A 144,179-nucleotide genomic window follows, 5' to 3' on the forward strand; every position below is an offset into this window, starting at 1 on the left:
AAAACTTCCCAACGTACCATAGCCATTTCATGCCTCCTACCATTTAGTTTGTTGTGCTTCAACAGAAGATGACTAAATCGCTGCCAGTATTGATATGCTTTGTTTAATTATAACCATATAACCATATAACAATTACAGCACGGAAACAGGCCATCTCAACCCTTCTAGTCCGTGCCGAACACGTATTCTCCCCTAGTCCCATATACCTGCGTTCAGACCATAACCCTCCATACCTTTCCCGTCCATATAACTATCCAATTTATTTTTAAATGATAAAAACAAACCTGCCTCCACCACCTTCACTGGAAGCTCATTCCACACAGCCACCACTCTCTGAGTAAAGAAGTTCCCCCTCATGTTACCCCTAAACTTCAGTCCCTTAATTCTCAAGTCATGTCCCCTTGTTTGAATCTTCCCTACTCTCAGTGGGGAAAGCTTATCCACGTCAACTCTGTTTATCCCTCTCATCATTTTAAAGACCTCTATCAAGTCCCCCCTTAACCTTCTGCGCTCCAAAGAATAAAGCCCTAACTTGTTCAACCTTTCTCTGTAACTTAGTTGCTGAAACCCAGGCAACATTCTAGTAAATCTCCTCTGTACTCTCTCTATTTTGTTGACATCCTTCCTATAATTAGGCGACCAAAATTGTACCCCATACTCCAGAATTGGCCTCACCAATGCCTTGTACAATTTTAACATTACATCCCAACAATGCTCTGATTCTATCCTTCTTCCCACAAGGACTAATAATCAACGGACTATTAATAGACAGCACCCCATATTTCACCAACTGATCGAGAAACCTGTCTCTTACAAGAATGTATTCACTTTATTTCTCCTAAATTGGGTTCTCCATCCCTTCGCAGTACTGTCAGATGACAAGTTGTAACGAATGGGAGTTGGCTGAAGGGGCCCAGTGATGCAGGTCCATGGTTGCTGACAGGGCAAAGGTGAGGAGGAAACCTAGCCTCTACAAAAACGTGGAGAAGTTAAATGAGTCGACAGGGTAACAGCAGATGGATAGGGTTTGGAGAACCATGACGTTGATCCACAAGTTGCTGCATACCTTCGTTGGCCTGGCTACTGCTGGGAAGCCCTGGTTCACTCTTCTGCTGAGAGTCCAGCTCCGGTGTGATGCACTGCTGTGCTGTGTGGGGGATGCAGCAAACTGCTGCACTCAGCCGCTTGGCAATTGCTGAATCCCCACTTGCTCTTTCACTGTCGGAGATGTGCTTGAAATTGGATGTTTCTGAATGTGTTTTAATGTTTTACTTTTTTTTAAAACATTGAACATTTAAAAGCAATTCAAAGCATTTAATCTACCTCCCTTTCTGCTGGTTGTGGACTTCTACCATTCATATCAATAAATCATACCACTATTGTTCTGGCAGGGTTAACCACTATTGTATTTAAGAAGGAACTGCAGATGGTGGAAAATCGATGATACACAAAAAAGCTGGAGAAACTCAGCGGGTGCAGCAGCATCTATGGAGCGAAGGAAATAGGTAACGTTTCGGGCCGAAACCCTTCTTCAGACTGATGGGGGGTGGAGGGGAGAAGAAAGGAAAAAGGAGGAGGAGCCCGAGGGCTGAGGGATGGGAGGAGACAGCCCGAACATTGAATTCTCCCAATTTTGTTAGCCCTTGCTGTCTCCTCCCCTTCCTCAGCCCTCGGGCTCCTCCTCCTCCTTTTTGCTTTCTTCTCCCCGCCACCCCGCATCAGTCTGAAGAAGGGTTTCGGCCCAAAACGTTGCCTGTTTCCTTCGCTCCATAGATGCTGCTGCACCCGCTGAGTTTCTCCAGCATTTTTGTGTACCTAACCACTATAGTATACCACTATTGTTCTGGTTGGGTTAACCTGATATAGTCCCATTGGGCTCCACAGATGTTCTGCTGCCATTGTAAATCCAGTGGAGATGCTTCACTGCAGCCTGTTCCTGGGCATAGGCAAGTTGTTGACATGTATGTAAGCAGATCCATGCAAATTTCTACTAGACACTTGCTCCTGTTGGCTTCAATGTCAGCACTTTTCCTGAGTGGCGGCGCGGCTCTGGCTGCAGCGGCTTACCGGCAGTCCCGTTGTCTTTGTGTTTTTTATGTTGTTTATTTTGTTTTGGTTAGTCTAGTTTTTTGGTTTTAGTTTGTGTTTTTGGGGGGGGGGGGTTGAAACGGGGTTTGCAGTCTCTCCCTGCGGGGGAATACGACCTTTTTGTCGTATTCCCCTTCTCTGCCTCCGTCTGCGATGAGGCCTAATGGAGCTGACGACCTCGAGGCTCCGGAGGCAGAGCCCGCCAGGACTCGCCCTGAGCTCGCTCCCGTGAGGGGGGTGGTCCGGCTCAGGGCTGGAAGAGGTTGGGACGCTCCCGTGAGGGCGGCCAGCCCGAGGGTGGAACGAGGCTCCCGTCGGAGCGGCCGAGCTCGGGGAGGTGCGGCGCTGGCAGCCCGAGGGAGGTTCGGCGCCCAAGTCGGGGCGGCCCGGTCCGGGGGAGGTTCGGCGCCCATGTCGGGGCGGCCCAGCCCGAGGCTGAAGACGGTGCGGTACTCGCGTGAGGGTGGCTGGGATGGTGTTCTGCCGGTGGTGGCCTGAGTCCGGGGTTTGGCCGCGGGCCAGCGGCTGCGTCTGCAGAACTGGTGGGCGGCAGCTTCAACCACCCCAGGCCGCGGTGTTTGAGCCGCGGGACTGTTTTTAACATTGCCCCAGCGCAGAGGGAGAAGAGGAGGGAAGAGACCTAAGACCTTTGCCTCCATCACAGTGAGGAGATGCTGGGTGGACTCACTGTGGTGGATGTTAATATGTGTTTATTGTTGTTTTATTGTATTATATTATATGTATGACTGCTGCAATTTCGTTCAGACTTCGGTCTGAATGACAATAAAAGGCTATCTATCTATCTATCTATTTTTGTGCTCTTGAGAAGGTGGCGAGGTTATAGGATTGAAAGGGGCTGCTGATGAAGCTTAGGTAAATTGGTTTAGTGCATACAATGATGATCCACATGGCACAACAGTGTACTGGATACTTAGTGAGGGAAAGCTCTTTGTCCTGGTTGGGATGAAGTCAAGCATTGGTGGAGCTGCTCCTATTTAGATAAATGGAGGTACTGGTAGCACAGTGAATTGTATGGAGGAAAAGAAACTAATTCAAGGAGACATAATGTAGAAACAAGGAACTACAGATACTGGCTTACACAAAAGGACACAGAGTGTTGGAGTAACTCAGCGGGTCAGGCAGCATCTCTGGAGAACATGGATAGATGACTGTTGTTTTGTGTAATTTCTTGACTCAAAATGTCACCTGTCCATGTTCTCCAGAGACGCTGCCTGACCCACTGAGTTACTCCAGATTACTGTGTCCTTCAAGGAGACCTGGATAGGCTGGTGGAATGTGTGAATAAGTGGCAGCTGAGAAATGCGAGGTGTTTGTAAGAAGAATTAGAATAAGAACAGGCCCAGGATGCTTTCCGGACTTTACTACTGGTGCCACTTCTAAAAGTGAAGCAAGAACAGGGAGATGCAGGAGGATATGTCCACTGATGTGTGGGAAGGAACTGCAAATGCTCGTTTTAAACCAAAGATAGATACTTCTGAAGAAGGGTCTCGACCCGAAACGTCACCTGTTCCTTTTCTCCAGAGGTGCTGTCTGAGCTGCTGTGTTACTGCAGCGATTTGTGTCTGTCCACTATATATTTCCACTATGACAGTGGCATGTGGACGAAGAAGGGGTTAAAGGTATATGGAATCTTGTGCTTTATAAATAAAGGCACAGAGTGTAAGAATAAGGGAACCATGATGAAGTAGTCCAATGGTGTCTGGGTCTGGATGTTATACTTTGGAAATATGTAAATATTTCAGAAGAGGTGCAAAAATAAATTGATTCCTCTGTTGGTGGATAAACTAGATGTTAGTTGTAGTGACAGATTTTATATCGTTCAAGGAATCTTTCCTCTAGCCACTATGATTGTAGACGGGTTAGGAGATAATAATCGGAACGCATTCACCAGCTCTCCACGAGACATTCAATGCCGTCGAAAGCTAAATCTTCAGAACACAGTCTCTTAATTAATAGTTTCTTTATTGTCGAAATAAAAATATTAAGATATTTATCCAACCTTCTTGTTTAAATACATTTTGATCTTATTCGTAGTCAAACTCGTGCATGGTCAAAAACTGTGACCTCTCCCCCTTGCTTCTGCAAACTAAAACTAAAACATACCAGGGCATCTGCGCGAGAATCCCAGCCGCAAACATGTCTCCGACTACGTAATAAATCCCACCTACATAGTTGTAGGCAGATAAAATTTAAAGGTAACTAGTTATAGTTATAACATACGGAGTTAAGCTAAATGGTTTCTACATTAGTCGTCAAGAGTGTTTTATTGTCATATGCTCCAGGTGGGACAATGAAATTCTTACTTGCTGCAATACAACAGAATATGTGAATATGTAAACATAGTACACAATGGGAGAAGAGAAAAAATAAAAATACATAACAAATATAGTGCAATAATAATATACTTGCAGTTCAGAGCTTATTTGTTGTTGTGTTAGTAGCCTGATGGCTGTGGGGAAGCAGCTGTTCCTGAACCTACACGTTACAGAAGGCTCCTGTACTTTCTTCCCGATGACAATGGTGCAATGTGTGGCCAGGATGGTGTGGGTCTTTGATGATTTTGGCTGCGTTTTTGAGGCAGCGACTACGATAGATCCCTTCGACGGTAGGCAAGTCAAAGCCGGTGATGGACTGGGAAGTGGTCACAACTTTTTGTAGTTATTTCCGCTCCTGGACGTTCAAGTTGGCGAACCAGGCCACGATGCAAACGGTCAGAATGCTCTCTATCGTGCACCTGTAGAAGTTTAGGAGACTCCTCTTCGACATGCCGAATCTCCGTAATCTTCTCAGGAAGTAGAGTCGCTGATGTGGTTGTTGAGGAGATCTGATGGAGGTATTGAAGGTCAAAGGGAGTGACTGTTCACTTTGATGGAGGATCGAGAACTGCGGGGCATAGAATGGAAGGTGGCTACCGACAAAACAAAACAAAACTCACTTGGGTTCTGGGCTCCCAGGGCAGGATGGGACAGTGAGACATGTTGGATTGTCTTTACACAGCACAGACCTGATGGGCTGAATGGTCTCCTTCCCTGCTGCAACTATGTAACAAGGGAGGTTAACAGAGAGTGGTGTGGACTCTCACAGGTACTGCCGCTATCACGGGTACTGAGATCCCCACCATCGAAGGGATCCACAGGAGCACTGCCTAAAGAAGGCAGCCAGCATCATCAAAGACCCACACCAAACTGGACACGCTCTCATCTCGTTACTACCATCTGAGAAGGGTGACCACCAGGTACAAGAATAGTTTCTTCTCAACTATCGGGCTCTTGAACACAATACAACACTAAGGATAAGGGGGAAGTCTTTTGGGGCCGAGAGGAGAAAAAACATTTTTCACACAGAGAGTGGTGAATCTCTGGAATCCTCTGCCCCAGAAGGTAGTTGAGGCCAGTTCATTGGCTATATTTAAGATCTAACTCCATGTGGTCCTTGTGGCTAAAGGGATCAGGGGGTATGGAGAGAAGGCAGGTACAGGATACTGAGTTGGATGATCAGCCATGATCATATTGAATGGCGGTGCAGGCTCGATGGGCCGAATGGGCTACTCCTGCACCTATTTTCTATGTTTCTATGTAACCAGAGATAGACACAAAATGCTGTACTGTAGTAACTCAGCGGGGGAGGTAGCATCTCTGGGGAGAAGGAATGGGTGACGTTTCGGATCGAGACCCTTCCGACAGTTTCTTTCTATACAACACTAACCCATAGCCACTATGAACATCTGCGGACTTTTTGCACTGGTTATTAATTTATTAAAATATTGTTTCGTATATATGATTGTGGATATATTGTGGATACCGACCTACTGCTGCGTAAGAATTTCATTGTTCGGTTGCTGGTACATTTGACAACAACCAGTCTTGAATCTTAATTCATTTAACCATATAACCATATAACAATTACAGCACGGAAACAGGCCATCTCGGCCCTACAAGTCCGAACATCTTTTTTCCCTTAGTCCCACCTGCCTGCACTCATACCATAACCCTCCATTCCCTTCTCATCCATATGCCTATCCAATTTATTTTTAAATGATACCAACGAACCTGCCTCCACCACTTCCACTGGAAGCTCATTCCACACCGCTACCACTCTCTGAGTAAAGAAGTTCCCCCTCATGTTACCCCTAAACTTCTGTCCCTTAATTCTGGTCATGTCCTCTTATTTGAATCTTCCCTATTCCCTCATGTTATGTGGTTTGCTACCAGGATTACTGTCTAGGATGCACCCTATGGTGGAGACAGCCAATCTCATTACACAGGATCCCACCCACCCCCTGCACCATTCTTTCCAACTTCTGCCATCAGGCCGCCGATATAAAGTCCCCCTATCCAAGAAAAACATCCACAAAAACTCATTCATACCCATTGCCATAAACAGCTTAAATAAAAAATGAACAATGGACAAATTAACCCTGACGCAATGTCACTTTACACGTATCCACAACTTTTATCTTGTCTATTTTTACAGTTTTTAATCTTTATATTTGCTTTTAAGATCGATACACACTGTGTGTGCTCGCAGAAATCTGTGTAGTATGACTGCTTATCAGTACATTGTCCTGTCTGTATGTTGAGCCACGTCAAAGAAGATTTTCTGTTACGACAGACAATAAAGTTTTCTGAATCTGAATCTGAATCTGAATCTGAAATGGAACTGTGACTGTGTTCAGACGAAGGTGGAATCCGTTCTTTGAAGTCACCGACTTCATTTGAACAAGTCAATTCAGCTTCTGGTAACTGGCACAGAAGGAGGCACTACCATGATCGGCTGGATGGTGGCGCTGGTGAACCTAAAATGTTGCCTGTAGTGTTTTCTGGGGCTGTTGTGTCATTTGGTGAAAAAGGAAAAAAAAAAGTAGTTGTCACCCAAACCACGAAGCGTTGGGTATAATGAGATGTGAAATGAGAATGGCAGTGTCGGTTTGTCGTGGTTAGTTCTGTGTTCAGACATTCAGAAGGTTTCGTGTTCCTTTTCTAGGTCTGCACAAAACTTGCGAGTCTTTAGTTTCCAACAGAAGTCTTTAATATTTCACTCAATGCTGGCAGCAAGACTGGCCACAATGGTTGCCCACAGGATAAACTATATACAATACATCTCCCTTTATCCTGTGCAGCGCCACCTGTTGCACGGGAGGAGCAACGGATCCTCCCACCCCACACAGTCCACCAAACATCACACTCCCCCTTTCCAGTTTGAACATCTCCATTTGGCTGGACCTCGCTTCACTCTTTTTTTCCCCAGCCTTTTTTGTGTTTCACAACTCTAAAGGCACAGAATCAACAGAGTTTTCGTCAGTGTTCCCTTTTGAAGAGATATAAATATATGCTTTATCTGTATGTTGTTCTTTCTCCACTTGGCTGTAGTTTTTCTCGGCGGTCGTCAGCGTTTTGGATGCAAATGCAATTGGTTCTTCCTTGCTGTTCGGCGCCATTTGTGAGATTACATCTCCATGACCATATGGCGATGCATCGGCGGCCAGCGAGATCGGCTTCGATGGGTCATAGTGGACCAAACGCATCTTCTGGGCGAGCATCTCCTTCAACCTGGTGAATGCATGGTCACACTCTTTGGACCAGTGACATTTGACGTCCTGTTTTCGCAGGTTACTCTCGCACTTGCTGACCAATCTGTGGTCGATGACAATGCCATAGTTGATCCATCGTAGATCAAGGCGTTCATGTCAAGCTTGAAAGCATGGATCCACTCAATGGCGCACAGGGATGTACCTTCTTTACCAACGACAATCAGCAGCAACATCTGGGTCATACCATTAGAGGAAACGGCGACATGCATTTGCCTTTCGTGGGAATGGGCTGTCGTCCGTATCCGAAAAGGTGGATGTTTTCCGGTTTCAGTTTCGATGATCCGATCCACTCCCAGATGTCCTAACCCACAGTGACACAGCCGCACCAGTATCCACCTGGAACTGTAGATCGACTTTTGAGACCCGCAGCGAAATCCTTGGCTTGTAGGTGATCGTGGACACACCGAGCAAGTCAATAGAAATGGTCTCCGCGATTTGGTCGACTATGTTTTGCGTTTTCTTGCCCTTGCTCCGGTGTCCTACGGATTGACACCCTGCTGTAAAGTTTGTGACCATGTAAGGCCCTGTTGTGACTAGCACAAAGAAAACACGTCCGACATCTTGCAAGTAAGATTTAATCTGAACAACCCACGGAAACTTCTCGAAGGTCACCTGATCTCGATCACGAGGCACAGGCATTTATATTAAAGGGGCACTGGCATTTATATTACATATACACCACACCTGCCTGGAGATGACCTTCTCGGTAATAGGCATAACAAACGGACTTGATATACAGGCACTCACGGTGATGATGAGCAGTCGACTATTTCCAACATTACATTTATTTTCCATTCAAATATTATTTCCAAGTAGACCTTTATATTTCTGTTACAACGCGCGAACTGTGATTTATAGAAAACACCATTAGCTTACAACCCAGCGGTATGAATATTGATTTCTCCAACTTCAAATAACCCTTGCATCCCCTTTCTCCCGTCCTCCCCCCTCCAGAGTCGTTGTCCTAGTTTCAAAGTCGTCTTGAGTCTCATTGTTTGTAACTCGTTTTCACCTTGTCCACAGCTTGTTTCCTTTATCATCGTTACTTTTTTTTTGCATATCTTTCATTCATTTGTTCTACCCTCTCTATATCATTGTCTATATCTCTCGTTTCCCTTTGCCCGGACTGTCAGTCTGAAGAAGGGTCTCAACCTGAAACGCCACCTATTCGTTTTCTCCAGAGATGTTGTCTGACCCGCTGAGTTACTCTAGTTTTTTTGTGTCTAGCATTTAGACAATGGAAGACTTCACTCGTGTTTAAAACGTACTTGGAGCTGAACACAGATCTACTGACTGTAGAGTTGTGCAAATACAAGGTCTGTTTGATAGATCTTTCACTAAATTACTGTTACATGTACGAGCTGTTAAAAAAAGTATTCAACCAGACGTGTTCACGACTTTTAATCACCACTTTGTTGTGGGGAAATGGAAAGTTTGAATCATCTCGTTCCTCTCTGCGGACACGTGACTGCAGCTAATGTTACAATAATATCAAGCAGGATATTATCATAATTCCCTCTATTGAGAGATGATAACGATATATGAATATTAAGTAGGATATAAGTGACTCTCAGAGGAATGAATTGATAGTAACTCTCTGATGCCGCAGACAACTCGCTTTCACGCCAGCAAAATTGCCGGCGTAACTATTTCGCATGTCGTGCGTTTTGCTTGCCTTCAGGTAAAATTAATGCACTGGCGGATAATATTTTAACTCAGTCGCGAAACACTGGCATTTTGTTTAAAAGGTGAATTTAATGTAGACTTGCAAAGCAGCTTGTGGCACTGATAATATGTTTTCTACTTGTTATTCCCCAGAATTAAAGCCGGTAGCTTCTTGAAATGAGTGCCCAGAATCAGTTCATTACCGGTGCATGATATTAATTAACATTGCAACATTAGAAAGTTAAAGTTAGTTCACAAAGTAACGGAGTGACAAACCCCTCGCTCGGTGGTGCAAAGTGATATGTTTTAGTTTCGAGTTCCACATTTTTTTCACTTGACGTTTAAAGTCTAGTGTTTTTTCCAATGACATTAATTCTTCCTGGTGTGAAATGAGCAACATTTCTTCTTGGACTTTGTCTTTTTTTAACCTTTCGATTACAAGGACCTATCTTTTTTTGATCGGCAAGGGCAAGTTGGGCTGAATGGCCCGTTTCCATGCTGTATGCTCTATAACTCTACGACTCATTGGGGGGGGGGGGGGGGGAGCACAAAGGAGGAGAATCTGGTTGGTATTATGTTGAAATGCGAACAAACCCATCTGCAGGTGTAAAACCAACGGCAGTTTTCTACATGTCACACACACACACACACAGCTGTTGCATGGAGCTGAATGAAAAACATTTCTGTTCCTCCATTCGAGTCAACCACCAGTGGTGAAGAGAGAGATGCAACGTGTGTTTTTTGCATTACTACTAGGATGCTTATTGTGTACACGGGCTCGCTAAACTGCTGCGAGGAAGGTGAAGAAGGGTCTCGACCCGAAACGTATTCTTTTCCTTCTCACCACAGATGCTGTCTGACCCGCTGAGTTACTCCAGCTTTTTGCGTCTATCTTCGCTATAAATCAGCATTTGCAGTTTGTTCCTAAGCATTTCGTCGCCCCCTTGTAGGTACACATGACAATTAAACACTCTCGAACCACGCTCGTTTCACTCTCTGCTGTGGAAGTGTGTGAATATTCAGCAGCAAATTTGCATTATTAGCATGTTAGGGCGGGCTACCGGCGCGAATATTCAGCGAACTATTTGCATATATTAGCATGCGCGGGACATGAATATTCAGCGGGTTATTTACATGTATTAGCATGCGCGGGGCGTGAATATTCGGCAGGTTATTTCCAAGTATTAGCATTCGCAGGGCGTGAATATTTGCATGTATTAGCATACGTCGCCTGCTCCGTACATGAATATTCAGCAGCTGATCTGCCTGCATTAGCGTGCGCCGCCTCCATTCTCCGCGGGGCGTTCTCCTCATGATCGGCGGTGCCTGACCGCAGCCCTCCCTCCCTCCCTCTCTCTCTCTGTCACTCCGCGCCCACACCTTCTCCCTGCAGCGTGTGGTCCAGTGCGGAGCGCTGAGCTGAGGAGTGAGCGGGCCCGTGTCCGTGGCCCGCCGGCAACAGGCGGCCCCGTGGGGCGGGGGCGGGGGCGGGAGGCCGAGGCTCGGGCCGGGCCCAGGGCTCCAGGCCCCGTTGCCATGGCAGCCGTCAGGGAGGGCGCGGCGCAGGAGAAGTACAAGCTGGTGGTGGTGGGCGGCGGCGGCGTGGGCAAGAGCGCCCTCACCATACAGTTCATCCAGGTAGGACGCTGCACCACGCCAGCCCGGGGCTGCGGCCTACACACGGGGCCGCGCCCTGCAGTTTCCCTAACGGTCCCCCCCCCCCCCCCCCCGGGTCCGTGTGTGTCCGGGTCTGATCCCCACCCTGCGGGGTCTGTCTCCTGCCTCTGTCCGCCTCCCCCACAGGGTCCCTGCGAAGATAGACACAAATGCTGGAGTAACTCAGCGGGTCGAGTCCCTGTCCATGTGAGTCTGTCCTCGGTGGCCTTGCACCCGTAAGTGGATCTGTCCCCGGGGTCACCGGCCACTGGACAGTCCACACACATAGAGTCCACACACAGACACAACATGTTGGAGTAACTCAGCTCCGTGAGTCAGCGGTTCCCGGCCAGCAATCCACAAGTCCTGGGCAGATGAGATCAAATCTTACGCTCTCACTTCTTCCCACTTCCCCTCCTCGCAGTTGCATTGATTTGTGAGACTACATGGCCGAGCCCTGTTAGTGTCCACACTGCCATCACTCTTAGCTCTGGACACAATTCTCCAAGTGTTATTGTAAAATGGCTTTAAACTGGGCTTGACGTGGATTTCCATCGCTATAACAAGAGGTTAGAGAAGTTTTTGCAGTTAGCAACTGCTGTTTTCTCCGGAATGGAAATTAAACTGTGTGATTCCTTATATTCTAACCTCGGATGGGATGTATTTTGCTCTCTCATGTAGCAAGTATGTGAGAAATTTGGAATTCGAAGATAACAATAATTTACTTACGTACGTCTAATGGATATTGTACTCCTGGATCTGCTTTTCCAGGCTCTGAAACTGCCTTTAGTGAATGGCCTAGCATCATTTGCAGGAAATATATTTTTATTCAAGAAGCTTGTTTAAGTCTCGAGCAAGCAAATCACCATAGTCCTTTCATATTTAAGGGCTATAATGTGTCCCAGGTATCAAGAAAAATATATTTGTTTCGATGTTTTAATTCATTAACGTAACCTATTTTAAGTTTTAAACAGCTGTGGCATTTCAACCGTTATGTTTACAACTGTTGGCCATCTTCCAGCTGTCACATTAAACCCTGTTCCTGACAAGCACACATAATTCTTCATTGGTGCCATTTAACTCGCTGTTCTGCATTGAATTTTTTAGTATTATTACATTGTTTGTGTTTAATTCCTATGATAATAGTTTGGGCTCTTTGCTTAGTTTAGAGATACAGCGCGGAAATAGGCGCTTCTGCCCAATGAGTCCATGCCGACCAGTGATTCCTACACACAATTTACAATTTTTCTAAGCCAATTAACCTACAAACCAGTACGTCTTTGGAGTGTGGGAGGAAAGCGGAGACAACACATGCACCTCGCAGGGAGAACGTACAAAATCCGTGCAGACCACACCTGCAGTCAGGATCGAACCTGGGTCTCTAGCGATGTAAGGCAGCAATTCTACCACTGTGCCATATACTGTGTGGTTGATGGATGGGAAAATATTAAGAAAGCCAGCTAACCTAAAAGTATCGTAAAATGAAACAGATTGCAGTAGTCTTAATATCTGTATCTTTTGAGTAACCTCATTATATTCTGAAAAATGAGATTGAGGAGTTTATCTGTAGGTTGCAAAACTCATTGTCCCTCTGAATGTCCTCATTCAATCTGCTGGGCGAGGGCAGGATTATTATTGAACAGAAACTCAACTGGTGAACATTGTTGATATAAGGAACTGCAGATACAGGAATCTCGTGCAAAGTGCTGGAGGAACTCAGCCGCTCAGGCAGCATCTGTGGAGGGAATGGATAAATTGTTCGGGTCAGGACCTTTCATGCTTAAGACTAAAGCTGTTGTCTGTTTCCTTTGGTCAAAAATGGTGGGAGATTATAGGAAACTACAGACCAATTAGCATGACACCTGCCAATAGGACAATATTAAAGACATAATGGTACGGCAAAATGAAGCTAATTGGGGTTAAATAATTTTCTGCAAGGTAAATTAAATTTGACAGATTAATAGGAATATTTTTGAAGTCACAAGCGGTGCAACAAGTGGACTTGGTGAATGTACATCACTCTCTACAAGACATTTGATTGAGATGTTGTATTGAAAGTCATGGAGTGGGAGAAACAAAAAGCTTAATGATGTTGGAGACAATGTATTGTCATGGTTTGAAAATTAGTTCGTTTGCAATAGACAGAGCAAATATTAATGGTCTGATGAAGGATCCTGACCTAAAAGGTCACTTTTCCATTTTCTCCAGAGATGCTGCCTGACCCGCTGAGTTGCTCCAACCATGTGTGCTTATTAATGGTCCTTTACTTTGGTGGCTGGATGTAATGAGTGGTGTGCTATTGGGGTCAGTCCTGTCCCTCAACTATTTACAATTATTACAAATGTTTGCATTAAAGCATCTGAATATATTGTTGTGGAATTTGCTGATGTAAAGTAAGTTGTTAAGACACGGGCATCAAAGGAATATTGGCAGTTTAAGTGAATGGGCAAGAATGTGACTAATTGAGTGTATTGTGAAGAAAATGTGAAGTGGTCCATTTTGGCAGAAAAGTTAAAAAGCACATCAAAATGGTGGGAAAATACTGGGTGCTGTGAGTTTCCTTGTGCATGATTTACTGAAAGCTTATATGCAGGAGCGTGAGGCACGAGGAAAGCTAACAGTGTTATTAATGTTAGTCGTTTGATTTAAAGATTAATGTTAATGCATTAGAAGTAATTTGGCGAAGGGTTACTAGACTAATACCTTGAATATGCAGGTTGTCTTGTAGTTTTTATCTAGAGTTTTTGGAACTTTGACCCTCTAGAGCGGTGAAAGCAGATTTTTTGATTTAGTTTTAAGGCACGTTGATAGCTTCTTGATAAGCACGGGTGCGATAGCTAACGGGCCAATATACACAATAGATTTGTTGCAGTCCAATCAGGCATGATCTTGGTCAAGATCAGAGCAAGATTTAAGGGGAAACTAATCTGTGCGTTATAAACTAATCTAAAGCACCATTAGTTAGCTTTGGTGCTGACTTATAAAATGAGGCCATTCGCATTGTTTCTTTAATGAATTACTTCAATCTCATTTGTGTATTTCTGTCCCTTAATTTTTAGATCTGTTGTATGCCATCATGCCATTCATAACCTTTATGAATTGGAGACATTTTGTAGATAGTGGCAAAGAACTGTATTCGCTGATCATTATTCTTGAAGCTTCTTGGAAATGTGTAGGTTTGTGTGCTATCACTTTGAGGAATTTGTAAATTCATCTCAGTATGACAACTTGGGCCAAATCTGGGATGCTTGTGAGGAGAGCATGTTATCTGGGATGCTTGAATCTTCACTGTGATGTCATTTAAGACTGAGGTGAGAAAAAAAGTTTTCTCCCAGAGAGTTGTGAATTTGTGGAATTCCCTGCCACAGAGGGCAGTGGAGGCCAAGTCACTGGATGGATTTAAGGGAGAGTTAGATAGAGCTCTAGGGGCTAGTGGAATCAAGTGATATGGGGAGAAGGCAGGCACGGGTTATTGATTGGGGACGATCAGCCATGATCACAATTAATGACGGTGCAGTCTCGAAGGGCCGAATGGCCTCCACCTGCACCTATTTTCTATGTTTCTATGTGTGGAGTAAAACCAGGAACCATACATTTGAATATTTAGTTTGATGTAAATTCAAGTACAACAAGTGAAATTGGGACAAAATTATGTGAGTGAAGTAAGAAAAAGTTAAAATGGAAATTAATAATTTAAAAACTTGAGGAATTTATATCTAGACCAAAAAAGCATGGAAATAGTAACTTTGAGTGCTATTGAAACGTAATTGAAATCATCAACCATAATTTGTTGGCATGCTTTAGAGGGAGGTATCATAACTTCACAACTATATTTTACTTGAGTATCTCTTAGTTGCTGGTGTGGAGGAGAAGAATTAAACACAAAACACTTTCTTCAAAATTGGGATTGGTAGTACTTTAATAATAATAATAATAATAATAATAATACATTTTATTTTCGGGCGCCTTTCAAATCTCAAGGTCACCTTACAAAGATTAAACAGAAGAGAAAAAAAAAACCATATAGTCGGAGAAAAATAAATAATAAGGACATCATCAATACACAAATTAAAGATAGAAATCGCTCCAAAGACACAAAATAAAAAAATAAAAAAAAACACAATGCGAAGAGAGAGCAGCGGCAGCTAAAGCGCGCCAGCGCCCCTCAAGTGCTAATACTTTGAAATCCACGTGAAATTTTTTTCTAAAGATAGACACACTGCTGGAATAACTCAACGCTTTTTGTTATGATTTTGTTATGTCGAGTGCCATGGACCATGGTAGCTTTTAATAAGTGCTGTTGAAGAACAATAGGTGTGCAATGGTCAGATTTTTCGTATTAACCATTGAAATTGCCAGAATCTGACATTACGTAGACCATTTTGCGGACACTCATGTCCATTATAAAGGACAAGGTTTCTGAGTACTTAGGAGCACACAATAAAATAGGCTGAAGTCAACATGCTTTTGTGAAAGGGTAATCTTACCCGATGAAGTGCATTTTGTCCTCCGACTACATTTTATCACTTCAAGTATCCCTTGCTTTCCCTCTCTCGCCTCCCCACCCTCTCTCCATCCCCTCCCCTTCCCAGTTCTCTTACCAGTCTTCCTGTCTCCGACAACATTTTATCTCCGTACCGCCCACTCCCCTGAAATCACTGAAGAAGGATCTCGACCCGAAAAGTCACCCATTCCTTCTCTCCAGAGATGCTGCCTGTCCCGCTGAGTTACTCCAGCATTTTGTGTCTATCTTGCCTGTTGACCCTGTTGGAATTCTTTGAGGAAGTAAATAGCAGGATAGACAAAGGAGAAGGTTTGAAGAAGGGTCTTGACCTGAAACGTCATCCATCCTTCTCTCCAGAGATGCTGCCTGTCTCACTGAGTTACTCTAGCACTTTGTGTCTTAGACAAAGGAGAGTCGGTGGATATGGTTTAACTGAATTTTCAGAAGGTGTTGCACGTGAGGCTGCTAAAGAAGATGAGAGCCCTTGATATCAGAGGAAAGATACAAGCATGGATAGCAGGTTGGCTGAATGGTAGAAGGCAGAGTGGCAATAAAGGTTTTTTTTTCTCCTTGGCTGCTAGTGACTATCGGTGTTCTGCAGGGGTTAGTGTTTTGGATGAGGGAATTAAAGGCTTTGTGGCCAATTTTTCAGATGATAGAAAGATAAGTGGATGGGCAGGTAGAGTAGAGAAAGTAGGGACTTTGCAGAAGGACAGGTTGAGAGAGTGGGCTGAGAAGTGGCAGATAGAATACAGCGTAGCAAAGTGTGGAGTCATGCATTTTGGTAGTAGGAATAAATGCATAGACTTTTCTAAATTGGGAGAGAATTTAGAAGTCGTAGGTGCAAAGGGACTTGGGAGTGCTGGTGCAGGATTCCCAAAAAGTTAATTTGCAAGTTGAATCGATAGTAAGGAAACCGAAAGAAATGCGAGCATTTATTTATTTCGAGAGGACCACAATACAAAAACAGGGATGTAATGCTGAGGACAGTCACAAAAAGCTGGAATACCAGCGAGTCGGACAGCATCTCTGGCGAATGTTTGCATTAATTTGACATTGGGAAAGAGTGGATGAAAGAAAGTGGTTAATGCTGTTAATGGGGTTGAGGCAGATCACCTTGGATGAAATCATGATGAAGAATTGAAATCTGTTTGGATAGAGCTGAAACTGGCAAAAGGCAGAAAACAATGGGAGCTTTTGTTGGCCACCAAACGCTATTGTCAATACTATATAACCACAATGCTAATCGGGGGGGGGGGGGGGGGCTGGAGGTGCACTAAAGAGCATTGCATACATGCATACATTCCTTTTAAAGCATGAAAATCTAACAGGAAATGTGATATTCCTGTGACTGATCGGGAAAATTGAAGCTGGTATTATATCAAAAGGGGCTTATGCAATTGTCAGGAATTGAGCAACAGGGACACTTGAGAACTCAACAGAGGAACAACAGATGAAAAGGAAGACCAAATGACAGTAATCTGGTGAGAAACATGCAGAAAGGCATTGAGTTAATGCAAAACCTGATTTCTGGTTGTTTTGTGAATCTAGGGCTAAAGGGCAATGCAGTAAAATGACACTGGTAGAAGATTGAGGATCTTATGGAATGGTGGAGTGGGTTTAAGTCGACGCGTCTTAGTACTAACTGTGGTAATAAAGGATTGCTTTTGTCATTTAGTTTGATCACATGTTTTAATTATGATTGAAAAGATTTACTTTTCTCAATAACATAATAAATAATATATTCAATAACCTAGTGATCGGATTCTGGATGAAATAACAGCTACTCAAAACATGCCCCACCTTTTTAGTATTGCACTAGACAAGTGGGGGGGGGGGCAGCCTGCGGATACACACACACACGCACACGCCCACACACACTCCTCCACACACACCTCCACACACGCACACACACACCACCCACACACACCACTCCCCCCCACACACACTCACACACACACACCCCTCCCCACACACACGAACCACCCTCCTTGATATTATACCTCATTTTACCCCCATCCCCTGCCCTATCCGCTCACGCATAGCCCCCAACTTGCGCAGGGCAGAGGCACAGAGGCAGGGACCCGAGCCGAGAACCAGCCCCGAGCAGGCAAGCATCGACCAAAGGACCGCGAGTTGGGCCGCCGCAATCTTCAGCTATGATCTTTGGTCTTCAGTCCAGGGCCCGACTTCATCTCCGGCTGCGTCTTTTGAATAACGGTGGGGGAGGAGGGAGGGGTGGGGAGGGTGACGTCACTCGCAACGTGAGGAAAAACGGCACGCAGACCCATTGTGACGTCATCAGCGAAAGACAGTCGTTTTTCAATTCAAAGTTTTATCAGATTTCTGAACATTTTCAGTAATAACTCGAGAAATATAGCATGAAATTTTCAGATAAGGCGATTTTGGACGCCACGGGGAAAATGTCTACCGGAATATGTAAACATTATACCGTTACCGTGTCATTTTTTTGTGAAGATGTGATTACACACAAACACGTACACAAATAAATACACATACAAGATCAGAGTTTTATAAGTATAGAGATAGATATTAGGTAGTACCTATTTTTAATCCACAAAATGTAGATATGTACCACAATTTTATTTGAAGTTAATCTGGTACGCAGAGTATCTAAATTTTCACTTTCTTGTTTATTATAGACTATAGGTGCAGGAGTAGGCCATTCGGCCCTTCGAGCCAGCACCGCCATTCAATGTGATCATGGCTGATCATCCACAACCGGTCTCCCCCACCCTCTAAGGCAGAGAATTCATAGACTCACAACTCTCTGTGTGAAAATATGTTTCCCCATCTCTGTTCTAAATGCCTTGCCCCTTATTCTTAAACTGTGGCCCCTGGTTCTGGACTCCCCCAACATTGGGAACATGTTTCCTGCCTCCAGTGTGTCCAAACCCTTAATGATTTTAAGTGTTTCAATAAGATACCCTCTCATCCTTCTAAATTCCAGAGTATACAAGCCCAGCCGCTTCCTTCTCTCAGCATATGACAGTCCGGCCATCCCTGGAATTAACCTTGTGAACCTACGCTGCGCTCCCTCAATAGCAAGAATGTCCTTCCTCAAGTTAGGGGACCAAAACTACACAAAATACTCCAGGTGTGGTTACTTTGAACTGTTGCTGCCTGTTACTAACGGGCATAACTTTGTGTGGCAAGTTGCATGTAATTACGTTAATTAAACTCTCGTAGCTCATTATTTTATGAATGTCTAAGTTAGCTCAGGTCATGAATAGGCAAGCATAATTAACCTTGTTCTTGAAGGAAACAAATGCCATTACAGTTTTTTTTTGTTTCTGACCTTGTGAAGTGTTATGCCCCTGTCCCACTTGAACGGAAACCTCTGGAGACTTTGTGCCCCACCCAAGGTTTCCGTACGGTTCCCGGAGGTTTTTGTCAGTCTCCCTACCTGCTTCCACTACCTGCAACCTCTGGCAACCACCTGCAAACTCCGGGAACCGCACGGAAACCTTGGGTGGGGAACAAAGTCTCCAGAGGTTTCCGTTCAGGTTTCCCAAGTGGGACAGGGGCATAAGGAAGAGTAGTAATGCTGGTAGTTTAGTTTGCTGGTAGTTTACCAGTAATGCTGGTAGTTTAGTTTAGGTACCAGGATTTTGCCCCATTGAGAATGATTGAACATAGATCTATCTATGTCATGAAGCTGAGGGGAACGTTGAATTGGTGCCAGAAATTCACTCTGACAGCAGAATGATTATCCCCTATTGACCTTTTGCACGTACTTAAGAAAACCACTGATTTCTGAAGTGCAGAATATTACATTGAGAAATAAGTTATTTTGATTTAAATTCCCCCAGCTTGGTCGTTTTGTGCCTAAAATGCTCTGTAATGCTAATGCAGTATTTTGTAGTGCACATCGGCAATGTCAAAAGGGAGATACTGACAGGCTATTTTAAAAGTCGCAGTCACTGTCGTCTGAATGTGGGAAGAAAACTAGAATGCGTTTTCATATATACAATTTCATTATGCTTTCAAACATGAGATTATGATGTGAATTGAGCAACATTGTGTAAAATCCCCTCACTTACTTCCATTTTTATTTGTTCCGTCACAATCACTGGCATCCCTTTGCAAACCCTGGCAATTATCCCTCAGCTGGTTGTTCCTCTTCACCTTTCCAAATGCAGCTTAATCCTTCCTTGTTTGATTTTGTCATATATGCATAGCATTGTTTCAATTTTCATCTGGCACCATGGACTGTTTATCTATCTTACAGGTGCTCTGAATTTTATGCAACAGGATTTCAGAAACATTTGTTTTAGAAATATGTTTGAATTTGATAATGGATATAATAGTAATTGGTGTCAAGAGACCTTGTTACTTCATGATCCAGGAAGAGTGAAACAGGTTTATTCTGGTTGAGATGAAAAGATTGTGAATACATCCATTGAGTATTTTTTAAACTGATAACATGGTCATTGTAAATGTCTTGGTGCACAAGGCATACTGGCACAGACTACATCTATCTTGATGTATTACAGGGAGGTGCAGATTTAGGCTGATATTCTTCCATTTAAATATAGCAGGTGAGTAATGTCGAACTGGTAAAGCAAGGTTTGGTTGGTTATCAGAAGGTGCTGGACCGGATCATTTGATGCAGCTACTATTCTCTGTCAGCTGAGATAGGGATCTAATTCTAGCTGGGTCAGTGATCATCTTGTTGAAATAGATTGAGGTTATTTGAAATTGAACAACTCATTTAATTCCATTCACTTATCCCAAGGCATAGGCTTAGCCATGGGAGCCCGCATGTGCCCAAATTATGTCTGCCTCTTCACTTGATACATGGACAGTCATTGTTTCAGTTCTATTACATTGATGTACTGTTACCTATAGAGTACTGTTACTGTACTGTTGTATAGATACTGTTATAAAGGTGTATAAAATCATGAGAGGAATAGATGGGCTAGATGCACAGAGTCTCTTAACCATATAACCATATATATATAACCATATAACAATTACAGCACGGAAACAAGCCATCTCGACCCTTCTAGTCCGTGCCGAACACGTATTCTCCCCTAGTCCCATACACCTGCGTTCAGACCATAACCCTCCATTCCTTTCCCGTCCATATAACTATCCAATTTATTTATAAATGATAAAAACGAACCTGCCTCCACCACCTTCACTGGAAGCTCATTCCACACAGCCACCACTCTCTGAGTAAAGATGTTCCCCCTCATGTTACCCCTAAACTTCTGTCCCTTAATTCTCAAGTCATGTCCCCTTGTTTGAATCTTCCCTACTCTCAGTGGGAAAAGCTTATCCACGTCAACTCTGTCTATCCCTCTCATCATTTTAAAGACCCCCTTAACCTTCTGCGCTCCAAAGAATAAAGCCCTAACTTGTTCAACCTTTCTCTGTAACTTAGTTGCTGAAACCCAGGCAACATTTTAGTAAATCTCCTCTGTACTCTCTCTATTTTGTTGACATCCTTCCTATAATTAGGCGACCAAAATTGTACACCATACTCCAGAATTGGCCTCGCCAATGCCTTGTACAATTTTAACATTCCATCCCAACTTCTATACTCAATGCTCTGATTTATAAAGGCCAGCATATCTTGTCCAGAATAGGTGAATAAAGGACCAGAGGACATTGGTTTAAGGTGAAGGGGTAAAGATTTAATAGGAATCTGAGGGGTAACTTTTTCACACTTTTTCAAACTTTTTCACAAAGGGTCGTGGGTATATGAGACAAGCTACCAGAGGAGGTAGTTACAATACAATACAATACAATTTATTTGTCACTTGAACCTCGTAGAGGCTCAAGTGAAATGTTGTTTCTGCAGTCATACATACAAGAAGAAAAAAAAAACCCAAGACTACACAGACATCCATCACAGCGCATCTCCTCCTCGCTGTGATGGAAGGCAAAAAAACTTATCTGAGGCTGGGACTATCCCAATGTTTAAGAAACAGCTAGACAGGTACTTGGATAGGTCAGGTTTGGAGGGATATGGACCAAATGAAGGCAGGGGGACTAGAGTTGCTGAGACATTGGCCGGTGTGGGCAAGTTGGGCTGAAGAGCCTGTTTCCACATTGTATCACTCTGTCTCTACTGCTTGTCTCACTTACAGGATCAGTTAATTCAAACTGGCGTTATTGGTTATAGTAAACATTGTGTTGCTTAAATTGTAAATTAATTTTGCGACTTTTGCTGAGATATGTGTGTGAAGGCCAGCATAATCAAGGATGAGTCGCAACTTAGCCACTCCCTCTTCTCCCCTCTCCCATCGGGAAAAATGTATAAAAATGAGAAAATGCACATCTCCAATTTCAGAGACTCTTTCTTCCCACCTGTTATCAGGCAATTTAACCATTCTACCACAATTAGAGAGCAGTCCTGAACGACTATCTCCCTCATTGGAGACCCTCAGACTATCATTGATTGGACTTTACTGGCTTTATCTTGCACTAAACTTTATTCCCTCATCATGTATCTGTACACTGAATGGCTTGATTGTTATCATATATTGCCTTTCCACTGTCGGGTTGGACGCAACTAAAACTTTTCACTGTACCCCGGTAAATGTGACAACAAACTAAACTAAACATCACATTGCTTTGAGGTGGCTGCATGGTAGGGTGACTTTTTCTGAATCTGTGATCATTGCAGCTTGATAGAACCAAGCACATGGTCTAGGTTTGAGCTATTAATCATGGAACACTCTCAACTGAAGGCAACACGCGGTTACATTTTGTTATCGTTTGCCTTTGAGAGAGTGTGCTCAGATTGGGAAAGTTAACCTTTTTTTCCCAGAATGTTTTGTTGGCTTTTGCTATTTGGGGAGAAGCTGTGCAGTATAGTGCAGCTGGATGGTAGGGGGCCCTTTTCTTGAAAGGCCTACTTGCTAAAACCACAATGATTTACTTCAAGGGATTTCATTCAAAGGATAACTCCTGGTGAGCAGCTCTTGGTGGTCATATTTAGTGAAAGGGTTGACCCAATTCTTAATGGGAGACGAGTTGGTTTTTTATTGTGGACTTCAGTGGTGGATACTGAACAAGCTTCATAAAATAAATGATTATTAAGAGAAGGAAATGCAAACTTCATTTGAAAACTGCGGCGGAGCCCGCTCCCCTCGCCTCCAGCTGCCGCCGGGCCCAAGCCATCTTCCTCCCACACCACCCCTGCTGACCTCCAGCTGGGCTCATGCCACCCCCGCTGGGCCCACGCCACCCTCGCTGACCCCTGTTGGGTCCACGCCACCCCTGCTGACCCCCACTGGGTCCACGCCACCCCCACTGGGTCCACGCCAACCCCCCTGACCCCCGCTGGGCCCACGCCACCCCAGCTGACCCCCACTGGGCCCACGCCACCCTCGCTGACCCCCGCTGGGTCTACGCCCATCCCCGCTGGGCCCACGTCACCCCCACTGACACCCGCTGGGTCCCCGCCACCCCCACTGGGCCCACGACCCCCACTGGGTCCGCCACCCCCCTGACCCCCACTGGGTCCACGCGACCCGTGCTGACCCCCGCTGGGTCTATGCCACCCCCGCTGGGCACATGCCACCCCCGCTGGGCCCACGCCACCCCAGCTGACCCCCGCTGGGTCCACGCCACCCCCGCTGTGTCCACACACCCGCACCCTGCTGGGCCCACGTCAGCTCCGCTGACCCCCGCTGGGTCCACGCCACACCCGCTGGGCCCATGCCACCCCCACTGACACCCGCTGGGCCCCCGCCACCCCCGCTGGGCCCATGCCACCCCCACTGACACCCGCTGGGCCCCCGCCACCCCTGCTGGGCCCATGCCACCCCCACTGACACCCGCTGGGGCCCCACTGGGCCCACGACACCTTTATCCCCCCCCCCCCCCCCGCCCGCTGAGCCCGCGCCACCTTCATGTTTGCCCCCCCCCCCTGCAAGAGAGAGGTGAGGGGGAGGGGGAGAGAGAGAGGGGAAGGGAGAGAGGAGAGAGAGAGAGAGAAGGATGGGGGGAAAGGGAAAGGGGGATTATCTTGAGTGAGATTGCAAAATTAAGGTAGGTTTTAGAACTATTATATTTTCTCCTCCATGTGAATAATATTAAACAATATAAAATAATATCAAACAATTGGAACTGCTTTCTTTTCCTTGATAACAATACTGAAAAATATGAATTCCATAGTTTGTGACATAAATACACATTTTAATGGTATCATTATATACAGATGTAACATTTCTATTTTGAGATCGAGGGGGGGGGGCTTCGCATTCACCACTTCACACCTACTTAAGGCAAGACTCCAGTATGAAAAGAGGGGACCCTTTCCCACCCCAACCAACACTTCACACCCATTCACAGCCTGACCTCAGTCTGCAAAGACTGGGCCCTTCTACACCCACCCCACTCCAATCACCACTTCACACCCAATGGCTGCACCTCCACAGACACCTCTGTCAAGCTTCTCAAGTTTGCGGATGACACAACCCTGATTGGACTGATCCAGGATGGGGATCTCTGCACTCTTTTCAGTTTGACATCTTTCCTATAACATGGTGCCCAGAACTGAACACAATATTCTAAATGCGGTCTCACCAACGTCTTATACAACTGCAACATGACCTCCCAACGTCTATACTCAATACTCTGACTGATGAGGGCCAAATATACCTGCGACACGACCTTCAAAGAACCAGATTCACCACCTTCTGATTAAAGAAATTCCTCCTCGTCTCCTTCCTTCCTGATTTATGTAATAATGCAATAGTCTTTTAATTCTAAGGCTATGACCTCTAGTTCTAGACTCTCTTACTAATGGAAACATCCTCTCCACATCCACTCTATCCGAGCCTTTCACTATTCAATGAGGTCCCCCCTCATTCTTCTAAACTCCAGTGAGTACAGGCCCAGTGCCGTCAAACGCTCATCGTGTCACTGTCTGTGCAGTAGCTTTGGAAAACTGGTTTCTTGGCAGAAATTTGAATTTCCATTAAACCCTTCAATTTGCAGTGAGGGAGCAAGACAACCTAACAACATTTTGGCAACACTTGTTTGTGCAATAGTTGGAATATTAGACATTGGAGTCCTTCCTAGTTGTCAGAAATATTTGTGGTTGAAATATCTTGATGAACGTTTAAATTCCAGAGTTCATCATCCATAACTTATTGGCGGAAGAGATGTTTTTGTTCAATATGAACATGATTGGTCTCAACTCTATTTATCCAGTCTTGTTTAGAAATATCATGACTTTTGGGGAGCATCTTGTTTAATTATGTTATAGCCGTTTTTGAAATGGTTTTCGTTTTTTGATTACAACATTTCCCTCTTGCAAGCCTGATCTTGAATAGGCCATGCATCCTGCAAAAGATAATACTTCCCTGATGGCAGTCTCTGCTCATGTCATTGTACTGCATATTTGATGCAATCTGTGGGGGAAGTGCAATGATCGTCTTGGCTCTTCAAAAGTGTCAGATGGTTGTGCTTGCTTTTCTTCTGAGATTAGTTCAGTTTTTCCAAATTGTGAAGTATTTTGAGAAGCTGAAATAATGCAAATGTTGGAGATAATTTGCTGATATGCACTCATTTTTCACTGGCATTATGCTTATTAATTGAACAATGTTAATTTGGATGATTATTTATAAAAATATTAATTGATTTCAATTCATTACTACTACATTTTAACCCAATTGGCCGCGCCACAGTTGAGCACAAGTTTTATCACAAATCATTTTTCTTCACACAAACACTAAAGCTTAATCAAAGATCCATTCGTAATCATTTTTGTAAAATGAGCATGTTTACTCTTTAGAGTGAATTGCCAAGATCACAGAACTGGATTTACAGCACAAAAATAAACAATTTTCTCCTTTTTGGCATGCAACTTGGCGTGTAACGAGTTTTTAAGCATTTTAAAAACAAAATTTAAAGTTTTACAGAAGTTGTGCAGTAAATGATACAATCGCGCACATTAATCTACTGATAAGTTTTGCACAAGTGCATTTGTGGTTTAGTAGTTCATTAACTATTGAAATCCTGCCATGATTTTGTATGCATTGAAGTTTTACAAACACAATATGCTTTGCCTATTGTACTTAAAGGTGAGTAAAAAACAAAGTTCTAGAGGAACTCCAGATCAGGCAGATGACATTTTAGGTCAGGACCCTTCTTCGGACGGATGCATGAAATGTCCATTTCCCTCCAGATGCTGCCTGACGAGCTGAGTTTCTCCAGACGTTGTTTTTTGCTCAAGATTCCAGTATCTGCAGTTCCTTGTGTCTACATACTTGAAGATGAAGCCACTACAATATAAGGAACTTCAATACATTCTTATCAGGTTCGGTATCACGACAACAAAACTGCTACAGTTCCATGTTATTAAAAACACAAAATCAGATTGTTCCAAACCGGAACAATAGCTTAAAATCGCACTCTATTGAAGTACAAGACTAGTTAGCAACATCCAACATTCTGTAAACACAATGCCATTTTGCAACTTGCCACGATTAATTAAACCCCGGTGCTTGTCTCTGCACCAGCAAGTGCAGGATACCACAATTTAAACAAAACAAGTGGATTTGTAAAATGTGCCCAGCTTTGTTAAAACCACAGAACACACTGAAAGCCATATGCGATTGATCAAGAATTGAAGTGTCAAAAGGAATAAACATCACCATGTGTCCAAAACCTATACTACGGGCTTTTGAATGCACTCCTTTTTGTAAGAAATAATGAAACGTCTACCCCAAAAGTACAGCGTAGGAAACGTAACAATTCAGGTTAGAAAATGTGCAACTGATGTTGAAACAACTGAATTCTTCATGAAGAAAGCAAATGGATTTGTTGGCAATATATTGCATTATCAAACAGAGCAGCAGCAAGCTTTGTTGCAACTATTCTGCCGGCTGGGAAGAAACTCTCCCCATTATCTTTTGGGCTGTTGTACTTGGAACCATGATGTGATCTCCAAGATTCATACTGACAAACTATCCTGTGGAACCCACCAACCATTTCTCCTTTGCCCATTCCAGATTCTCATCTTCATACCAACATCAAAATACATCAGAAACCATATAAACACTGTTAATATCCATTACCACCTTAGTTTCTCCATCTCCATTGACTAGCAATCCTGAAGTATTCCAAAATGTCCTTCCTCATAGAAAAATAGAAGGAGATTCCTCCAACCTCTATCACAAACCCATTTTTTCCTTCATTGACAACCATCCTGATGAAGCCTGTTTAGGGTCAATGGATCATGTGCCTCCTGTAGGCGGTGTAATCCTTTTATATAATTGGGGTTGTGCCATAAAGTTTGCACCTGTCCAAGTGTGTTGCCAATCTCTTCGGAGAGCATTGCACAGGTGTTCTCTCCCCCCCCCCCCCCCCCCTCCCTCTCGTGGTGGGGTTCACCACCTTGAGTGAGGCACTTGTATATACATTGGTTTGGACAGCTTCTCCCAGTAGGTTTTAGGTGGCCTGCTTCCACATCACCACGTAGAAGCGGCTGCTGTACTGGAAGCCAAAGACAAAGCCAGCGTAGATTGCAGTGTTGATGTAGAAGGTACCACTGAAGTTGATGGTGTTGAACTCCTCAAATCCCACAGCAAGGCCAGGGTCATAGTTGACGGTCTGCAGTAACTCCCTGCCCTTGTTGCGCACTACCCAGTTAGGAACGATCTGCGTCGTCCCCTTTGGAGATTCCTCAGGTGTGTCTCACTGATGGCGCTGTTCTCGGGGCACATGTCATAGATATCTGGGATGTTGTTGTTGTCAAAGTCGTCCTTGCAGGTGTCTCCTCTGCTGTCACCATCGGCATCGATCTTGTCTGGGTTGGGAACAAAACGACGATTGTCCTTCTCATCAGAAATGCCATCATTGCCATCCACATCAATGTCCCGATTGTCATCACACTGATTACCCATCAGGTCTGAGTTATTGTCTTCCTGGATAGGGTTATGCATAATCTCTTTCAAGAGGTCCATCTGTTTCAAATTGTTCAGCTTCTCTCTTTCTTCGTCATATGATAGAGCTCAAAATGCTTCAAGATTGTTGATTAAATGTGGTTTGTCTTTCCGATGTTGTGACCAAAGGTTTTGCACTTCCTCCTGATCTGAAAAGATGTTCTTTCTTCTGTGTGGATCAGCTTTACATAGCGCTGCAGGTAGCGATCAATCAGAAACACCTTGTTACATCCTGGGTGGGGGCAAGGTATTTCACAGACCTCTTCATGCTGCTCTTTTATATGTTTCTTAAGTTCGTAAACTCCTCTGTGAACAGTACAGCAACCCTTATACTGACATCGATACATGGTGGGGAAATTTTCCCTTTCCAAGTTTGACTTTGGTTTCTGGCCACGTTTTTGACCAGATTGTTTCTTCACATCCTTAATATTGCACTTCTTAACTGGTAACTTACTCTTCTTCCAATATGGTTGAAAAGACTCATCTGAAGAACCATTCTTAACTTTTATTTCTGTCATCTTCACTTGATAAATACCTTTCAGAAAGATCACTGGACTCCAATCCATCCACAACATAATTTCTTATAGAACAAGATGCTTCATTGCAGTTAACCGTGTTTTTTCACATTTAATGGTTGAGTTGCATCTTGTACCTGAACCTTTTCCCAAGAGCACTCTGTATATTCAGGATCTGAGCGCAAGAACATATCCTTCTTCAATGGGGATTCCCAGTTGTCCACATCCACCGACCTTTCAACGACATACAGTAAACCATTAAGAATAAAACATTAAAGTTTAAACATGTGAATGAAATAAAATACCAGAGCAAAAGGAGGCTACAGACTTTTGGTTATTGAGTAGAGCTACTGCTCGTGGAAAAAAAGCTGTTTTTATGTCTGGCGGCTTTGACGGTCCGGAGTCGCCTTCCAGAGGCAAGTGCTTCAAAGAGTTTGTGGCCAGGGTGAGAGGCGTCAGATGATCTTACCCGCTCTCTTCCTGGCCCTTACAGTGTACAGTTCGTCAGTGGGGGGAAGGTTGCAGTCAACAACCTTCTCAGCTGATCGAAGGACTCGCTGCAGCTTCCGGATGTCGTGCTTGGTGGCTGAGCCAAACCAGACCATGATGGAGAAGGTGAGGACAGACTCACCGATGGCCGTGTAGAATTAGACCATCATTGCCTGTGGTAGATTGTGTTTCCTCAGCTGCCACAGGAAGTACATCCTCTGTTGGGCCTTTTTGATTGTGAAATCGATGGTGGCCCCCCATTTAAGGTCCTTGGAGATGATGGTTCCAAGGAACTTAAAAGAATCCACAGATGTGACTGGTGTTGTTGATGGTGAGTGAGGGGAGGGGGAGCTCTCCTAAAGCCTACTATCAATTCCACTGTCTTAAGAGCATTTTCCAGGTTGTTACGAAGGCACCAGGACTCCTGCTGTATCACTTCCTGTATGTAGGCGGATTCCTCCCCATCCTGGATCAGTCCAATCAGGGTTGTGTCGTCCGCAAACTTGAGAAGCTTGACAGAGGAGTCTGTGGAGGTGCAGTCGCTGGTGTAGAGAGAGTAAAGGAGAGGGGAGAGTACGCAGCCTTGCGGTGCTCCTATGCTGAGGGTCTGTGGGTCCGAGATATGCTTTCCCAGCCTCACATGCTGCTTCCTGTCTGTCAGGAAGTTGGTGATCCACTGACAGAGGGGTTCAGGCACAGTCAACTGGGAGAGTTTGGAGTGTAGTAGCTCTGGCACAATGGTGTTGAATGCAGAGCTAAATTCCACAAACAAAATCCTTGCATAGGTCCCTTGGCGGTCTAGGTGCTGGAGGAAGAAGTGCAGGCCCAGGTTGACTGCGTCATCCACTGATCTATTGGCCTGATCTGCAAACTGCAGAGGGTCCTGCAGGGTGTTTGTGATATTTTTCAGCTGGGCCAGCTGAATATCAGCTGGATATTTTTTCGTACCTTGTCCTTACTATCTGGACGCCCGCAGCAGCGGCTGCGGAGGGTTGAGGCCCCGACCATGGGGGAAAATGGAGGAGGACTGGCCAAATTGTGTGCCTTCCACCACAGTGATGAATGCTGTGGTGGATGTTTATGTTAAATTTTTATTGTGTTTTTGCGTGTGCTCTTTATCATTGTATCGCTGCTGACATATCCATTTCACTTGCACTTTTTGTGCAATGTGACAAATAAACCGTATTGTATTGCATTGTATTGCCTTTCAAGAGACTTCATGATTACAGATGTTAGTGTGACAAACCTGTAGTCATTGAGACCAGTAATCCTTGTCATTTTGGGTACAGGGACAATAGTGGAGACTTTGAAGCAGGCAGGGACAGTACAGTTTTGCAGCTACTGGGTGAAAATGTCTTAGACCAGTGCCAGTTGTTCGGCACAGAGCTTGACGGTAGAGGGGGAAACATTGTCCGGTCCTGTTGATTTCTGGCTTTTCTGTCTTCTGAACAGCTTCTCCACCTCCTCAATTTCTATTGTTGGTGATGGAGAAGTGGCCAGACTGATGTTGGGCAGCATGGAGGGGGTGGATAGTGGACGAGGGCCCAGTCTTTGCAGACTGGGGTCAGGCTGTGAGTAAGTGTGAAATGGTGATTGGGGAGGGGAGGGGGGGGGGTGGAGTGGGTACCAGGGTTAAGTTACTGTTTAATCGAACCTGCTGAACTCATTCAGGTCGTTGGTCAGCTGACAATTGTCCAAGGAGCGGGGGGGTGTGTTTCCTCGTAGCTGGTGATTTCTTGCAAGCCCTTCCAAACTGAAGAAGAATCATTAGCTGAGAACTTGCTCCTCAACTTCTCAGAGTACCTTTGCTTGGCAGCTCTGATTCCTCTTCTCAGCTTGTACTTGGTCTGCCTGTAGAGGTCTGCATCCCCACTCCTGTAGGCCTCATCTTTAGACTGGTGGAGCTGTCTGAGTTCTGCTGTAAACCAGGACTTGTTGAACTAGATCTGGGTCCTAGTGGTGATGTAACTGTCCTCACAAAAGCTGACATATGATGTTGCATTGTGTGTCTATTTGTTGAGGCTTGTGGTTGCTTCCCTAAGCACATTCCAATCAGTGCAGTCAAAGCAGGATTGTAGGTTTTCAATGTCCTCGCTTGTCCAACTTTCATTGTTCTGACCACAGGCTTAGCAGATTTTAGTTTCTGCCTGCAGGTCGGAATGAAGTGAACTAAACAACGATCAGAGAGACCCAGAGCCGTCTGGGGAACAGAGCGATATGTGTTCTTGATTGAAGTGTAACAGTGATCAAGTATTTTCTCCTCTCTGGTGGGGCAGGTAACATGAAGTCTGTACTTTGGAAGCTCTCGGCTTGGGTTAGCCTTTTTAAAGTCCCCCAATACAATGACCATGGAGTGGTCAGCGAGTTGCGTTTGCGCCCGCGCCTCACGTACGCAGGCTTGGGGGGGAGGGGGTGTAAACTTCAGCGAGAATAAAAGAGGTAAATTCCCTTGGAGAATAAAAGGTTTTGCAGTTTATAAAGAAAGATTCTAGATTGGGAGAACAGAAATTTGACAGTACCGTGATGTCGCTGCACCAGTCCTGGTTAGTATATGTTAAACAGTTCTTTTGTCAATCTAAAGTCAAGAAAACTTGAATCAAACGCTTGTAGCTATTGAAATCGATTCTTTATTCAGTACTGAGACAATTCTTTGAACCTTCCGACAGAGCTAGAATTCTGGGGCAGCTCCAAAGTATTTGTGTTTTTGATACAAATTCATTGCTTTATATAGGTATTAGACATTTCAGATACGGAGGGTATGACAACTGGTAACCAATCATCTGAGTCCTTCTGGTGATTTACAACATCAGTCACATGATCTCCCCTTTCCTGGCCTCTTTTTACAATCTTCGTTTGCCTGTGGTATAACTTTGTTTAGAATTATTTTATTTCAACACAGCAAAACCCCAGAAGGCTCAATTATCAAAGACCACTCCTCAAAATATAAGATACATATGTAATACAATGATCGCACAAGTCATACACACTTTGCATACAAGTCATACACACTTTCTATAAATCTAAACAAAGTTAAATGTTTACAGTCCTAAGACTATACATTTCATAAATTGTTTCACTACAATTTTACACAGTTTGAAATACTATTACCTATGTCTTTAAAACATTAATTATATAAGTTTGCTGAATTACAGTTTCTATGTTCAAAACCCACACACGTCTCCCAACCAAGCATACATGGGTCGTAAATCTGTCAACTTAATTAATAAATGTTTGGTGCCAGGATACAACTTAATTCTAATTTGTAGCCCCTTTCCTGCTATCTGGAAGCTGGATTTCCAATCTCATGTACAAGGCAGAACACAAGGTTCTTACAACGTACAATGTACAAGGTACAACTCAGACCATTACATCAGAATTACATCTGCTTCTTCGACTTTCTATAAACAACTCCATCAATCTTAATTATTTTCCTCTCCGAGCAACTACTCCCCTTCACACACATCCTATTCATTATCTCAATCTCATTATACAGGTGCACAACCTTTTATCCGAAAGCCTTGGGACCAGACACTTGTCGGATTTCAGACATTTTCGGATTTCCGAATGGAAGATTTTTAGCGTAGATTAGGTAGGTAGCGCGGGCGGCTTAAAAAGTCTGGAGCGACTGCCTCCTCCCCGGAGACCGGGGAATCATTGTAAATCATTGCATAAATGTTAGTCAGTTAGTTTGGAGGGGTTTTATGTGGTGGTGGTGGTGGTGGGGGTGAAGGGGGTGAAGGGGGAAACTTTAATTCTTAGTCCCCTACCTGGTCGGCGACTCCCAACATCGCGGAGCTGGGGGCTCTGTCCGGCCACGGGCGGCGCCGGTTGTAGCTCCGACCCCGGCAACTCGACCCCTGGCTGCGAGGCGCTCCAAATCCAGCGCCGCCCGAGGCCCCAGCTCCGCGAATGTTGGGAGAAGGCGGCCTCCGCGCCCTGGAGCTTACCGCACAGCGACCCGGTAAGGCATTGCCCGCTCCCCGCTGGTATCCCAGCGCTGCGGAGCTTACTGCACGGCGACCCGGTAAGGCATTGTCCGCTCCCCGCTGGTATCCCAGCGCTCGACGCCACAGACTCCCAACATTTGCGGAGCTGGGGTGGGGGGCGTCCGGCCGCGGGTGGCGGTGGATTTGGAGCGCCTCGCAGCCGGGGGTAGAGTTGCCGGGGTCGGAGCTACAACCGGCGCAGCCCGCTGGCGGCCACAGCGCTGCGGAGCTTATTGCACGGCGACCCGGTAAGGCATTGACCGCTCCCCGTCTCTCCGACCAGGTAGGGGACTAAGAATTAAAGTTTACCCCTTCAATCCCCCCTTCACATAAAAGCCCTCCAAACTAACTGACTAACATTTAAGCAATGATTTACAGATGTTTAAGTGTCTCCCCGGTCTCCGGGGAGGAGGCAGCCGCTACAGTAGTACAGACCTGGGTTGACCGTGGGTCGTTTCGGGTCAAGTTTGGCGCCAAACGCGAGCTTTGGTGTGCCGATGACATCCTGGAAAAAATGGCCGGTTTTCGGAGGTTTTCGGTTTCCGGAACACCGGATAAAAGGTTGTGCACCTGTAATTTAACATAGCCTAGGCTAACTACAGAGTCTATTATCTCTCAGCCTTGAATTCTGTCTCAAACTCAGCATAACCAGCCATAACGCTTCACTTTTATGTCACATTCAGAGCTCAAAAATGTGCCATAGAGAAAGAGCAGATGACCTATGGCCTTAGAATAGGCCCAATTCAGCTATCCATTCTTTAACACAAAATCATATCAAATACAATTTCCTCCAGAGTTATAATTGCTTCAAAGCAATAAACTAAGCTGTTCAGATTCAGGTTTCTATGTTTTGATTCATCGTTCCCTGAGTGTGTTTTTCGTTGTACTTTATTTCGTTAGGAGGCATAAGTTTCAGAAAACTTTAAGCTTTTCTTTTTCAAATTACCTAGCATATAAAAGTCGCCATCCGAGCGGTTCTATTTATATAATATTTCCTCATATAGAAGCATATTTCAACGCTTCTAGATTTTCACGCTGTCTCTGCTCTATGTAGTTGAAAGTCAGTTGCAGCGCATTGTCCGTGGTCGAATCATACAGCCAGGTATTGGTGAAGCACAGGGCAGCGGCTCGAGAGAAGTCCTTGTTTGTCTGGCGCACGAGTTGCAGTTTGTCCGCTTTGTCGTTGAGAGAAGGTAGATTTGCAAAGAATATACACGGGAGCAGTGTGTGTAATCATTGCCGCCGGAGTTGGGTGAGTGCTCCAGAGCGCTTCCCACGGGTCCTCCTCCGTCTCAAGACCTTGAACACAGCCCCGCCGACGAGTATGTCAACATAATCCAGCGATGTTTGGAGGTACCATATGTCTGATGTTAATGAGTACCTCTCTCATGAAAGTGATCCTTGTGGGATTTTCACAGACGACACAAATGAACAAACACATACGAAACAGCAAGGAGCAGTACACCGTGGCAGCCATCGTCAGCGCCAGCCGGAAGAAGTGTATGCAGAGTGTGTAAAGGGGAGAGAGAGAGTGCAGAGTGTGTGAGGGAGAGTGAGAGCATTTTGTGAGTACGTCCAGTTTCCATTTGTAAATTGGTCTGTTTGCTTCCACTGGCTTTTTTAAAACTTTATTTTGGATCATCATACCTCATGGCATGATTGTTTCCAAGTCTCACGGTGCCTGTTTCTCCTTTCCAATTAACACAAATCAACACCACCTGGTTAGTGTCCTTCCTGTTCAAGGAGACCACGTGTGTAGGAAAGAACTACAGATGCTGGTTTACATCGAAGATAGACACAAAATGTTGGAGTAACAGGAACAGATAGCATCTCTGGATGGAAGGAATAGGTGATGTTTCAAGTCAATACCCTTCTACCGACTGAGTCAGGGGAGAGGGAGACACAGAGATAAGAAATGGTGAAAATGAGACATAAAGGAGTTGAAGCTCAAGGATAATGTTGAATAGATCATTGTTAGCTAGGTGATAACAAAGTACAGAGATAAAAGTTAATCAGAGTGGTTAAAGTCAGTCTGGTCGGAGAAATAGGATGGGGGAGGGATGGCAAGGGTTACTTGAAATTAAGGAAGTCAATATTCATACCACTGGGGCCCAAGCGAAATATGAGGTGCTGTTACTCCAAATTGAGCTTGTTCTTGTTCTCCACGTGTTGTTCACCATATCAAAACACTTACATTTCAAACATTGTTATAAAAGTTTGGTTAATCTTTCTTCCTTGAAGAAGAAGAATCTGTTTGTCTGGTTTAACTACCAATCTTGATGTCTTTCTCATAAATCTGCTCTGCCATTTTGTAGCCCTTTTTAACATTTGGTTCTCAGGATTGATCACTGTTGCTGAAGCATAATTGATATATAAATGTTCTGCATATTTATCTTGCTCATGTATTCTGCCTCTGTTTCTAAAGTCCATAATCCAGTTGCTTTAGTGGAGCTTTATGGTTTTTGTTGAGTAGCGCCACTGTCTGCAATTTATTGTAGAATTCAAACCTAGCACATACAGTGCCCTCCATAATGTTTGGGACAAAGACCCATCATTTATTTATTTGCCTCTGTACTCCACAATTTGAGATTTGTAATAGAAAAAAAATCACATGTGGTTAAAATGCACATTGTCAGATTTTATTTAAGGCAATTTTTATACATTTTGGTTTCACCATGTAGAAATGACAGCAGTTTTTATACAAAGTCCTCCCATTTCAGGGCACCACAATAACAGTGGTCATTGACAAATCCACACCTGACTCCTGAAGAGTGCTTCTGATCTGTTCGACAGGTGTTTGGGGATTTTTCTTTATTATAGAGAGAATTCTTCTGTCAACAGCAGGAACAGTCTTCCTTGGCCTGCCAGTCCCTTTGCGATCCGTAAGCTCACCAGTGCTCCCTTAATGATGTTCCAAACAGTTGATTTTGGTAAGCCAAAGGTTTGGCTGATGTCTCTAACAGTTTTATTCTTGGTTCTCAGTCTCATAATGGCTTATTTGACTTTCAATGGCACAACTTTGGTCCTCATGTTGATAAACAGCTATAAAAGTTTCCAAAGGTGTTGGAAAGACTGGAAGAAAGACTAGGTGCTGAGAGCTCTCTGAAACCTGCATTAAGGAGGCATTTAAAACCCCCTGAGCAATTACAAATACCTGTGAAGCAATGTGTCCCAAACATTATGGTGCCCTGAAATCGGGGGGGTGGGGGACTATGTATGAACACAGCTGTAATTTCTACATGGTGAAACCAAAATGTATAAAAATGGCCTATAATAAAATCTGACAATGTGCTCCTTAACCACATCTTATTTTTTTTTTCTATTACAAATCTCAAATTGTGGTACGGAGGCAAATAAATAAATGATGGGTCTATGTCCCAACAAGGTTACACATTGGGGAGTTGGGGGGCTGGGAATAAAAATCTAAAGATCTTCTGGTAGAAGATGTTTAAGGCCAGATTAAGCCATGCCATCCTATAAAGGCATATAGGAGAGAGAGAGAGCAAATACGTTTTTAAATAAATATTCCAACTCCATAGTTTTACCCAAAAGCCTTTGGTATCTTTCTCTTAAAGTTGAGGACAGGAACATGATGTATCAATCAGTCTGAAGAAGGGTCTCGACCCGAAACATCACCTAGTCCTTTGCTCCTTAGATGCTCTCTCACCCGCTGAGTTTCTCCAGCATTTTTGACTACTGTCAATTATACCCAGTCACGAACAAATATAAGAAATTTGGAACACCTGTACTTGCCCAGATGGGAAGGTGGGATCGGAACGTGGTAGCAAGAGGATTTTGAATCGTCTTTATGAATAGGTCACAGAAGCACAAGGAGGAAAAAGAAAAGACGGTTTAGTTTATCATGCAACAAGCCATGCTGACTGTCCCTAATTAGGCCTCTGACACCATTGGCAACATCCAATGTAGCTCTCCGATGATTCATGCTTCTCTGCATTTAAATTCCTTCTGCCGCGTCACCCATACCATTTTTATGCATTCTTCTTAAATCTGTACAGTTGCAACTGGTTAGATCTGTTTTTTTATGTTCTCTGCAGACATTGTTCAAATTTGAACATTATCGTGATTAAGAGCAAGTACAAGTTGTATTTAAAATGCCTTGGCACGGGATACATCTGTACACTGACTAGCAATCTTAAAATTTATTATTTGGTCATCTGATCTGCCATGTCACTGACTAATTATGTGGACATAAATTTTTCTAACAAGTCTGTTGTGTTGCACGTTATGTGATTTTTTTTGCTGTACACATATGATATCAGCCCTCGCCAACGCTATGTACTTAAAGCACTCAAGCTTGTCAGACAAGATCTGAATTTAGATTAGTGCTTGGTGTCATTTATTAACCTTTTTGTCCTAAATTTCAGTCAATTTTGTTACCAATCATGTGGGGGGGAAAAAACCACCCAGGCTTGCAGTTCTCAGCACAAAGCTCCCACCTGAAACAGATTGAGCGATTGCAGCAAAAAATATTTCCATCGATATTTTGTTCGAACTGGATGCATTCCACCTGGACAATGTGATCATTTTTTGATTGCTGCCAATCTTATTAAAATTAGATTTCCTACCCTATATCTATTTTTTAATTGTGCAAATGACATTCTCTTGCAAGATCTTGCTGACAGCCTTATTTGAGCCCACACTTTTGTTTTAAAAAACAATATTTAGTAGAATCATTGAGGTGCATTGCGCAGAAGTGGGGCCTTTGACCCATTGTGTAATGCCAAACCTTTTGCCCACTACAATGGTTCCATTTACCTGCATGTTGAATGTAGCCTTCATGCATTGCCTATTTAAGTACCTTCCTAAATGTCTCTTAAATGTAGTACTTGTATCTAACTCCCTCTTCTTCGGAATGACTCCAAATATAACCACTCTCCTTGAAATAAACTTGCACCTCAGAACTCTTAAACCGCCTTTCTCTCCCATTAAACCACTGCATTTTTGTTTTTGATACTTCCTGGGGGGGGGGGGGGGGGGGGGGTGGGGAGAAAGATTATATGGCTATCTTCCCCATCTATGCCTGTCCATTTCATATATCTCCATCAGGTTACGCCTCGGCTTCTTTGGCTCCAGGGAAAACAAATTCTGCCTACCTAATCTCTTCTTTCAACTACACCTCCATTTCCGCCAATATCCTGCTGAATCTCTTCTCACTAGCATTTCTTCATTTCCTCCAAAATGGTCAAGGAAAACACTCTGCTCAAAGGCAATAAACAGTAGGGAAAATAAAACACTGTTGGAGGAAAGGAGGTGGGCACTAAAATTAGTTGTGTTGTTAAGAGAGTTGTGGAGTAAAAGAGAAACTTGTCGCGAGAGGGCAACAGCACCTCTCCATTGGTGAGCTAATCGGCGAAAAGATGGGACAAATTCACCAAATAGAGAATTATATAAAAGTTCATGTTCATCAGTAGTAGCAGCAGAATTAGGACATTCGGCCCATCAAGTCCACTCCGCCATTCACTCATGGCTGATCTATCTTTCCCTCTTAACACCATTCTCTCCGTAACCCCTGACACCCAGGGGTGGAAATCGCTATCAAAGCATGGGGGGACGACGACACTTTTTTTTTGTGGTGGCAGCACGCGCGTGAGGGTCGTGGGCCTTGTTGATGGTAACATCAGGAACTGACCTGGTTGGTGACCGACTGCGAACTCCAGCAACAACAGCTTCATCTGCTCTGAATCGTGGGGCTTGAATCGGCCCGTTCACGGGGTCTTTCATAGCCCGGGGCGACTTAAAACCAGCTGCAGGATCTTCCATCGCCGGCGGGGGCTTCATATCGGAAGCCTCGATCGCCTCGATGAAGCAATTTGACCGCTGGGCGATGGAAGATCCCGCGGCCGATTTTAAACCACGCCGGGGGATGAAAGGCCCGCGAACGGGCCGATTCCGGCTCCGCTCGATGGTCTTTGCTCCACCAGGACGTCTCCCTCCTCCAATCACTGCGCTCTATCCTCAGTCCCACCCCCCTACTTCTGCCTCTGATCGACACCTCCCTCCCCCAATCATCATGCTGAATCATCATGTTCCCCCCACCCCCACTGTCTCGCGGAAAGCGGAGATTTTGAATAGATTTTTTTTCCACCAAATTTCAAAATCTGGATTACAAAACATGGGGGAGGATTGTCCCCACCTCTCAAAACATGGAGGGATGTCCCGTTCCCCCCCCCCCCCCCCCCCCCCCCCCCCCCCCCCCCCCCCCCCCCCCCCCCCCCCCCCCCCCCGGGATTTCCGCCCATGTTGACACCAGCACTAATCAAGAATCTTATCAGTCTGCTTTAAAAATATCCATTGCCAGCCTTCTGGAGAAAACCCATGTGGTCACAATGAGAACATACAAACTCCATACAGACAGCACCTGTAGTCAGGATTGAACTCGGGTCTCTGGGGCTGTAAGGCAGCAACTCTACCGCTGCACCACCGTGCCACCCTGTTCTCTCTCTGCGGGCCTCTATCTGGACTCCCTCGTGTTCTGGATGTTTCATCTGTCTGGTGAAAATATAGCCGTGTGCATAAACAGAAGTTGAACTGATGTAGACAAAAATGCTGGAGAAAATCAGCGGGTGAGGCAGCATTTATGAAGCGAAGGAAATAGGCAAAGTTTCGGGTTAACCCTTCTTTAGACTGACCCTTCAGTCTGTAGAAGGGTCTCGACCCGAAACGTTGCCTATTTCCTCAATTGGTTCCTTGAGCGCACTGTCGGAATTTAAGGATTTGCGGGAAGCGGCTGACATGAGTGAGGCCGACGAGCGGCAGGAAGAGGTTTTCAGACGTAGAGCACTGCCAGAGGTGAGCGGGGACCAGCAGAAGGGGCTGTCCGGTCCCGGCGGCCACTCACAGCCACCCAGGCTAATTCACTCCCCGGCCACAATGCGGTGGCTCCGGGCCTGGAGCGTCGCAAGTGGTTTACTGGCCCCGATCCCCTTCTTCACAACGCTCCTGCCCTCCCAGCAACTTTACCCCGGGCCAGACTCCCCAAACACTGAAAGGAGCTCTCCCCACCCCGGGAAATATGGTATTTAAAAACATAAAGCACCAAGAAATGTACTTACCACGTTATGGGTACACAAACTCCATTCTTCACTCTTTGTTTCCCAAGATACTCATAAAATAATTACAATCCATATTTGAAAAACCCGCCATGAAACCCGTGCTGCGCATGCGAAGTAGGCTGCTGTGCATGCGCAGTACTGCAAAGACAGAATTTCAGCTGCCTTCATCTCCCCTTGAAATTGACAGCTTGAAGCAGCGCTGACGGCATGTGAGCTGCACAGACCTTGCGTGTTACTAGTGCCGCGGATGAAAGGCATGGAAAATTATGCCTACCTAGGAGATCGATCTCTTAGATAGGCATAATTCTCCCATGCCTTTACTATTTATATTTAATAATTGCCATTTCATGATTTTTTAGGGTAGGCAGTGCCTACCTTGCCTACCCTGATGGCACGTGCCTGCTCCACAGATGCTGCCAACAATGCTGGATTCCTCCAGCACTTTGTGGTTTGTTCAAGATTTCAGCATCTGTACTTTCTTGCATCTTTATATTTTATTTCTGCTTGAAATGTTGTTTACACTTTCTTTACATGGTTCCTTTAAAAAACTTCATGGCTGAAAAAGGGTCCTGATCTGAAACGTCACCTTTCCATGTTCACTAGAGATGTTGCCTGACCTGCTGAGTTACTCCAGCACTTTGTGCCTTTTATTATCAGAAGCAATTGTTCTTTAAAACCTCCAATTATAGATAACTAAATGTCATTTCTCTTTTAATTGTGCTGTTTTAAATTACCAAAGTTGTGTGATTTGTATACGTATAAGGAATATTTTATTGGTATCCCCTCTCTTTTAGTGAAGTTTGTCCCATTCTTTTACTGAACTCTTTGTAATATAGGCTTTAAATAGACTTTTAATTTGATTTTTTTTGGAGACCATGTATCTCTCATGCTATTTTCGAGTTATCTTGCTATAGAACTGGTGGGTGGGGATGGGAGAGGGCGCTGGGGAAGCTGAGTAAAGCTGATTTCTTCAAATTTTGAGGTTTGAATTCGATGAAGGGAGCTACCAATGACTAAATGCTTGGGCTGGGTTTTGTTAAAGAGGCCTTTGTCATACTGTCAGCTTCCCCATAACAAACTATCCTTTCCACATAATGGGGGAACGCCTTCTCCCCATTACCCCTGCCACCCGTACTAATCAAGAATCTGCAGTGCATTCAGAAAGTATTCAGCCCCCTTCACTTTTTCCACATTTTGTTACGTTACAGCCCTATTCTAAAATGGATTAAATTCTTTTTTTTATCATCAATCTACACACAATACCCCATAATAAAAAAGTGAAAACAGGTGTTTAGCAAAGTAATTAAAAATAAATAATTGAAATATCACATTTACATAAGTATTCAGACCCTTTGCTATGACACTCAAAATTGAGCTTAGGTTCATCCCGTTTCCATTGATTATCCATGAGATGTTTCTACAACTTGGTTGGAGTCCACCAGTGGTAAATTAAATTGATTGGACATATTTTGGAATGGCACACACCTATTGTCCGTAGGACGTCCGAGACAGGATTGTGTTGAGGCACAGATCTGGGGAAGGGTATAAAACAATTTATGCAGCATTGTAGGTCCCGAAGAGCATAGTGGCCTCCGTCATTCTTAAATGGAAGAACTTTGGAACCACCAGGACTCTTAGAGCCTGCTGCCCGGCCAAACTGAGCAATCGGGGGAGAAGGGCCTTGGTCAGGGAGATGACCAAGAACCCGATGGTCACTCTGACAGAGCACCAGAGTTCCTCTGTGGAGATGGGAGAACCTTCCAGAAGGGCGACTATATCTGCAGCACTCCACCAATCTGGACTTTATGGTAGAGTGGCCAGACGGAAGCCACTCCTCGGTAAAAGGCATATAACAGCCCGCTTTCAGTTTGCCAAAAGGCATGAGAAACAAGATTCTCTGGTCTGATGAAACCAAGATTGAACTCTTTGGCCAGAATGCCAAGCGTCACGTCGAGAGAAAATGAGGCACTGCTCACCACCTGGCCAATACTATACCTACGGTGAAGCATGGTGGTGACAGCATCATGCTGTGGGGATGTTTTTCAGTGGCAGGAACTGGGAGACTAGTCAGGATCGAGGGAAAGATGAACGGAGCAAAGTACAGAGAGATCCTTGATGAAAACCTGCTCCAGAGCGTTCTGGACCTCAGACTGGGGCAGAGATTCACCTTCCAACAGGACAATGGCCCTAAGCACATGGCCAAGAGAACGCAGGAGTGTCTTTGTGACAAGTTCTGTCAATGTCCTGGAGTGGCCAGGACTTGAACCCGATTGAACATCTCTGGAGGGACCTGAGAATAGCTGTGCATCGACGCTCCCCATCCAACCTGACAGGGCTTGAGAGGATCTGCAGAGAAGAATGGGAGAAATTATCCAAATACAGGTGTGCCAAGCTTGTAGCGTCATACCCAAGAAGACCTGAGGCTGTTATGGCTGCCAAAGGTGCGATACTTTCACTCTACTTCTAATTTGCTCTTTTCCCCCTTCCAGTCTTGTTTCCTTATCGATCATTACTGTGACATTCTGGTAGCAATGAAAAGTAATACGCATTTGATGCTCATCTCAGTGCTTCCAGTTTTTAAAACAACTTAAATGGTTGCATCTGGTCTGTGCAGAAGTTATTTAGTCAGCTGAAATGAACATTTGCTACAGTATTTAGTCATGTATTTGGATGTGGGTTTGTTATGTTTGGAGCATTCTCTTGTGATCTTGTTTTTGATATAAAACAGCCAAGACATTTTAGCGTAGTTGTAAATGCCACTCTTTAAGTTGTGAATTGATCTCTCTCTCTCTCTCTCTCTCTCTCCTGTGAGAATTTCTTTGTAACGTGGCACCGCAAATGTGTGAATGGCAAACTTGTGCTTATAGTTTAAAAAATAAATTGTTGACTAGTTTTGTTCTTGATTGCATGTCCTTTTGGGTTTGCATGGGAAACTATTGAATGCATCCCTATTCAAATTGCTTGTACGAAATTACTGAATCATAAGTCACTTGTTATTAGTACCAAAAGGTTAAAAAACAAACAATTTGTTTAACTTAAGCTGAAAGTGAATTCTCACTTAATTTGCCAGAAAATATTTTGAGTGTGTCCATGCAGGTGTAAGTGTTTTTGTTTTTGTCGTGGTATGTTAAGTCTTAATTAATCAATCTCCTGGCACTGAAAATAAATTTCTGCAAATATACCATCACATTCCTACAATTAAAACCCACTTCTGCCTCTCCTCTATCCTTTTGTGTTCTCTGCCTGGATTTTCCATTGAAATGTTTGCACTTTGCTATTTAGCCAACGGAAACACAGTTAATTTGCTAATGTACCATGTTCATCCTCCTATTCTGAATTTTGTTTTTATTTTTCTACCCATTGGTGTAATCCAAGAACCCATTGAAAACCTTTGAAATGGTACTGTTTCAATATATCGGTCAATATTCTCCGCAATATTTTTAAGTATTTGAGAAATTTTACATTTTGTTATGACTTTGATTAGGTGAACTTTTCCAAGTTGCCTAGTTTTCTGTTACCTTGGTTGCTTTACCATATAACCATATAACAATTACAGCACGGAAACAGGCCATCTCGGCCCTACAAGTCCGTGCCGAACAACTTTTTTCCCTTAGTCCCACCTGCCTGCACTCATACCATAACCCTCCATTCCCTTCTCATCCATATGCCTATCCAATTTATTTTTAAATGATACCAACGAACCTGCCTCCACCACTTCCACTGGAAGCTCATTCCACACCGCTGGAATGAACTTCCAGTGGAAGTTGTGGAGGCAGGTTCGTTGCTTTGCAGCACTGACAAATAATTCTTAATACCTTAGTGGATATGGCCATGATGAAAACCCTAATCAAGTTGGTATATGAAATCTTCATATTTGGCTGCAAAACTCTGTGTAGTCAGCATCCTTGCAGTTTCACTCCTTGGTGGTTGCCCTTTCTCCCAGCGCACTGCTCAGATGCATGGCTACAATCCATAGAGGTGATTCTTAGGCAAATCTAACTTCTTGATCCTGTTTGGTGCATTTTTCAATCACCTTTGCTCTACATAATTTGTCAGTTATAAAGCTAAGCACAAAGTACAGGTGGAACTCAGCGGGTCAAATGCATCTATGGAAATGTTTGAGTCGGGACCCTTAAGACTGATAAAGAGTCACAGTAATTTGCTTTTTGCTCATGATTCCAGCATCTTGTCTCCATGTCAGTTTAATATTTTTTGTTGCTTGAAAGTGCCTGAATAAAATATGGACATTGAGAGGGATATCCATTCTTATTGGGACGACAGATGGCGCAATGGGCTAAGTGTTCGGCTGGCGACCGGAAGGTAGCCGGTTCGAATCCCGCTTGGAGTGCATACTGTCATTGTGTCCTTGGGGCAAGACACTTCACCCACCTTTGCCTGTGTGTAAATGTAATGTAATTATGTGAAGCACTTTGGGGTCAATGCAAGTTGACTAAAAATGTGCTATATAAATAAGATCATATTATATTATTATTATTGCCCTTGCAACCCAACCCCGTCCCAATACGCCCCATCTGCACCCCTAACCACCATCACCTGGCTGAGTTGCCAAAGAGAAATTATGGTTATCATTTCAGTTTATGTAGAGATCACTTAATCCCTGTCATCTGCTGACAGTATTATCTTAAAAATATTCACTACTTTGGAAGAGCATAATGCGCTGATTTGTTCTTTAAATATTGAAATATCACTATCACAAGAATACTTTATTAGCCAAGTATGTTTTGCAACATGTGAGGAATTTCATTTGCCAAATCAGTCATACAAATAAAAAGCAATAGAACACACAAAATACATTTTAACATAAACATCCACCACAGTGACTCCTCCACATTCCGCACTGTGATGGAAGGCGAAAAAACGTTCAATTCTCTTCCCTTCTATGTTCTCCTGCGGTCGGGGGCCTCTAGCCTTCCGGGACGATCTTGATTCTCATAGCCTGCGCCGTTTGGGCCCTCCGCATCGGTACGATCAGCTCCTGCATCTGGGGGATGTCAGCTCCCCGCACCGGCGATCGGACCCTGGGTCGGGGCAGGTCGAGCCTCCAGTTGGAGCCTCGACCAGTTGGGAGTTGATTGGCCTCTTCCGAGACTGCGAGCTCTTGATGGTAAGTCCGCAGGCCGCGGTTGGAACGATCCCAGGCAGTGGATCAGCTTCGATGTTACATCCACGACCCGTGGTGGGGCGCAAGTCAGTCCGAGAAGACCTCCAGCTCCATTGATGGTAGGCCGCAGATCGGCCGGAGATGCGACCTGCAAAACAATCGCATCTCTGGCATGGTAAGAAACTGAAAAAAAGTTTCCCCCTACCCCCCTCCCCTTCCCCCCATATAAAACAAACCGGAGAACATTTACACAAACTTTTAACACACACTAAAAATTAAAAAAAAAGACGAAAAAACAGACAGACTGTTGGTGGGGCTGGCAATTGTGTGGCACCCCTGGTGGGAACTAAGAGTGGCCGTTTTATATTACTAACTTCAGAAAATTGTTTTCTATGTACAGGAATCTGAAAATGAGATTTGAGTGATTCCTTTACATTTCTTTGTGTATTTCTGCTTCTGTTGAACATGGTTGTATAGCTGCTTTCACTCTCTGATCACATTGTGGTTTAGATTTGCTTAAATAAATTGCATGGATGTTTTCATTTAGGTTTTCTTTTGTGAGGCAAAATTATTTTGGAAGTTTCAGTAAAGAGGACGCTGCTCAACACCCAGCTTGAGATTAACTATTCCTTTGGTTCATGTTTCATTCGCAAGAAGAAGTAAAGAGGAAAGTGACAAATGTTTTGCTTATTAGCTGTTTCTTAAAGTTTTCATAAACTTCTCTTCAGTTTGGATATTTCTCCATGTTGTTTGTGCAGTCGATGCACTGCAAGCAGTGTATGTACCAGGATGTGGTTAGTTTAATAACACTCTTTTGGTGGCATTAGGTTGTTCGAAAACATTTTCATGTTACTCTTCCAATTTGCAATCACACTGCAGAAATTCCAGTATTTAGCCGAGTAGGGTTATGAAAGTGGTCTGTTGCAGGAAAAAACTGAACATTCTTCTTAATATGGTTACTAATTAAATTTGAGTTTTGTAGTTTTTTTATAGTTACATAGCACTGCACTGTTTGTGTTAACAGAGCAGCAAAAGTGGCACCTAAATCTATTCTGCTGTTGGCAAGAAGGGAATTATGCTGACTGCTGACTACCTTGTGCCAACTGAATTAATTCAGTTTGTAAAGATGAGAGATGTCATACGTATTACTTACTGTTCTATGAGTATGAGCATAAAGAACAGTTTGAAAATGCATTGCTTAAAAAAGCCCATAAATTGCAAATGAATGCCATTGCGGATTGAAAGTTATTACCATTTACCCACTACTGGTCTTGACTATTGAGTCGGTACAATCCTGGTGTGGAATGAGCCAGCTGTCAAGCAGTTGTCACAGTAGTTGGCTCAAAGACATGGTATGGACAGTGTGTAACTGGTCCATACCAGTTTTAATCAATGTGCTTTAGGATGTGTTACATAATAGTTGTGCTTGAATTGTGCAAGATGCAGGTTTGATTCCAAGCTTTGCTTGAAGTTAGACATATATTTTGTTTTTGATCATTTCACTTTGTATTTTGGGCCTACGTTTTTGATGCTGTCTTTCAATGGTCGATTTATGATAGAAGATCGACTTCTAAGACCAGCACTCAGTCGCCACGATTCTTGGAATACTAATATGTTCCACTTTTAATTTTAAATGGATGCTATACCAAAAGGAACATTAGCATGTGTTTGCAGTTGACCTTATGTCTTACATAGAAACATAGAAACATAGAAATTAGGTGCAGGAGTAGGCCATTCGGCCCTTCGAGCCTGCACCGCCATTCAATATGATCATGGCTGATCATCCAACTCAGTATCCCGTCTTCAAAGGCTTAAAGACAAATGAATACAATCTTAAAGGTCATTTTATTGTCACAGTGGTACAGTGAAATTTCAGTTACCATCCAGCCATACTAAGTGAAAAGCAACAAGACACACAGCCACATAAAATAAAAGTGAACATAAACATCCACCACATCGGCTCTCCACATTCCTCACTGTGATGGAAGGTATTAAAGCCCAATTCTCCTGCGGTCAGGGTTGTCGAACCATCCGCAGTCGGGGCCATCAAAGCTCTCACAGCCGGCGATCCGAAGCCCTCTCTTCAGGGTGATCAAAACTCCCGCGTCGGAACGGTCGAAGCTCTCCGCGGTTTAGAGCTCACGAATCGGTCTCTTAACCAGGGACCCCGGGCTCCACGATGTTAAAGTCCACAGGCCCACGGTTGGAGCTCTCCGCAGTCGATCCTCAGCAAAGGGATCGCCAGCTCCACGATGGTAAGTTCACGCTGCGCCCGCGGTTGAAGCCCGCGGGTCGGTCTCTAGGAAAGGCCGTGCCACTCCCCAATGTTAGGCCGCAGTGGGGACGGAGATACGATACGGAAAAAAAAATCTCTTCTCCATTGAGGTCAGAGATCGATGCATGATATTGCCAGGTTGGGAGAAAAGAATTGCTGAAAATAACCAGCATTTGTTTGTTTATGTACTTGGCTGGACTTTGTTATAAGCTTTTGAGAAATTAAATTGGATAAAATGTGCTGTTTGCATTTCTGGAGGAACTTAGCTGGTCAGGCAGCATCTGTGGCGGGGAAAGGACAGATGATTTTTCGGGCCAGGACTCTCCTTCAGACTAATGGAGTGGAGTTGTGGAGAGGTGGGGCAAGAAATGTCAAGTCATTGGTGGATTTAGGTGGGGAGGGATAACTAAGGAAGGAGAATGGGGTCTCTGAGCAGGGAGGGTTGGAAGATGAGCACATGGAGGAAGAGAAGAAAGGAACAGACTGACTGGGGAAATGGAAAGGAAGGGGGGGGGAACTGTGATGAGAAGGGATGGAGCTTATCTGAAATTGGAGAATTCATTGTTCATGCCAATGTTCAATGGATGTACAATCACAGTTTCAGGGACATTTTTTTGTGTTTAATTGTGTTGTACTGCTTTGAGGGATTGATGCGAGCATTGAACTTGAGATTTATTTTCCTTCAATGTTCATTTCACATGGCTTGATACCACAACTCAAATTGATAGAATTTGAAATTTGCTTCAACTATTTTGAAGAGACATTGTGAATATATTGAACTTCCTGTATAATTAAGCTAAATAAAAACAATGCTGGAAATACTTGGGCAGTTAGGCAGCATGTGAAGAAATAGTAACGGGCATTTCAGGTTGTAAACATTTTTATTTGTTTTCTTTCTCATTTGACTTAATCAATGCTGTTTGAAAGGAGAGAGAACTGCATTAACTGATTTAACATAATTAGTTGGTATTTTGTTGGTTCACAATGGTTCACAATGCTTGATCAATGGTGTTTTATCATTAATGTTTTATTATTATTAATGTTTAGTGCTAGTATTAATGTTTTAGTGTTTAGTATTAATGTTTAGTGTTTTCTGAGTCATTGGTAACTGTCACTGTATGTCATGTTGTTACTTGTGGGCGGAGCACCAAGGCAAATTCCTTGTATGTGAATACTTGGCCAATAAACTTACTTACTTTTAGTCGAACTAAGCTTTACATCCTTCGATGGTGGAACATGTTTGGCAAAATTGTGTGTGCTTCCCTCATCTTTATGAAGACTAAATTAAAGGCAGCTTTTGCAACAGGCTGTTGCCCTTCAGTTACGAGATTGGGAATATTGGCTGTATAGATCTAAGTAAAAAATAAATCTTATGTACTCTGATCAAAAATGTAGTTCATTTATCACTATCCCAAAGACCTTGTCTATCACATGAAATATTTAAGTTGAAAACTAGCATTTAACTTAATGACTTCATAACAATTTTTGATGCTGGCATTGCTGAAGGTGTGGTTTCCTTCCTGTGATTCATTTGGTGCGAGCTGTTACTCGGTTAGAATTCAGGAGACAGTTGCCATCCATTTTGCTGTGAAATATTAAATGTCTTTAACTGCAGTATTGGCAAAAACGTTGAAAACTCAACTTAAAAGTAAACAAAAATGTACAGTTTTGCTCATCATAGGAATATGATTGAGACAAGGATTGTGAGAGACTTTGAATAGACTGCTGTACATTTATTGCAGTCAGTTTGAGGGAAATAAATTGAATGCCATTCAGATGGTACATTGCAAAAATCCTGTGGTGTTTTGTCTTTTTGAAAATGCATTCAGGCTAAAATGATAAACATCTTATTTGCAAATTCATTAATTGTCTAAATTAATGAAAACATCCATGACTAAATTTCTCCCAGATTGTGATGATAAATAGCTTAAAAGGAAAAGTAATATGTAGTAGTTATCAGCCTGGCTTCTAGCAAGCTGCAGGAGTAAGTGCTGGGGATTATAACTGAGGGCTAGGACCTGGTCCTGCAGGAATGGAAGTGAAAGTGTAATCACCTCATTTAAGTATAAATGACTGGATCGAGCTATTTAAAAAAATAAAATAAAATAAGACTTTGGAACTTTGTACTTTGATTAGGGATGTATGACACATTCATCAAGATGCTTTGTAAACTGTACCACAATGTTGTAGTCAGAATATGTTGTTATTTTTAGTGCACCAAATTTGAAAGGACATCCAAAACGTTAGGGAGCATATCACATTAGTAGGACGATGAAGCATGTTGACGCTTGGAATAAGCAACTTGATGTTTGGGGATAGTTGTAAAATAGGAGCAGAGAAAGCAGGAGACATCAAACTTCTTAACATGGGCCTGGTAATTGATGACTGTGTTGTCAATATTACATGACCGTGGAGAATGAAAAGTAAAAGGCAGGATCAACCAAATATGCAGTCTCATTCCATGGTTGTGAGTGATGCAAAAACTTCAAACTTCTATCATATAAATTAAAATGTACAAAAAGTAAAATGGAGGTGTGGAGTGGGGGGGAAGGGTGGTGGGTAGGGGTGCTGATTGTTAGAATTCTGAACGTGAAAATAACACATTTTCTAAATCCTTTCTTCTTTCGCAGTCTTACTTTGTTACGGATTATGATCCAACAATTGAAGATTCCTATACCAAGCAGTGTGTTATTGATGACAGGGCAGCAAGATTGGATAGTAAGTATTCTGTTATCAGAGTTTAGTCCTTTGGGCTGTTCATGGAAAGGCCATCCTTAAGTTATCACTTTGAGACCTGCCTTGATTGATCATTCATAAATCACTTTAATTGGAATGAACTGGAGTTGCTGTCCTTCAGTGTATCCAGGCTCTAACGTACACAAACATTGAACATAGAACAGTGCAGCACAGGCCCTTCGGCCCACAATGTCTGCGCCAAACATGCTGCCAAGTTAAATTAATCTCATCTGTCTGAATGTGGTCCATATCCCTCCATTGCTTGCATTTAAATGGACATAGAGGACTGTGGTTGTCTCTGAACTGACAGTCTGGTTACAAGCTCCAGCTGGTTCCATTCCACCAACCTCTACCCATGACCGTGTAAAATCTTTTGGATTCTTCTCTTTGAAAGTTGCAATTAGCAGTTTCGCACTGATGATCTTTGCAAAGATTTTGCAATGGAATACAATGTTAATATCAGGGGGCCAACCTGTGCTGACTGATAGCAGGCAGTTTCCTAAGCCTCTGTCAACTACCAGTCGTGTGCACCTTGAATTAATTTAGGATATGCTGAAGGACATTTCTGTTCTGCCTCAGGACATTGAGGTTAGTTATGGAACATTGACTTGTTGAAGAGGGTCTACACAATATTTATGCTGAGGGATGATGTAGGAACAATCAGGGAAGAGCTGGTGAATATACTAAAGATTTTTCAAGGTCCTGGGGAGAGGTTGGTGGGCCGGAACTAGCTGGATTGCTCTTCCATTAAACAACCAGAAAGGGACATAAATAGTAGGGAAGTGATTCTGTACTTCATGTTTCAATTATTTGTTCATCAATGTATACTTAATTTTTCAAGTTTTCTGTTGTCTATTTGAATAACAAAATTTAAATCTCTGAACAAATGAGATATTTATTTATCTGAAATAAAAAGCCATTGACTGATGTGATATTAAATTCCTTTATTACAATGTGCATTAACTTAAAATATTTATTTTCATGTCAAAGGAGAAGGCTATTATGGCCCATTGACTCTATACCAGCTCCCAGAGAAATATGTTTTTTGCCTCTAATTTACCCAAATTCTCTCCATATTCCCATCAATTTCCCCCAGATTCTACACGCTTTGGAAGATTAGTGCCCTACTGTTCAGAGAAGAAACCAAAGCGTCTGGTGGGAACTTTCAAATTCGTTTGGAGATCGAGATTAAGATGCTGGAGCTGAAAAGCAACAGTTTAGTTTAGAGATGCAGCGCGGAAACAGGCCCTTCGGCCCACCGGGTCCACGCCCACCAACGATCCCCGCGCACTAATGCTATTCTGCACACACTAGGGCCAATTACACCAAGCCAATTAACCTACAAACCTGTACGTCTTTGGAGTGTGGGAGGAAGCCAGAGATCCCGGAGAAAACCCACGCAGTTCACTTGGAGAATGTACAAACCCCGTACAGACAGCACCTGTAGTCAGGATTGAACTCTGTGTCGGTGGCACTGTAAGGCAGGAACACTACCGCTACACCACAGTGCTGCCCTTTATTAGTTGCCCCACTGTGCCACTTATACCTCAGAGCCCCATTGGGCACCTGTTAGATGTGATGAGGAAGCTCAATCAATCCTCTACCTTTGGCAAAAATTGGGCTGTGTCCAGAATGATCTGGCCTGCAAACTGAGATGACCGAGGCTGCAATAAACACAATTGTCCTCCAGCACCAGTTTTGCTCAATGTTCCAGCATCTGCAGTTTCTCTTGTCCACACCTGGTTGAAATCAAACTTGTCCATACAGTTTACTGATGCCAATTTTGTGATTAGTAATTTGATTCATGCTTCCAGTGTTTATTGTACCAAAGAATTAGCTACTTTGAATTCATCTTGGCTCATTTCCTTTTACTAATTTGACATTCTTGAAAAATAGCACAAATTTCTACTATTTAGAAAAAAATAATAGAACTTGCTTTCTTAGACATTCCCAATGCATACAATTTCTGATTAAGGTCAAGATTAAGGAAACCTATTTTGTCTTGACAATTGAAATGTGGTAACTAATGATAATTATAGTTCATTTAAAAAGGAAAAAGCTGCAGATTCTGGAAATTAGGAAAGAAACCAATGCTGGAAATATTCAGTGAGTTAATCGGCATCTGTGGAGTGATGATGTGGAATCATTTATCAAGCCAATGATCCATCATTACAATTCGTGCACTTTGTATTTTGCCTGCTGCATGCTTTTTAATCACTCTTGTGAATTTTCCTTGTGTCATCTAGTTTTGGACACTGCAGGACAAGAAGAGTTTGGAGCCATGCGAGAGCAATACATGAGGACAGGGGAGGGGTTTCTGCTGGTCTTCTCTGTTACAGATAGAGGAAGGTATGTTTAAACACTGCATGGGAGAAAAATCACGTGATTTCCTTGGACTATAAAATTCAGTATTTTGTTGTAGGTATATTTATTGAACTACTGTCAAATCTTTCAATAGTTTAAGAGGATCCTAGGTTATATGGTGATATTGTGCCAAATTAAAGTTGCTTCAAGTTATTGTTTGTTTTACTTGATGCTTCAGGTAGTACAATGAACAGACGATCTTTGCCCCACTAACTAGTGATGCTCAATTGCAGTATAGGTGAAGGTACTCAAATTTAAATCTATGGTCATTGTGCGTGTCGGTTCATTCATGCTGTGATGTTCTGAAAGTTATTGTAAAGTCATTTAATTCCAAATGATGAAAATCATAAACTGTAGATGCTATAAACATTAAATAAAAATATGTAAAAAATAAAAAATGCTGGGAATACACACCAGATCAAGCTATGTCTGTGGAAAGAGAAATGGTCAACTTTTCAGGATATTTTAGAAAAAAGCCACAAAAACCTCCATTAAATCTTCAATCTCTCTCTTCTCCCACTCCCATGCAATAGTCAGCCTTTCCTTTGACAAGAGCTTCTCCATGTCCCTGACTTTTTGTGGTGAAATCTTCCAATCCAGGCTTAAAGCAGCAGAGAAACATTTTCTATATAGTCTGATTGTAAATACCAGCTAGCATTTAGCCTTGGAAACTCAAGAAATTCTCTGCCCTTGCATTCCCGGTGAAACAATGGTCATTATTGCCTATCGCCTGCTTGTCAGCTGTTTTAAGCTTTTATAAACCGTACATTAAGGCATTTGATTGTTTGTAATTTGAGTGTCGTTTTCAAAGGAGTGTTTGTATTTATTAAAATAGCCTCCTAGTCACTATCTGTCGATTCTGTGATTTCAAATGAACTGTTGCAGTATCTGGAGTACATTTTAACCCAGATCCTGGAAAAATGGGTCGAGTGGATGACCCTGCAATGGTGTGAAAAGTTCAGACTTCTCTTCTGTTTGACAAAAGATATGTGTGTTGACTGAGCAAGCTGCTACCTGGATCTTAGAGGTCACCTTAACAATGTATGAAACCGGGCATAATGGAAATGTGAGATGAATTTGGCAAATTAATGTTGTCTTAATTTAAATACGATCAAGGCAAGTAAGCTTGGTGTGTTCTACTTGTTCCTTTCCTGATTATAGTTGGTATGCGGAGCTGAACTGCATTAACCAGGGAACTCCCTACTTTGATATTTGATGAGCTCTGAACTTGGAACTGGTTAGATAACTTGGGTTTGCATTTTTGATTGGTTGCTTTTTACGTTGACTATGAATTGAAAATGGCTACCATTTAGCACTCTTTCCCTGACATTGCACCCATCAACTTCTCCTCGCCCCCAATATGCCTCCATTGAAGCAGCTGTGGACACCTTGATGAGAGGTGTTGAGCTGGTGGTTAATCTGAGTTTCCAGTTCCTTTATTCCAGGAGACAGACAGAGAGAGACAGACAGAGAGAGAGAGACAGAGAGAGACAGACAGACAGAGAGAGAGAGATAGAGAGAGAGAGAGAGACAGACAGAGAGAGAGAGACAGAGAGAGACATAGACAGAGAGAGACAGACGGAGAGAGACAGACTGAGACATAGACAGAGAGAGACAGACGGAGAGAGACAGACGGAGAGAGACAGACGGAGAGAGACAGACGGAGAGAGACAGACGGAGAGAGACAGAGGGAGAGAGACAGAGGGAGAGAGACAGAGGGAGAGAGACAGAGGGAGAGAGACAGAGGGAGAGAGACAGAGGGAGAGAGAGACAGAGGGAGAGAGAGAGACAGAGAGAGGGAGAGAGACAGAGGGAGAGAGACAGAGGGAGAGAGACAGAGGGGAGAGAGACAGAGGGAGAGAGACAGAGGGAGAGAGACAGAGAGAGAGAGACAGAGAGAGACAGAGAGGGACAGAGAGAGACGGAGACCGAGAGAGAGACCGAGTGAGAAACCGAGACACAGAGAGAGAGACAGAGAGAGAGGACACAGACAGACAGACAGACACACATGCAGACTCACACAGACACACTCACACACAGTTTTAATAAGTATATGATATGGATATGAAATCTGGAATAGTATTCCATTACTTTCTGGAAGTTAACAATCAACAATGAATGGTTTTTATTTAGTATTTTGAAGGCAATTTGCCTACAGGTCTTGCCTACACTGATGATATCAATTGGGGATAGACAAAATGTAGAGTATAATAAAGGAAGTAAACATTTAACATTTCTGTGCTCGAACATTGATGGCAGAGTGTCAAATGTGAACCACACAAGATGAACCGTGTTACAAATCTGGCAATGATCATTGATCATTTTCTTAGGTCGGGTTGACTGGTGTGAATCAACTTAATTTTTCTGAATTTATTTTTTCTGTTTGATGAAGTTTGATGAAGGACTCTTGTCAATTATATTAAAGATGTGCCACTTATCTTTCTTTACAGTTTTGAAGAAATTTACAAGTTCCAAAGACAGATCCTTCGAGTGAAGGATCGTGATGAATTCCCTATGATCCTTGTGGGTAACAAAGCTGACTTGGAACATCAAAGGCAGGTGAGCACCAGGAACTGACCTTGCTGGTTAGCAAAGACGACAAAAATAAAAGATCACTCCCGGGGTTATTGATTTTTTAGTTTTGACTGATGTGCAGCTTCCTGATAGATACAGAAATGTCAGGAGGATTGAAACCTACTCTGGTTAAAATGCGAAATGCTTTTTTATATGAAATCAATTCAATATTGGCAGTTTTTTGTCAGATTAAGTTTTGCTTTCCTCGTCTTATTTTACACTACAGGTGCACAACCTTTTATCCGAAAGCCTTGGGACCAGACACTTTTCGTAATTCAGAATTTTTCGGCTTTTGGAATGGAAGATTTTTAGCGTAGTGGTAGAGTGCTCGGCTCATATCCGCAAGGTCACGAGTTTGCGCCACGATCCCAGCAGTTACTCAATCGCAAGTTTGAGTCTTCAATTTAGTTTTTTCTTGCAGAATAGGAGAGAATAGGGAGGGTTAGGCTGGGATCATTCTCTGCGAGATGATCTTAGTGTGGGAGACAAGTGTAGGAGAGGTGTACTGACTGTGTGGGCAGAACTTTGGAAGTGATTGCCCACCATTCTCAAAAGCCGCTGTGTCTCCCTGTCCCTCCAACTCCAGAGGAATTCGTTCCCCGATGGGCCGCTACGGCGACAAGTGGCAGTTCGCCCACAGCCCGAGCTGCGGCCCCTCATCCGCAACCCGGGTTCCTTTGGAGTTGGAGCGGGGCTGGGCTAGAGTTGCTGCTGGCTGTGAGTCTCCGGGATCTCCGTGCTTGCAGTCAGTGTCCCGTTGGTCCTGACGTCTCCGGCCACCTCCCTGGAATGGAGCTGAGACTGGGAACTGTACCGCCCTTGCCCCCTCCCTCTGAAACTGCAAACAACCCCATTCTCCTGCTCACCTGCAAGGGCGGTACAGTTCCCAGCCTCAGCTCCTGTACAGGGGGGTGGCCGGAGACGTCACAGCCCGAGCTGCGCCCCCTCATCCGCAACCCGGTTTCCTCTGGAGTTGGAGCGGGGCTGGGCTAGAGTTGCTGCTGGCTGTGAGTCTCTGGGATCTCCGTGCTTGCAGTCGGTGTCCCGTTGGTCCTGACGTCTCCAGTCACCCCCTAGAATGGAGCTGAGACTGTGAACTGTACCGCCCTTACCCCCTCCCTCTGCAACTGCAAACAACCCCACAGTTCCCATTCTCAGCTCCTGCACAGGGGGGTGGCCGGAGACGTCACAGCCCGAGCTGCGCCCCCTCATCCGCAACCTCAAGACCAAGACGTACTTTGCACACCATCAGCTTCTGTCCCTACGGGGAGCGTGTTCCTCTGTAGTTGGAGCGGGGCTGGGCTGCTGCTGGCTGTGGGTCTCTGGGATCTCCGTGCTTGCAGTGGGCCTGGGGGTCGGTGTCCCGTTGGTCCTGACGTCTCCGGTGACTGGCACTGGCTCCGACGTGAAGACAGTGCAAAGCCCCCACGCCGGTGCAATGAGCGGGGAGCTGGAGAGGGGAGGGAAGGGGTCACACACATGGCCGGGAAGCAGAGGGGTGTAGGTGGGGTGAAACTGAAGGGAGCGACAATCTGCTGCTACCTGCCCGCTGAGTTAAAAAGTTGTGTATCGTGAGTCTAAAAACACTGTGTATCGTTAAAAACACTGTGTATCGTGAGTCTACCGTGGGAACTTTTTTAACTCAACGGGCAGGCAGCATCAGATTGTCAATTATTAACCTTCCCGCGCAATATACCCATACCTTCTCTTTTATGAATGGGGATTTAGTTCCCCTTTCTTCGAGGACTGACCGGAGGTTCCGCTGTCACCTCTGCGGGCCGCCCTCGGTGAACGTCTTCAAGGACCTTTTTTCAAGGACCGAAAAGATGTCCGCTATTCAGAGCTTTTCGTTATTTGGATCGTCGGCTAAAAGGTTGTGCACCTGTACTAACTTAATTTGGTTCCTAAGTCCTCAAAATATTGAGTTAACCTGCACCAACTTGCTGATAGAAATATTGTGATCTCAATTCTGAAAATTCAAAAAGCTATTTGATGTAAAGCTAAACATTAAAATATTTACAGAGGAGAAACAACTTTAACTCTTAACAAACGATGTCAATGACAGTTGTTTCTTACACCAGCTTTTCTAAAATGTACACTTTTTCTATTTTAGATTTGAGTACAGATGTAGATGTTTTGACTCTGACTGGTTGACATCAGCTTTTTTCAATAATTAAACAGTTCAGTCATTGTAAAAACTCATCTGGTTCACTCATTTCATTTTAAGATTGGCAATCTGCCATTGTGAGTTGGTTTAACACATATTTGAGATTAAAATAAATAAGATTCCTTTCAAATTTAGATTCCTTTAACATTTATTCCTTTCTAACCTTAACATCATTCTCAAAGGACACAAGTATCACGGATGATGTGTTCAAAGAATGATTTGCAATGGATGAGTTTTTGCTTTCTAATTGCATGTGTTTATGGGGCTCTGTTTTAGCAGTGCTGAAAGAAAAATCTTAAATTGATCTATTTTGACTTTTTGTGGCTGCGAACGGTAATGACATGAAGCTGGATAAGAAGGTTTCGAGGGATATGAGCCAAATGTAGACAAATGGGACTAGCTTAGATGGGGCACCTAGGTTGGCATGGACGAGTTGGGCTGAGGGACCTGCTTCTGTGCATTATTGCTTTACGACTCCAAAGCTCAGTAGCTCAATTATTTTAATTTTATTAAAAGACAAATTTACAGAAGGATAATATTTTGGTTTTTACTGAAAGGGTTTGTGCAATAGGCAGTGGTGTAATAAGGCAAGTTGGGTATACGAAAATATTAACTTAAACACTTGCCAAAAAAGCAATGAAGCTACTGTACCTTCATTGAAACAATGAATAATACTGGGAATTCTTGTATGGAGAACTGTGGCAATAGACAATAGTGCAGAAGTCGGTCCTTTGAGCCAGCACTGCCATTCACTGTGATCGTGGCTGATCATCCACAATCAGTACCCCGCTCCTGCCTTCTCCTACCATATCCCTTGACTGCTATCTTTGAGAGCTCTATCTAACTCTCTCTTGAAAGCATCCAGAGAATCGGCCTCCTCTGTCTTCTGAGACAGAGAATTCCACAGATTCACAACTCTCTGGGTGAAAAAGGTTTTCCTCCTCTCCGTTCTAAATGGCCAACCCCTTATTCTTAAACTATGGCCTCCGGTTCTCTGGATCATCTTCTCCAGGCTAACTGGTCTATAATTCCTTGTTTTCTCTCTCCCTCCTTTCTTAAAAAGTGGGATAACATTAGCTACCCTCCAATCCACAGGAACTGATCCGGAATCGAGAAAACATTGGAAAATGATCAACAACGTGTACACAATTTCTAGAGCCACTTCCTTAAGTACCCTGGGATGCAGACCATCAGGCTCTGGGGATTTATCAGCCTTCAGTCCTATCAGTCTACCCAACACCATTTCCTGCCTAATGTGAATTTTCTTCAGTTCCTCTGTCACTCTCGGTCCTCCGGCCACTAGTACATCTGGGAGATTGTTTGTGTCTTCCTTAGTGAAGACAGATCCAAAGTACCTGTTGAACTCATCTGCCATTTCTTTGTTCCCTATAATAAATTTTGCCTGTTTTTCTGTCTTCAAGGACCCACCCACTTTTTTTTTCCTCTTACATACGCAAATTTTTTTTTATCCTTCTTTTAACATATAACAATTACAGCACAAACAAGCCTTTACAAGTCCGTGCCGAACAAAAATTTATTTTCTTAGTCCTACCTGCCTGCACTCTACCATTTACATCCCATCTCATTTGCCTATCCAAATTTATATTCTTAGCTAGCTTACCTAGCTTACATCATCTTTTCTCCCTGTATTGCCTTGTTAGTCATCTTTTGTTGCTCTTTAAAAGTCTCCCAATCCTTTGCTTCCCCCTCATCTTTTCTATGTTATACTTCTCTTTTATTTTTATACTGTCATTGACTTCCCTTGTCAGCTGCGGTCGCCTCTTATTCCCCTTAGAATCTTTCTTCCTCTTTGGAATAAACTGATCCTGCACCTTCTGTATTATTCCCAGAAATACTTGTTATTCCACTGTCACCCCTACTGGGATCTCATTCCAGTCATCTTTGGCCAGCCTCATGCCTCCATAGTCCCCTTTGCTCAACTGTAATACTGACACCTCTGATTTTCCCTTCTCCTTCTCAAATTGTAGATTAAAACTTATTGTATTATGGTCACGACCTCCTAATGGCTCCTTTACCTTGAGTTCCCTTATCAAATCCAGTTCTTTGCACAACACTAAATCCAGTACAACCAGCTCTAAGAATCCACCTCGGAGGCACTCCACAAACGACCTTTCTTGGGATCCAGCACCAACCTGATTTTCCCAGTCTACCTGCATGTTGAAATCTCCCATAACTACCGTAGCATTACCTTTGCTACATGCCAATTTTAACTCTTGATACAACTTGCACCCTATATCCAGGCTACTGTTTGGGGGCTGTAGATAACTCCCTTTTAGGGTCTTTTTACCCTTGCAATTCCTCAGTTCTATCCCTACTGACTCCACATCTCCTGATTCTATGTCACCCCTCGCAAGGGACTGAATTTCATTCCTTCCCAACAGAGCTAGCCCACCTGTCTGTCTTTTCGATAGGACGTATGCCCCTGAATATTCAAGTCTGAATATCTGTCTGTCTGAAGACAGATGACTGACACCTGAATATTCAGTTCCCAGCCCTGGCCCTCTTGCAGCCATGTCTCTGTAATTCCCACAACATCATACTTGCCAATTTCTAACTGAGCCTCAAACTCATGCACTTTATTTCTTATGCTTATTTCTTATACAAGAATTCAATAGTTTCACTAGAGTTTGTATACATCAGGTCATTTTTTTTAGCATTATGTTAATTTTAAACTAATTTGTTTGGTCTGTTATTTAGGCACAGATATTTTTTTAAAGATTTGGGGTTGCTGGAGATGACTGTGAATGCCTCCTTTTTATAAGCTGTGCATCTTGTGCTCCATGCCGGGAGTGTTCTCAGGACACCGAACGAACCTTGTTATTATCATGCTGTCATGACACAGAACAATTTGTGCTTTTGAATATTAATAGTGCCTTGCATTGATGAGCTTGTTTGTCAGGAACCTTTTGACGTGTTGCAAGTTTGCTGAACAGCAGAAATACTCGTGTGCTTTAATGCAATTTGTTCTCATGGGTAGGCTGTCATGTTGAATAATTATGTGACAAGCATTATTAGAAATGCTGGGACTGGCAGCATTCCTGTTAACTGTAATCAGAGTGAACAGAAAACTGCAAGTCAGCTGATCAGCTCTGAGCATGATTACTTCATGGATTTCCGATCTAAGCTGCTGCAATCTGATGTAACTTTATACAATCACTTATCTTGCAAGCAATGTTTTCAAACAGAAGGCATCTTGTAAAAGGACAGTGCTTGTTGCTTTAATCTAATTTTATGTCAGAAGTAAAAGGAAGGCCCTAATATCCTTATAAACAAAGATAGTGATTCAATGTATTGTTTCAAGGAGGTGCAGGTACATGAAAAGGTTGGCCATTGATCACCCAAATTATTTAAAGTATTTCCATACATTTGCACAGTTTTGAGATCTTTTAGTTTAGAGATACAGTGTGGAAACGGGCCCATCGCCCAAGTCCATGCCAACCAATGGTCACCTGTACACTAGTTCTATCCTACACACTAGGGACAACTTACAGAGGCCAATTAACATACGAACCTGTGCGCCTTTAGTTTGTGGGATGAAACCGGAGCACCTGGAGGAAACCCACGTGGTCCCGGAGAACGTGCAAACTCTGTACAGACAGTGGCATAGTCAGGAATGAACCTGGGCGTCTGGTGCTGTGAGGCACCAACTCTACCACTGTGCCACCCATCCCCACTGGAACTTTGTCGATTCCTGAAATGGACATTGAGCTGTTGGTGCCATTCAATTATTTTTCTTGCCCATCTATTACGATGCAGGAAGCCTTGTCACCCACCATATCCTTGCTGGCTCTCAGTAGCAATTCCATCAGTCATGTTCCCTTTCTTATTTACAGTCCCTGCAATATCTTCTCGCAATACCTTTTGCCACCACCAGAGTTATCACAAAAATGTTAAGAATGACTAAAATACAATACAATACGGTTTATTTGTCACATTGCACATAAGTGCAAGTGAAATGAATATGTCAGCAGCGGTAGAATTATAAAGAACACACACAAAAACACAATAGAAATTGAACATAAACATCCACCACAGCATTCATCACTGTGGTGGAAGGCACACAATTTGGCCAGTCCTCCTCCATTTTCCCCCGTGGTCGGGACCTCAACCCTCCGCAGCCGTTGCTGCGGGCGTCCAGATGGTAAAAGGACAAGGTACAAGTCCAGGTAAGTCCAGAGTCGGCTCTTCCCCACCGGAGACCGCGGCTTTAAGTTGGTGTAGGCCGCAGGCCGGCGGTCGAAGATTTAAAGTCCCCACCGCGCTGCAGACAGAAGCACCGCAGACTGCAGGGCCGGCGGTCGAAGCTCCCCTCCAGGAGTGATGGTAAGTTCACGCCGGGCCCACGGTAGAAGTTGGCCGCGGGCCGGCAGTGATGGCTTCTTCTTCCCCCGGGTCCCCCACAAGGGATCCCGGGCTGTAGACGGCGCGCCGCGCCAACTGGAGCTGTGCAGACCGCGGCTTCAGGCTGCCGGCTGCCCCGGGCCAGCGAAACGGAGTGCTCCCCTCCAGCGAGCCCCAGCAAGGGCTCACCTGCTCCACGCCAAGAGTCCACGCTGCGCCCGCCGCTGAAGTCCCGAGCGCGTCTCCGGGAAAGGCCGCGCCGATCCTTGCTGTTAGGCCACGGGGAGGCGACCTGGAAAAAGTTGCCTCTCCATGGAGGAGGCGACCCCCTTACCCCCCCCCCCCCCCCCCCCCCACACACACAAAACACACAAAGAAACATTGAAAACATACTTTAAAACATACAAAAAAAATAAAAAAAGTTGAAAAAACTAACGCGCTGCTGACAGGGCTGCCGCCATTGCAGCGCCACTGATCCTGCGAATGAAAGCCAGGAGAGATTTTAGAAGGATGAGAGGGAATCTTATAGAAACATATCACATTCTTAAAGGATTGGACAGGCTAGATGCAGAAAGAAATGTTCCCGATGTTGGGGGTGTCCAGAACCAGGGATCACCGTTTCGGGCCAATTAGGACTGAGGAAAAACTTCTTCACCCAGAGAGTTGTGAATCTGTGGAATTCTCTACCACAGAAGGCAATGGAGGCCAATTCACTGGATGTTTTCAAGGGAGAGTTAGATTTATCTCTTAGGGCTAAAGGAATCGAGGGATATGGGGGAAAAAGCAGGAATGGGGTGCTGATTTTAGATGATTAACCATGATCATATTGAATGGCGGTGCTGGCTAGAAGTGCTGAATGGCCTACTCATCCTATTTTTCTATGTGTCTTATGATATTTAGTGCTACTCCTTGTGACTTGTGAGAGCACAGAAGTGTGAGAAGTTCCTGCTCCTAGCATTGTGGGTGCAGTGGTTGCAGAAATCTTGTTAAATAGCAAATAATTATTGGGATTGGTTTATTAATGACATGTGCATCTAGATGCATTGAAAAAAGTGTTTTGTGTGCTATCCATCTATGTCATATTCTGAAAATAATTATCCTAGCGTGATGAAATAAAGTCTTGTGCTGGATACCTGACGACAGAGGCGATTGAGAGAATGGGGATTAGTTGGTCACTTGTGGCAATTGAGCCCGTGTATTTCAGTTCCAATGGGGGACACGTGAATGAAGAGGAGGAAGGACTGTTCCTTTTTGACTTCGGCATCTTTTGGATGAATGGAAGGGTTTGGAAGCATCGCCCTTGACTTCAGTGGAGCAGGGAATGAGGATGTATATATAACCAGCTGAAGTTCCCCATGTGTATTCAACAATGATGACTGAAGAGAGATAATATAATTTGATTTCATCGTATAAATTAGCAGGTACAGTGGGCCAAATGTCACCATTGATTTAAACATTATGATTGGACTTTTCTTTTGTCATGGCATTGATGATTTTTTTTTTTTTTTAAAGCAGAAGGGTCTCGACCCGAAAGTAGCCTATTTCCTACGCTCACTAGATGCTGCCTCACCCGCTGAGTTTCTCCAGCATTTTTGTCTCCCTTCGATCTTCCAGTATCTGCAGTTCCATTCTTAAACAAAAGGTTGTCCTTTGGGTGACTGTTCTCCCAACAAGACAAGGAGTCTTGGAAGTTTAGGGAATCCAAAGCTAGAATGCACTGCAAATCCCTGAATCCACTGTAGTCTTTATAAATTACTGGAGGCTATTTTTTTATTTACATGCTACTTGGGTCTATTAACAATGCTTATGTGAAACATCTAGCAGTATTTTACTCTGAAGATGGTGTATAAATAGACATTCTTGTTGTCATTTGGTTGAGTTGTCAACCGGATGGGTATAATGTTATTTGCATTCATTGATATGGTATTTGGGTATATAAAGTTATGAGGAGCCTACAGAAGCAGATGGTTCGACTTTTTCCCGAAAGTAGTAGCACCTAAAACTAGAGGGCATAGTTTTAAGGTTAAACATAGAAACATAGAAATTAGGTGCAGGAGTAGGCCATTTGGCCCTTCGAGCCTGCACCGCCATTCAATATGATCATGGCTGATCATCCAACTCGGCAGGTGCCTTCTCTCCATATCCCCTTAGCCACAAGGTTGGGGGAAAGATTTAAAAGGTAGTAGGGGATAACATTTCAGTTTAGAGGGGGATGGGTATATGGAACAAGCTGATAGAGGAAGCTGTAGAGGTGGATAGAATCACAACATTTGAAAGACAGTTAGGCAGACACATGGATAGAAAAGCTTTAGAGGGATATACGAGCCAAATACAGCTCAAATGACTTGGATAAAGGGCATGGATAATTTGGGCTCAAGACTCTGTTTCTGTGCTGTATATGTGACTCGATTTCTAACCTTGTGGTTAAAAGATTTGAAATTATTTAAATTTCCAAGGCCAATAGATGGAATACAACTTTATTTAATCCAGTGTTGTTCATTTATATCAGGAACACATCCTCCAAATTTTCCTCTGGAAATGCATACAGCTGCTCCCTTTTGTCCATGGGACAGGTGTTTGATGTGCCATGTGTCCTGATCAGCACACTGCCACGATCACGTCACATCCTATTTTAAGAATAAAGATGTATGCTTGCAATTTGTTAGTGGAACTGTTGCTTATTTAAAGTGTGGGCATTTGACAGTGTTGTGATCAAAATAAATACAGAATACTGAGTGTGTACAAACTACATTTTATTCCTTTAAAAGTAATTTCATTTAAATTCTGTGCGTTCACGTAATACCTTGAGGGCTACAAGATGACAATCATTATCATCATTAAAGAGATGGAAGGTGTGATGAAATTGTCCTTGCTCACTGTTTTTTAGTTTGGATTCTAACAGCATTACTTGGCAGTGGTTCTCCATTACAGCCTTGCATCTAATGCAGACGAGAGCTGAATTTCTGATGTCAGATGTGGGGCTGCTTTGATTTTTTGTTTCCCTATTAGAAGTGTGGCATGTGCATTCCTGGTAAAATGTCAATGGGTAAATGTTCTGGTGGTTGGAGTCACATCTCAGCGGTCTCATGAAAATAGTGAGCAGTAATGGAATGGTATCTACTTGCCTTGAAACTTCCAAACCCATAACATTGGAAGCACTTTCCAAACCTGTGACCATCACTTCCTACTAGAAGAGCAGCAGGTGCATGCGAACACCGCCACTTGCAAGTATCCTTCCATCCTTGCCCTCTAACTTGGGAATATTCCTGGGTCTAATTCCTGGAACACATTATTCCACAGAAGGGTGTACATACTGATGACCGTCATCAGCTCTGGCCACTTTGGGATGGGCAGTCACTTTAAGCTTGTGCCTGGTGTGCCCAACAACTTCAGGAACTATTTATGTTAAGCACAAGCATAATCTTTTATCTGAACCGATTCTAGGAGTCTGTTTCCAATCTTTTAATATCTACCTCTGTTCTCTAATATATATGTGTATATATACACCCCACAATCAACCTAATTTTCTGCACTATGTTGTAAAGGTTATTGTAAGTCAGGTTTGTAGTTGTGTATTTAATATTTTTTTCTCCTTCCCTGCAGATAACAACTGAGGAAGGGCTACAGCTTGCGAGGCAGCTCAAAGTAACCTACATGGAGGCTTCAGCTAAAATCCGCTTGAATGTAGACCAGGCTTTTCATGAGCTAGTTCGAGTTATAAGGTAGGAATCAATTGGCGTATTATGTGTGGTGACTGCCGTGCCTTAGTAGGGAGAGTCGTGAAGCAAGGAAAATTGTGCTGGAATAAATGCCAATTAAAATTGGAATCTTCCACAAATTTGAGCGAGATCTTTTCATATAAAAGATTCTGGTTTTGAATTTAAATTAAAAAAAAAATCTTATCGTATTCCTTCTTTGTTTAAGGTCCTTTAACTGTGATATCGGTTGTCCCTTTTCAATTGCATGATACCAGATCTGAAATAGCCTGTTGCATTAGTCCACAATCTAATGATCCAGTAAACCATTTGTTATACACCCCATGAACAAGTGTAGATTACTTTTGGAATTAAGAATTCTAATATAAGCAAAATGAAGCTATTGATAGATAGAGTTAGTTGTGTGCACAAATCTTTGAAGATTGCAGGGCAAGTTGGTAATGCTGTGATGCATGATCCTGCGTATCTTCAATAAAAATGATGACGTGCCAAAACATGTAAATATACTTTTCAACACCGTAGATTGAAAAGGATATTGTTCTTGAAGACATTCCATTGGTGGTTTACCATAACCGCACTACTGAACGGAGTTTTACTAATTTTATATTTGGTGAAACTGGGACTAACACAGTGAAATTTAAGGGAAACAAGAAAGATGATGATGAGATTTAACAGGCGTCTTTGATGTCAGGAATAGCTTTGATGAAGTAAGAATAATGCGTTTCCACTGGTAGGATTGATAAACTGATGATGCAGTTTCAAAGTAGTTGTAAGATGTATTTGAAAGGAAATGAGTACATTTCTACGCATTAAGCTGCAACCTGGACAGTACATCTTGAAATAATGCTGCTGATTGAATCATTAATTTGATGCATCTTGTTGATGTTTGCAAGGGTGTACGGCAGCAGCAAGAACAAATTGGATGGTTTTTAAAGGTCCTGGCACAGGCACGATGCGAACTACCTATTCTGAGCAGCTCTTCATTAGCATTTCAACACTTAAATGGAAAATAACTTGTTTATTTTTGTTCTTGTGCAGAAGATTTCAAGAGCAAGAATGCCCTCCTTCTCCTGAGCCATCGCGGAATGAAAAAGACAGTAGTGGCTGCCACTGTGTTATAATTTGAGATGCTGGCTTGTCTACTCAACAGCTGCCAAACCACCTGCCCCCATTCATGCCTTCAAAAACATTTGTGTCAATCAATATTGCCTCTTTACTGCATGCTTACTATTTGGTCGCAGATTGCCTTAGTCGTCTAATAAAAAGCTGGCTGTGTTGCCCACTTGATTGGGGAGGGGGTGAGGGAGAAGTATTTTGTCACCTCTCATGTCCTGAGGCAGGTGGTAAAGTTTAAAGAATATAAACACTAAGGCTGCTACTTAAATGTCAGAGTTCCATTTGTTTCAGGAATGGGATTTCTATTATTTGTTAGGAAAGAAAATTCAGAATGTAGACAATTGATTTGAGCTAATTTGCCTTGAGGTGTTTAAACCGATGCTTACATGTCTTGTCCACAGTGCCATTTAACGTTTAATGCTATGATTATGCGCTAACCACATATTGTACATAAGGATCCTTGATTTCCAAGAAAAACAAGTATCAAATGATTATAAGTGAAGGGCAACAGGGAAGGGTTGAACTGGTCATTTCTTCGCCCTGGATAAAATACAGAGAAATAAGCCTTAAATAACACTTTGTTGGTGAGAGTCTGAATTTCATGTAATGCTGCAGTTTGTTCCAGTGGCCAAATCCAGTCAGTCTACTGTATTTATTTTAACCATCTGGAGATATTATCGGGAATCAATGAAGCCAAACACCTGAGATCTCACTGGGTGTAAACATTTGAGATTTTTTAAAGACTAATTTTGCATCATTGTTGAGGAGTTCCAAGTCTTCTCTTTGTCTTCCTTTGATGTGATTGTATTTCGGGATAAGGGATTCAAAGTGCTGAAGTGTAGTTGTTTTTCCTCATGTAATATAAAGAGATGGAATTGATTCTTCCACTGATGAAGATGATTAAATGTTTTGCTATATACTTTTATACATTATTTTCTTATCAAACTAGTTAACAAGTATTTTTATATGTTTGTAAACAAATATGCTTTCACGGCATAACTTGTGTATATGTAAAGATGAGTATTTAAATCTCACATTTCACTTTTAACTGACAAACTTTTAGGTATAATTTACAGAACTGTGGTAATACTTTCCTAATCTCCTCACGGCAGCTGGGTGCACCTAGTTGTATCAGGTCATGTGCCTGCAAAGTGTACCCACATAAACTTTAGCATGCTCTGACCAACCATTTCAGAAGGTGGATACATTTTGTAAAAGTCCAGAATCTGAGAGACTCCTGCTGATATTTTTTGGGTTTGACTGTGAATGGTCTCTGAGTACAAGTTCAGCGGATTAATAACTTGGTTTGAGATTTGTCCTTTGAGTTCGATCGCTGAAAAGATGTACACAACAATCCTGATACTGCCTCTACATCAGCTCCTTGAAGTTTGATCTGACTACACCCTTGTATAGCTTCTGGTGCTCGAATAAAGGATGATTAATTTAGTGGAAGACTAATTATTTTCTCTGTGCCTCCTTTATCGTGATACTTTTTAAATTAAACTTATTAGCAATCATTGTCTTTGCCCTGATTGCAAAGCATCCTAGTGCCTGTTCAATTTCTCAAATGAATTGCTCCCTTTCTTAAAAGGCTCACTATCTCGAAATCTGAATACAACACTGGTAATGTTTTTTTCCTCTGTTATATTTTGCAGAAGTTCCATGCCTTGTTGCATGCAGGTGGATTAGGATGTGTTATATTTGAAAGTAATCTATGTTTTCAAAATCTTTGGGGCTGACTGCTCATGTTTTAATTTAGACATGAATATTAGTAGACCTAATTGAATCAATATGAGAATATATATCATGGTGAGGGGTAGATGCAGTCAAATATAAAAGGAAAACTTAGTCCCATATACATTGTAGACAAGGATGAGCTACACGGAAGTATTGGTGGGCTACGTTGCATCCAATACATTGAGTTGGACTAGTAAAGCTGATGACTTTAGTATTGATCAATACTAATCATAATAATACTTTATTAGCTAAGAATGTTTTGCAACACACGAGGAATTTAATTTGCCATAGTCATACCAATTAAAAGCAATAGAACATACAAAACACATTTTAATATAAATATCCACCACAGTGACTCCTCCACATTCCTTACTGTGATGGATGGCGAAAACAAGTTCAATCTTTTCCCTTCTTTGTTCTCGAGCCTTCCGTTGACCGGGCAATCTTGGCTCCCGTAGCCGGCGGCGTTTGGGCCCTCGAGTTGGGGCGATCAAGCTCTTGCATCGACGGGATTCTCAATCCCCCCCCCCCCCCCCACGCCGGGCGATCGGATCCCGGATCGAAGCTGGTAGAATCCTCCTGCGTCGTTTGGAGCTTCCCAACATTGGGCTCAACCCGAGACTGCGAGCTCCTCGATGGTGAAATTCGATGGTGAAATCCGCAGGAGCGTCGATCCCAGCCAAGGGATCGGCTCTGATGGTAATTACACATCCCCGCGGTGGGGCTCAAAGTCAGTCCCGAGCAAGGCCTCCAGCTCCATGATGTTAGGCCGCAGAGCGACCGGAAATACGATCCGGAAAACAATCGCATCTCCGGCAACGTAAGAGATTGGAAAAAAAATGTTATCTCTGATCATCTCCCCCACCCCTCACATAAAACAAACCAAAGAACATTAACACAAACTTTTAAAGCACACTGAAAAAAAAAAAAAAAGACGAAAAAGCAGACAGACTGTTGGCGAGGCTGACATCGTGCGGTGCTTCCTGGTTGAAAGAGGGACATTAGCTATAGCCAATGTGCCAGTTTATAGAATCTTCAGGGTGTGTGTGTAACATCTCTGGAGAAGATGGGTAGGTGACATTTCAGGTCAAGACAACTGTGCAAGCTGTGAGTGAGACCACACATGGGGTATTGATATTGCAGTTCTGGTTACCTAACTGTAGGAAGAGTGTTACTGAGCTGGAAAAGCTGCAGAACAGATTTGTGAGGTTGTTGCTTGTACTGGAGAGGCATGGGGAGAGACTAGATGGACTGGGGTTTTTTTCCTGGAGTCTGAGACGGAGGTATGTCAAATCATGATGGGCATGGAGGAGGTGGATGGTCAGCCTTTTTCCCAGGGTAGGGGAGTTGGGAACTAGAGATCACAGATTTAAGGTGAGAGTGGAATAATATAAAGACAACCAAAGGAGCAGGTGTTTCAGTGTGATGAGTATGTTGATGGAGCTGCCGGAGGAAGTAGTCGAGGCAGGTACAATAACTGCTAAAAGACGTTTGAGTAGGAACACAGATCAAAGGTCGAGGGATATTGGGCAAATGGGACTAGCATAGGTGGGACATCTTGGTTGATATGGATGAGTTGGCCCAGAGTGCCAGTTTCCATGTCTGCCATGTGATTATGACTTTACTATAGTACAGATCAGGGCTAGCGTTCAACCTCTCTCCACTTGACACTTCAAGCACATGCCGTAATGTACTGCAGAGTGAGTGAAGACTTGAAGACTTGCCATGATGCTTCAACCCAGAAATGATTCTGCTGCAAATGACATTGATTCAAGGTTGATGTTTTTAGATTACTTTCGTTTAGGGATACAGTGTGGTATCAGGCCCTTTGGCCCACCTAGTCCACGCTGACCAGCAATCACCCATGCATCAGTTCTATCCGACACACTAGGGACAATTTACAGAAGTCAATGAACGCACAAATTGCACCTCTTCGGAACGTGTGAAGAAGCCAGAGCACCTGAAGAATGTACAAACTCTGAAATCTGAAGAAAGCTCCCAAGGTGAAATGTAACGCAACCCAGACGACTATATGCATGCGAGTCACAGAAGCTGGTCTACACTCATACATTACGCTCGCCCCACACTCTTAAATCTCTATTCCTACAGTTACATGTTTTACATTAGCTAAGATATTCCCTTATCATGTATCTATACACTGTAAATGGCTCGACTGTAATCATGTCTTTCTGCTGACTGGCTAGCACGCAACAAAAGCTTTTCACTGTACCTCGGTACACGTAACAAGAAATTGAACTGAACTGAAGCCATGTTCTCCAGAGGTGATGCTTGACCTGCTTAGTTACTCCAGCACTTTGTCTTTTCCCCATTTTAATGGCTGTGAAATGGCTTCAACTATGCATTCCACAGTTCAAGCCTGCAAACAGCTGGCAAAGAGTGTGGAGCGAGTGGGGAAGTTAGGGGATCACAAATTCGAGGTACCGATCAGAATTGTGTAAATCTGCTCCACAAATGCAAGCAGCTCAGCACCAACCAGGGTAAAGCAGGATGCTTGATGAGCAACCCTCAGAACTGCCATCAGTTTTCTTAACATCCTATTAGTTTTACCTGATAGCCTTCCTTGTATTTATGCTGAGAAATGTGCCACTAAGTGGTTAAGAATTGTTGAAAGTAGTGGTTGGGGAAAGACTTGTTTCAACCGGTGTGATCCATTAGGAACCATTAAGATAATAGTCATTGCAGGAAATCTCCCTTTCATTATCTGAGTGCTCTCAGGCAAAGCATTGAATTTGTTCTATTATTTTGAGAGATGCATCCTGCTCAGTCACATCACTGTAATTATCTGGTGTAATGGAATTTAAAAAAGCATGAATTTTAGAGCATGTCAAAATGTAAAATTCTATTGATGTTGAGTTTGACAAAAGGAGGATTTATGGTGCTGATCTTTGTGAGTATCCCAGAATGTCGTCCAGTTGATTAGCTAAATTTGAGGAGCAGAAAGTGGACAAGTCATTTATATGTCAATTATAGGCACTGCCTAGTGGAACTTTGCTTTATTTTAGTGCAAACATATTATTCAACCATGTTTCATTTTTAGTGCAAAAGAAAAATGAAAATGTGTCTCAATTGATTCTGGGAGTTCAAATGATAAATTACTTGGTAAAGTTTAGAATTTGGTAATGATATTAAAAATGATACTGACCTACATATTAACTGTTCATTTGTTGGATCTACTTTCATTGCCTGAAATGAAAACAGATGGTAGCAATGGAACGAACCAAGCTCCATTTTAAATTGTGAAAAAATATTTCTTGTTGCTTTACAAATTGATTGCAGAAGGCAAGATGTATGATGTTTAGGGCTTGTGATCTAGAATCTCAAGTTGTCCCGATACAACCTGATTTAGGGCGTATTAGCTACTGGGAGAGGCTGGACACATTTGGATCGTTTTCTCTGGAAAGCTGGAGGTGGCGGGAGACCTGACAGAAGTACCGGTATATAAAATTATATGAACTAAAGACAAGGTGGACAGCATCTTTGTCCCAGGGTGGAAAATGAAATACTAGGGGGCATAGCTTTAAGGTGAGTAGGGCACGGTTTAAAGGAGATATGCAGGACAAGTTGTTTTTTACGCAGAGGGTGGTGGGTGCCTGAAACACTGCCAGGCAAAGTGGAGGAGCAGATACACTGTGGCCATTTATAACACTTGGAAAGGCATGTGGATATGCAAATGCAGGTATTTGGATTATGTGCAAGTACAGTGCCCTCCATAATGTTTGGGACAAAGCCCCATCATTTATTTATTTGCCTCTGTACTCCACAATTTGAGATTTGTAATATGTGGTTAAAGTGCACATTTTGTCAGATTTTATTAAAGGCCATTTTTATACATTTTGTTTTCGCCATGTAGAAATTACAGCAGTGTTTATACATATTCCCCCCCCCCCCCCCCCCCCCCCCCCATTTCAGGGCATCATAATGTTTGGAACACATGGCTTCACAGGCGTTTGCAATTGCTCAGGTGTGTTTAAATGCCTCCTTAATGCAGGTACAGGTATAACCATATAACAATTACAGCACGGAAACGGGCCATCTCGGCCCTACAAGTCCGTGCCGAACAACTTTTTTCCCTTAGTCCCACCTGCCTGCACTCATACCATAACCCTCCATTCCCTTCTCATCCATATGTCTATCCAATTTATTTTTAAATGATACCAACGAACCTGCCGCCACCACTTCCACTGGAAGCTCATTCCACACCGCTATCACTCTCTGAGTAAAGAAGTTCCCCCTCATGTTATCCCTAAACTTCTGTCCCTTAATTCTGAAGTCATGTCCTCTTGTTTGAATCTTCCCTATTCTCAAAAGGAAAAGCTTGTCCACATCAACTCTGTCTATCCCTCTCATCATTTTAAAGACCTCTATCAAGTCCCCCCTTAACCTTCTGCGCTCCAGAGAATAAAGACCGAACTTATTCAACCTATCTCTGTAACTTAGTTGTTGAAACCCAGGCAACATTCTAGTAAATCTCCTCTGTACTCTCTCTATTTTGTTGACATCCTTCCTATAATTGGGCGACCAAAATTGTACACCATACTCCAGATTTGGTCTCACCAATGCCTTGTACAATTTTAACATTACATCCCAGCTTCTATACTCAATGCTCTGATTTATAAAGGCTAGCATATGAAAAGCTTTCTTTACCACCCTATCTATATGAGATTCCACCTTCAAGGAACTATGCACGGTTATTCCCAGATCCCTCTGTTCAACTGTATTCTTCAATTCCCTACCATTTACCATGTACGTCCTATTTTGATTTGTCCTGCCAAGGTGTAGCACCTCACATTTATCAGCATTAAACTCTATCTGCCATCTTTCAGCCCATTCTTCCAAATGGCCTAAATCACTCTGTAGACTTTGGAAATCCTCTTCATTATCCACAACACCCCCTATCTTGGTATCATCTGCATACTTACTAATCCAATTTACCACCCCTTCATACATGACAAACAACAAAGGACCCAACACAGATCCCTGAGGCACCCCACTAGTCACCTGCCTCCAACCCGACAAACAGCCATCCACCATTACCCTCTGGCTTCTCCCATTCAGCCACTGTTGAATCCATCTTGCTATTCCGGCATTTATACGCAACAGTTTAACCTTCTTAACCAACCTTCCATGAGGAACCTTGTCAAAGGCCTTACTAAAGTCCATATAGACAACATCCACTGCTTTACCCTCGTCAATTTCCCTAGTAACCTCTTCAAAAAATTCAAGAAGATTAGTTAAACATGACCTTCCAGGCACAAATCCATGTTGACTGTTCCTAATCAGACCCTGTTTATCCAGATGATTATATATATTATCTCTAAGTATCTTTTCCATTAATTTGCCCACCACTGAAGTCAAACTAACAGGTCTATAATTGCTAGGTTTACTCTTAGAACCCTTTTTAAACAATGGAACAACATGCGCAGTACGCCAATCCTCGGGGACTATTCCCGTTTCTAATGACATTTGAAATATTTCTGTCATAGCCCCGGCTATTTCTACGCTAACTTCCCTCAATGTCCTAGGGAATATCCTGTCAGGACCTGGAGACTTATCCACTTTTATATTTTTCAAAAGTCAGTACTTCTTTTACTTTGAAACTCATAGTATCCATAGCTACTCTACTCGTTTCCCTTACCTCACATAATTCAATATACTTCTCCTTGGTGAATACCGAAGAAAATAAATTGTTCAATATCTCCCCCATCTCTTTTGGCTCTGCAGATAGCTGTCCACTCTGTCTTTCCAATGGACCAATTTTATCCCTCGTTATCCTTTTGTTATTAATATAGCTGTAGAAACGCTTTGGATTTACTTTCACCTTACTTGCCAAAGCAACCTCATATCTTCTTTTAGCTTTTCTAATTTCTTTCTTAAGATTCTTTTTACATTCCTTATACTCCACAAGCACCTCATTTACTTCATGCTGCCTATAATTATTGTAGATCTCCCTCTTTCTCCGAACAAGATGTCCAATTTCCCTTGAAAACCAGGGCTCTTTCCAATTTTTACTGTTTCCTTTCAACCGAACAGGAACATAAAGATTCTGTACTCTTAAAATTTCCCCTTTAAATGTCCTCCATTTCTCTTCTACATCTTTCCCATAAAACAAAATGTCCCAGTTCACTCCTTTTAAATCATCTCGCATCTCATCAAAGTTAGCCTTTCTCCAATCAAAAATCTCAACCCTAGGTCCAGTTCTGACCTTCTCCATAATTATATTGAAACTAATGGTATTGTGATCACTGGACCCGAAGTGCTCCCCAACGCATACCTCCGCCACCTGTCCCGTCTCATTTCCTAACAGGAGGTCCAGCACTGCCCCTCCTCTAGTAGGTACCTCTATGTATTGCTGCAAAAAACTATCCTGCACACATTTTACAAACTCCAAACCATCCAGCCCATTTACAGAATGTGTTTCCCAGTCTATGTGTGGAAAGTTGAAATCTCCCACAAGAGGTATATGTGAGCTCTCAGTGCCTAGTTTTTCCTCCAGTCTTTCCATTACCTTTGGAAGCTTTTATTGCTGTTCATCAACATGTGGAACAAAGTTGTGCCAATGAAAGTCAAATAAGCCATTATGAGACTGAGAAACAAGAATAAAACTGTTAGAGAAATCAGCCAAAACTTAGGCTTACCAAAATCAACTGTTTGGAACATCATTAAGAAGAAAGAGAGCTCTGGTGAGCTTACTAATCACAAAGGGACTGGCAGGCCAAGGAAGACATCCACAGCTGATGACAGAAGAATTCTCTCTATAATAAAGAAAATCCCCCAAACACCTGTCCGACAGATCAGAAATACTCTTCGGGAGTCAGGTGTGAAATTGTCAATGACCACTGTCCGCAGAAGACTTCATGAACAGACAGGCTACACTGCAAGATGCAAACCACTGGTTAGCCGCAAAAATAGGATGGCCGTGTTACAGTTTGGCCAGGGCAACCACAGTTCTGCAAAAATCTGCCTTGTGGACAGATGAGACGAAGATTAACTTGTATTGGAGTGCTGGCAAGAGCAAAGTATGGAGGAGAGAAGGAGCTGCCCAAGATCCAAACCATACCACCTCATCTGTGAAACACGGTGGTGGGGGTGTTATGGTCTGGGCATGTATGGCTGCTGAAGGTACTGGCTCACTTATCTTCATTGATGATACAACTGCTGATGGTAGTAGCATAATCAATTCTGAAGTGTATAGACACATCTTATCTGCTCAAGTTCAATCAAATGCCTCAAAACACATTGGCCGGTAGATCATTCTACAGCAAGACAATGATCCCAAACATACTGCTAAAGCAACAAAGGAGTTTTTCAAAGCTAAACAATGGTCAATTCTTGACTAGCCCCGAAAACGAGCATAAGCTAAAGATGGCTGCAATACAAGCCTGGCAGAGCATCACCAGAGAAGACCCCCAGCAACTGGTGATGTCCATAAATCGCAGACTTCAAGCAGTCATTGCATGCAAAGGATATGCAACAAAATACTAAACATGACTACTTTCATTTACATGGCAGTGCTGTGTCCCAAACATTATGGTGCCCTGAAATGGGGGGGACTATGTATAAACACAGCTGTAATTTCTACATAGTGAAACCAAAATGTATAAAAATGGCCTTTATCAAAATCTGATAATGTGCACTTTAACCACATGTGATTTTTTTCTATTGCAAATCTCAAATTGTGGAGTACAAAGGCAAATAAATAAATGATGAGTCTTTGTCCCAAACATTATGGAGGGCACTGTAGATAAGTGATGATCTTGGCATCATGTTTGGTCCAGATATTGTGGGCTGAAGGGCATGTTCTTGTGTCGTGCTGTTCTACCTTCTATAACCTCCAAAGGCTATTGCGAAAGCAAAGAAACAATTCTGGACTAAGTCGCAGGCAGACACTAGATTGTGTGGCAGGGCTTGCACGCAATCCCGTCCTATGAGGTGAAACTGGGTGGGTTAAGAGGCAACAATGCATTGTTTCTAGATTAGAATGCGTTTATGCATGCTTTAAAAGGGAGGACAATGACACACCCACACGACCCTGATGAGCCTGTGATTCATCAACAACTTGGTGTTCAACACAATCCTCCTACCAAACTCCAAGACCCGAGTCTCTGCACCTCCCTTTGCAACTAGATCCTCAGTTCCACATGGCACCTCAATCAGTATGATCAGTGACAGCATCTCCTCATTGACCATCAACTCAGGCACGGCTTAAGGCTGTGTGTTTAATCCACAATGCTACTTTTGTACACCCATGACCTTGTTCTTCAGCACAACTCCTAAACCATCTATAAATTTTCCACAGAAGCCACCTTTGTTGAGTGGGGCTAAAACAACCGCTCACTCATTGTCAGCATAACCAAGGAACTGATCAACTTCAGAAAATGGACTTGCCAGTGGGTCATAGAGTTATACAGCATGGAAACAGGCCCTTCGACCCAACATATCCTATCTACACTAGTCCCACCTACCTGTGGTAGCCCATATCCATCTAAACCTATCTTATGTGTGTACGTCAAAATGTCTCTTAAACATTATGATAGCACCTGCCTCAACTAACTGTTCCAGCAGCTATGTTCCATGCACACAGCATTCTTTGTGTAAAAAAAAAGGTACTCTCCCCCCCCCTTGTAAATCTCTTGTTTTCCCCTCCCCTATTCACCTTAAACCAATATCCTCTGGGATTTGTTTTCCTTGCTCTGTGCAAGAGACTGCGTTTACCTAATCTATTCTTCTCATAGTTTTGTACACCTCTACAATATCAGTCGGTGATAAGATAAGGGTCGGTGACCCTTATCAGACCTGCTAACTATGGAGAGTTAGCCTCAAAACACTGGGTGTTAACATCTCAGAAGACCTGTCCTGGGCCCAACGCAGGGATGTAATCATGAAGAAGGTGCATCGACTTTCTGAGAGGTTTAAAGAGATTAGACAAGGACCGGAATACACAAACAAACTCCACAGATGCACTGCAGAAAGTATTCTGTCGTGTTGTATCATGGCCTGGTCTGGCAATTCCAACACAGGAATGCAGGAGGCTGCAGAGAGTGGTGCACTCAGTACAGTCATCCCTACCATTGAAAGCATCTACATGAGGTACGGTTTCAAGCAGGCGACATCTATCATCAAAGATCCCCTCCATCTGGGCCATGCCCTCTTCTCGCTGCTACATTTGGGTAGGAGGTACAGAAGCCTAAAGTCCGACATCATCTGGTTCAGGGACAACTGCTTCCATACAACTGTTATGCTCGTGAACCAACCAGCTCGTGAACCAACCAACTCGTGAACCAACCACTCGTGAACCAACCAGCTCATGAACCAACCAGCTCGTGAACCAACCAACTCGTGAACCAACCAACTCATGAACCAACCAACTCATGAACCAACCAGCTCATGAACCAACCAGCTCATGAACCAACCAACTCATGAACCAACCAACTCGTGAACCAACCAACTCGTGAACCAACCAACTCATGAACCAACCAACTCATGAACCAACCAGTTTGTGAACCAACCAACTCATGAACCAACCAGCTCATGAACCAACCAACTCATGAACCAGCCAGCACAATCTCAATCCTACCTCAGCAATGGGCCACCTCTGGCACGCATTTATTTTCTAATTGTTTTTTGTGCTAATGTCTTGGGTTTCTTCTGCACTATCTATTGCATTTCACTGTCTTGTAGCACCAGTGTGTCATTTATGTATAATTTGTTTCTGTGTTTGGATGTGATGCTGCTACAGCAAGATTTTTCATTGTACCTGTAACCTCATTGTAATTGTGCAGATGACAGTAAACAGTTAATGTCTTGACATTATTTTGGAGTTAATCATTCAATTAGAGCTCTAGTTTTGTTTAGAAATACAGCACGAAAACAGGCCCTTCGGCCCACTGAGTCCGCGCTGACCAGCGATCCCCGCACACTAACACTATCCTACACACACTAGGGACAATTTACTAAACAAATTAGCCTACAAACCTGTGCGTCTTTGAAGTGTGGAGCACCTGGAGAAAGCCCATGTGGTCACAGGGAGAACGTGCAAACTCCGTACAGACAGCACCCGTAGTCATGATCAAACCAAAGCTCTACCGCTGCACCACCGTGCCAAACTATACTTTTCATTAAAAATCAGTGCTGTTCAGCACGCCTACCTCACTGATTTGGTGTTACACAAAAAAGCTGGAGAAACTCAGCGGGTGCAGCAGCATCTATGGAGCGAAGGAAATAGGCAACGTTTCGGCCCGAAACGTTGCCTATTTCCTTCGCTCCATAGATGCTGCTGCACCTGCTGAGTTTCTCCAGCTTTTTTGTGTACCTTCGATTCTCCAGCATCTGCAGTTCCTTCTTAAACACTGATTTGGTGTTTCTGCATTAGATATCATAATGATTTCATCTATTTAAAGATCTTGCATCTTTATGAATATTAACATTCAATGTGTATACATATCTCTTGCAATGTGCAGTTGATGTGTATCAAGAAGAAAAAACTAAAATTAGGGTGAAGAATTTCCATCAAAAATGAAGAATGTGTTTTCTGCAGTTGAAAAGCTTAACATTGTGTTTTCAATAAATGGTTTTGAGTATACAACCTTTCCTGTGTGGAGTTTTTGGACATTTAACACTGTCCTGCACTAACCGGCGCCCTCCAGTGGCAATGCGATGCTGCACAGCATTGAGTACAGACATTCCTTGGTTTACCAGTATTTGATTCACAGCTATTTACGATAAGACACGTGATTTTCCAGGCTACATCCTCTGCATCCAAAGCTATTTTTCACAATAGTCTATAGTGCGGCACTCTTCATGAGTTGGAATGCATCGCACTGAATTGCTGATAACACATTTTGTCCTGCACTCGATTTACCATAGAACTTAGAACAGTACAAAAGAGGACCCTTCAGCCCACAATGTCTGTGATGAACATGATGCCAAATCAAACTACCTATCATCTGCCTGCACGTGATCCATATCCCTCCAGTCTGAAGACCCAAAATGTCGCCAATGCCTTTTCTCCAGAGATGCTGCTTAACACGCTGAGTTATACCAGCATTTTTTGTTTGTGTCCATTGATTTTTGATTCCCATACTCTGGTGAAAAAGACACTGCATTCACCCTATCTCTTCCCCATCGTGATTTTATACACCTCTGTAAGATCACCCCTCTGCTGCCTACACTCCTAGCCTGCCCAACCCCTCCCTTTAGCTCTTGCCCTCGAGTCCCGGCTGTTCCCGTAAATAGCGCAGGGCAGTCACAACAGAATTTATTTATTTGTTTTTATTCATGAGAGTAGAGTTGAATTTAAGATCTAGCAGCTAGCTCTTTGACTGGCGGAGCAGACTCGAGAGGGTTTGATAGGGCGAAACGGTGGTGCAGCAGTAAATCTGCTGTCTTTCAGCGCCAGAGGCCCGGGTTCGACCCCGACTACGGGTGCTGTCTGTGCGGAGTTTGTACGTTCTCCTTGTGACCGCGTGGGTTTCTTCCAGGTTCGGTTTTCTTCCACATCCCAAAAACGTACGGCTTTGCAGGTTATTTGACAATAGACAATAGGTGCAGGAGTAGGCTATTCGACCCTTGGAGCCAGCTCCGCCATTCAATGTGATCATGGCTGATCATCCCCAATCAATACCCCATTCCTGCCTTCTCCCCATATCCCCTGACTAGGCTATCTTTAATAGCCCAATCTAGCTCTCTCTTAAAACGGCCTCCACTGCCCTCTAAGGCAGAGAATTCCACAGACTCACAACTCTCTGTGTGAAAAAATGTTTCCTCATCTCCATTCTAAATGGGTTACCCCTTACTCTTAAACAGTGGGCCCTGGTTCTGGTCTCCCCCAACATTGGGAACATGTTTCCTGCCTCTAGTGTGTCCAAACCCTTAATAATCTTATATGTTTCAATGAGATACCCTCTCATCCTTCTAAATTCCAGAGTGTACAAGCCCAGCCGCTCCCTTCTCTCAGCATATGACAATCCCGCCATCCCGGGAATTAACCTCGTGAACCTACACTGCACTCCCTCAATAGCAAGAATGTCCTTCCTCAAATTAGGGGACCAAAACTGCATGCAATACTCCAGATGTGGTCTCACTAGGGCCCTATACAACTGCAGAAGGACCTCTTTGCTCCTTTACTCAACTTCTCTGCTTATGAAGGCCAACATGCCATTCGCTTTCTTCACTGCCTGCTGTAGCTGCATGCTTACTTTCATTGAACTGTGAGGAGGATGCTATGAGAATGCAGGGTGACTTGGACAGGTTGGGTGAGTGGGCAGATGCATGGTAGATGCAGTTTAATGTGGATAAATGTGAGGTTATCCACTTTGGTAGCAAAAACAGGAAGGCAGATTATTATTTAAATGGTGTCAATTTGGGAAACGGGGAAGCACAATGGGATCTGGAGGTCCTTGTTCATCAGTCAATGGGGTACTGATTGGGGATGATCAGCCATGATCACATTGAACGGTGGTGCTGGCTCAAAGGGCCGAATGGCCTCCTGCACCTATTGTCTATTGCCCATACGGGCAATACGGAGATACGGGACCTGAACGTGTGGCTGAGGATCTGGTGCACGGGGCAGGGATTTAGATTCTTAGATCACTGGGATCTGTTTTGGGGTAAGGGGGAACTGTTCAAAAGGGACGGATTGCATCTTAACAGGTGTGGGACCAGCATTCTGGCAGGCAGGTTTGCCACTGCTACACGGGTGGCTTTAAACTGAATAAGGGGGGTGGGGTGTTGAATGGGACAGTGGAGGATGGAGTTAAAGGGAAAGGGTTTCTTAAATGTGTGAGCGTAGAGACCGAAGGGTGTAAAATGAGGGTAGAAGAAATAGGTAGCAAGGTGAAAAGTAAAAGTGGCAGGCAGACAAAACCAGGGCAAAAATCAAAAAGGGCCACTTTTCAACATAATTGTGTAAGGGGTAAGAGTGTTGTAAAAGCAAGCCTGAAGGCTTTGTGTCTCAATGCAAGGAGCATTCGTAATAAGGTGGATGAGTTGAATGTGCAGATAGCTATTAATGACTATGATATAGTTGGGATCACGGAGACATGGCTCCAGGGTGACCAAGGCTGGGAGCTGAACATCCAGGGATATTCAATATTCAGGAGGGATAGACAGAAAGGAAAAGGAGGTGGGGTAGCGTTACTGATTAGAGAGGGGATTAATGCAATGGAAAGGAAGGACATTAGTTTGGAGGATGTGGAATCGGTATGGGTAGAGTTGCACAACACTAAGGGGCAGAAAACGCTGGTGGGTGTTGTGTACAGGCCACCTAACAGTAGTAGTGAAGTTGGAGATGGTATCAAACAGGAAATTAGAAATGCGTGCGACAAAGGCAAAACGGTTATAATGGGTGACTTCAATCTACATATAGATTGGGTGAATCAAATTGGCAGGGGTGCTGAGGAAGAGGATTTCTTGGAATGTATGCGGGATAGTTATCTAAATCAACATGTAGAGGAACCAACGAGAGAGCAGGCTATTTTAGACTGGGTATTGAGTAATGAGGAAGGGTTAGTTAGCAGTCTTGTTGTACGTGCCCCCTTGGGCAAGAGTGACCATAATATGGTTGAGTTCTTCATTAGGATGGAGAGTGACATTGTTAATTCAGAAACAATGGTTCTGAACTTAAAGAAAGGTAACTTTGAGGGTATGAGACGTGAATTGGCCAAGATTGACTGGCAATTAATTCTAAAAGGGTTGACGGTGGATATGCAATGGAAGACATTTAAAGACTGCATGGATGAACTACAAAAATTGTTCATCCCAGTTTGGCAAAAGAATAAATCAGGGAAGGTAGTACATCCATGGATAACAAGGGAAATCAGGGATAGTATCAAAGCTAAGGATGATGCGTACAAATTAGCCAGAAAAAGCAGCATACCGGAGGACTGGGAGAAATTCAAAGACCAGCAGAGGAGGACAAAGGGCTTAATTAGGAAAGGAAAAATAGATTATGAAAGAAAACTTGCAGGGAACATAAAAACTGACTGCAAAAGTTTTTATAGATATGTGAAAAGAAAGAGATTAGTTAAAACAAATGTAGGTCCCTTGCAGTCAGAAACAGGGGAGTTGATCATGGGGAACAAGGATATGGCGGACCAATTGAATAACTACTTTGGTTCCGTCTTCACTAAGGAAGACATAAATAATTTGCCGGAAATAGCAGGGGACCGCGGGTCAAAGGAGTTGGAGGAATTGAGTGAAATCCAGGTTAGCCGGGAAGTGGTGTTGGGTAAATTGAATGGATTAAAGGCCGATAAATCCCCAGGGCCAGATAGGCTGCATCCCAGAGTACTTAAGGAAGTAGCTCCAGAAATAGTGGATGCATTAGTAATAATCTTTCAAAACTCTTTAGATTCTGGAGTAGTTCCTGAAGATTGGCGGGTAGCAAACGTAACCCCACTTTTTAAGAAGGGAGGGAGAGAGAAAATGGGGAATTACAGACTAGTTAGTCTAACATCGGTAGTGGGGAAACTGCTAGAGTCAGTTATTAAAGATGGGATAGCAGCACATTTGGAAAGTGGTGAAATCATTGGACAAAGTCAGCATGGATTTACGAAAGGTAAATCATGTCTGACGAATCTTATAGAATTTTTCGAGGATGTAACTAGTAGCGTGGATAGGGGAGAACCAGTGGATGTGGTGTATCTGGACTTCCAGAAGGCTTTCGACAAGGTCCCACATAAGAAATTAGTATACAAACTTAAAGCACAAGGCATTGGGGGTTCAGTATTGATGTGGATAGAGAACTGGCTGGCAAACAGGAAGCAAAGAGTAGGAGTAAACGGGTCCTTTTCACATTGGCAGGCAGTGACTAGTGGGGTACCCCAAGGCTCAGTACTGGGACCCCAGCTATTTACAATATATATTAATGATCTGGATGAGGGAATTGAAGGCAATATCTCCAAGTTTGCGGATGACACTAAGCTGGGGGGCAGTGTTAGCTGTGAGGAGGATGCTAGGAGACTGCAGGGTGACTTAGATAGGCTGGGTGAGTGGGCAAATGTTTGGCAGATGCAGTATAATGTGGATAAATGTGAGGTTATCCATTTTGGTGGCAAAAACAGGAAAGCAGACTATTATCTAAATGGTGGCCGATTGGGAAAGGAGGAGATGCAGCGAGACCTGGGTGTCATGGTACACCAGTCATTGAAGGTAGGCATGCAGGTGCAGCAGGCAGTAAAGAAAGCGAATGGTATGTTAGCTTTCATTGCAAAAGGATTTGAGTATAGGAGCAGAGAGGTTCTACTGCAATTGTACAGGGTCTTGGTGAGACCACACCTGGAGTATTGCGTACAGTTTTGGTCTCCAAATCTGAGGAAGGACATTATTGCCATAGAGGGAGTGCAGAGACGGTTCACCAGACTGATTCCTGGGATGTCAGGACTGTCTTATGAAGAAAGATTGGATAGACTTGGTTTATACTCTCTAGAATTTAGAAGATTGTGAGGGGATCTTATAGAAACTTACAAAATTCTTAAGGGGTTGGACAGGCTAGATGCAGGAAGATTGTTCCCGATGTTAGGGAAGTCCAGGACAAGGGGTCACAGCTTAAGGATAAAGGGGAAATCCTTTAAAACCGAGATGAGAAGAACTTTTTTCACGCAGAGAGTGGTGAATCTCTGGAACTCTCTGCCACAGAGGGTAGTTGAGGCCAGTTCATTGGCTATATTTAAGAGGGAGTTAGATGTGGCCCTTGTGGCTAAGGGGATCAGGGGGTATGGAGAGAAGGCAGGTACGGGATACTGAGTTGGATGATCAGCCATGATCATATTGAATGGCGGTGCAGGCTCGAAGGGCCGAATGGCCTACTCCTGCACCTAATTTCTATGTTTCTATGTTTCTATACACCTGCACTGACTGGGGCCAGAGGTGGAGGGGAGATCTCTCTGAAGTCTGGCACTGGTCTGTGTGGCACGAGTCTCTGACCTTAAATATCCAGATGGGACTTACAAAAGATAAAGTTAGGGGTCAACCAATTATGAAAGGGGTGAGGCACTTCTCCGTGGATTGTCACCTTGTCGTGGCGGAGAAGCTTGTGTGGACCTGAGATCCTGAGAGCGATGCTGTCTGGAGCTATGCTCCTGGTAGGGCCACTCATGGCGGTAAGGTCGAGGGGGAGGACTCTGACAAAGAGCGATCCAATCAAGACCTCAATGGTGGAACAGGCGGAGAAGACGATGGCTGACCTTAGTGGAGCGTCACAACAGCTGGGAAGGCGGATGAAGGCTGCAGCAGAAAATGGTCTCCGGTCATCTTGGACTCCATGTCACTGGATCCTGACCCAGATCTGTCAAGGACTGAGGGGTGACTGTGCACCAGTCTCCCCACGTTAAACAAAGTCACGCACATGCTTCCTCCATATAGGGAATAGCACCCTGGAGACATCCATGGTCAGTCATAGAAACATAGAAAATAGGTGCAGGAGGAGACCATTTGGCCCTTCGAGCCAGCACTGCCATTCATTGTGATCATGGCTGATCGCCCCCTATCAATAACCCGTGCCTGCCTTCTCCCCATATCCCTTGACTCCACTAGAGCTCTATTTAACTCTCTCTTAAATCCATCCAGTGACTTGGCCTCTACTGTCCTCTGTGGCAGGGAATTCCATAAATTCACAACTCTCTGGGTGAAAACGTTTTTTCTCACCTCAGTCTTAAATGATCTCCCCTTTATTAACCATATAACCATATAACAATTACAGCACGGAAACAGGCCATCTCGGCCCTACAAGTCCGTGCCGAACAACTTTTTCCCCTTAGTCACACCTGCCTGCACTCATACCATAACCCTCCATTCCCTTCTCATCCATATGCCTATCCAATTTATTTTTAAATGATACCAACGAACCTGCCTCCACCACTTCCACTGGAAGCTCATTCCACACCGCTACCACTCTCTGAGTAAAGAAGTTCCCCCTCATGTTACCCCTAAACTTCTATCCCTTAATTCTGAAGTCATGTCCTCTTGTTTGAATCTTCCCTATTCTCAAAGGGAAAAGCTTGTCCACATCAACTCTGTCTATCCCTCTCATCATTTTAAAGACCTCTATCAAGTCCCCCCTTAACCTTCTGCGCTCCACAGAATAAAGCCCTAACATTATTCAACCTTTCTTTGTAACTTAGTTGTTGAAACCCAGGCAACATTCTAGTAAATCTCCTCTGTACTCTCTATATTTTGTTGACATCCTTCCTATAATTGGGCGACCAAAATTGTACACCATACTCCAGATTTGGTCTCACCAATGCCTTGTACAATTTTAACATTATATCCCAGCTTCTATACTCAATGCTCTGATTTATAAAGGCTAGCATACCAAAAGCTTTCTTTACCACCCTATCTATATGAGATTCCACCTTCAAGGAACTATGCATGGTTATTCCCAGATCCCTCTGTTCAACTGTATTCTTCAATTCCCTACCATTTACCATGTACGTCCTATTTTGATTTGTCCTGCCAAGGTGTAGCACCTCACATTTATCAGCATTAAACTCCATCTGCCATCTTTCAGCCCATTCTTCCAAATGGCCTAAATCACTCTGTAGACTTTGGAAATCCTCTTCATTATCCACAACACCCCCTATCTTGGTATCATCTGCATACTTACTAATCCAATTTACCACACCTTCATCCAGATCATTGATGTACATGACAAACAACAAAGGACCCAACACCGATCCCTGAGGCACCCCACTAGTCACCTGCCTCCAACCCGACAAACAACCATCCACCATTACCCTCTGGCTTCTCCCATTCAGCCACTGTTGAATCCATCTTGCTACTCCTGCATTTATACCCAACAGTTTAACCTTCTTAACCAACCTTCTATGAGGAACCTTGTCAAAGGCCTTACTAAAGTCCATATAGACAACATCCACTGCTTTACCCTCCTCAATTTCCCTAGTAACCTCTTCAAAAAATTCAAGAAGATTAGTCAAACATGACCTTCCAGGCACAAATCCATGCTGACTGTTCCTAATCAGACCCTGTTTATCCAGATGCTTTATATATATTATCTTTAAGTATCTTTTCCATTAATTTGCCCACCACTGAAGTCAAACTAACAGGCCTATAATTGCTAGGTTTACTCTTAGAACCCTTCTTAAACAATGGAACAACATGCGCAGTACGCCAATCCTCGGGGACTATTCCCGTTTCTAATGACATTTGAAAAATTTCTGTCATAGCCCCGGCTATTTCTACACTAACTTCCCTCTATGTCCTAGGGAATATCTTGTCAGGACCTGGAGACTTATCCACTTTTATATTTTTCAAAAGTGTCAGTACTTCATTTACTTTGAAACTCATAGTATCCATAGCTACTTTACTAGTTTCCCTTACCTCACATAATTCAATATCCTTCTCCTTGGTGAATACCGAAGAAAAGAAATTGTTCAATATCTTCCCTATCTCTTTTGGCTCTGCAGATAGCTGTCCACTCTGTCTCTCCAATGGACCAATTTTATACCTTGTTATCCTTTTGCTATTAATATAGCTGTAGAAACCCTTTGGATTTACTTTCACCTTACTTGCCAAAGCAACCTCATGTCTTCTTTTAGCTTTTCTAATTTCTTTCTTAAGATTCTTTTTACATTCCTTATACTCCTCAAGCACCTCATTTACTCCATGCTGCCTATAATTATTGTAGATCTCCCTCTTTTTCCGAACAAGATGTCCAATTTCCCTTGAAAACCAGGGCTCTTTCCAATTTTTACTGTTTCCTTTCAACCGAACAGGAACATAAAGGTTCTGTACTCTTAAAATTTCCCCTTTAAATGTCCTCCATTTCTCTTCTACATCCTTCCCATAAAACAAAATGTCCCAGTTCACTCCTTTTAAATCATTTCGCATCTCATCAAAGTTAGCCTCTCTCCAATCAAAAATCTCAACCCTAGGTCCAGTTCTGACCCTCTCCATAATTATATTAAAACTAATGGTATTGTGATCACTGGACCCGAAGTACTCCCCAACGCATACCTCCGCCACCTGTCCCGTCTCATTTCCTAACAGGAGGTCTAAGACTGTGGCCCCTGGTTCTGGACTCGCCCCACATTGGGAACATTTTTCCTGCATCTACCTTGTCCAGTCCTTTTTATAATTTTATATGTTTCTATAAGACTCCCCCTCATCCTTCTAAACAGTCATGACCGATGGGGGCCTAAGAGGAAGAAGAGGCATTTAACCCATTAAGTTTGTAGTGAATTGTAGCGAATAATTACATCATCATCATCATCGTTGAAAACATCAACGGGTACTGTGCCTTACAATGCTGGGTACGACAGTGATCGCAACTTCTATTGAAGTGTGGATGGCCGTTGGCTCGCTAGGAGCTCATCCGCCCTTTGACAGGTCTTGTTTTTCGGTCCTACTGGGGGTCCACAGCCCCCTCCTCACCTGGCAAACCAGGAGACGGTTTAGTCGCCAACTACCCGACCATGCAGCAGTTAGCACGGGATTACATGGTACCCGTAGTGGGAGGAACTTCCCCCGACCTGACCGACAATAATTACAATACATTAAAATAAAGTTAATTAAAATGCAAGTCACTTCAAAATAATTTTTAAAACATGACACTAAAGGAGAATAATTTGGAACGTACCTTTTGTCCTAACTTAGCTCATGTGTTTATGGAGAAAGATACAAAGTGCTGGAGTAATTCAACACATCAGGCAGCATCACTGGAAAACATGAATAGGTGACGCTTTGGGTCAAGACCCTTTTTCAGACTTTCTGAGGAAAGGTCCCACCTGAAACGTCATCTATCCACGTTCTCCAGAGATGCCGCCTGCTCCGTCGAGTTCCTTGTTATTACACATATTTCTGGCCCTGCTCCTGGTCTACGCTGGCACATCCTCCTCAGAATCAGAGGTTTTCCAACAGAACGGGGATGGCCGCTGGATTCAAGAAGAGGTTCACCGACTGCTCCCGGCAGCTCCCAAATCCATCCGCAAATGTTGGTCTCCCCACATCGGAGCACACGTCCAGGAGGTGGTGCTGTTGGAAAGGTGGACATCCATGGATCTGCCATCCACACCTGGGATGACTTGGTTAATCCATTATTACTTTAAACCCATTGATGGAACTTCTAAAATATATTGCATACTTCCTGGCAATATATTAAATCTGTCTAGTTTTGCAATAACACATTCCTCTGCTGACTATCCATTTCATTTTGTTTTCAGTTAAATAAACTAGCATAATTATCTCTCTACATCATCGTCGATATCTCTCGTTTCCCTTATCCCTAACCAGTCTGAAGAAGGGCCTCGACTCGAAACGTCACCCATTCCTTCTCTCCAGAGATGCTGCCTGTCCCGCTGAGTTACTCCAGATTTTTGTGTCTATCTTTGGTTAAAACCAGCGTCTGCCGTTCCTTCCTACACACTAGCATAATTATTTTATCTCCAATTTCACTATTACATACAATAATACAATACAATACAATACAATACAATTTATTTGTCATTTGGACCTCTTGAGGTCCAAACGAAATGCCGTTTCTGCAGCCATACATTACAAAACAAAAAAGACCCAAGACACAACACAATTTACACAAATATCCATCACATCGCTGTGATGGAAGGCAAAAAAACGTATCTCTCCACTGCACTCCCCCCCCCCCCCCCCGATGTCATGTCAGAGTCAAAGTCAAAGCCCCCGGCTGGAGATGGCGATTGTCCCGCGGCCATTAAAGCCACGCCGGGTGGTGCAAGGTCGCACACCGGGTCTAGTTGTTAGAGCCCACGGCGTGCGCTCGCAAATTCCCGCGGCCATTCCAAGCCGCGCGGGGCAGGGATGTCAGGCCCCGCTCCAGGAGCTCTTCGACCCCGCGACTCGGGCGGGAGAAGTCGCCATTGCGGAAGCCCCGAAAAGCGGTCTCCCAGCAGGGACCCGCGGGCTCCCGGTGCCGCCGTCCGCCAGACCCGCAGTTGCAGCCTCCGAATCTCCGAAGGTCGGGCCGCAGCAGCAGCGCTCCACCACCGCTCCTCCCGCTCCGGACTCGGCCAGCCCCGTGATGGTGAGTAATCGGCAGCTCCGCAGCTAGAACCCCAGGTCGTTCCTGTTGGAGGCCGCGCCACGTTGCAGCCCCAACAACACGGAGACCCGACAAAGAAAAGGTCGGGTCTCCCATGCAGGGGAAATATTTTAAAATTACCCCCTCCCTCCACCCCCCCCCCCCCCCCCACACATACCCCAAAAAAAAAAAAAAAAAAAAAACTACATAAAAACGAGACAAAAAATAATAAAAACACAGCCACAGCAAATGGCAAAAATGGTCCTCCCCTCAACCCACGGTTATCTTAGCTGTTCAGATTTAAAACTCTAGTGATAGGTTAACAATAGTTACACACTAATTAACACCTCAGGATAAAAAAAGAATGCATTAATAAATATTCAACAGCTATTATAATCACAACACAAATTTAATCAGTGCCTTTTTGAAGACAAAAAGGTGTTGGTATGCGGTCGAGGAAGAAACGGAGAGCTTGAAGGCTTTCCTGGTGGGGGATGTAGGTGTAGAACGACTGAAACCCTTAAGCCCACCATTTCTTCCTCGACCGCAGAATCATCCAATTTCCCTCTACCAACACTCTACTCTGCCTAGCGGAGCTGGTCAAGACAGAGAGTGTCAAGAGTGTTTTATTGTCATACTAGACCAAGCGCAGACCCGTTGGGTCTGCTCCCCAACGCAAGATTCCACCACTCACCCGTTCCCCCTACGCAATATTGCGCCACTCACGCAGCCCCCAACTGCGCAGGCGTGACTCATTTCTCCTCATCCCCCAGCACTCCCTCTTCCCCCTCTTCACCCTCCTTCTTCAATCCCCATAGGGAGGAGGGGGAGGGGGGTAGAGAGGGAGGGGGGGGGGAGCAGAGAGAGAGGGTAGAGGGAGGGGGAGCCGGGTAGAGAGGGAGAGGGGCAGAGAGGGAGAGGGAGGGGGATAGAGGAAGAGGGAGAGGGAGGGGGATAGAGGAAGAGGGAGAGGGTAGAGAGGGTGGAGTGAGGGTAGAGTGGGAGGGGGCATCTCCCTCCTCCACCCCCCCACCCATCTCCCTCTACCACCCCACTCCCCACCCCATCTTCCTCCTCCTCATTTCCCTCAACCTCCTCCCCTCACTCCCATTCCCTGCCCCAGGCCCTCCCCAGGGTGTAGAGCAGTGCGAGGGTCTGGAACTTGGCCTGGTTCTCGTACTCGGTCCGGTCCTGGCTGTAGACTCCATCCGTCAGCTCGGCTGCTGCCTGGGCTCTAGTGGGCTCGACCTTGACCCCGGACCCCTGACCCCTGACCCCTGACCCCTAACCCCTGACCCAGGCTCATCCTTGGTTCCAGCGGCGGCTTCATTCTCGGCCCCAGTCACGGCCCCAACCCAAGCCCCGGGCTCGGCCCTCACTCCAGCTCCAGCACCACCCTCCCCGTCAGGCGTCAGGCATCGTGCGCCGGCAGCAGGGACGTGCGGTCGGGGGAGGCAGGGGGAGGCAGAGCCTCACCTGTCATACTCTCAATGAAAATAGCTGTTGAGAAAAGTAAAAAATAATAATAAAATAAAATAAATATAAAGGTTTTTCCACTGATCTGTTTCATAAATGTCATTTCTATACAAATCAAATCATTTTTTATTATCAAAATCGCCATATTTGCACAGCTCCGCTGCAAATACAGGGAGAGATGAGAGGTGAGGCAGCGACGAGCTGAGCCTCCACTCTGATTACGCAACCCCTCAGAAACTGAATGGAACGCGGGCAATAAGCGTGTGCCTGTTACTATCTCTCTGTATGTCACCAATGTAATGTTTGTAAACCCCTTCATTACATGTCCTCACCGTCCATAGTCCAGGTAACTTATTTCACATATAAATATATTAAATTTGTGCTCGCTGGTCTCAAGGGAGGCAGCGATCACATCTGCCTCCCAAGGGGGCGTGTCTTGAGCCCAGTGGAGGAAGAGCGAGCAAGCTCAGCCCACATAATTGACGCTGCCTCACTCTCCCTCCACGTTAGCTAGCTTCAGCAGTGGCGGCGCAGCACTGGATTCCAACGCAGGCGGCACTGACTTTCCAGCTGCGGGCGGCGTTGACCTTAACATCGCGGGGGTCGCCTGCGTTGAATCTTGGCCCAACTCAGCCTGTGGACTTCGGAATCCGCGGTCTCCGGTAGGGAAGTGGCTGATTCGGAGGCTCTGGGCCGTAGCGGCGTGATGGACAGAGGAAGGAGACTGAACTTTCAAAGTACAGTCCTCTTCCTCTGTTCACCCGTGGTCGGGGCCTGTTCAACTTTGGTGCCTTCCCTCACAGTGGGTAACATTGATTGTGGCTGATCGTCCCCTATCAATAACTTGTGCCTGCCTTCTCCCCATATCCCTTGACTCCACTAGCCCCTAGAGCCCTATCTAACTCTCTCTTAAATCCGTCCAGTGACTTGGCCTCCACTGCCCTCTGTGGCAGGGAATTCCATAAATTCACAACTCACTGGGTGAAAAGGTTTTTTCTCATGACCTCCCCTTTATTCTAAGACTGGCCCCTGGTTCTGGACTCACCCAACATTGGGAAGATTTTTCCTGCATCTAGCTTGTCCAATCCTTTTATCTATATTACTAAAAGTCTGATCTTGACCATTTTTGACTTACTGTGGTATGATTTCCGAGAGAACGCCGCCACTTACGGCCGTCATTTTTGGCCACCTCGCTCAGATTTCCCATCGATGAAAAATCAGAGAGGTATTTATGTTTAAACAAATTTCGCCATTCTCTCTGCTGCCCCCGCTGGCTGGCGGCAGGGTGGAGGGACTATAAAACCCGGAAGTGTCGTGGCTCACTCATAGGGTGACGTCAAGATGGTGCCGAGTGCAGGCGCTGTTGAATAATTCAGGAGAGCTGCTCGGGCTATGGTGAGTGTGTTTGTTGGATGTTATTTAAAGCACGTTTTTGCTTCAGCACCAGCAGCCTCTACAGGAGGCTTTAAACATTCGTTTTGCACACTGTATATTCAACACGTACTTGGCATTTTAGCATTGGGTGAGTGTGTGTGAGTGAATGAGTCTGTGTGCGTGTACGTGTGTATGTGTGTGTGTGTGAATGAGTGTGTGTGTGTGTGTGTGTGAATGAGTGTGTGTGAATGAGTCTGTGTGTGTGAATGAGTCTGTGTGTGTGCTCGTGTCAGTGTATGTGTGAATGAGTCTGTGTGTGTGTGTGAATGAGTGTGTGTGTGTGTGTGTATGTGTGTGTGTGAATGAGTCTGTGTGTGTGAATGAGTGTGTGTGTGTGAATGAGTCTGTGTGTGTGTGAATGACAAGGAGCAGGGGGTGACAAGGGGGTGAAGGGAGGAGGGGTGACTGAGTGAACTGCCAGCGTACCAGGCGTGAGTGACTGCACTGCCAGCCCACCAGCCGTAAGTGACTGAACTGCCAGCCCAATAATCCATTCAGTCCACCCTCTCCCCCTTCTCTCTCACAGTCTGTCACCTGTTTTGGACAGAATTTCTGGCAGTTTCTCAGCTGCCAGCCTGCCAGATCCGAGTGACTGTACTGCCAGGCTTCAGTGACTGAGCTGCCAGCCCAAGAATCCATTCGGCCCACAATATCTATACTAGTCCTCTGGAAACCAGTACCTTCGGTTCACAACATCCATAATAGTGCAACCCCCCCCCCCCCACTGGCAAGCGATATTGGAATTGGTGGAGAGGTGGAATATTGCATTGGGTGACCAGCCCTCCCGTGTGATGCTGGGATCCAACGGGTCCCACTTAGTCTAGTAATTTTATATGTTTCTATAAGATCCCCCTCATCCTTCTAAACTCCCGTGAATACAAGTCTTTTCAATCTTTCTTCATATGACAGTCCCACCATCCCAGGGATCAATCTCGTGAGCTGCTTCAATCACAAGGATGTCCTTCCTCAAATTAGGAGACCAAAACTGTACACAATACTCCAGATGTGGTCTCACCAGAGCCCCATACAACTGCAGAAGAATCTCTTTACTCCTATACTGAAATTATCTTGTTATGAAGGTCAACATTCCATTAGCTTTCTTCACTGCCTGCTATACCCGTATGCCAACTTTCAGTGACTGGTGTACAAGGACACCCAGGTCTCGCTGTACCTCCCTCTTACCTAACCTAACCCCAATGAGATAATAATCTGCCCCCTTGCTTTTGCCGCCAAAGTGGATAACGTCACATTTATCTATATTATACTGCATCTGCCACGCATCTGCCCACTCACTCAACCTGTCCAGGTCACCCTGCAACCTCCTAACATCATCTTCACAATTCACACTGCCACCCAGCTTGTGTCATCCGCAAACTTGCTAGTGTTGCTCCTAATTCCCTCTTCCAAATCATTAATATATATGGTAAACAGTTGCGGCCCCAACACCGAGCCTTGCGGCACTCCACTCGCCACTGCCTGCCATTCTGAAAAGGACCCGTTCACTCCTACTCTTTGCTTCCAACCAATTTTCTATCCATGTCAACACCCTACCCCCAATACCATGTGCTCTAATTTTAGTCACCGGTCTCCCGTGCGGGAACTTATCAAAGGCTTTCTGAAAGTCTAGATACACTACATCCACTGGCACCCCTTCATCCATTTTACTTGTCACATCCTCAAAAAATTCCAGAAGATTAGTCAACCCTTTCATAAATCCATGTTGACTTGGACTAATCATTTTAATGCTATCCATATTGACTCCAGCATCTTTCCCACCAACGAAGTCAGGCTAACTGGTCTGTAATTCCCCGTTTTCTCTCTCGCTCCTTTCTTGAAAAGTGGGATAACATTAGCTATCCTCCAATCCACATGAACTGATCCTGAATCTATTGAACATTGGAAAATAATCACCAATGCGTCCACTATTTCTAGAGCCACCTCCCTGAGGACCCTGGGATGCAGATCATCAGGCCCAGGGGATTTATCATCCTTCAGTCCCATTAGCCTACCCAATACTATTTGTCGCCTAATGAAAATTTCTTTCAGTTCCTCTACCCCCTTAGATCCTCTGTCCTCCAGTACATCTGGGAGATTGTTTGTGACTTCCTCAGTGAAGACAGATCCGAAGTACCTATTCAACTCTTCTGCCATTTCGTTGTTGCCCATAATAATTTCACCCTTGTCTGCCTTCAAGGGACCCACATTTGACTTTGCTACTCTTTTTCCTTTAACGTATCTAAGGTAGCTTTTACTGTCCTTCCTTATATTCTTGGCCAGCTTCCCTTCGTACTTCATCTTTTGAGCCCGTATTGCCCGGTTTGTTTCCTTCTGTTGTCCTATGAAAGTTTCCCAATCCTTTGGCTTCCGGCTACTCTTAGCTGTGTTATACATATAACCATATAACCATATAAAAATTACAGCACGGAAACAGGCCATCTCGGCCCTACAAGTCCGTGCCAAACAACTTTTTTCCCTTAGTCCCACCTGCCTGCACTCATACCATAACCCTCCATTCCCTTCTCATCCATATGCCTATCCAATTTATTTTTAAATTATACTAATGAACCTGCCTCCACCACTTCCACTGGAAGCTCATTCCACACCGCTACCACTCTCTGGGTAAAGAAGTTCCCCCTCATATTACCCCTAAACTTCTGTCCCTTAATTCTGAAGTCATGTCCTCTTGTTTGAATCTTCCCTATTCTCAAAGGGAAAAGCTTGTCCACATCAACTCTGTCTATCCCTCTCATCATTTTAAAGACCTCTATCAAGTCCCCACTTAACCTTCTGCGCTCCAGAGAATAAAGACCTAACTTATTCAACCTATCTCTGTAACTTAGTTGTTGAAACCCAGGCAACATTCTAGTAAATCTCCTCTGTACTCTCTCTATTTTGTTGACATCCTTCCTATAATTGGGCGACCAAAATTGTACACCATACTCCAGGTTTGGTCTCACCAATGCCTTGTACAATTTTAACATTACATCCCAGCTTCTATACTCAATGCTCTGATTTATAAAGGCTAGCATACCAAAAGCTTTCTTTACCACCCTATCTATATGAGATTCCACCTTCAAGGAACTATGCACGGTTATACCCAGATCCCTCTGTTCAACTGTATTCTTCAATTCCCTACCATTGACCATGTACGTCCTATTTTGATTTGTCCTGCCAAGGTGTAGCACCTCACATTTATCAGCATTAAACTCCATCAGCCATCTTTCAGCCCATTTTTCCAAATGGCCTAAATCACTCTATAGACTTTGGAAATCCTCTTCATTATCCACAACACCCCCTATCTTGGTATCATCTGCATACTTACTAATCCAATTTACCACCCCTTCATCCAGATCATTGATGTACATGACAAACAACAAAGGACCCAACACAGATCCCTGAGGCACCCCACTAGTCACCTGCCTCCAACCCGACAAACAGCCACCCCCCATTACCCTCTGGCTTCTCCTATTCAGCCACTGTTGAATCCATCTTGCTATTCCGGCATTTATACCCAACAGTTTAACCTTCTTAACCAACCTTCCATGAGGAACCTTGTCAAAGGCCTTACTAAAGTCCATATAGACAACATCCACTGCTTTACCCTCGTCAATTTCCCTAGTAACCTCTTCAAAAAATTCAAGAAGATTAGTCAAACATGACCTTCCAGGCACAAATCCATGTTGACTGTTCCTAATCAGACCCTGTTTATCCAGATGCTGATACAGGTGCACAAACTTTTATCCGAAGATCCAAATAACGAAAACCTCCGAATAGCGGACATTTTTTCGGTTCTTGAAGAATGGTCCTTGAAGACGTTCACCGAGGGCGGCCCGCAGAGGTGACAGCAGAACCTCCGGTCGGTCCTCGAAGAAAGGGGAACTAAATCCCCATTCATAAAAGAGAAGGTGAGGGTATATTGCGCGGGAGGGTTAATAATTGACAATATGTTGCTACCTGCCCGCTGAGTTAAAAAGTTCCCACGGTAGACTCACGATACACAGTGTATCGTGAGTCTTGCGTGGGAACTTTTTATCTCAGCGTGCAGGCAGCAGCAGATTGTCGCTCCCTTCAGTTTTACCCCACCTACACCCCTCTGCTTCCCGGCCATGTGTGTGACCCCTTTCCCCCCCCTCTCCAGCTCCCCGCCCATTGCACCAGAGCGGGGGCTTTGCACTGTCTTCAAGTCGGCGATGCTAGCAGCACAATGCCAGTCACCGGAGACGTCAGGACCAACGGGACATCGACCCCCAGGCCCACTGCAAGCACGGAGATCCCAGAGACCCACAGCCAGCAGCAGCCCAGCCCCGTTCCAACTCCAGAGGAAAACTGCAAACTGGCCGGAGACGTCAGGACCACAAGAAGCCGTTCCCCGAGCTGCGCCCCCTCATCGGGACACCGACCCCCAGGCCCACTGCAAGCACGGAGATCCCAGATCAGCAACTCCAGCCCAGCCCCGTTCCAACTCCAGAGGAACACGCTCCCCGTATGGGCAGATGCTGATGGTGTGCAAGGGACGTCGTGTTCTTGGGGTCGCGCAGCTCGGGCTGTGGGCGAACTGCTACTTGTCACCGTAGCGGCCCATCGGGGAGCGGATTCCTCTGGAGTTGGAGGGGGAGAGGGGTATTGTGCTGTTTGATCGCCCCCTACTATCCCAGGGACAGGGAGACAGGACGTTCACCGAGGGCGGCCCGCAGAGGTGACAGCGGAACCTCCGGTCGGTCTTCGAAGAAAGGGGAACTAAATCCCCATTCATAAAAGAGAAGGTGAGGGTATGTTGCGCGGGAGGGTTAATAATTGACAATCTGCTGTTAACTGCCCGCTGAGTTAAAAAGTTCCCACGGTAGACACGATACACAGTGTATCATGAGTCTTGTGTGGGAACTTTTTAACTCAGCGTGCAGGCAGCAGCAGATTGTCGCTCCAGTTTCACCCCACCTACACCCCTCTGCTTCTCGGCCATATGTGTGACCCCCATCCCTCCCCTCTCCAGCTCCCCGCCCATTGCACCGGCGCGGGGACTTTGCACTGTCTTCAAGTCGGCGATGCTAGCAGCACAGTGCCAGTCACCGGAGACATCAGGACCAATTGGACGTCGACCACCAGGCCCACCGCAAGCACAGAGAACCCAGAGACCCACAGCCAACAGCAGCCCAGCCCAGCCCCGCTCCAACTACAGAGGGACCTGGGTTGCGGATGATGGGGCGCAGCTCGGGGCGTCGTAGGGGCCCATCGGGGAGCGGGTTCCTGTTGGTCCTGACGTCTCCGTTCACCTGCTATCCTCTGGGAACTGTACCGCTCTTGCAGGAGAGTGGGGTTGTTTGCAGTTGCAGAGGGAGGGGGCGAGGGCGGTACAGTTCCCAGTCTCAGCTCCAGTCCAGGGGGGTGGCCGGAGACGTCAGGCCCAACGGGACAGCGACTGCAAGCACGGAGATCCCAGAGACCCACAGCCAGCAGCAACTCCAGCCCAGCCCCGCTCCAACTCGGAACACGTAGGAGCAGAAGCTGATGGTGTGCAAGGTAGTCTTGTTCTTGGGGTGGCGCAGCTCGGGCTGTGGGCGAACTGCCACTTGTAGCCGTAGCGGCCCATCGGGGAGATGATTCCTCTGGAGTTGGAGGGGGGTATTGTGCTGTTTGATCGCCCCCTACTATCCCAGGGACAGGGAGACACAGCGGCTTTTTAGACTGGTGGGCAATCACTTCCAAAGTTCTGCCCGCACAGTCAGTACACCTCTCCTACACTGCATTTCATACAAACATTTATTCTGCAAGAAAAAACTACATTGAAGACTCTAACTCGCGACCGAGTAACTGCCGGGATCGAGGCGCAAACTCACGACCTAGCTGCGGGGATTCAAGAATCCCCGAGCTAGGCCGCCTAAGGCCATGTAGCCCCGCTAGGGTGACATGAATGCGAGAGGTGAGTCAATGCTGCGGGCACATTTACAAATTCCGGAATTCATTCAACACACTGCATTTCATACAGACATTTATTCTGCAAGAAAAAACGACATTGGCTGCCGGGATCAAGGCGCAAACTCGCGACCTTGCGGATATGAGCCGAACACTCTACCACTGAGCCAGCCATTAAAATCTACGCTAAAAAATTTCCATTCCGAAGACCAACAAATTCTGAATTACGAAAAGTGTCTGGTCCCAAGGCTTTCGGATAAAAGGTTGTGCACCTGTATATATATTATCTCTAAGTATCTTTTCCATTAATTTGCCCACCACTGAATTCAAACTAACAGGTCTATAATTGCTAGGTTTACTCTTAGAATAGTAAGATTAAACGAGTACTTACCAGTGCGAAGTTTGATCTGTATTTTATGAGGAGTTACGATGAGGGATTACGTGAAGAACCCACCCAGTGCGCAGGCGCGGCATACTTCCAAGCAGCGGTGTGGAATCACAGATAGACACTAGTTGAAGTAAAGATAGTAAAGACCAATGAGACATCAGTCCGAGTTTGATCTATATAATGAGGGTGGGAGCGGAGGGCACGTAATCCCTCATCGTAACTCCTCATAAAATACAGATCAAACTTCGCACTGGTAAGTACTCGTTTAATCTTACTATTTTACTTCGGAGTCACGTGAGTGACTACGTGAAGACTTCAAAGGTCTGTGATTTCAAACCGTGTAACAGTTATATCACTCACTGCCGAAAGATCATCGAGGGAGGAAGTGGTATCTAAAGACCAACAAGTTTGTTTAGTTTTAAAAAACAAATGTTTATTAACTACAACAAAAATAGCTCCCCTGGGCTTTTAAATTATAACTTTGCGGTTTCTAAAATTCTTTCCGCAAAGACGTCCTTTTCCATCAGCGGTTTCCTGTAGAATTTTTGGAATGTCGATTCCCTTGACCATCCCGCTGCTCTGAGGATGTGGTCTAGGGGAACCTGCATCCTATCCGCCGCTGAGGTGGACGCTGCCCTGGTTGAATGGGATTTAAAAACATCTGTGTTAATCCCTGCCATGTTAAGGACCTGTTTCAACCATCTGGATATTGTCTGGCTGGTAACCCGTCCAAAAGGCTTTTTGTGGCTGACCCATAAGGCTTTTTCTCTCCCTCTAAGAGTTTGGGTAGTGTCTAAATAATGATGAAGGTGGGTCACCACACACAGCCTAGGTTCTGGAGGGTATGCCCGGAAGATCAACGGGGAGTTGGATGTACCTGGTCTGCTCTGTTTTACCAACCCCGGCATGGTGAAAGTAATGGTATCTGGGGTGGTCACCATGTGGTTCAGATTTAGCTGATGCAGCGACTGAACCCTTTGAGCTGAGACAAGCGCCATGAGCATGAGGGTCTTATAAGTGGACTGTTCCAGGCTCAGGGATCCCACCGGAGGCCAACCTCGAAGGTGTGTCAATACTACACTCACATCCCACATATGGGTGTATCTAGGTGTAGGGGGTTTGGTGTTATAGATCCCTTTAAGGAGTTTGATAACCAGAGGGTGGGATCCCACACTATGCTGTCCTATGGGCATAAGGTATGCGGACAGGGCGCTCCGAGCTGTATTGATGGCACTGTAGCTCATCTTTAGGTCATGGTGCAGGTGGGCCAGGAACTCCAGCACATCCGAGATCGAAGCCATCTTGTAGGATGTCCCTGCTTCCAGACAGTACTGTGCCCATTTCCTGATGTAGGTCAGGTACTGTTTTTTGGAGGAAACTCGCAGGGATGCCGACATGGTGGTGATTGTTCTCTCTGATAACCCCAATCCCCGGTAAGGTCTGTTCAGAATCTGGAAACCAGGAGGTTCAATTTTTGGTGGCATGGATGACTAATGCCAGTTACCGGGTGAGTCAATAATTGGGGGTGGTTATGAAGGACCATAGGTGTCTCTACCACCATGTCGTGGAACATTGGGAACCATGGTTGGGTAGGCCAGTCGGGCACGACCAGAATGCCGGAGGCTGAGTCTGCCTGAATTTTCTGGAGTACCCGACTGATGAGGCAGAAGGGAGGGAAAGCATAGAAAAAGAAATTTCCCCAATCCAGCGTGAAGGCATCTACCGCTGCTGCCTCTGGGTCTGGTTCCCAAGCCACATACATGGGTAGTTGGTGATTTAATCTAGACGCAAACAAATCTATATCTGGCGTACCATATTGCTTGACAATTCTAGCAAATAGTTTTGGGTCCAACATCCATTCGATGTTGTCATTGAATTTTCGTGACCTGGTGTCCGCCACTAAATTTAGCTTGCCTGGTAGATAGGCAGCTGATAGCCAAATATGTCTCTCGACACACCATTGCCAGATTATAGTAGTTAATTTGTCGCATGATACTGATTTTATGCCACCCATGTGCTGGATATAAGATACCGCCGTAGTGTTGTCAATCATAATCCTGACATGCACATGCCGCATATCAGATGTATATGCTTTTAGCCCATAAAAGGCGGCGAGCATTTCCAAGAAGTTAATGCCCAGTGATTGTAGTAGCGATGCCTCTGAGTTAGTCCATCTGCCACCTGTGCTGTCTATGGAGTTAGTAGCTCCCCAGCCTAAAGTACTGGCATCCGTTGTAATGGTTATGTTAGGATTAGTGACGGTGATAGGACTGTAACTGTGCCAAATATTATCGACCCACCACTGAAGTTCTGATTTGGCTTCAGTGGGTAACTCCATTTTGCGGTCATAATGCCCTCTATTAAGACGTAGTGCATGAGTCCTTGCCCTTTGCAAATTTTGATAATGCAAGGGCCCATGTTGGGCAGCCGGGAATGCTGCTACTATGGAGCCAATAACTCTGGCTACGTGCCGTATCCTTGGTTGCGGTGTAGCAATTAAATTGTTACAAGCTTCGATGAGTGAAACTTTTTTGTTTCTAGGCAGAGTGACAGTCATATGGATAGTGTCAATAGTGAAGCCTAGGTAATCCATGTTAGTAGTAGGCTCCAATATTGATTTATCTGGGTGTAGGATGAATCCCAAAGTTTCAAGGAGTTGTTTAGTGGCTAAAACTCCTGCGACAGCTAGTTCCCTTGTTCTCCCCAATATGAGAACATCGTCCAGATAGGCCACGACTAAATGTTTTTGTTCTCTCAATTTTTTCATGGCCACTTTGAGAATTTTTGTAAATAATCTGGGAGCTGTCGTTAAACCATTGGGCAAGGCTCTGTACTGCCACAGTTGGCCCATCCAGATAAATTTCAGATATTTGTAATAATCTTTATGAATGGGTACTAAATAGTAAGCATCCTTGATATCTATGCTTGCCATGTAGTATCCCTTGGAGATCAGTTGTCTGGCAGTGACAAATGTCTCCATTTTGAAATGTTGATACTCAACAGACTGATTGAGTGACGTCAAATCAATAATAATGCGACACCCACCATCTTTCTTGGATTTAAGAAAAATATTTGATACAAATTCGTGCGGTTCGTGTGTGGTCATTTCTATGATGCCTTCAGCCACGAGCCTATCTAGTTCAGCTTGTCCTTCTACCTTCTCAAATGCTGAGGGAAGGAATACCCTTTGGGGCATGTGCTGAACTGGAGGTTCTAAGCCTGGTTTGAATTCAATTTTGTATCCACTGATACTGTTGAGTATAAACTTATTGTTAGTTAAGGAGCACCAAACATGCTTGAAGAACCTCAAACGTCCTCCTGTTAATACAGCACCCATTGTCTGTGTATGTTGGCAGGAACCAGACCCACCTACCTCCATGTCTATTTGTGGGGCCGTTTTCGGTAGGTTTGGCCCAAGGTTGTCCGTGTTGGTGCTGCGGTGGGGCGGCGCATCTTCCCACGGCTCCGCCCTGGGCCCCGCTAAAAAAAAGAGCTCTGGGGGTAGTGGGAGGCGGTCACCAGGCTTTCACCAGCTCGGTACCTGCTGGTGGATGCCGAGGCGTGCTGCCAACTGGGTGTCTTCACCCTGCTCGGTCCTGGCCCTGCCCTCATGAGGCCTACTGGTTTGGCCGCCTCTTCCAACTCCTTCAGTTTTTTGGCCAAATCTGCACCAAATAGCAGCGCCTCTCATTCGGGCGCTGGAGCTTTGCAGAGGCCTGCATATGTCGGGTTGAGGGCAGGCCTAATGTTGTCCCGCCGTAGGCTATTGAGCTCATAAGTGGTGCTGCACATCAATGCGAGTGCATCCTGCTGGGGTATGGTTAGGTCTTCGTTCCCCATGGACCGAGCAAAGGCGGTGATGGCTGCTGAGTGGAGCTTCAGGACTCGCTGCATCTTTACTTCCTGAGCCCTGATCTGCTGCCCCAGCTGGTTCCATATCTGCCCGTTGACCGTTTTGACCCGCAGCGCCTCGCAATTCTCTGGCGCTGTGTACGTGTCAAGGGCCTGCTGGACGACCTTGTCCTGCAGCGGCTTGTTGGACAGCCTATTAATGCTGGCCGCCATTCTGGGTGGCAATACCATCCCAGTCGTTGGGGGCGCTGCGTACCGGCCCACTACACCCAGTAGCTCTTCTTCTAGCACGCCCGGCATACTGATGTTGTCGTCCGCCTGCCCTTGGGATAGGCCAGCCCAGTCCTGGCCTCCCTTACTGCCCTCGAACATAGAGGGTACAGAAGGGTGTGGTAAGGAGGAGGCCAAAGCCCGTCCTCCTGGGAGATGCCTAGCCTGCATCTCCTCATCGATCATTCGCTCTAGGAGCTGCCTCATGCAGCTGATGCGAGCGTCTCCCCGTTTCGGTGGTGGAGAGCGTTCCCGTTCCTCCGATGAATCGGAGGACACCGGCCGGTCGGTTTTGTGAGTAGCCTTCCTCCCTGTGCGGGGCGTCGATATCTGCAGCACAGGGGGCGGCTCGGTGTCGGGTGAGCGGGAGCGTTGAAATGGCTCCTCCGCTACGAGTGGCTGCCGCCCAGCTATGGACCCCTCCTCGGGTGGAGTTGGGCAGGCAGTCCTTCTGGCTGGTCGCTTTCGAGAGGCCATGATTCTCCCTTGAGCGACTCTGTACACAAAAAAAAAAAGGCACTTACCTGAGGTCTTGTCTTTATGCTGCAGCTGGAGAGCCTGGCTCCAGCTGCTGCCGCTGTTGCACTGCTGACGTAATGCCGCGCCTGCGCGCTGGGTGGGTTCTTCACGTAGTCACTCACGTGACTCCGAAGTAAAATCCTTTTTAAACAATGGAACAACATCCTCGGGGACTATTCCCGTTTCTTTTCTTTACATCTTTTCTTTTAGTTTTATTCTATCCCTTTCATTTGTGTTGAATGAGTATGAATAGTGGAACTGCATTTGCCTATAAAACGTGAATCGAATATGTAACTTACCTGTATGCGTGTGTTGTGCAGAATGCTGATATGAAATATGAAACGCCTATCCAATAGTCATTGTGCAACCTGCCAATAGGATGGTGAATTTAAGCTACCTCTATCGGGTTCATATGTGTGTAAATCTGTCTCTGATACTAGCCAGTGCCCCCCCAGTTATTGACCTCACCACAGCAGTGGCCACCACGCCAGTGCACTGGAGCGCCCCTCCCTCACAGAGTGTCACTTGGGTTTTTTTTCCCAGAATGGGTGAATTTTCTGGCTTTTAAACTTTCAATGATTTACAAGTCTGGAAATATAGGTGGGAATGCAACGGGAAGATGTTTACCGCCTCAACGGGAAAAATGTGAGAATGTGTGAAATTTGGAAGGCTGTAGCCTAGCGTTTTGAAGAAAATAGGAAAATTAACCAGATCTCTCTCACACACACACACACACGCACGCACACACACACACACACACACACACACACACACACACACACACACACACACACACACACACACACACACACACACACACACACACACACACACACACACACACACACACACACACCCCCACACACACACACACACACACACACACAGCCACAAACAAGACAAAGAGATTTAGTATTATAGAGATATCACAGATAAACCAATGAAATTCTTACTTACTGCAGCACAACAGAATATGTAAACATAGTACACTGGATACAATACGATAAATGAGAGAAAAAAAGTTCAGTGTGTATATACTCACACACATAAGTAGACACACACGCACACATATGTACACACAAGAAACAAAAAAAGCAATAATAATAATAGTAATATTATTAATAGTAATAATAATAATAGTCTATTGTAGTTCAGAGCTTATTTGAGGTTGTAGTGTTTAATAACCTGTTGGCTGTAGGGAAGAAGCTGTTCCAGAATCTGGACGTTACAGTTTTCAGGCTCCTGTACATTCTTTCCGATGGCAGGGGTGAAACGAGTGTGCGGCCAGGATGTTGTGGGTCTCTGGTGATACTGGTTGCCTTTTTGAGCCTCACACTTAACACCTTCTTTGACTCCCCCAAGTCCAAGACGTAGCTATGGGCTCCTGCATGGACCCCAACTATGCCTGCCTCTTTGTAGCATACATCGGACAATCCTTGTTCCAGGCGTACACTGGCCCTATCCATAAACTCTACCTCCGCTACATTAACAACTACAGAACTCATGGACTTGATCAACTTCACCATTAATTTCCACCCAGCACACAAATTTACTTGGACCATCTCCGATACCTCTCTCCCCTTTCTTGATCTCACAGTCTCCATCACAGGTAATAGACTATTGACTGACGTCAATTACACACCCACTGACTCCCACAACTATCTCAACTACACTTCTTCCCACACTGCTTCCTGCAAAGATTCTATCCCCTAGTCCCAATTCCTCAGTCTACGCCGCATCTGCGCTCAAGATGAGGCGTTCCATACCAGGACATCCGAGATGTTCTCATTCTATAGGGCACGGAGATTCCCCTCTCCCATCATAGATGAGGCCCTCACACGTGTCTCGAAGGGCCAAATGGCCTCCTACTGCACCTATTTTCTATGTTTTCTATGTATTTCGCTAGGGCAGTGGTATGCGTATAGATAACCCCAGCATTCCCTCGCTCTCTATCCCTCTATGGCCTGTTCCCTTTATCATCATTACTTTTTCATTCATTGTTCTTTATCTCTCTGCATCACCGTCAATAACTCTCGTTTCCCTTTCCTGTGACTTCAGTCTGAGGAAGGGTCTCAACCCAAAACGTCATCCATTCCTTTTCTCAAGAGATGCTGTCTGCCCCGCAGAGTTACTCCAGCTTTTTGTGTCCATCTTCGGTTTAAACCAACACCTGCAGTTCCTTCCTCGTTAGTTTGTAGCTTGGCAGCAAATAACTGAACTTTGTTTACACTTGGCGGTGACATTTCTGCTGTGTACATTCTTGAATTCTCTATCAATTGTGTAGATGTGAAAGATGAATCATCTGTGGCAACCTTGGTTCTCTGATGAAGCTAAAGGAGCTTCAATTAACATATAACCATATAACCATATAACAATTACAGCACGGAAACAGGCCATCTCGGCCCTACAAGTCCGTGCCGAACAACTTTTTTCCCTTAGTCCCACCTGCCTGCACTCATACCATAACCCTCCATTCTCTTCTCATCCATATGCCTATCCAATTTATTTTTAAATGATACCAACGAACCTGCCTCCACCACTTTCACTGGAAGCTCATTCCACACCGCTACCACTCTCTGAGTAAAGAAGTTCCCCCTCATGTTACCCCTAAACTTCTGTCCCTTAATTCTGAAGTCATGTCCTCTTGTTTGAATCTTCCCTATTCTCAAAGGTAAAAGCTGATCCACATCAACTCCGTCTATCCCTCTCATCATTTTAAAGACCTCTATCAAGTCCCCCCTTAACCTTCTGCGCTCCAGAGAATAAAGACCTAACTTATTCAACCTTTCTCTGTGACTTAGTTACATCTTTAGCTTTCCCTCAGGATTATGTTCTAAAACCCCTTAACCCTGCTGAAATCACTCTCACCAATTGTAATACAAAATGCAATTGGACAGCAAGTTTTAATGTGAGTTGTGACCAGTGTTTGAAAAGGCAGTAGCTAGGAGATGAGGCAATATGTATTGCAGCCTCAGATAAGTGTTCTTTCATACAGTGGATTTAATTAGTGTCGCTGAAAGAATGAGGTTTCAATGACTTGTAGGCTGTGTGATTGGGCGGAAGAGGGAGTGATGTCAAAGAATAGAGCTGTATCTGTGGAAACAGGAATAAATAAGGAACTCTAAGCTAGAAAAGACCAGAGGGAGCTGGGTCTGGTTTCACCTGACCAAAGGGCTGCTTCACAAGCAAGGCAATTTGTAGCAGCTGTGTTTGTGATTTAATTGAACGTGGAGTTTAGCTGATGAGAGGGATTAGCTATAAAACAATTTTGTTACATAAGACGATCATTCCTCAGTGCCTTGAGTGCTTCCCTCTCACTAACATGGCACAGTCCTCATGTTGTACGTTCAGTGGGGAACAGTTTGTGTGCATCCGATGTGTGTTGGGCACTGCAGAGATGTAACTCTGACAGGACCAGCTTCACGTTCCATCAGTGTGTGTGTGGACAGAGTTGGCAGTGACAGACGGAGCGGCAGACTCCAGCCCTGGGCTGTGGGGAACACCCTCGCCGTGCCTTTGCAGTGTAATCGAGGAGAATGGACGGAGTCAGTAGCAATCGGGCCATGTCCTACAGCAGATGGAGTTATGACAGGTACTATGTGCGTGTTGGGGTGGGTTTAATGTGCAGCAGGCCAGGGAATCTATCACGCCCACCGGTTCAGTATATTAATGCAGACAACAACAAGCTGGAGATGTTACTCTTTTAAAAAATAAGACATCATCCTGTGAAACCTGGTAGAAACAAGACATCCCTCACTTGCTGTGTGCTGTTGTTAAATCTCTGGGAAAATGCTATGGGATTTGTCTTGAATATGCTTCATAATTAGCCAAATTGTAGTGTCAAAATTAAGTTGCAGTGTTTATTAAACATAACTGACATGATAGAATGCTATCTCAATCATTGTATGCATGAGAAGTACACGTTTAAATAATCAGCATTGCCTTTCTAAACGGATGGCACATTAGCTAAAAGTCCATTTAGAAGCAGTAATTGCAGTGTAACTGAGCCATGGGAAAAAGACTGACTGTTCAATAAAAAATGCTTGTACTGCACAGAAATAAAGATCCAGAGAAACTTCTGGAAGTCATTGTGTTGGTGAATGCTTTTCTTTTATCCATCTCAATTGTCTAAAGAAGGGTCTCGACCTGAAACGTCACCTATTCCTTCTCTCCAGAGATGCTGCCTGACCTGCTGAGTTACTCCAGTATTTTGTGTCTATCTTCACTTCTTTACAGTCGGCACTTCACCTGTTCAAGTCCCTGCCCATTGAAGCCCATGTTGGTGCAGATTATTTGACCATGTTGAACCTGTGGTGCCCAGTACTGCTTCCTTTGCACAAATTGGCCCCTGCTCTTCAGAACTACTTCCTGTGTAGATCTAGGAATGCACGTGTGTTATTTATTACTTTCCCCAAACATTAGTGATATTAATAACACATTTGACTGCTGCTTGTTATAATGGCTGTTTTGCATTGACTTTCATTGTATTGAAAATAGAACTGCAAGTTTGTGGTGAAGTATTGTTTTTGTGGAGATTACCAGTGCCAGTAATGAGCAAATGGTAATGATGGAATCAGAGCAACAATACGTTGCTCCAGTGTGGTTTGTGTTGTCTAGACAGCTACTGTGGTACTGAAGAGTAGTCGTTGCCAAATTGAAGTCATTTGAGACCAGTTATGATTTGGGTTTTTTTGGAATCGGGCAAATGATTAAATCATCCTTTGTTTTGAATCGTGGAAAATATTAAATCATCTTTATTATCAGTCGCAACTATTAACCATTTAAGCACTTTGTTCTTGCAATTTCTGTGATGCATGTTGCATCTCTACAGGACGGTTATTTTACTATTGGTTTTGCTATAGTTTTTAATGAAAAACAATATAGATCATCCATGATTCTTCGAGTCGACAACTTTAAACGTTCCAACCAGATCTATGCCACATTTGGAAGTGTCATTAAAAGCCTCTGTCTGTGACAGCAATTATTGTACAAACAGAAATTGTAGCAAAAATTCATTAACTTTGAAATTGTTTTATGGGGATTAACTTGTGGAATTTAATGTTATTCCTTCCTCTGGAAGGAAAACTTGGCAATGACTGAGATAAAGAGAAGCCAACAATATCTTGGCATTTTTGATCATAGAATGTCACATAAATTAACTGCTTTTGTCAACATTGCAATACATTAGATCAATATTTGCACGCCCTTTTTTTTTCTAAAATGAGTGCTTTGTTTAATTTGGAATTTTAAAATATAATTCTAACATTCCTCATTCAGTTTGTGTTGGAATTTGGAGAATCCCTGACTGTTTTTGCAAGGTTGAATAATGTTTCTTGAATCGTGAAATGTACAGAGAAAGAAAAAAATGTCCAGTTGGAGCTCTGATAGATTTTCACCAAAAATCTTGACGTGGAAGAGATAAAGATGAGGAAAGAAACATAGAAATTAAGTGCAGGAGTAGGCCATTCGGCCCTTCAAGCCAACAGCGCCATTCAATATGATCATGGCTGATCATCTAAAATCAGTACCCCGTTCCTGCTTTCACCCCTTATCCCTTGATTCCATTAACCTGGAGAGCTAAATCTAACTCTCTCTTGAATGCATCACTCTCTCTTGGATAGGAGTATGGGCAAGCATGAATGAATGTTGGAGGGCAGTCTGCCTGTTAGTTCTGCTTGCTTTGGCTCCCCTGTGAAGATGGTGATAAATGGGGAATATTACACAGCGTCCAACAAAAGTTCCCTTTTACAATAACTGGAGCTCCAATCTGTTTGGAGTAATTGCATCTTTTGGATGCCAAGTCTGCGGTTGGGTGCATCGGTTTTGTATAATATGTTCTTCCTGGTTGTGTGGTATTGAAACCTGAGATTTTCTTCTCGTATGTAATTCAATGAGAGTTATCTTTGGTCTCTTTTTAGGGAATTTATCAGCTGACCTGGCATTTTCTTCCTGTTTCCTCCTAACACCTTGCCCATTGAAGGTGTGAACAATGCTGAAAAATCTCACACGATCTACACACACACACAATGTACTTGCTGTTCACTGCAGTCTGCTTCTGGTGCTGTCAGCTATTCTGACCAAAGATCTTATAGCGCGCTCTAAGAATTCTGACCTGTAAAAACAGCCAACACTTTGAATTTTCCTTCCTGTAGATAATCTTGTTACCTTGGAGGTGTGTTTGGCCAAAGTTTAAAGTAACGTGGAGGATGATTCTGAACAGCCTGGAGCAAGTTGGAGCAACTGTTTGGGAGCAGTGGGAAGAAGCTTTGTTAGTTGAGGCAACTGAGCGACGTGGAGGCACAGAAATGGCCGCTCAGCCCATCATGTTCATACTGACCCTTTTGCCACATACACTAGCCCCTTTGCCTGCATTATGTCTGTATCCTTCCCACCCTTGACGACTTGTGACTGCCTCAAAATCTCTTTAATATAGTAATTGTCTCTGATTGTTATCATCTGACAGTGCATTCCAGATATCAACAACTTGCTGCGTGTGTATATACATATATACATATAATATTTCTCCTGAAAATCCTTTTCCAAAATTCCTTCCTCTCATCCTAAGCCAATGCCCTCTTGTTTTTGATACCCCTGTGGGGAAAGGATTTTGAGTGTCAACCTTAACTCCAGGGAGAATAAAGCTAGTTGTGTCTATCGAATTTCTCCCCTTGACTAAAGTCGCCAGATCCAGGAAACATCCAGGTGAACCTCCTCTCCACTATCTCCTGAGTTTCTATAGTGTAGAGGTTAAAACTACGCACAATACTCCAAGTATTGCCTAACCAGGGCTTAGTAAAGTTGCATTGTAATGTCTCAACTCTTATATTCCATGCCCTGACATCAACCCTAATGTATCTCTATTCACCAGCATTTCTTAGCACCCTAACATTTACTGTATATGTCCTACCCACTATTTGACCATCTAAATTGCATCACTTGTGTTTGTAGGGATTAAATTCCATCTGCCAATGCTCCACACAATTTTCTATCAGATCTTTCAGATCTGTAGTCTTCCAGTATCTTTCTCGCAATCTGCCAATATCTGCTAAAATACTGCCAATTTTAAAATCATCTGTAAACCTCCAACCATGCCTCCTACAGTGACATCTGCAACAATTATGGAAAGATGAAAATAAGATGTAGTTTAATTGCATTACAAATGTATTTGATGAGCTGAATGCCTTAGTCATATCTGTATGAACATTCTACTTCAATGTATTGTTGATCATTTTGGGGGGGGTCCTCCTAAAATTAAATACTTTAAGAAAATCTCCAGGTGCCGAAAGTAGACTTCAGAAAGATAATACCTCCTTTTAGCTTCGGCCAACTCAAATATGTCAACTTGGAAGCTGACAAAACACCCTGACGTATTACACAAATTGTGTTGATTAATTTGACCGCGGGCGGCCATGGTGGGCAGCGGTAGAGTTGCTGCCTCACAGCGAATGCAGCACCGGAGACCCGGGTTTGATTCCTGACTACTGTCTGTACGGAGTTTGTACGTTCTCCCCGTGACCTGCGTGGGTTGTCTCCCAGATCTTCGGTTTCTGCCAACGCTCCAAAGTGTTTGTAGGTTAATTGGCTTGGTTAATGTAATGATTGTCCCTAGTGTGTGTAGGATAGTTGTTAGTATGTGGGGATTGCTGGTCGGCGCGGACCCGGTGGGCCGAAGGGCCTGTTTCCGCACTGTATCTCTAAACTAAACTGCACTCAAGGCTGCAATGATGCTTGTAGAAGTTTCACATAGGCTGTCTTTAAGGAGCCTGAATAAATCTTGTTCTGGGCTGCTTATTTCTGGTGCAGTTTGTGGTTTGCCCATACGACAAATGGACTCTGTCAGATTATGGGAAATACTATTATGAAAGTGCTCTGGTTGGGCAATCGGAACATCAGGTTAGACAATTTGGTTATGTTACCTTTAGAAAAAATTGGTCAAAAACTTTCAGTGTGGATTGAAAAATTATTTTCCCCGTTTTAATGTAAACCATGCTTGAGTGAGTTTCAGGACTAATGTAAAGGTATGTTGATGAATTCAGGCGTGGGCATTGAACAAGAGCAATGGAAGCAGGGGCTGGTCAGTGTCGGCCCCAGCCCTGTTGCAGGATCCAGAACCCAAACATCGACTGTCCCTTTCTCTCCACAAGTGCTGCTGGACCTGCTGAGTTCCTCCAGCAGTTTGTTTTGAATGAGCAGCATATAACCATATAACCATATAACAATTACAGCACGGAAACAGGCCATCTCGGCCCTACAAGTCCGTGCCAAACAACTTTTTTTCCCTTAGTCCCACCTGCCTGCACTCATACCATAACCCTCCATTCCCTTCTCATCCATATGCCTATCCAATTTATTTTTAAATGATACCAACGAACCTGCCTCCACCACTTCCACTGGAAGCTCATTCCACACCGCCACCACTCTCTGAGTAAAGAAGTTCCCACTCATGTTACCCCTAAACTTCTGTCCCTTAATTCTGAAGTCATGTCCTCTTGTTTGAATCTTCCCTATTCTCAAAGGGAAAAGCTGATCCACTTCAACTCTGTCTATCCCTCTCATCATTTTAAAGACCTCTATCAGGTCCCCCCTTAACCTTCTGCGCTCCAGAGAATAAAGACCTAACTTATTCAACCTATCTCTGTAACTTAGTTGTTGAAACCCAGGCAACATTCTAGTAAATCTCCTCTGTACTCTCTCTATTTTGTTGACAGCATGTTCAGAGCTGTCTCCACACTGCAGCTACTGGGCTTCAGCACTCTGCTCAACAACTTCAGATAACTATTTATAGTTTTAGTTTTAGATTTTCAGCATGGAGCCAGGCCCTTCGGCCCACCGGGTCCACACCGACCATCGATCACCCATTCACACTAGTTCTATGTTATTCCACTTTCTCATCCACTCCCTACACACTAGGGGCAATTTACAGAGGGCCGATTAATCTACAAACCCGCATCTTTAGGATGTGGGGGGAAACTGGAGCACCCGGAGACAACCCATGCGGTCATAGGAAGAACATGCAAACTCCACACAGACAGCACCCAAGGTCAGGACTGCATCTGGGTGTCTAGCGCGTCGAGGCAGCAGCTCTACCTGCTGCACCTCTGTGCTGCCCACGGTACTTTTCTCAGAACAGACCCGTTCTGATGCAAGGCCAGAGAGACACAAGGAACTGCAGATGCTGGAATCATGAGCAAAACACAAAGTGCTGGAGGAACTCACCGGGTCAGGCAGCATCTGTGGAGGGAATGGACAGACAATTTTATTCTTAAGTCTCATGGCTTGAAACGCCAACTGTCCATTTCTTCAGCAGATGCCTCCTGACCCGCTGAGTTCCTCCAGTACTTTGCTGATGTACAGCCTTCCCTCCGTAACTCTACCTTAGTTATATAACCACTGATGCTACCTGATCCACTGAGTACTGTGAACATTCTCTTATTTCCCATTCCCAGCACCTATTGTGTTTTGTATCTCATGAAATGCTTTCATTTATTTATTAATTAGATGGCTCCAGAAACCCTTTGTCACGAGGCCACCTTGCGTCTCCTCCATATCACAGACATTTCTTTTGTTCTCTCCATCTCTGGCACTTTCTCCAGTTCTGATAAAGGGCCATTGACCTGAACAGTTGGTGATCTAGTATTGTTCAATAACCTCCTGCGCTGTGTTTCTGCAGATCTGTTGCAAGTCTGTTGCAAGAACTGCATCCACTGGTTTCACATTGTACATTCTGCCGATTGTCATAAAGATACAGCAGGGAAACAGGCCCTTTGGCCCACCGAGTCCATGCTGACCATCAACTGCCCATTTGCAGTAGTCCTACATTAATCCTATTTTTCTCTTCTCCGTACATTCCCATCAACGTTTGTGCTTCAGTGAGCAATGTATGTGTGCCGATCTTACTATTTGCAATATCACTCCATTCTGCACCACACGTTAATTGTAATTCAAACACTGGAGAAATTCCTCACGTATCACATTGTTAGATGACCTTATGGAAACACACTCGATGCTGTGCCTTTGTTTAGCATAGCAACCTAGGCAGTCCCGATGGAATGCTGCCTTGTTGCAAGTGCCAGCGTTAGGTGGAGCAGCTCTGTGCATCCATGTGTATGTGTACTCTTATATACTGTATGTAAATAGTTAGCCGGGGGTTAGTTTAATGCATGCTTACAGGGTTTGGAGGGAAAGATGTGTAACTTTAATTGTTGTGTGACTTTTGGTCCAACAAGGCACCAGACACCACAGCTGGTTGAACGTTCACTAGTATTACACATGTTGACCAATTGGAACAATTGTTTTGTTAAAGGTCTTTGTCTGAAGAAGGATCTCAACCCAACTCAACAATTTAAAAAAGCAACACTCAAAAAACACATTTTAACATAAACATCCATCACAGTGACTCCTCCACATTCCTCATTGTGATGGAAGGTGAAAATAAAGTTCCAAGTCCTTCCCTTCTTGTTCTTCCTTGGTCGGGGGCCTCAAGCCCCCCGTTGACGGGACGGTCTTAACTCCCGTAGCCGGCGGCGTTCGGGACCTCCGCGTCGAGGCTTTCAGCTCCCGCATCGGGGGGGATGTCAGCTCCCCCGCGCTGGGCAATCGAACCTCGTGTTGGGGCTGGACAAACCTTCTGCGGCGTTGGAGCTCCCGACTTGCCTCTCCCGAGACTGTGAGCCCTTGATGGTAAGTCCGCAGGCCACGGTGGGAGCGATCCCAGGCAAGGGATCCGCTCCGATGGTAAGTCCGCGCCCCGCGGTGGGGCTCACAACAGTCCGAGATGGCCTCCAGCTCCAGAGACACTGCCTGACCTGCTGAGTTCCTCCAGCACTTTGTGTCATTCTCTTTTGTTGATTGCTGGAATGTCTACAGTACAAGACCTCACCCACATCACAGTAAGTGAAAATGACAGCGAGGAATTGATATATTCACAATTTTATACATTTAGCTAAAGATTTACGGTGTTGAGATTGTCCTGAGGCTACTAACTTTCTAGCCATCATTAAAACAAAATAACTCAACAACTTGGTTTAGTAAACCTAACAAGGTTAACGGAAGATGTTTGTTTTCAAAACTGACAAGTGTGTTATTTGTGAGAATTGCCTGAATTGTGAGGATTGTCAGACCAGAAACATGTTGATGCAGGGAACTGGAGGCACTCGGAAACTTAGTTCAAGATTCAAGATTCAAGAGAGTTTATTGTCATGTGTCCCAGATAGGACAATGAAGTTCTTGCTTTGCTTCAGCACAACAGAATATAGTAGGCATGAACACAGAACAGATCAGTGTGTCCATGTACCATTAAATATATATATATATACACACACATAAAGAAGCAGATAAAGTGCAACGGGCTATTAATGTTCAGAGTTTTGTTTGAGTTGAGTTTAATAGCCTGATTGCTGTGGGGAAGTAACTATTCCTGAACCTGGACGTTGCAGATTTCAGGCTTGTGTACCTTCTACCCAAAGGCAGCGGGGAGATGAGTGTGTGGCCAGGATTGTGGGGGTCCTTGATGATGCTGCCAGCCTTTTTGAGGTAGCGACTGCGATAGATCCCCTCGATGGTAGGGAGGTCAGAGCCGATGATGGACTGGGCAGTGTTTACTACTTTTTGTAGTCTTTTCCGCTCCAGGACGCTCAAGTTGCCGAACCAAGCCACGATGCAACCGGTCAGCATGCTCTCTACTGTGCACCTGTAGAAGTTCGAGAGAGTCCTCCTTGACATACCGACTCTCCGTTGTCTTCTCAGGAAGTAGAGGCGCTGATGTGCTTTCTTTATAATTGCATCAGTGTTCTGGGACCAGGAGGGATCTTCAGAGATAGTAAGATAGTCCCCATCTTACTGAGCGTAAAACTTGAAAGATTCACCTTGAATAAACAAATGTAATCTATTTAAAGTCCTATTGTTGACAAATGTCTCATCTCCAGTAATAGAAGTGAATGCAGAACTTAGCATTATTAAAATAAATGGTTTAAGAGCATGGCTATACTCGGAGTTTCGGCTTTTGTCGATGGTTTATGCTTTGGTCCCCTCCATGAATTCTGCTTTGTGGCACAGAGCAACCTTTCAGATTGCGTGGGAGTTGATGATTTTTTTCTGTCTCTGTATGCTAGTACATCTTTGCATCCTGAAGAAGCCAGGCTTTATTTCATTAGGGAACCTACATGCTTGGACTGTCTAATATAATCATCCTGAGTCGTGTTTTCTTAATATTCCTGCAACATTTGTTCTCCTCACTCTCCCTCTTTCATTCCATTACAAAATGCTTAGTTACATTAAATGTATTCAACCTAACCCATTCCAGGCCATGCCACTGGAAACATCCAATTCAATTTCGTTTATTGACACGTGTACTGAAAAGCTTTCATTGCGTGCTGATCAGTCAGCAGAAAGACAATACATGATTACAATCGATCCATTTACAGTGTATAGATAGATGATCAGGGAAAAGGATTGCTGTCAAAAAATCATTACGACAATTGACTATTTGCTTGTATAATCACTGTACTTCAAATCAATGATGTAAAATACTGAGCAATGTCCTAATGTAAAGGGATAGACACACGTTTACATTTTCACAATTGGTCTGTAAAGCAGATATTATTTGGAACAACAGGATTTAGAAATAATTAAATTTATCTATTCAAGGTGAATCTTTTAAGTTTTAAGTTGGGGACTGAGTTTCAGAGTGCCTCCAGTTTTCTTCAACAACATGATTCTGGTCTGATATGAACAATGTTTTTAATAGATGTGGTCCTTGGAACTGAACTGGGAAGATAATGGCTGTGAGATTGCAGTGTGTTTTGAGTTGGGTTAAGTATTGCCATTGAATTGAAGAATCGGCAAATTAAACTTGCTCAAGAAGGGAGCACTGTGCTATTGTTGCTGCTTCTCTATTATATAAGGGGAAATGCTTAGAATTCATAACTTCAACTCAAATTGACAATTAATCATTGCATATTGATGACTCGTTCAACCATCTCATGTTAAACAAGGTACAGTTAACAAACTGAAGAAGAAGAAAATGCACAGAGGTAGCAAACTTTTTATTCCAGAAACATTTCATGAGGCATTCAATAAGAGATTTATTTTATATAAGTTAACAATGGAGGGGGGGAATGCCCCAAAATACTGCAGAATGGTTTGTGGGGCTTGATTTTGCCGGAAACATTAATGGTATTTGAAGGATACATATTGTTATTAATGCACAGATTAGTTAGTAACGTGTACAATTGTCGCAATACTTAATGGACATTTGAACAGGTATATGGATAGGAAAGGTTTAGAGGGATAAGGGCCAAATGTGGGCAGGTGGGCCTAGCGTAGATGGGGAATGTTGGTTAGCATAAGCAAGTTGGGCTGAAGGGCCTGTTTCTGTGATGTGTGACTCTATGAATTGACGTTGCCATGCCAATATTTTTTGGCAAAAGTCATCGTCTTCAAAGTGACTTCTTCAATTTGGCTATATTTTCACATTAACTGCCTCTTAAATTAACTGCAAAAAAACGGTCTAATTAACAACATTGAAAAAGCAGGACAGTGCTTATAAATTGGCTCAGTGGCAGGAAGTAAACGGTGATGGTGGTGAGTTATTTTGTGGTTGCTACACTATGCATAACTACAATATGAGGTTCAGTACTCAGCCCCTTGCTTATCGGATAATTTAGTTTTCAATATACCTGCATAGGACACGATAAAGAGATTTGCAGATGAATCAAAACTTGAACGCATGGTTGAGAGTGAGGAGGAGAGCTTTGACTATACGAGGGTACTGATGGTCTGCCCAGTTAATTGGAATAGTGGCAAAAGGGAATTTAACCTGGAAAAGTGTAAGGGGCATTGCATTTAAGGGGGTGTAACAAGGAAAGATAACCTGCAGCATATTGTGTTGTGTCGATGAATTGAGGGACCATGAGGTGTACAGTATGTGCACATATCTTCAAAGGTTGCAGGGCAGGTCAATAACAAGGTTTAAAAAGCCTCATGTGTTTGTTTTTATGGTGCATAACACAGCATGGTGTATAACAGCAGGGAAGTTAGCTAGCACTGCACTCCACTATAATTAGGCCATGCCTTGATTGCTATGTACAGTTCTGCTCACCACCTTACAGGAACGATGTGACTGCCCTGGAGAAGATGCATAGGATATTTGTGGAGATGTCAGCAAAATGAAGAAGACCAGATAAGATGGGATTATAGACACAAAATGCTGGAACACACAACTCAGCATCTCTGGAGAAAATGAATGGGTGACGTTTCAGTTCGAGACCCGTCTTCAGATGGGATTGTTTTCTTGAGGGCCAAGGTGGCTTAATTGAGACAAAACATTCTGAGCAGACCAGTCAGAGGAAGTGAGAAATATCTATTTCACATGGTCAAGAGGTCCAGAACAAAAGGACATAAAACATGGGATATGGAGCAGATAGGACATGGAACATAGAACAGTACAGGCCCCTAAAGTCCACAATGTCCATCGCAAACATGATGCCAAATTAAACTAATCTCCTCTGCTTGCATTTCCCCCCCTGGGTTCTGACTGTCTCCCGGTCCAAACCTCTGATCATTTAAATTACTTCTATCATGTCTCCCCTTGTCCAGTGACGCTCCAGAGGAAACAATCCGTTGTCCAACCTCTCCTGTAGATAATGCCCTGTAATCCAGGAGCATCCTGGGCATGGCTTTAGTTTAGTTTAGTTTAGAAATACAGCGCGGAAACAGGCCCTTCGGCCCACCGAGTCCTCACCAACGAACGATCCCCATACACTAACACTATCCTACACACACACACACACACACACACACACACACACGCACACACGCACGCACGCGCACACACACACACACACACACACACACACACACACACACACACACACACACACACACACACACACACACACACACACACACACACACACACACACACACACACACACACACACACACACACACACGGGACAATTTACAATTTTACAGAAGCCAATTAACCTGTAAATCTGTGTATCTTTGGTGTTACCAGGAGATGAGGAAGGTCTTTGAACCACTGGGTGGTCAGGGTCTGGGAGCCTCTACATGAGGGGACGATACAGGCAGCAGTCCGCACACTGAACCAGAGGTTTGAAGTGTATATGGAGGCGCTGGGTTCAGGATCAGGTCAGGTGTTGTGCAGGGTGCAGAAAGCAGACACTTGCGTTCCACGGTCTACTTGCTACTCACATGCACGATGTGGGGACTATGATGAGCGGCACCCAAACTAGGCATAGAAACATAGAAAATAGGTGCAGGAGGAGGCCATTCGGCCCTTCGAGCCTGCACCGCCATTCATTGTGATCATGGCTGATCGTCCCCTATCAATAACCCGTGCCTGCCTTCTCCCCATATCCCTTGACTCCACTAGCCCCGAGAGCTCTAACTAACTTTCTCTTAAATCCATCCAGTGATTTGGCCTCCAATGCCCTCTGTGGCAGGGAATTCCATAAATTCACAACTCTCTGGGTGAAAAAGTTTTTCTCACCTCAGTCTTAAATGACCTCCCCTTTATTCTAAGACTGTGGCCCCTGGTTCTGGACTCGCCCAACATTGGGAACATTTTTCCTGCATCTAGCTTGTCCAGTCCTTTTATAATTTTATATGTTTCTATAAGATACCCCCTCATCCTTCTTAACTCCAGTGAATACAAGCCTAGTCTTTACAATCTTTCCTCATATGACAGTCCCGCCATCCCAGGGATCAACCTCGTGAGCCTACGCTGCACTGCCTCAATCACAAGGATGTCCCTCTTCAAATTAGGAGGCCAAAACTGTACACAATACTCCAGATGTGGTCTCACCAGAGCCCTATACAACTGCAGAAGAACCTCTATACCACTATACTGAAATCCTCTTGTTATGAAGGCCAACATTCCATTAGCTTTCTTCACTGCCTAGGTAACACCGTGTGTGACTATGGCTTTTGGCCCCAACAATGAAGATACAACTGGCCGAGTGGAATATGACCTCCTAACCACTCAGAAGATCTGGATCTCTTCAGTGTCCTCTGACCTTTGGAAACCCCAGTATCTGCCATCCCATTATTAGTCCAATAAACCTTCCGTGAATTGCTTGTATCTCATTATAATCCTCCTTAAATTGACCAATACTGTACACATACGGAATCAAGAGATATGGGGAGGAAACAGGAACGGGGTACTAATTTTGGATGTTCAGCCATGATCATATTGAATGGCGGTGCTGGCTCGATGGGCCGAATGGTTTACTTCTGCACCTATTTTCTATGTTTCACACTCATAAGTGTGATCACTTCAATATCTCTTACAGCTGAAGTACTGAGTTAGATTGCAGAAATATGATGATGGATCTACATTTGAACAGACTAACATGTCAAGTGGGCTGAGTGTTGGATGATTAGTTGCAATTACAAATGAGACCATAATGAGTGCTCCTTGATCAATGGCAATGACCATTTGCTACTGCTGCCCAACTATTCCATCTGAAGAGATTAGGAAGCACTTTTCTCAACTCCTCGAGCAGCCCCTGTTACTTTGAATTGTTCTGACACTAATTATCCATTAGTGGACTTGACTATAAGTGTTCAAAAGTGAAACATTTAATGAGGACGTGAAGTTTTAAATAAGAGGAATTCCTTGCCATTAAGTCATTTTCCCTCGTATTCCCTTTATCATGTATCTGTACACTGTGGATGGCTCAATTGTAATCATGTATTGTCTTTCTGCTGACTGGTTAGCACGCAACAAAAGCTTTTTAATGTACCTCGGTACACGTGACAATAAACTAAACTAAACAGGTGTACAAGCCATCGAGGGACACAGCAGGAAAACAGGCCCTTTGGCCCAACTTGTCCATGCCAACCAACATGCCTCATCTACACTAGCCCCACTGGCTGGTGTTTGGCCTATATCCCTCTAAACCTTTCCTATCCATGTACCTGTGTTGGTTCCAAAGTGAAGATCGTATCAACATTGAAATGTAGCATTCACAGTTGCCACTATAAGGACAACTGGACATTTTAAATTAGGTATTTGTTTCCGAGTAAGAATCTATTGCGATGCCTGGGTGAAAATGTCAACTGAATTGGAACGTTCAGTTTACGGGAGAGCAATTACATTTTTAGATAATTAGTTTTAGTTGAGAAATACAGCTTGTAAACAGGCCCTTCAGCCCACTGAGTCCATGCTGACCATCGATCGTCCATCCACACTAGCTCGATGCTATCTAACTTTCTCACCCACTCCACCCGAGGGTTCTGATGAAGGTTCCTCGACCTGAAGCCTGGATGGTTTCCCTTCCGCAGGTGCTGCCTGAATAGCCGAGTGTCTCCAGCATTTCCATTTCATATTTCTAGCGTGTTTTTTCTCTTATTCCATTCTCTTATTACATCCTCTGTTAAATTCAATATAAGTGACATGAAGCGGCTTCGCCGGCGGTGTAGGCCAGTGTTTCTGCATTGTAATTTAATCCAGCGTACAATATTTTTCAGGCAGAGTTAGATAGATTCTTGATTAGGAAGGGTGTCATGGGTTATGGGGAGAAGGCAGGAGAATAGAGTTGAGAGTTAGATAGTTCAGCCATGATTGAATGGCGGAGTAAACTTGATCAGCCGATTAGCCTAATTCTGCTCCTATCACTAATGACCTTATGAATTTATGACAGTGGTCCATACAGGGCAGGCACGTGCCGTGAGTAATTACTCAGGGTAGGCAGTCAGTCGGCTTTTTAAAAAAATCTTAAACAGCGCACGCGCAGATTGTTCTCTCCGTAAAAATAAAAATAAGTAACAATTCAATTTGCCCAAGGCTTCTAAATCTCCTTCATGTTTTAATTACTTATGTGGGGGTGGGGACGGAGGACGAAGGCAGGTGGAGAGATGGTGGGAAAAACGGGAGCACACTGGGACGTTGAATCAGTTGTCATCTTATTGAATGACAATACTAATTCAAGGGATCAATTGGAGGGAGAGTTCCTTTCACAGCATGTGGAGAGTCTGTGCCAGGGGTTCAAGTTGCGGGGAGGGCAGGAGTGTTGAAAAGGAGGGGGTCGGAGATCATGTCAGTAACTCACTCACCGCTGCCGCAGCGTTCCGGGCATGGACAGCAGAACTGACCGCCACTTCCGGTGAAGGAAGCAGGTGACTGCGAGCGGCAACTGGGACCCAACAACAGAACCGGCTGCCACTTCAGCACCTTCTGCCAGCCCGCTCACCTCTGGCAGTGCTCTCTGTCTGAACATCTCCCACCTGCCGCTCGCTCATGTCAGCCGCTTCCCGCAAATCCTTAAATACCGACAGCCGAGTAACCTCAATTGGTCCCTTGAGCGCGCTGTCGGAATTTAAGGATTTTCGGGAAGCGGCTGACGTGAGTGAGGCCGGCGAGTGGCAGGAAAGAGGTTTTGAGACGTAGGGCACTGCCAGAGGTGAGCGGGGACCGGCAGAAGGGGCTGACTGGTCCCGGCGGCCACTCACAGCCACTGGAGCTAATTCACTCCCCAGTTACTGGCCCCGATCCCTTCCTTCACAACGCTCCTGCCCTCCCCGCAACTTTACCCCGAGCCAGACTGCCCAAACACTGTGAAAGGAGCTCTCCCCCCACCCCGGGAAATACGACATTTAAAAACATAAAGCACCAAGAAATGTACTTACCACATTATTGGTACACAAACTCCATTCTTCTCTCTTTGCATCCTAAGATACTCTTAAAATAACGAGAATCCATATTTGAAAACCCCGCCAAGAAACTTGCGCTGTGCATGCGCAGTACTGCAAAGGCAGAATTTCAGCTGCCTTCAGCGCCACTTGTCATTGACGGCTTGAAGCAGCGCTAACGGCATGTGGGCTGCACAGAACTTTGCGTGTCACAAGTGCCGCGGTTGAAAGGCACGGAGAATTATGCCTACCTAGGAGATCGATCTGTTAGATAGGCATAATTCTCCCATGCCTGGACTATTTATATTTAATAATTACCATTTCATAATTGTCACCCTGACGGCACGTGCCTGGTACAGGGAGACAACATTGACCAATGGGAATATATGTTAGAATAGAATAGAATAGTTTCTTTATTGTCATTGTAACATGAACCATGTACAACAAAATTTAAAAATGTCAGCCAGTCAGTGCACCATTCAAACATTTCTAAAAGCTAACGATACATACAAGGTAAAATATTAAAAGATAAACAACTAAAATAAATATCACGAAAATAGCACGCATAAACACCCAACCCTCCATCCTTCTGTCGATTTCACAGTGTACCACAGTCCCTTAGTATGTCTCGCCCCTGCGTTCCTTGGCGGCTACATTTAGTGCTTTTATAGCAGTGGGGTAAAAACTGTTTTTTAGTCTGTTTGTCCTTGTCCTTGTAGATCTGTACCGTCTGCCTGACGGCAACAGTTCAAACAGGGAGTGTCCGGGGTGGGAAATGTCCTTTATGATACTCTGGGATTTTTTGGTGCAGCGGGAACTGTGTAAGTCCTCCAAGGTAAGGAGAGGGCAGCCGACAATCCTCTGGGCGTTGTCAATGGCCCTCTGGAGCGCTTTCCTCTGAGCCGCTGTGCAGCTGGTGTACCACACGCATACACAGTATGTTAGTATGCTCTCAATGGAGCACTGATAAAAGGACAGCAGCAGTCTCTGAGTGATGTCATTCTTCCTGAGCACCCTCAGGAAGTTCATTCCTCATGTACATGGCAAATCATCAATGCTTTAGTTATTTGTTGTATTTCACTCAGCAATGAATGAAGAATATCGAATGACTGCACGTATTTGACCTGGAAAAGATTTGGTCAAACCTGCCGGTTTATGAACAGTAGTTTTATTGTTTTATTACGAGACTTTGAATGAGGTCCAAGGAATCCTTACTGGGATGTTGTGCATTATAGTTTTGTACCAGGTTGCTTAGCTGTGCCAAACAAACATCTGACTGGTCTATAATTATCATAATGCTGGATCCTGTTTCACACCATTAAACAAAAATGTATTACTGGAAGTAAAACTGTTATTGGGGTTGAAGTTCAGGATTAGGAGTTAGATGAGATTAGGACGTTTTAAAGAAGGGTCTTGACCCGAAACGTCACCTTTTCCTTTTCTCCAGAGATGCTATCTGACCCGTTGAGTTACTCCATCTTCAGTTTAAACCAGCATCTGTAGTTCCTTCCTACACAAAAAAACAACTGAAAAGTTAAAAGTTGAGTATAGGAGCAGGGAGGTTTTACTGCAGTTGTACAGGGTCTTGGTGAGACCACACCTGGTGTATTGCGTACAGTTTTGGTCTTCTAATCTGAGGAAAGACATTCTTGCCATAGAGGGAGTACAGAGAAGGTTCACCAGACTGATTCTTTTGATGGCAGGACTTTCATATGAAGAAAGACTGGATAGACTTGGCTTGTACTCACTAGAATTTAGAAGATTGAGGGGGATCTTATAGAAACTTACAAAATTCTTAAGCGGTTGGACATGCTAGATGCAGGAAGATTGTTCCCGATGTTGGGGAAGTCCAGAACAAGGGGTCACAGTTTAAGGATAAGGGGGAAATCTTTTAGGACCAAGATGAGAAAAACATTTTTCACACAGAGTGTGGTGAATCTCTGGAATTCTCTGCCACAGAAGGTAGTTAAGGCCAGTTCATTGGCTATATTTAAGAGGGAGTTAGATGTGGCCCTTGTGGCTAAAGGTATCAGGGGGTATGGAGAGAAGGCAGGTACAGGATACTGAGTTGGATGATCAGCCATAATCATATTGAATGGCAGTGTAGGCTCGAAGGGCCGAATGGCCTACTCCTGCACCTATTTTCTATGTTTCTAAAATTAGTTTGAGTGGCTTTCTTGTGAGTTTTATTAATGCACAAATGAGAGTCACTTTGCATGTTATAACTCTCAGTAATGTTTTATTGCAAGGCAGTGTGTCTGATGTGTCCTTGGTCTGTGTGCTGTTCCTCTACATATATCACATAAATCACGTGTTCACACAATGCAATGGTGACTCCAGTTTATGGGGGTGCATATGCAGTGGCGGACTGGCCAGGGTGTCAGCTTGCCCGATGGCAAGTGGGCCCCTGATGAAGTGGGCCCCCTAAATCAAGTGGGCCCCTGATGAAGTGGGCCCCCTTTGTCTCCTGGCAACCAATATTTTTAGACCCACTGTACATGTGTTTATCCTTTACCAAACGGTTCAGGAATTTGATACCAGGAATTTTAAAATCTTTTTATTGCACAAACATGTGTGAGAGGTAATGTCATCATGGTTTAAGTGAAGAAGTGAGAAGTGAAATGTGTTTGCTGTTTATTTCAGATCAATTACATTGAATTCTACAGCAATTGTCAAACAGTGCAAATTTAGCAGTAATTAAGCCACCTACTGTAGGGCTTCCAACCTACCGAAACTGACCCTCGCTCTTCCAAGCTAGTCTTGTCATTCTTCCCTTCTGATATCAGGCTTCTGAACAGTTCTTCCATAATGTTGGTTAATGTCCTATTCATTGCTACCCCATTGCGGTCATTGGACTTTGTCTATAGAACTGTTGAACTACAATGCTGAGAGCTATCCTGTGCACTCCGTATCTTCCCCTTTGCTCTATCCGTTGAACTCACCTTGTGTTTATGTGAGGTATATCTGATCTGATTGGATAGCATGCAGCATGTTTGAAGAAGTGTCTCGACCCAAAACATCGCCTATTTCTTCTCTCCAGAGATGCTGCCTGTCCCGTTGAGTTACTCCAGCATTTTGTGTCTATCTTCAGTGTAAACCAGCATCTGCAGTTCCTACCTCCACATCTAAAACACACTGTTCCAGTAAAATGGAGACACAAGGAACTGCAGATGCTGGAATCCTGAACGAAATACAAAGTGCTGGAGGAACTTAGCGGGTCAGGCAGCTCCTGGGAAGGGAATGCACAGATGACATTTTGGGTCGGGACCCTTGTGCACAGGGACAGTCTGGTCCCACTGAATGACAACACCTTTCAATCACTCGCCATTTAACTCCGAACTTAGAAACCTACTGCTTGGAAATTGCCAGGGTTTTGCATACTGTAAACTAAATGAATACTTTAGATGTAGCTTGTTCAAGTCAGCTGCTTTTAAATGGATACAATCTTGTGCTTTTCTTTTGCCATTGACATCCGTGTACAGATTTTGGGAAATTCATACCCTTAGGGGATAGTCACAGAGAAGATGATGCGGTAATCATGGTAACCAGGTTTTTTCAACGTTCTGAGTCATAACCTGGGAGATTTGAGAGTCTAAGCGTTACATGATGCCAGTGAATAGTCTCCTTTAGAAATTGAAACTTTGACTGAACAATAGACTGCTGAGCAGGTGAGTGCGGAGTGAAACTGAGCTAGCGTTCATTTCAACAGTGCCACTGGGAAGAAATGAAAAGAGATGTGTTCTCACTGGAAGTAGTTGACCGTGATAGCATTCGACTGCATACTGCCATTGACATGAGCAGATAGCTAGCACTGGGTGTACTGTCCGTTCACATTAACAGCGTGCAGGAAACATGAATAATATATCAACATGCCCGAGATTTGCTCTCTCAGCTTTAACTGCTGTCATAGTGATTTTTTTCCCTGACTGGTTACTATTAATACGGAAGAAAGACTCAATTGATTATTAAAAGTAGCATGTTCTCATTGGAGATTATCTGAATTTAATATCGAAAAAGCGTGCATAAAGACAAGTTCTGCATTAAAGCGTGAACGACTTGGGTGGCCAATGTTGTACTGCACCGGTCTGAGACTCGCTGCATCATCTAAGTACGTACTTAGTCTAATCGCTCAATAAAGAGGCCATTTTCAATTAGTGAATAAATCGTTAGTTAACATTGATACCACAAGACATTTTTTGTTTGATGCTATATTTGAATGGAGGAATGAATGAATAAGTTTGTTGGCCAAGTATGTACACATACAAGGAATTTGCCGTGGTGCTCCGCTCGCAAGTAGCAACACGACATACAGTAAACAATTAAGAATAAAACATTAAAACATTAAAACATTAAGAATAAAACATTATAGTTTAAATATGTGAATGAAATAATATACCAGAGCAAAAGGGGGCTACACACGTTTGGTTATTGAGTAGAGCTACTGCTCGTGGAAATTTATTTATGTCTGGTTGTGGTGGCTTTGACAGTCCGGATTTGCCAGATTTATTGCTAATCTGTGAATAAATCATTAGTTAAAATTGATATTAGTTTTTTAAAGACATGAGCAAAAAGGTTGATGAGGGCAGGGCTGTAGATGTTGTAGAAATGGACTTCAGCAAAGCATTCGAAAAGGTTCCACATGGTAGGCTGCTCTGGAAGGTTAGATCGCATGGGATCCAAGGAGAGATAACTGAATAGATACAAAATTGGCTTCATTGAAGGAAGCAGAGGGTGATGGTGGAAGGTTGTTTCTCAGACCAGAGGCCTGTGATTGGTATGCCTCGGGGTTCAGTGCTGGACCCGTTACTGTTTGTCATCTATATCAATGAATTGGATGTGAACATGCACAACAAGATTAGCAACTTTGCAGATGATCCAAAAGTGGGTGGTTTTGCAGATGGTGAAGATGGTTGTGAATAATTGCAGCAGGTTCTTGATCGATTGGCCAGGTGGGCTGAGGAATGGTTGATGGAATTTAACACAGAGAAATGTGAGACATTGCTTTTTTGGAAGTCTCACATGGGCAGGATCTACACGGTGAATGGTAGGGCTCTGGGGAGTGTTGTAGAGCAGAGGGATATAGGCGTGAAGGTGTATGGTTTCTTGAAGGTCAAGTTGCAGGTAGATTGGGTGGTCAGAAAGGCTTTTCACACATTGGCCTTCATCAGTCAGAGTATGTCCAGAACTTGGGAGATCATGTTGCAGTTGTATAAGCCGCATTGTGTTCGGAGCAAGAGGAGGAGTTTCCTGGGCGGTGAGTTTAACTCGAGCGCGGGGCTTGCTTTCACAGAGGCCTGGGAGCCGTTGGAGCAAGAGGAGGAGTTACCCAATCTGCAGCGTTCCATCTCACTTCCAAGGAAGTGGTCTGGTGGAAGCCGCTGATTGGTGGAAGCGGACCAGAGGAAGCAGCTGATTGGGAGCAACCCCAGGTTTACATTTCTGCTTTCTGGTCAAGGGTTCATTGAGTTAAGGGTACAATGTTTATTGGTAAAGGTACAGTTCAAAGGATAAAGATTTTTATAGTGTGAGGGAGTTGATTTAATTTGGGGGTAAGCCATGTCAGTGGAGATTGGCCCCATGGTTTGCTGATCCTGCAACATGTGGGAGATCAGGGATATGGTCGGTGTCCCTGGTGACTACGTTTGCAGGAAGTGTGTCCAGCTACAGCTCCTGGCAGACCGCATTGAACGATTGGAGCTGCGGTTGGATTCATACTGGAGCATCCACGATGCTGAGAAAGTCGTGAATAGCACGTACAGTGAGTTGGTCACACCGCAGGTAAAAGGTAAGAGGACAGAAAGGGAACGGGTGGCCAATAGCCAGCAAAGCAATAGGCAGGTAGTGCAGTAGTCCCCTGCGGTCATCTCCCTCCTAAACAGGTATACCATTTTGGATACTGTTGGGGGAGATTGCTCATCAGGGGAATGCAGCAGCAGCCAAGTTCATGGCACCATGGGTGGCTCTGCGGCACATGGGGGGGGGGGGAAGAGTGGAAGGGCAATAGTAATAGGGGATTCAATTGTCAGGGGAATAGATAGACGTTTCTGCGGCCGCAAACGAGTCTCCAGGATGGTATGTTGCCTCCCTGGTGCAAGGGTCAGGGATGTCACTGAACGGCTGCAGAACATTCTGGAGGGGGAGGGTGAACAGCCAGTTGTCGTGGTGCACATTGGCACCAACGATATAGGTAAAAAAAGGGTTGAGGTCCTACAAGGTGAATTTAGGGAGCTAGGAGATAAACTTAAAAGTAGGACCTAAAATGTAATAATCTCTGGATTACTACCAGTGCCACGGGCTGGTCAGAGTAGAAATAGGAGGATATTGCAGATGAAGACGTGGCTTGAAAAATGGTGCAAGGGGGAGGGATTCATACTTCTAGGGCATTGGAACCAGTTTTGGGGGAGGTGGGACCAGTACAAACAGGACGGTCTGCACCTGGGCTGGAATGGAACCAATGTCCTTGGGGGAGTGTTTGCTAGTGCTGTCGGGGAGGATTTAAATTAATGTGGCAGGGGGATGAGTGCAAGAGCAGAGAGACAGAGGGGTGTAAAATGAGGGTAGAAGCAATAGGTAGCAAGGTGAAAAGTAAACGTGGCAGGCAGACAAATCCAGGGCAAAAATCAAAAAGGGCCACTTTTCAACATAATTGTATAAGGGGTAAGAGTGTTGTAAAAACAAGCCTGAAGGCTTTGTGTCTCAATGCAAGGAGCATTTGTAATAAGGTGGATGAGCTGAATGTGCAGATAGCTATTAATGACTATGATATAGTTGGGATCACGGAGACATGGCTCCAGGGTGACCAAGGCTGGGAGCTGAACATCCAGGGATATTCAATATTCAGGAGGGATAGAGAGAAAGGGAAAGGAGGTGGGGTAGCGTTGCTGGTTAGAGAGGAGATTAACGCATTAGAAAGGAAGGACATTAGCTTGGAGGATGTGGAATCGATATGGGTAGAGCTGCGAAACACTAAGGGGCAGAAAACGCTAGTGGGAGTTGCGTACAGGCCACCTAACAGTATTAGTGGAGTTGGGAATGGCATCAAACAGGAAATTAGAAATGCGTGCAACAAAGGTAAAACAGTTATAATGGGTGACTTCAATCTACATATAGATTGGGTGAATCAAATTGGTAAGGGTGCTGAGGAAGAGCATTTCTTGGAATGTATGCGGGATAGTTTTCTAAACCAACATGTAGAGGAACCAATGAGAGAGCAAGCTATTCTAGACTGGGTATTGAGTAATGAGGAAGGGTTACTTAGCAGTCTTGTTGTGCGTGGCTCCTTGGGCAAGATTGACCATAATATGGTTGAGTTCTTCATTAAGATGGAGAGTGACATTGTTAATTCAGAAACAAGGGTCCTGAACTTAAAGAAAGGTGACTTTGAGGGTATGAGACATGAATTGGCCAAGATAGACTGGCAATTAATTCTTAAAGGGTTGATGGTGGATATGCAATGGAAGGCATTTAAAGATTGCATGGATGAACTACAACAATTGTTCATCCCAGTTTGGCAAAATAATAAATCAGGGAAGGTAGTGAATCTGTGGATAACAAGGGAAATCAGGGATAGTATCAAAACAAAAGATGGAGCATACAAAGTAGCCAGAAAAAGCAGCCTACCAGGGGACTGGGAGAAATTCAGAATCCAGCAGAGGAGGACAAAGGGCTTAATTAGGAAAGGGAAAATAGATTATGAAAGAAAACTGGCAGGGAACTTAAAAACAGACTGCAAAAGATTTTATAGATATGTGTAGAGGAAAAGATTAGTTAAAACAAATGTAGGTCCCTTGCAGTCAGAAACAGGCAAATTGATCATGGGGAACAAGGGCATGGCAGAATAAATTGAATAACTACTTTGGTTCTGTCTTCACTAAGGAAGACATAAATAATCTGCCGGAAATAGTAAGGGACCGTTGGTCAAATGAGATGGAGGAACTGTGTAAAATCCAAGATAGCCGGGAAGTGTTGTTAGGTAAATTGAATGGATTAAAGGCCGATAAATCCCCAGGGATAAGTTGCATCCCAGAGTACTTAAGGAAGTAGCCCCAGAAATAGTGGATGCTTTAGTGATAATTGGAAGGTAGCTAATGTAACCCCACTTTTTAAAAAGGGAGGTAGAGAGAATTACAGACCAGTTAGTCTAACATCGGTAGTGGGGAAAATGGTGGAGTCAGTTATTAAAGATGGGATAGCAGCACATTTGGAAAGTGGTGAATTCATTGGACAAAGTCAGCATGGATTTATGAAAAGTAAATCGTGTCTGACGAATCTTATTCGAGGATGTAACTAGTAGAGTGGATAAGGGAGAACCAGTGGATGTGTTATATCTGGTTTTCAGAAGGCTTACGACAAGGTCCCACATAAGAGATTAGTATGCAAACTTAAAGCACACGGTATTGGGGGTTCAGTATTGTTGTGGATAGAGAACTGGCTGGCAGACAGGAAGCAAAGAGCAGGAGTAACGGGTCCTTTTCAGAATGGCAGGCAGTGACTTGTGGGGTACCGCAAGGCTCAGTGCTGGGACCCCAGCTATTTACAATATACATTAATGATCTGGATGAGGGAATTGAATGCAACATCTCCAAGCTTGCGGATGACACAAAGCTGAGGGGGCAGTGTTAGCTGTGAGGAGGATGCTAGGAGGCTGCAAGGTGACTTGGATTGGTTGGGTGAGTGGGCAAATGCATGGCAGATGCAGTATAATGTGGATAAATGTGAGGTTATCCACTTTGGTGGCAAAAACAGGAAAGTAGATTATTAACTGAATGGTGGCCGATTAGGAAAAGGGGTGATGCAACGAGACCTGGGTGTCATGGTACACCTGTCATTGAAAGTAGGCATGCAGGTGCAGCAGGCAATGAAGAATGTGAATGGTATGTTAGCCTTCATAGCAAAAGTATTTTAGTATAAGAGCAGGGAGGTTGTACTGCAGTTGTACAGGGTCTTGGTGAGACCACACCTGGAGTATTGCGTATAGTTTTGGTCTCCTAATTTGAGGAAAGACATTCTTGCCATAGAGGGAGTACAGAGAAGGTTCACCAGACTAATTCCTGGGATGGCAAGACTTTCATATGAAGAAAGACTGGATAGACTCGGCTTTTGCTTGCTAGAATTTAGAAGATTGAGGGGGGATCTTATAGAAACTTACAAAATTCTTAAAGGGTTGGACAGGCTAGATGCAGGAAGATTATTCCCGATGTTGGGGAAGTCCAGAACAAGGGGTCACAGTTTAAGGATAAAAGGCAAATCTTTTAGGACCGAGATGCGAAAATCATTTTTTACACAGAGAGTGGTGAATCTGTGGAATTCTCTGCCACAGAAGGTAGTTGAGGCCAGTTCATTGGCTATATTTAAGAGGGAGTTAGATGTGGCCCTTGTGGCTAAAGGGATCAGGGGGTATGGAGAGAAGACAGGTATGGGATACTGAGTTGGATGATCAGCCATGATCATATTGAATGGCGGTGCAGGCTCGAAGGGCCGAATGGCCTACTCCTGCACCTATTTTCTATGTTTCTATATTTCTATGGTACTGGGCACTATGCTATAGGAAAGATGTTGTCAAGCTGGGAAGGGTACAGAGAAGATTTACAAGGATGTTGCCAGGACTAGAGGGTCTGATCTACAGGGAGAGGTTGAGTAGGCTGCGGCTATTCCTTGGAGCACAGGAGGATGAGGGGTGATCTTATAAGGACGCATAAAATCATGAGAGGAATAGAGTGGGTAGACACACAGAGTCTCTTGCCCAGAGTAGGTGAATCAAGGACCAGATGACATAGGTTTAAAGTGAAGGGGAAAAGATTTAACAGGAATCTGATGGGTAACTTGTTCACACAAAGGGTGGTGGGTGTATGGAACAAGCTGCCAGAGGATGCAGTTGATACAGGGACTATCCCATCATTTAAGAAACAGTTAAATGGGTACATGGATAGGACTGGTTTAGAGGGATATGGCCGAAATGCGGGCAGGTGGAACTAGTGTATCTGGGTCATGTTGGCTGGTGTGGGCAAATTGGGCCAAAGGGCCTGTTTCCATGCTGTATCACTCTATGACTCTAAGACTATGATATCTCAGAACATTTTTTGTCGCTGTGTTTATTGCCAATTTATAAATGAAAGGCTTTCAACTTAATGACTTGATTCAATTAGTTTCCTGTGTGTTCCCAAACTATTAAATGGCACCAACGGGCACATAGTCAATGACTACTGTATTTGTAGCACGTCAATTGCCACACAAATGTGCCAAGATGCTTCACCGTTAGCTCCAGTATTGGCACCCTATGACTCTATGAGATCTGTTCTTGGAGAAGTGAGGAGTAAATTGGTGAAGTGTACTGGTGATATTAGTTAAACAGTCGCTAAATAGTTACGCAAACCCTGAGTCAGGTCAGGTCGGGGGGAGTTCCCCCCCCCGCCACGGGTACCATGTAATCCAGTACTACCTGCTCCATGGTCCGATAGTCGGCGCATAAACCGTCTACTCCTCCTGGTTTGCCAGGTGAGGAGGGGGCTGTGGACCCCCAGCAGGACCAAAAACAAGACCTGTCAAAGGGCGGATGAGCTCCTAGCGAGCCAACGGCCACCCACACTTCAGTAGAAGTTGCGATCACTGTCGTACACAGCATTGTAAGGCACCGTACCCGTTGATGTTATCAACGATGAAGATGCTATTATGCCTTTTATTCACTATTGCAGATGCTGTAGAGTTGTCAATGGTAGACAGGAACATGGTCGGATGAATAAGAGGCCCTATAGAATAAGAGGCAAATAAGAGGAATGGGAATATTTTGGAGAATTATTTAGACATGGAGCAAAAGGATGGGAATTCTGAATCTGTGGCATTTAAGTGGGTGTGGAGCAGCAAGCACTCGGTGAAGAGGATTTGATGTGTGTTCGGACAAGGGCAGCGGAATCCCCGCATGATGCTGAGTTTGTAGATTCCACGCAGGGAGCTTGCAACCCAACGGTACGAACTGTGAATTCTCCAATTTTGGGTAACCTCTAGCAACCAACCCCTCCCCTCCCCTTTCTCTCCCGCACCCCCCTTTCTTCCCCACCACCTCCCCTGTGCCCCACCTAGACTCACACCCATTTCTCCCCTTGCCTATCCGTTCTCCAGAGATGCCGCCTGACCCGCTGGGTTGCTCCAGCACTTTGTTACTTGGAATGAGGAGCGCTGGCCAGAAGCGTGTTGTAGGTTGAGGTATACCAAAGGTGCAATGTTGGGCTGGTGGATGTTCCCAGAGATAGTGGGCAACGTTACCAGGATGGGGGTATGTGGTCCAACTGATGCTTTGGATATACCACCAGAATTTCAACTCCAGTCCATTGACTTTCTTTCATCACCATGTAACCATATAACCATATAACAATTACAGCACGGAAACAGGCCATCTTGGCCCTACAAGTCCATGCCGAACAAATTTTTTTCCCCATCTATACCAAGTGGCAACCTCTTGCCTGCCTTAGCCCTGAATTGGATCCCAACCTCCTGTTAGTCTATCACAGAAAAATTACTCGCATACTTAACGTCCCATTTTGTACTTAAAAACAGAAACTACGATTCCCAGGTGAAGATGTCTCCCTTAAACTTACAATCATTTTCTTCCTACTATAGTTTAGTTTAGGGTAGTCAAAAATGCTGGAGAGACTCAGCGGGTGAGGCAGCATCTATGGAGCGAAGGAAATAGGCAATGTTTCGGGTCGAAACACTTCTTCAGACGAAGAAGGGTCTCGACCCAAAACGTTGCCCATTTCCTTTGCTCCAGAGATGCTGCCTCACCCGCTGAGTTCCTCCAGCATTTTTGTCTACCTTCGATTTTCCAGCATCTGCAGTTCCTTCTTAAACATAGTTTAGTTTAGTTTAGAGATACAATCGCGGAAACAAAACCTTCGGCCCACCGGGTCAGCGCCGACCAGCGATCCCCGCACACTAACACTATCCTACACACACTAGAAACAATTTATTTGTATACCATCATACCTGTACATCTTTGGAATGTGGGAGGGAACCGAAGATCTTGGAGAAAACCCACGCAGGTCAAGGGGAGAACGTACAAACTCCGCACAGACAGCACCTGTAGATGGGATCGAACCCGGGTCTCCGGCGCTGCAAGCGCTGTAAAGGGCCTGTCCCACGAGCATGCGACTCCATGCGGCAAGCGCGACCTAATGTGGTCGCTTGAGCCGTACGGCCTCGCGGGGCCGGTCCCACCGATCGCCGGAGCCGTATGGAGTTGTGCGGAGCTGGTCCTGACATCGCGCGGGGCTCCAAAAAAATGACCATGTTCAAAAATTCTGCGCGGCAACGGCCTGCTGGCCCGCAGCCGCCTCAACGCCGTACGCACCGCCTCGACGGGTATGCGCTGCGTCTTGACGCCATACATCACGCGCGAACTTCCCACGGACTTCGCTCGAAATTCACGTCACTCACTCGACCACCGCGCGGTCCCCGCTTCCGGTTTGGTCGCGCTTGCCGCATGCAGGTCGCATGCTCGTGGGACAGGCCCTATAGGCAGCAACTCTACCGCTGCGCCACCGTGCCTGCCCTATAGTCAACATTCCTCATGAAATGTAAATGAAAATGAAATTAGAGATTCATGGGAGACAAAGTTGGTATTTATGAAACTGGCTCTTTGCAAGATGCATTATTTCCCTTTTGAATATTCCTTTGTTTTGTATTGATGCATGTTACAGTGAGATTGTGGGACTTGCAAATGTCAGAATTTAATATTATTAACTGCCAATCATCAAACAACAGATCAGAAATATATTCCACTTAACCTTTCGTTTCCATGGCAGCCTCTCTGGATATTCACATGAAAAGACAACTTTGTTGCAAAATTCAGCTGCATCATGCTCTATATCCAGGTGCCACGAACACAATATTTGCCTGAATTTATTCGTAAAGAATTTGGTATGCACGCAAAATGCGAAGGTCACTGAATGGTGTAAATAACCTTCAGAATTATCAGCTGTCTTTGGAGCAGATTGGGGCATCTATCACTCTGCAGATTTGACACCAAAGCCGCCAACTTTTGTTCAAAGCTTCAGGTAATCACTTGCGTAAATCCTTACTTGTGTTCAATAGACAATAGACAATAGGTGCAGAAATAGGCCATTCGGCCCTTCCAGCCAGCACCACCATTCACTGTGATCATGGCTGATCATCCACAATCAGTTCCTGCCAATTCCCCATACCCTTGACTTTGCTATCTTTCTTTAAGAGCTCTATTGAAAGCATCCAGAGAATTGGCCTCCACTGCCTTCTGAGGCAGAGAATTCCACTGACTCACAACTCTTTGGGTGAAAACGTTTTTCCTCATCTCCGTTCTAAATGGCCCACCCCTTATTCTTAAACTGTGGCCCCTGGTTCTGGACCCCCCCAACATCGAGAACATGTTTGCTGCCTCCAGGGTGTCCAATCCCTTAATCATCTTAAATGTTTCAATAAGATATCCTCTCATCCTAAATTGCAGTGTATACAAGCCCAGTCGCTCCATTCTTTCAACGTATGGCAGTCCCGCCATCCCGGGAATTAACCTTGTGACCCTACACTGCACTCCCTCAATAGCAAAAATGTCCTTCCTCAAATTTGGAGACCAAAACGTCACACAATACTGCAGGTGTGGTCTCACTAGGACCTTGTACAACTGCAGAAGGACCTCTTTGCTCCTATACTCAACTCCTCTTGTTTTGAAGTCCAACATGCCTGCTGTACCTGCATGCTTACTTTCAGTGACTGATGAACAAGGACATCCAGATCTTGTTGTACTTCCCCTTTTCCTAATTTGATACAATTCAGATAATAATCTGCCTTCCTGTTCTTGCCCCCTAGTGGATAATCTCACATTTATCCACATTAAACTGCAACTGCCATGCATTTGCCCACTCACCCAACCTGTCCAAGTCACCCTGCATCCTCATAGCTTTGTGTCATCTGCAAATTTGCTAATGTTACTTTTAATCCCTTCATCTAAATCATTAATGTCCATTGTAAATAGCTGCGGTCCCAGCACCGAGCCTTGCGGTAATCCACTAGTCATTGCCTGCCATTCTGAAAGGAACCTGTTAATCCCTACTCTTTGTTTCCTGTCTGCCAACCAATTTTCTATCCATGTCAGCACTCTACCCCCAATACCATGTGCCCTAATTTTGCCCACTAATCTCCTATGTGGGACCTTATCAAATGCTTTCTGAAAGTCCAGGTACACTACATCCACTGGCTCTCCCTTGTCCATTTTCCTAGTTACATCCTCAAAAATTCCAGAAGATTAGTCAAGCATGATTTCCCCTTCGTAAATCCATGCTGACTCAGACCGATCCTGTTACTGCTATCCAAATGTGCGGCAATTTCATCTTTTATAATTGACTCCAGCAACTTCCCCACCACCGATGTCAGGCTAACTGGTCTATAATTCCCTGTTTTCTCTCTTCATCCTTTCTTAAAATGTGGGATAACATTAACTACCCTCCAATCCACAGGAACTGATCCTGAATCTATAGAACATTGGGAAATGATCACCTATACGTCCACGATTTCTAGAGCCACTTCCTTAAGTACCCTGGGATGCAGACCATCAGGCCCTGGGGATTTATCAGCCTTCAGTCCCATCAGTCTACCCAACACCATTTCCTGCCTAATGTGAATTTCCTTCAGTTCCTCCGTTACCCTGGGTCCTCTGGCCACTTGTATATCTGGGAGATTGTTTGTGTCCTCCTTGGTGAAGACGGATCCAAAGTACCTGTTCAACTCATCTGCCATTTCCTTGTTCCCCATAATAAATTCACCTTTTTCCGTTTTCAAGGGACCCACATTTGTCTTAACTCATTTTTGCTCTTCACATTCCGAAAGAAGCTTTTACTATCCTCATAGCAAATACTATCCTCAATTCTCTCCAACATTCTCCGAACATTCACTTGTATACAATGTGTTGTTATGCTTCAGCAAACAAGTCGGGTTTAATTTGGAGCTCCTGATGTGACCTCACTTCTGTTACATGTGCTAGTTTCTATTACATGGGAACCAGGCAAAATCTGCCATCTCTGGGAATCACAACCAGTTAATGGTGCTGGTGTTCCACCCAATTTAAATTGCCATTGGAGCTGTGTGTGGCAACTTTGCCCTTTGATAGGTCTTTAGCAATTGGGGCAATATATAATTCAGGTCACAATATTTGGTTTCTCACCTAACAAACAGCTAACAATGGCCTGTTTCCTTTATCACCATTATTTTTTTTGCATATCTTTCATTCATTTGTTCTATATCTCTCCACATCTCTCGTTTCCCTTTCCCGTGACTCTAGTCTGAAGAAGGGTCTCGACCCAAAACGTCACCCATTCCTTCTCTCCAGAGATGCTGACTCTCTCGCTGAGTTACTCCAGCATTTTGTGTCTATATTTGTATTTCTAACGTGGACGGCACATCCATCGCTGAGTGTTAGTTGCCTCTATTATTCTCACTGCAAAATACCATTCTTAAACAGAAAATGGTATTAAGTTATGGTTGTTATGTAGATAGTGAGGTACTTCTGTCGTGCTGCATTTGATATTTAAGATGCATTGTTTTTAAATGAACCAACTTTAACTTTAACTGGCTGTACTAATACATTTCTATGTCACTAGTTTGGTTCCATTTAATGTTTTTTTATGATTCAACAAATGAGGTTGGGTCTGATATTTTTAATATCTAATTACCCGCACTCTTGGTGCTGTTTTGTGTAGGTTTATATTACCGGGTAATATTACTAATTGTTTGTACTGAGACCAGCTAAATGGGAACATTAGCTCATGGATGTTTTCCAGGAAGTACTGACGTCACATATTGACAATACCGGCTAAATGTTAGGGTTCAGAAAATATGGTTTTCAGTTTATCTTAAGATCTTTCTTAAGCCGTTTGCACATTATGTATACAGTTTTCATTTCGAGGAAAACTATGTTCGAAATACTGGTTTCAACGTGAGGTAGCACATCAGAAAATTTACGTATGTTTTGATATAACATACAGCATGTTCTCATTTTACCCTCATCATCATCTTGATGATGGTGAATATTAATCCTGTAACATGTCAACATTTGTAGGTAGGACTTTAGATTAAATATTAATAACCATAACTTTGTGATTCTATATTTTATTGAAATGAAAGCTGGGTTACGACATTCTATTTGGTCACATATTTAAAACTCCTCAGTTACTTAATTCTGTGAAAAACCCCATTGTGTGTACGTGTTTGAACTGTTTCTGGAAAGCCTTATGGCAGTAGAGATGGGGAGGGAGATAAATGCTTTGTACAGTTGCTTAATCATTTGGCGATAAATAAACAAATAAGATGGCGTTTACTCTCAATCATCTTCACTCCAGGAGGCAGTATTTGGCCCAGGATAGTGAAGGTGTGCAATAATTAAGCTTGGAAACACCACAGTTGAACACGCATGGCTTCACTCTGCTTAACAAAATGCCTGGAATCTCACTGGTCAATGCCAGCCACTCCAATATTTTGCTTGGGCAGCTTACCACCCAGTGGTATGAATATTGATTTCTCTAACTTCAAGTAACCCTTGCATTCCCTCTCTCTCCATCCCTCCCCCACCCAAGTCACACCAGCTTCTCGTTCTCGCCTAGCAAACAGCTGACAATGGCCTGTTTCCTTTATCATTGTAACTTTTTTGCATTTGTTCGATATCTCTTTACATCGCTGTCTATATCTCTAGTTTCCTGTTCCCCCGACTCTCAGTCTGAAGAAGGGTCTCGATCCAAAACATCACCCATTCCTTCTCTCCAGAGATGCCGCATATCACGCTGAGTTACTCCAGCACTTTGTGCCTATCTATGGTTTAAACCAGCATTTGCAGTTCCTTCATACACCAGCATTTAGTTGTCTCAGTCCAGGACATGTGTGGTTTGCTCTGTCGAATACTGAAGTCATGGCCTGAAGAAGGGTCCTGACCCGAATTGTCACATGTCCATGTTTTCCAGAGATGTCGCCTGACCCACTGAGTTAATGCCGCACTTTGTAAACCAGCATCACTCCCCGATCTCCATGTCAATGTGATGGTCTGACTACCACCAGTGAGATCCGGCCCGATGTTACACATTCACCTGTGCAGAGGAATCTGAATCTGAACACTGTTGCCACCACCCACTCCACAGCTCTTCATAACTGCCTTAAGCACATCTTTCTCAAACATCTTTCCGATTTATTCAGAAGTCACTTAGGCTTCCTGGAAATTGTTTTAGTTTCCAACTGTCAGAGAATGTCAAGGGAAACTGCTTTGAATACTTAAAACAAAATTAAAAACTAATTTCTTCTTTGCTCTTCACAGCTGACAACTTCCACACTAGATTGCTAGCATCTCTTAATTGGCATGACTGATCCAAATAGATTTATTAACTAATAATCTTTTATTTTGTTATTTTCATGTTGTGTTTGAATTAACAGACAATGCTTAACAAAACCATAAAGCATCCATGATGCAGAAAGACAAACGCTCTTGGAAACTGTCAGATGTTCGGGAACATTACCGACTATCCATGGCTCATGTGCACAATACGTGTCTCCTTAATCCTGCAGATAGATTACCGCACATTATCTTATCAACGTGCCCTTACAATGACCATCACACAATTGAAACCTAACCGAGGGGTTCAGAGAGTATTTGTAGGTCTGCTGTTGTTGAATACTGTGCTTAGCTTAGTTTAGTTTAGTTTATATCATCCTGGTAAATCTCTTCTGCATTCTTTCTAATGGCTAGTTTTCACGGGGCGACTTGACGCAAGATGTAGCCAGAGTGGAGTGGTCGTGGTCTAGCACGATATCACACGATATAACGGGGGTAGAGTAAAGAGTTCCCACGGTACTCGGCAATTCTGTCATTTGTGCGAGTGACTTGTCCGTCTCCCGATCTTTCCCGTTAATCGTGAATGAACATCGTGGACTGTAGTGTAGTTAATCACGTGGCACAAATGATGTTACTTTGTTGTCACACACTATATTGTTTTTTTTCACCCGAGCTCTTTAATGAGCTGAAGAATAATCTGTGTTTTTTTAGACAAATGTTGTTTTATGTGATGCACCTTCTCTCAATATGTGCAAGAAGTCGTCTTTTTATTTTGTCAAATATGAATAAAGACTGTGTCTCACATTGACCGTGATGATTGTGTTATTTTATGATCTACTGAGAGGTGAAACTTTCAGTCTGAAGAAGGCTCTCGACCCGAAACGCCACCCGTTCCTTCTGTTCAGAGATGCTGCATGTCCCGTTGAGTTGCTCCAAGCAACTGGTGTCTATCTTCAAAGGACTGACCAGGACTGCCTCTGCTCTCTCTCTCTCTCTCTCTCTCTCTCTCTCTCTTTCTCTCTCTCTCTCTCTCTCTCTCTCTTTCTTTCTCTCTCTCTCTCTCTCTCTCGCTCTCTCTCTCTCTCTCTCTCTCTCTCTCTCTCTCTCTCCTCTCTCTCCCCCCCTCCCTCTCACACAGGCATGACTGGAGGAACTCCGCGGGCCAGGCAGCATTTACGGAGGGAAATGGGCAGGCGACCCATTCTTCAGGCTGCCTTCGCAGGAGTTCCCACGGTAACCGCAAGAGTTACTACGGATATTGCACTGGCCACTACGTTCATAAAATGTTGCAATGCTCAACCACAAGTGTACAAGTCACTCTTGGACAAATTCAAACATGTTTGAATTTTCTCCCGAGTACCCAAGTTACACGATTACCTGCCGTTAGCGCCACGGTGGTCCACGAATGCCGTACTGTTACCGCACGAGGTTCCCACGATGTTAAACTCTGGTTACCTCTTGCGTCAAGTCGCCCCGTGAAAAGGGGGTTTAACTTAATGACATTCTTCATAAGTTCATACTGCCTGAGAGTAGAATCAGGCCATAGAGAAAAGGAATAGGTGACAAAGAAGGGTCTCGACCCAAAACACAGCCTAGAGTATTCCTTTTCTCCAGAGAAGCTGCCTGGCTCGCTGAGTTGCTCCAGCGTTTTGTGTCTATCTTTGATGCAGTACAGTGGTGAGTTTATATTATAACAATCCAGAGGCTTTGAGATCAGGAGCATTGTTCAAAATCTTGCCACAGTAGCTGGGGAATCAAAATGGAATTTATAAATCAGAATGAAAACAGGAATGAAGATGGATTAAGCCCCCGTAACCATGACACCGAGATCTTCAGTCCTCTCGAGGGTGTTAGGTCGCCTTTGTGATACTCTGTCAGCCACTGTTTTATAGGATGGGAAATAAACTCATACCCATATCTTGGACTTTGCAGATTTTATACATCTCCAAATTACAGGTGTAACCATAGCAACAGCTCATAACTTGTGGTGATAAAAAAAAATGAATTGCTGATGCTACTTCCCCTTTCACCGCTACAGGGAGTGCCAGATTAATAGGGGCAAACATCTGCTTCAAGAGGAGATACATTGTCTCTCCAAACATTGAATGAATTGAAAATGTAGAACACATAGAACGGTATAGGCACAGGAATAGACTCTACTGACCACAATGTCAAATAGACAATAGACAATAGGTGCAGGAGGAGGCCATTTGGCCCTTCGAGCCAGCACCGCCATTCAATGTGATCATGGCTGATCATCCCCAATCAGTACCCCGTTCCTGCCTTCTCCCCATATCCCCTGACTCCGCTTTTCTTAAGAGCCCTATCTAGCTCTCTCTTGAAAGCATCCAGACAACCTGCCTCCACCGCCCTCTGAGGAAGAGAATTCCACAGACAAAATACTGAACATGATGCCAGGTTAAACTAATCTCATATGCCTGTACTTGAGCCATATTCCTCCTTTCCCTGCACATCCATGTACCTATCTAAAAGCCTCTTAAACGCTATTATTGTATCTACCTTCACCACCAACACAATGCGTGTTCCAGATAGCCGCCACCACTATGTGTAAAGAAAAACCTGCCCATCCATTAAACTTTGCCCCTTTCACCTTAAAGCCGTGGCCTCTTGTCTTTGACATTTCCACCCTTGGGAAAAAGGTTCTGAGTTTCGTTTCGGAATAGATCAAGAGTATTTTAGAACACATTTTAAAAAGTAGCTGGTTAGGAAAGGTTTAGAGGGATATGAGCCAAACGTGGGCAGGTGGCACTAATCAAGTCAAGAGTGTTTTATTGTCATATGTTCCTGATAGAACAAATTCTTACTTGCTGCAGCACAACACAATGTGTAATGAGAATAAATCATATAGCAAAAACTCAGAAAAAAAACAACCACTAATAATAATAATAATAATAATAATAATAGTCTATTGTAGTTCATAGCTTTAATAACCTGATGGCTGTAGGGAAGAAGCTGTTCCTGCACCTGGACGTTAGAGTTTTCAGGCTCCTGTACCTTCTTCCCGATGGCAAGGGTGAAATGAGTGTGTGGCCAGGATGGTGTGGGTCTTTGATGGTGTTGGCTGCCTTTGTGAGGCAGCGACTACAATAGATCCCCTCTATGGTGCGGAGGTCAGTGGACTGGGCAGTGTTCACAACGTTTTGCAGTCTTTTCTGCTCCTGGATGTTCAAGGCTACCGTCTCCGTAATCTTCTCAAGAGAAAGTAGAGGCCCTGAATGTGCTTTCTTTATGATTGCATCACTGGGTCCCGACTTGAAAAGATGGTCGGAAATATGCAGTCCCCGGTGATTAAGGAAACAGTATGTAAACAGGACATAGTCCACAAGAAGTAATGACTCTAATCCACCATTTGCTTTGTTAATATCAGATGTATTTAGCATCCAAATGTACTTTATCTGGTTTTAAATAACTTGTATTGGGAGCTGGCTTTCATTATTGTAGCTGTATTTGCTGAAGCTCACATGGATTGAAGTCCCAGAATTACCCCCAATGATTGAATTATCTCAGGGCTTTGTGCAGGATAGGCCACATGAGGCAATTCCCCACCTCTAATATCATTGCTATATTTAAATAGATCTGGAACAGTTAGATGTAGGAGAGGTAGAGGTCTTTCCGGATAATAAAACATTGATGTAATAGGTCCAAGTCCAAGGTCCAGAAGTAAAAGGTCCAAGCGATCCTTGAGCAGTCGTAGTTAATTTTCCAATGTAACAGGAGTGTGCTGGTATACTTTGGACTCCCTGAAGGACCGTCCAGCTCTGTGGCAGGGCAGCCAACATCCTGAAGGACCCTTGACACAGTAAGGTCTTTCAAAACTCGCACAAACAGACGTACCCCTCTTAACAATGCCACTGAATGGCCCTTACCTCAGCTGCTATTGTTATTTATCTGTAATTTTTTTTTTTTTTTTATATGTATGTATTTTTACCTTTTCTTATATATTTAAAACCTTGTTCGCACCGTGGGATGGACTTTTAAAAATTTCGTTGTACCATGTGCAATGACAATAAAGAGATCATAGATGGCGTGGATGTAGCGTGTGGTGTATCTGAATATGCCAGCATTGAATTAGATGGTCGATGATCCCCCCTTTTCATCTTCCAACTTGCTGCATGGAGGACCACTGCTTGTGGGCTAAAAAAAGACACTGTAATCCAGTGAGGTACTGTGGACCTGGGCAGGGATTTTTTATTGACACTTTTTTCCCAACATTGCGGTGAGGAAGGTCCTTGAAATCATTGTCCATGTTCTCCAGAATATGCTTGCAAGATCTGCTCATTACCGTAGCACTGTGTCTTTTTTTGTAAACTAGCATCTACCCTTCCTTGTATTTCACTTAACAACTTTATGGAAGCCCAGTGGAAGTCAACTTTTCCATTCGCTGGCCACTAAACAGATGACACAAGACACAGAACACAAGACACTACCCTCCCCCTATACCGCTATCACCCCTCTCCCCACCCCAATGTCGAATCCAGGCCACCCTGATCCCCGTAGCCCCTTATCCCTTGGCAGCAACGAGTTTACTAGTCCTCTGGGTTGAGTATTGCTCTCTACTGGGCACCTGTAGAAGCTTAAGAGAATCCTCTTTGACATACCGAATCTCCGTAATCTTCTCAGGAAGTAGAGGCCCTGATGTGCTTTCTTTATGATTGCATCAGTGTGCTGGGTCCAGGAAAGATGGTCGGAAATATGCACGCCCAGGAATTTGAAGTTTCCCACCATCGTCCCATTGATGTAAACAGGATGTGGCTCCTCAACCTTCCTCTTCCAAAGTCCACAATCAGTTCTTTGGTTTTATTGATATTGAGAGGCATGGGACATGTTGGCCGTTGTGGGCAGGTTGGGCTGACGGGCCTGTTTCTATGCTGTATGACTATATGACTCTAATCCACCATTATTCCAAAAATCTTGTCTAATATCAGATCTGGGTATTTAGCATCAAAATGAACAAGTATTGTATGATGAGTTTGCTGGGTTTACTTTATCTGATGGTTTAATAACTTGTATTTGGGAGCTGGCTTTCATTATTGTAGCTGTATTTGCTGAAGTCCTTAATTAAGCCCAGATGCAGAGTACTTCATGACATCCTCCTTCTATAGGGAAAAGTGTGATTGCTTATTTGAGCAGGCAGCAGGTGAAGTCCCAGAATTACCTGAATATTATATAACCAGCAATTGATTCACAAGAAGATTGATTAATGATTTGAATTATCTCAGGGCTTTGTGTCAGGATAGGCCACATGACTATGTTTAATGCAATTCCCACCTCTAATACCATTGCTATATTTAAATAGATCTGGAACAGTTATTGATAAATAAGCTTAATGTCAGAGGTAGGAGAGGTAGAGGTCTCTTTAATCTATCATGTACTAGAGAAATATCCAGAAACTGAAAACGGATAATAAAACATTGATGTAAAAGGTCCAAGTCCAAGGTCCAGAAGTAAAAGGTCCAAGCGATCCTTGAGCAGTCGTAGTTAATTTTCCAATGTAACAGGAGCAGTAGATGGCGGGGATGTAGCAGGTGAAATGTATTTGGATTTCCAACGAGTTTTCAATAAGGTGTCAGATCATGGACTTGTATCTGAATATATGGAGTTAGGGG

At 44.2% G+C, this 144,179-nt stretch overlaps 2 protein-coding genes across 4 annotated transcripts in view; both read left to right on the top strand.

Moving 5' to 3' along the window:
• Positions 1-10,749: 10,749 nt before the first annotated feature.
• On the top strand, positions 10,750-67,395 carry rras2 (RAS related 2). 2 transcript variants are annotated; one of them, XM_055649894.1, is made up of 6 exons: positions 11,568-11,589; positions 49,545-49,632; positions 51,897-51,999; positions 54,465-54,573; positions 64,721-64,839; positions 65,872-67,395. In XM_055649894.1, the coding sequence occupies exons 3-6, from the start codon at positions 51,932-51,934 to the stop codon at positions 65,957-65,959; spliced, it is 384 nt and encodes a 127-aa protein (XP_055505869.1). In that variant the 5' UTR covers positions 11,568-11,589; positions 49,545-49,632; positions 51,897-51,931; the 3' UTR covers positions 65,960-67,395. The 2 variants fall into 2 exon arrangements, with proteins under 2 accessions (XP_055505868.1, XP_055505869.1); XM_055649893.1 differs by lacking the exons at positions 11,568-11,589; positions 65,872-67,395 and adding an exon at positions 10,750-11,002 and having other exon boundaries at positions 64,721-64,843.
• Positions 67,396-105,856: 38,461 nt separating this feature from the next.
• Positions 105,857-144,179, top strand: part of tub (TUB bipartite transcription factor) — a 197,572-nt gene continuing 159,249 nt past the window's right edge. Inside the window, exon 1 of one of the 2 annotated variants that reach the window (XM_055649896.1) lies at positions 105,857-106,155. In XM_055649896.1, the coding sequence (XP_055505871.1) occupies positions 106,100-106,155 (56 nt within the window). In that variant the 5' untranslated portion in view covers positions 105,857-106,099. The remainder of the gene's footprint in view (positions 106,156-144,179) is intronic. The other variant, XM_055649898.1, reaches the window with a different exon arrangement.

Source organism: Leucoraja erinacea, chromosome 18 (assembly GCF_028641065.1).
Source record: "Leucoraja erinacea ecotype New England chromosome 18, Leri_hhj_1, whole genome shotgun sequence".
NCBI classification, from domain to species: Eukaryota; Metazoa; Chordata; class Chondrichthyes; order Rajiformes; family Rajidae; genus Leucoraja; species Leucoraja erinaceus.

Excerpts from the sequence above, each read along its gene's own strand:
- rras2 (XM_055649893.1), top strand. The coding sequence starts at position 10,901 with ATGGCAGCCGTCAGGGAGGGCGCGGCGCAGGAGAAGTACAAGCTGGTG. Across the intron at positions 49,633-51,896 it reads CAGGGCAGCAAGATTGGATA|TTTTGGACACTGCAGGACAA; the intron begins GTAAGTATTCTG and ends TGTGTCATCTAG. Across the intron at positions 52,000-54,464 it reads TCTGTTACAGATAGAGGAAG|TTTTGAAGAAATTTACAAGT; the intron begins GTATGTTTAAAC and ends CTTTCTTTACAG.